At 41.0% G+C, this 144,179-nt stretch overlaps 3 protein-coding genes and 1 pseudogene across 5 annotated transcripts; 2 read left to right on the top strand and 2 right to left on the bottom strand.

Annotated features, from left to right (window-relative positions):
* Positions 1-6,234: 6,234 nt before the first annotated feature.
* On the bottom strand, positions 6,235-23,632 carry Atp1b4 (ATPase Na+/K+ transporting family member beta 4). Of its 2 annotated transcripts, none has more exons than XM_052746919.1 (8): positions 23,570-23,632; positions 19,438-19,696; positions 15,321-15,449; positions 14,959-15,063; positions 10,836-11,032; positions 9,690-9,746; positions 7,216-7,311; positions 6,235-6,527 (listed from the first exon to the last, which is right to left on the bottom strand). In XM_052746919.1, exons 1-8 carry the CDS (start codon positions 23,630-23,632, stop codon positions 6,366-6,368), a joined length of 1,068 nt encoding a protein of 355 aa, XP_052602879.1. In that variant the 3' UTR covers positions 6,235-6,365. The 2 variants fall into 2 exon arrangements, with proteins under 2 accessions (XP_052602879.1, XP_052602886.1); XM_052746926.1 differs by having other exon boundaries at positions 19,450-19,696.
* A 13,669-nt stretch (positions 23,633-37,301) lies between these two features.
* LOC128117585 (arylsulfatase K-like) lies at positions 37,302-40,450 on the top strand (annotated as a pseudogene).
* A 28,303-nt stretch (positions 40,451-68,753) lies between these two features.
* Tmem255a (transmembrane protein 255A) lies at positions 68,754-121,056 on the top strand. 2 transcript variants are annotated; one of them, XM_052738249.1, is made up of 10 exons: positions 68,754-68,970; positions 75,819-75,961; positions 82,641-82,703; positions 85,134-85,223; positions 92,398-92,466; positions 94,230-94,301; positions 94,710-94,798; positions 103,540-103,702; positions 110,671-110,814; positions 118,928-121,056. In XM_052738249.1, the coding sequence occupies exons 1-10, from the start codon at positions 68,913-68,915 to the stop codon at positions 119,090-119,092; spliced, it is 1,056 nt and encodes a 351-aa protein (XP_052594209.1). In that variant the 5' UTR covers positions 68,754-68,912; the 3' UTR covers positions 119,093-121,056. The 2 variants fall into 2 exon arrangements, with proteins under 2 accessions (XP_052594209.1, XP_052594211.1); XM_052738251.1 differs by lacking the exon at positions 92,398-92,466.
* Positions 121,057-121,328: 272 nt separating this feature from the next.
* Positions 121,329-128,955, bottom strand: Zbtb33 (zinc finger and BTB domain containing 33). Its single transcript, XM_052738247.1, has 2 exons — positions 128,789-128,955; positions 121,329-126,422 (listed from the first exon to the last, which is right to left on the bottom strand). Exon 2 carries the CDS (start codon positions 126,418-126,420, stop codon positions 124,405-124,407), a length of 2,016 nt encoding a protein of 671 aa, XP_052594207.1. The 5' UTR covers positions 126,421-126,422; positions 128,789-128,955; the 3' UTR covers positions 121,329-124,404.
* Positions 128,956-144,179: the final 15,224 nt, after the last annotated feature.

The raw sequence follows: 144,179 nt of genomic DNA, 5'->3' as shown, positions 1-144,179 counted from the left end.
TTCATTTATATATCTTCTTTAGAGAAACATCTCTTTAGATTTTTCACACATCTTTAGTTGAGTTGTCTTTAATATAGTAGAGATATTCCATTTTATTTGAACATATAATATGCAAGTGTTTTATTCCAATCTATGAGTGATATTTTTACTTTCTTGACAGCACAGAGATTTTCCTTAGCCACTTATACTTTTGGTACCATATTTTAAAAACTTTATCTTTTGATTCTTTTGAGACAGTCTTGATAGATAGTCTAGCCTGGCCTTGAACTCATGGCCATTGTGCCTCAGCCTCTTAAGAGCTAGAATTTATAGGATTAAGTCACCACACTCAGCCCTAAGAAATCATTTTGTAAAAACCCAAGGTCTTGAAGATTTACAAACTTGTTTTTTGAGACACAGTTTCTTTGCATAGTCTTGGCTCTCCAGAACTAGTTCTGTAGACCAGGCTGGCCTTGAATTCACTGAGATCCACCTGCCTCTGCCTCCAGAGTGCTGGGATTAAAGGTGTGCACCGCCACCACCCAGGTGTTTTACAAACTCTTCTACTTCGATCTTGGATCCATTTCTCTATATGGCGTAAGGGGTATGGAGTGTCTTCTTTTGCATGGAGTTGTTCCAGCGCCATTTGTTCAAGGTCTTTTTAGATGATTCGGTGGGTTCTGTCCTTAAGTCTTCTTATGTGTTGAATTGTACTTAATGATTAACATATTGTAAAACAATTTTGCATCCTTGGAATGAAACAAACTTGGTCATTGATGTGATCTTAATATGTTCTTGGATTCAATTTATAAGAATTTCATTGAGAATTTCATCATCTGTGTGGAAAATAAATATAGTTCTCTTTTCCAGTATCAGGGTGATGTTGGCTCTCAGAATGAATATGTTAGTGTTCATTCCCTTTCTGTTCTATAGAAAGTTTGAGGGAACTCAAATTTTTCTTTTAAACTGGAACTTTCAGGAGAGATCTTTTCACTTTTCAGGTACCATTAGTTCTTCGGGTATAGTCTAGTAATTCTGGAAGCTTTCTGCCAGAAGTGAGCCTGTTTTGATTGTGGAGTCTGATTATGATGCTAGTATGATGGAGAGCAGAAGGGAGATCTGGAGAAAGAAAGACTAGTCCCTAATGACATATTTGAGTTTCTGGACATGACTTATACCAGAGGCTAAATTATATTCAGACTTTGCTGTCCCCTTTTTCCTTAAGCAAAATTGGATTTTGTTGCTGTTGTTGTTCATTGGTTTGTTTTGTCATGAGCAAGCAAAACAATTCAAAATGATGTACCAAAGGATACTGGATTAGAGAAGTCGGAACATTTACGAAGAGAATGGATACTAAGGAACAGAGGAAAGCTTTGTACAATGGTAAAGTCAATGCTTTTGACTGTACAGGCACAGAAAGGAGGCAGTATAAAGGTAAAATTGACCCTGTGACTGGAGTTGGTTCAGCGATTGCTTATATTCTGCAAGCTTCAAAGAATCTCCGCACAGAACTTCCACCTGACAGCTGTGCTAGGTGCCTGCTCTTTAATCTCCCAGATACACGCTTTACCATTCTGCATGCTGTATTCTTCCCGGGGAGGCTGACCTGCATGAATCACATCAATAGCTGCTATTTTTGTTCTTGCGGTCTGACTGAGGAGAATTACTAGCAGGAGATAGAGGGAAGAAGATTATGTATTCTCCCCTTTCCTCTCCCTATGTGATCACCTATCACTTAGGCTCTCTTAACCCTTCAGTGAAGCCACTTCTCTCCTCCAGACAGACAACTCTACATACGCCACACCTGCCCCGAACCATGAGGTCTAGGAAGTGGCAAGCGTTCAGCTCCTACTAGGCTGGGTTACTGTGTTATTTGCATTTCCCAACATTTATGCTTTCCATAAATGATACATTTTTAACTAAACCTTCTTCCAATTACTGTCAAGTTACCCATTACTATCTATCTCTTATTGGGACTCTGATTAGTGCTGTGTTCATCCAGAAGCCTGTAAGGCAGTACATTCTGGAGAGTAAGCTGCCAGGGGGAGCCTATCATGTCCTTCTTAAACCTTTTGGATCTCCCTATCAAATGTTTTTACCCTCTGCTCTACAGAAGAACTATGTGAAGTAGTCTTTACACTTCTTTTTCTTCCTGTTTCATATTCATCAATCTTGTCTACCTTCATTGCCCCTAACACACATTCTCCTTCTCCTTCTCCCTCTGTCTCTCCCTCTCCCAAACTTTTCTGCCTGGAGAAATGCACAGTGTAAACCACATTTCTGTATGATCTGAATTACTTTAATATATATGGATATTGTAAGGGAAACTCAATAAAAGAACAGACTCTAGTGAAGAGACAAGAACAGGAAAATGTCTTTTCCCTTTCCTTGATACACCCCAAATCAAGCCACATCAACCCAATAGATCTTCGGCCAGGGAAGCTTCCAAGTCAATAATGTATTCCTGCTGTAGCCCAGTCTTTAAGTTGAATAAAATGCTGGGAATATTTGTCTTTAATTGCTATGTCCATGAAAGATTTGCTTTGAGAGACACTATGTGTGGTCAGATATACCTGGAAGTCACTTATCCAGTGTAGTCAGATTTTTCTTTGGCTACCAGCTCATAAATAATGACATAGAAACTTATTATTAATCATGAAAGCTTGGCCTTTTGCTTAGGCTTGTCTCAACTAGCTCTTATAACTTAAATTAACCGATTTATATTAATCCACGTTCTGCCATGTGGTGTTACCTCTCTTCCATGTTGCATCTCCTGTTTCTTCCCCAAGTCTGGTTGGTGACTCCACCTTTCTTCTTCCCAGAGTCCCCTCTGTGCCTGGAAGTCCCACCTATACCTCCTGCCTAGCTATTAGCCATTTACCTCTTTATTAAACCAATCAGAAGGAGCCTCGGCAAAGACACATCTTCACAGTGTACAAAATGATTATTGCATAATAATCTAGGCTTCCATTGAGCATTTTCAGAGTTTCTATTTAGATCTTGTTTCCATCTCCCTATCAGAAAGCATCACTCAGTGTGCCCATGTCCTATATAAACAAACAGAACAATTTATTGCAGGATTCATCTTTGATAAAGGAAGATGCTGGCCATGATGGGGGACAAGGCAGGAAGATTATGACTTCAAGACCAGCCTTGGGGTACAGAGCAAGTTCCTGTTTAGAAAAATAAAGGTGGAATAAAGTGACAAGGTAAGGCTGCTATGACAAAGTGATCTTTTGAGAAAATGGAGAAGGAATACTGGAAAGAGAAATGCCCTCAAATAAAACAGCTTTAGCTTCATGTCTCTATAGATGAAACCCTAAGAGTTAAAAACAATATTAAGAAGAAAACTAGTCTTGAACTAATAGGCTATCAGCTGTCAAGCTTCCCCCCACCCCCATATGACTTGTTGCCCAATATCCCTGTGGTGGAAAAACCAACGATAAGATCCAGAAAGAAAAACTCATACATTGTTTTTTAATTTCATTTATTGTTGTCACCAATTTCCCAAAACAATATGAATATTTTCTACATGAAGACCCCGAGTAAATGGATGCCTAAGAAAGATTACTTTAGAATAATCATTTTAGAGGAGTGGAAAGTGAAAAATTATACACAAAGTATAGCAAGAACAAAACCATGAAGCCATGTGGAAGTACTATTTCTCATTGACAATCAAGTAAAACCAAGTGCATTGCAACAGATGGTATACAAATCAAACCCTAGTACAGCACAGTATGGGAGCCTGGTTAAATTAATCAACTAGAAGTTTATTGAACAGTTAGACTCTCACATGAATGAATACACTCATTAATCCAGTTCTGTATAATATCCAGTTTTGTATAAGAAAGCTATTTTTTCATGTTCCAGATGACAGCCCAAACTGTCTAAGTACTTTTCAATATTTTTTTGAAACTGTGGACATGATATCTGCCACTGAATGAGAAACACACATGACAAAATCATTTCTAATTTCTTATCTAATAGTTAAACATATCCAACAGGACCATGTATTATGTATAAAATATAGCACCAGTAGTTGGATTCCTGTGAAATGTTAACTATCTTAACTCAAGTTTGACATATTTCAGAATGTTTGGGATATGATTTTTCAAAAGATGGTACTTCCTGGTAAGCAGTGGCTCTGAGTGGAAAGAGCACTGGACCTGGAGTCAGATGCAATGCAGGTTGCTTTCCTTAAAGAGCCTTTCCAGATCTGATGGTGTGTACTCTTTTGTTATTAAATCTTGAGAATTTGATAGAGGTCACTTTGAAATGGTCTCAAGTTGTTGTCTAGGAAACTTGAACTTGTTGAGGAAGTAGGTCTGGAGGAGTCAGTTCTTTGTGTCTGTGTGTTATGTAGCCCTGCTGTCCTGCTCACCTTCAGTTGCTTATTAAATGCCGTCGGCCCCTCTCTAGTCTATGGAGAAGATTTAGACGGGGTCTGGAAGGGACATCCCCAAGAGCAGTAGCAGTCCATTCTTCCACGAAACCCAGAGAAAAGCACCATGTTAGGAGCTAGATCCGTGTCTTCTAGTTCCCAAGCTCAACCAGCTCAAGTTCCCAAGATTAAATACTTCCTAAATGAGTTCGCGTAACCAAATGTTGCTTTTCTTCTCAGCTTTCCTTCTCTTCTACTCTACACGTGTTTATATCTCCACATCAGTGTCTGACCAGAGGAAACCACAAGCTAAATCTGTCCAAAGTGATCTCAACAACTTCCTCTCCAATCTCTTTCTCTTTTATATCCATTCACGAGTAACAATAACACTATGTCATTGTTTTTAGCCAAGCTCAAAACCCTTCCCCCAATTCCTGTCTTGGTCTTGTCTTCCCTGTCTTCAATTCACCCCTTATGTTATTACTGCCCAAGGGCTCTTGATAAAATGCAAATGTGCTCCCAGAGATTCCCTGATTGAAACACTTTAAAGACTCTCTGTCACTCAGCATCCCTGAATACTCATGCAATTCACTCTCCCAGCCTTTCCTCTGAGCTCTCATGTGAACTATTCAGAAATGCCAAAGCATGAGATTTCTTCAGACTTATGGCTCTGAATGTATAATTTCCTCTGTTACTTTCTCAGTTGGAGAGAGCTTGGCCCTCACGTTCCCCATAGCATTCCCATATAATACATCACTTGTCTTCCCCCATCAGTTTTCCAGCTCCCCGTTTTTGGAGAAACTAAACATTGTAGTGTAGATTCAGACTCTGCAAGCTTCAAGTAGAATTTTAGTTTGCTTTGGACCCTGAGACACTCTGCTATTCTGTAATGCTTGCCTCCTCTTTTTGTTCCAGCCCTCCCCCTGGTGGAGGCATTAAGAAGCAATTGGAATGGTCACATGGCCAAAGAAAAAACAAAGCAACTTGGCTGATCCACAACCTGGATAAACATCTGCCTCATGTGATTTTTAAAGTAAATGCAAAACTGGCTAACGAGCATTGGCTTCAGGGAGGCCTGGCAGGAGCTTTCTCTCTTGCCATATGTTGGTTGGAGAACCCTAATCTCAAATCCCCAAGGTTGTAGCTGGGGAGTCAAGGCACCCATCCCTGCTGATCTCAACGAAAAACCACACAACTATCAAGCAAATCGCCTAAGAAGATTTGACCAAAGAAGGTTGTTCATGTTTTCTCTTCTGCTAGGAGTTGAGAAAAACTTGTTTGCAAGAATTTTTGCAATCAACAAGCAGCACGCCCCTATACTAACAGTTCTTCTCAGTTCCCCCCGCCCCAAAAGTCTCACAGAAGCTCTTCATCTCTAGCCCAGATCAATAACCTGTCAGCATTGCCTGCTGTCCTGGCGGGAAATAATGGAATCTTGAATCAGTATTGAGTTGCCTATGGGAGACAGCCAAATTTTCAAGCCCCCCACCCCCCGCCCCGTATAAAGTTCTGTGGGGAGAGTGGCTTAGGTATAGTACAGTCAGGGTTTGTCTGGTGTTGGTTTTTGAGGAAAGACCTTAGAAGGCAGTTTTGAAGTTGAGGTGGGGAGGGGCGGGGGTTAGAATACCCACCTGGCTGGGAATAATATTACCTCTAAAACCAACACATTTTTAGAAAACATGATAGATAGTGTCCTGAGAATGGTGAAGGCTATCAGATACTGTTTGTGTATATAGTGAGACTTCTAGCAGCAAGAATAGGTTTGAATTTGAGGGAAGGAGAGGAAATTAATATAGTCTATTTGTCATCGGGAGAGATGACCTTCAAGAAAAAGCCGAGCAGGTCCCAAAATATCACTTCATACACACGTCAAAGGCAAGGAAAGATGATCTGCTGTCTTAGGCGTCCATCTGGCTGTGTCTTAACTGAAGAAAAAGGAATCGAGGGGCTACCAGGGTTAACACAAAACAGAATCAGAACTGCTGGGAGTGGCCCCCCGGAGTCCCTAGGTTTTTATGTTCAGGGTAAAGATTATCCTCCCCACAAAGCGATCGTTGATGACATCATTTACGATCCCTTTGCCCTTCAGCTGGCACTGGACAGGCACTGCCTGGTTCTTCACCACATCTGTAAAATGCATTGCCACCAGAGGGGAGGTGTAGTTAACCTGCAGGCAAAAGAACAATGAATTCTAAATGGGCCAAGATGGCAGCAGGGGTGGTGGTGGTGGTCAGCGACTCAAGGCAGGTTAGGATAACCTCGGCAAAGGGAACTGTGCAGACTTCATGATGCCAAGTCACAAATGATCACAGCAACCAACATGCTTTCCCTGCTTCGGAGAAATTACATGGCTCTCTCATAAGTCAGTGTCAAGATGTCTGACTATCCTCTGGGGGGAAGCCAATTCTGACTCAGAATGATTTGATTTTATGGCCAACAGACCATAAATCAAACTAGAACTAATATACCTCAAGATCCTATACTGGAGATGAAGCCTGCACTGGCACACAGGTATGTGTAATCACTTGGACATTTAACACACTGTTAATAATCTGCCTTCTCCTGGCTTTGCTGCTAATTAGCTGTGTGATTTTGGGTAAGTCTCTTCCCCATTCTGAGCTCCAATTTTCTCATCTGAAAACTGAAGTGCTTAGATGAGACTACATATGACAGTCTTTTGGATTTGAAAAGATCTGTAGTAGTTAGGAATGTGGGGGGTCCCCTCCCGCACTCCCATTATAGTTTACTCATTTGTCTGTTACTATCACTGCTCCCTAATTCTCTCAAATCCCAGGCAGCCCTTTCTTTGTCTCTGAGCCCTTTAGGAAAGAGAGAGAAAGAAGGATACAGCTTACATGAGTCAGTTTGCCATAGTAAGGGTAGTAGCGGAGGTCAAAAGAAGCCGACTCTGGGTAGTAATTGATGGATCGAATGTCGTTTTCATCACCTTTCTGTAAGCAAAAGCAGATAGATGTAAGATGTTGGGTTACTCAGGTAAAATTAGTAAACGGGGCAGTGGTGGCACACGCCTTTAGTCCCAGCACTTGGGAGGCAGAGGCAGGTGGATCTCTGTGAGTTCGAGGCCAGCCTGTTCTACAGAGCAAGTTCCAGGACAGCCAGGACTACACAGAGAAACCCTGTCTTGAAAAAAAAATTATTATGTGACTCTCAACCAATTATCCCAAACCTAAATTCAGAATTGGGTAGAGCTCAACACTGACTTGTCCACAGAGAAACATTTCCAGGATATGAATATGCCTTGGCTTTACAGTTCAAAGATAATCATATAGAAAGCCTGGGTTATTGAGGGCAAAGTTTCTTTGTATGGCTCTGTTCTGGTTTCTTGGGTCCTAGGCAGAAGGGCTTGAAAGGCCTTTGAGTACTTGGTGCTGTTCTAGAAAGAGCCTGTGATTGTAGCCTATCTCCAAAAAAACAAAAAACAAAAAACAAAAACAAAAACAAAAAACAGTGTAGTACCCCACCTTGGATTTTGCAGCTGAAGCAGATATACATTAGGGGACATTTCCTAAGTCCTCATTGTAGGTTCAGTTCTATTGGAAGTCAACCCCACAGGAACCTGATGCATAGCCGTACAGTCTGTAGTTAGCTCACCTGAACTCATGCTTCTGTCCACATTCTCTGTACTGCTTAATCACGGTACACAGAATTCAGACAGTAAGCCAAGAGGAACAAAATAGTGGGGATAATTAAACAGGGCTACCCTTAATCACATCACACCAGGTAATGGAGGGCCCAGGAACTATGGCTGTTATAAGCAGGGGCAGTCTGGGGGCTCATATGGACAAAGGGTGTATCTCTCTCTACTACCCAATTACTCATTAGGGCCATAGGATCACTTCTGTCAATATATTATAGACAATATGCTGTACACTGTGCACTGTGCACCCTATAGTTCAATTTTGGTTATTACCACATCCTGCTTGATTGCTACAAGTGGGTATGGATTTGGCCAGTATTGATTATTTTTTAAAAAGTGTATTCAAGTTAATATTTCTATTTTTTAAAAGCACCATTCTCAGTAAGGCTCGGTATATAATAACTTGGAAAATGAACAGCTTACATTAGGGAAATGCAAATAGAAGTTGGCCCAATTAATGTGTTAGATTAAGAGCTAGGGATATGGCTCAGTGGCACAGCACTTGCTGTTACTTTAGACTGCGTTGCTCTCTATGACTTATTCATATATTCAAAAGCGAGTGAATTCATCTTTAATGATGGCCTGTGGGATCAATTCCATTAGTTTGTAGTCATATCCCACATGTGACTTTATGCACACACACGTACATCTGAACAGAACGAATGCTCTTCTCTTCTCACCTTGTTCTGCTGGCAAATGTTGTCTGACCTGATGAAGCTCATCTTCCTTATGACCACTTCCCACGTGGAACTGACCGTTCTCTCTTCTGTGTCCCCATGGTTCCTTTCATTCTGCCTGTTAATATTTCTTGGCCCTGATTTCAGTTATGTTTACCTCAACATCCCCAACAGCTAGTTAAACACTTGTATATAACAAGTGACCAATAAACACTTGCTGAGTGTGGCTGCGTGAGTACTGTCTTTTGCTGTTTTCTGATCTGCCCCCGTGAAGACTAGAGTTGTCTACTTTATTCCTAGTTCTGACAATGACTATTTTTGCAATGTTTGCAAGACAACTGTCCAAGGCTAGGGGATACAGATGATGTCACTGAACAGAAGGGAGCTACTGCCTGTTTAAGAAGCAATGCCAAGATCGAGGGCTTTTGCCTACAAAGGAGCTAATTGGTGCAGATGAGATAGGAGTTAATGGTCCCTTGAAGGACAGTTAATTAGCATATTAATGGACTTCTGTTTATACTTCCCTTGTAGTCATTTGTTATTGCAACACCCAGTGCCACTGGTCATTGCTGTAAAATGTGAAATTCAGTTTTAAAATCAGGGACTAATGACTCTAATGAAAGCTGCTTGTTTAGTTCAAAGAAACAAGCCATTAGAGCTAAAAGCAAGAGTGTAAACAGAATCCCAATTAATGTCTTGGCACAGTGTTGTTCCCTGCTGTGGCCCCTAGCTGAGGTTCAGTCTCTGGCTTTCACAGGTGTAAATCACACACACACACATACACACACACACACACACACACACACACACACACACACACACACTGAATGCTTTTTGGAAATAAGTTCTTAATGCATTAAAAGGAGGAATAATTGTGAAAAACACTAATGCTTTTCCTACTCACCACCCATGTAGAAGTCTTTGGAACAGAAGAACTATCTCTGTTTGCCTGAAATAAAAGTGCTAACCATACTTACTCAAAAGGATAGTTTACCTGAACTTTGCAGGACACCTTCACAGGATCTCCATGCTCAGGACGAAAGCCTACAATCTGGTGAAAGAAAACCAGTGTTTGCTTTGTTTGTTTATTTATTTATTTATTTATTTATTTATTTATTTATTTATTTATTTATTTATTTGTTTGTTTGTTTGTTTGTTTATACTTATTTATAATTATTTGGGTTTTTCAAGACATGGTTTCTCTGTGTAGCAGCTCTGGCTGTCCTGGATCTCACTCTGTAGACCAGATGACCTCAAACTTACAGAGATCCACCTGCCTCTGCCTTCCAAGTGCTGGGATTAAAGGCATGTGCCACCACCCCCAGGCCTATTTATTTATTTTTTAAGAAACAGATTTCACAGCAAACATGGATTTTTTTCTTCCTGCTTTTGATTATCATTCCTCACACATAAATTTCATCTGTTCCCTCTTTCAGAAATGTTACAAACAACTTCAAAGTTGCATAGCCCAGCTTGCTCCTTGATATATTTGTGTTTTAGGTCCATATATAGAAAAAAAAATCCTGCAAAATGGGTGTTTGGCTTGCATGTATGTGCATGTACATGCATGATGACTGCGGAGGTCAGAAGAGAATGTTGCCTCCCCTGAGACTCAAGTTACAGACAGTTGTGAGCTGCTATGTGGGAGCTGAGGATCAAACCCAGGTCCTCTAGAAGAGCAGCAGTGCTTTTAACCACTGAGACATCTCTCTACCCTGGAACAGTGCATTTTTAAGTGATATGAAAACATGAGAATTGCTCTCCATCATGTCCCCACGTCAACCCTGTGCTCCAAACATCTCAGGACACTCCCATTTCATTTTTGAGACACAGTCTGGCCTGCATCTTGCGACCCTCCTGCCTCTGCCTCCTGAGTGCTGAGATTAAAGACACACTCCATTACATTCAACTAGTGGCCCTCAAGGGGCAGCTTTGTGTATGGGAAAGAAGAATGACAATAGGAAATGCTCAGGAAAAAATTAATCGGTCAGTTTGTCTGGTTGTTTGCATGCTTGATGCTGTGGATAAGAACGGCCAAACCTGCAGTGTATGAATACCAGAGTCCAACAGACATGTGTTTTCTACACTCTCCTACCACACTCATCCATTTATCACCAACAGATCCCAAGGGCTAAGATACCCGGTTCATCTTGAGGAGGATGCAAGGCTGTCCAGTAGAGTATCCAAAAGTAGGGTCCTCCAGCCCAGAGCAATTCTTCAGGAAGGAGCGTTTAAATTGGCAGGCCTTCTTGTCCTCATCTTCATCTCCATCTTGAATGAAGTATTGTCCCGGAGGACAATCTACATTCATTTCCTCTTGAAGACTGTCATTATAGCCTACAGCATATGTGGGTGGCAAAGGGTCATGTTAGAGAGGTGCTAGAAGGGAAGCCCACGCTTCCAGTGCTTTTTTCTAAGTCTCTTTCCTCACATACACTTGTGCTCCTTCTGAAGTCCTCTTGTTCTGCCTTAATCCTTGCAGACTGGTATTAGGTACCCGAGGGCTATTCCTAGCATCATCCCTCTAGGGCAGTGCTTCTCAACTTCCCTAATGCTGCGACCCTTTAATATAGTTCCTCATGTTGTGGTGACCCCCAACTATAAAATTATTTTTGTTGCCTCTTCATAAGTGTAATTTTTCTACTGTTGTGAGTCATAATGTAAATATCTGAGATACAGGATATCTGATATGCTATACCCAAAGGGGTTGTGACCCACGGGTTGAGAACCACTGCTCTAGGAAGCCTTCTTGCCTCTCAGCCAACCTGATGGTATAATCCATTGCTTCTCTTTTCCTCAGAACTTTCAAATGTCCATCTCAGGATTATAGGTTGATCATCTTATAACTTTTCTCTATTTCCCATTATTTCCTTGTGGACATGGCAAACAGCACAGTTGGAGCGGCCATCCCTTCTCTTCTGAGAGAAGAATGGACCTCTATTAGTAGATTTTGGAAGAGGGACTGTATCATATCAAGGCATAGTATATGTCAGGAGGCTGTTTCTAGGTTAAAATTCCTTAAGTTCAACTTAGGAAATGTCTCCCTTTGAGGTCTAGGACAGGCAGCTGTGGTGGGGGATCAGAAGGAATATGGAAGAGGAAGCAGAGAGAAGAGGAGGGAGAGGAAGAGGAAAACCCAACAACCCCTCAGCCTCTAAGAGGCAAGTTCCCACTGCAAAGGGGTAGTTTACCCTGAAAGCTAGAAACCGATGACAGCTCTAGGGTCGCCGAGAGAGGGCCAGTGAGGGTTGCTCTAAGATACTTTGGGTTCCGGGCCTTTTATAGCAGCACATAGAATATAGTGTTTGTCCGAGCAACACATCTCAGACAGAGAACCGGGGCTATTTGTGTATTCACTATTTGAGCCCTCGGATTCCCTAACACTGGGCTTTGGAAATTCACTGCATCGTTCTAGATGGTGGATCTTGGTGAACCCTCTTGCACCAGACATACTGTCATGTCTGAAGTTGCTCACTTTTTCAGAAAAGATTGTACCTATGACCCACCAGAGGTAAAACTCAGAAAGGACTGCAGTCTCCACATCTAGACAGGTTGTCACTTGGATATAATGTTATTGAGATGTAACTGGTCGTTTTATTTTATTTCTTAAAATTCCTTGACTTTTAAATATTGAATTTCATTGAAGTTAGTATACAAAAGTAGGTTTCATTACAGTATTTTCACATGTAGATACCGTTTTGTCTTTATTTATCTCCCTCTATTGGGAATTTTGCTTGCAGTCCTGGGCCTTGTACATAATAGGAAAATGCTCTACCACTAAACTATGTTCCCAGCTTAGAGAATTTTAGATGTACACCAAGTATGACTACATTTTTATTTTTATTTTGACTGAACTACATTTAATTCAAGGATTTGTTTTAATCTTTTTAAAGGAATAAGAGCTATGCTCAAATAATAACTTTTAAAATAGGAACTGCACTCACATGGTTCAGCATTTTTCTTGATGTAGTTCCATTAAAAATGTGACATGGTTATTGCATTTACTGCAGCATTCCCATCCTCATAGGAGTGAAACTGATGCTCTGGGATAGCTATTTCAGATACTGGTCCTTTTGGGAGAGACATATTGTCTCTATTTTTTCTTATTTTCATGTGTATGTATTATGTATGTGGTGTGTGTATAGCATGTGTGGGCACACCCATGTGCACGTGGAGGCCCAAGATTGATGCTGGGAATCTTTCTGGATTGCTCTTCCACCTTATCTACTGAGGCAGGGATATGTCAATCAAACAGTGAGTTCAACAATATGGCCAGTCTCACTAGTCAGCCTTCCATGTCTCTGCCTTCTGAGGCTGGAGTTATAGGTTCTCTCCCATAATCCATACCGCATATGTGGATTCTGGAGATCTGAACTCTGGTCTTCTTGCTTGCTTGGCAAGTGGCAAGTGCTTAACTGCTGAGCCATCTCCCTAGTCACACGTCATCTATTCTTCAGAAGTAACCCAATGCCTTCCTGTTGTTCCCTGCCTTCACTGTCGGGTCAAAATTGGTATTTCCCCATCCACTATCTTATTGCAGGGATTTCCTCAGCAGAAATTCTGGCAATATGCAAACTTGAAATAGCTCATAAGCATTTTTAAAGAAAGACATTATGCTGACTAAGATGCCCAAAATACTTTTGTGGCCCAAAATAGAACTACATGGATCAGAAAGAACCCAGCTCTGTCATTCTACAGGTGCCGACTCTGAAGCTGTTTCATCCTAAATAGCACTGAGCATTACTAATACAAGACTGAATTTTTAACTCCCGCTTAAATGGCACCAGTATAGTTAGGAAACATGACATTTCTCAATCTTCAAAGTTCATACAAATCACTTGAAAAAATTTAAATGGAGACTGGTTCAATAGCTATGGGGTATGGTCTGAGATTCTATCAACACCTGTGTGATGCCCATGCTGCAGACCCCAGGCTAACACTTTTGAGTAGCAAACACCATGTGGGTTCACAAACTGACTCCACTGCCAGGAGATTATGACGGAGTTAGTCCCCTTTCTCTCATTTAAAAACTGAGGACAAAGGATTCTATTATGCCTGGTGAAAGGTGAAGGACAAAATGTACATATTTAAGACTAACACTTTAGGCTCATACTAAAGGACTGTTCCAATAAATCAGTGTATATTCTACTAGCTACCTTCACTTCTCCATCCCATTTCAGCCAGGCCAGGCTACCCAAAGCAGCCTAGCTAAGTGTCCCTAGCCACAATATTTAGGTGCAATAATGCAAACTTCAAGAGGGTATTCATTTATGTATTTATTGTGAGATAGTTATCTTCCCATATAGCTCAGGCTGGTCTGGAACTCCCAAGTCCAAGTTATCTTTCTACCTCAAACTCCTGAATGTTGATTTTACAGGCATGTGCTATCATTTCCAAGTTGGGGTTCTTAGGTACTTATTTGTAGCAGTGATAAAATATCCTGACAGAAGAAAATTCCGGAAGAAAGGTGTTTTGGCTTACAGTTCTGGAGGGATACAGTCCACCATGATGGAGAACACATGGCTGGGTGGCCACACTGCATCCAGACTTAGGAAGCAGAAGAGAGTGAATGGGAGTGAGGGCCGGCTATTAAAGTCTCAAGGGTTGCCCCCAGTGACTCACTTTCTCCAGAGCTGCTCTCACCTAAAGGTTCCACAGACTTCCCAAACTACCACTGTCTTAGCTGTCAAAGAGTGAAAGACAAAGCCATTCATTTGTCTCGGAAAGTGTACCTGAGAACATTACAGACACAAGAATTCTCGAAACACTTGAGATCAAAATGCTAGTCAGAGATTTAGTCCTGTGACTCCTTTCTAAATTGCTGCTACAAAAAAGACACCTACTTTCCCTCTTCAAGATAGCTCATCACCAGACTTCTCTTACCCCGAGAAAGGACAGGAGGCGGGGATCTTGCAGCTCTTGGAGGACATTCTCCTTTCCTCACCGTTCTCTCCCTCTAGAATTAGCTTTTATAAGAGATCACTTAGAAAGATGATCACCTGGATGTGCTCAGGATTTAACTAAGTGCTGTAGGGTGTTCATGAAGAGAAAACAAGCTCTGTGCCTTAAAGAGCTCACATTGGACAACACTCAATCAGAGCGTTTTAAAAAATGTTGTAAAGGGTGCTGGCAGGCATGCAGAACAACACAGGACCATGATGGGTAGGAGTGACTGAATCTGATGTATCTGAATCTGAATCCAGGCCACATGGATTTTGAATTTTGGATTCCCACCCACTACTTTTCTACTCAGGGGAACTTACCCTGAAGAAAACCATTTAGGCTAATCACATAACGCTGCCAAGTTTCAGGTTCGGAAACGTTGAAGTTGAAGTTAAGGCTATGAGCGAAGGGTCTGATCATAACTCCTGGCAATGAAAATAGGTCTTGGATATATTAACCCATTCTTGGATTTTTTTTCTGTATAGATTCCCATGACACCACCCCCAGGCAATCAAAATGAAAAGGACCATAATTTGCCAAGTACCATTTCACTTTTCCTCTTAATAATTGAATCTCTAAGTCATTACCGGGAAGAACCAAAGTTAATTGAGACTGAACACGCTGTGCAAGCAGCTTTCTGTCCAGAGAGTTCTGACAATGCAGGGCATTTGGGCACACTCACCAGGAGGTTTCACCTGCTCAGTGAAGGTTGGCATGTAGGGACTGATGGCTAGGAACAGCATGTACAAGAATAGGGTGATCACAGCTGCCAGCGAGGCATAGAAGAAGAAGTAAATGACTAAAATCAGACCTGTGGAGCAATTGAGATGACAGTAGTCAGTGCCTGCCAATAAGGCCCACCTTCCCACTGAACTCCTGAACCATGATCAACCCAGGCAGATTCAGGATATCCTTTCTTTTTGGACTTTGTCTATCTGGAATTGGTAAAGACTGACTGTGTCAGGGGTCTGAATGCAACTTCCCTTTACAGTGTCTCCAGTGGAAAATCTTGTCGAGCACATGATGACTATGAACAAGATTAAAGGGAGAGGACTTCAACAGGGGAAACTGCTTGGGAGTCTTCTGGGCCATGGCTGATGTCCTGAGTACAGATCATTCTTTGCTATTCATTATGGCAGGTGTCCTGAAGAAACCTAGCAACTTGGTTTAAGTGATTATAGATATTTGCAAGGGGTTGAAAAACAGCATTTCTTTTCACATGATCTGGAATTCAAAGCTTTGACTCATTTCCACTGGACTTACTTCTAATCAAGGCTTATCCTTGACTACTTATTTAAAGTCTTATTCATCCTTAGCAAAGTTTAAGTGCCTCTTCTTTCCAAAGAGAACACTAATGAAGGATGGGGAGACAGTAGGAGGAAATGGTACTTAATCACTGAAAACTTGCTGTAAGTGAACTTGGGAAAGTTGTAGACTCTACAACATATATTTATCTGTATCCTTGACAATATCTGAAATTCATTCTTTTCATAATCTTATCCTGATTCTACCACTTCTGGCTGTTTAATCTTGGATATGATGTTCACCATTCTGGGCCTCGGTGTCCTCATCTAGTAAACAAGGACAGTAGCATAGTACTTGCTATATTAAATAAGCATTAAATAATGCATATCAACAGCATGGCACATTGCCTAGCAGATCCTAAGTGCTCTATAAATGGCATCCATCATTATTGCTATATTAATATTGTTATTATTGCCATAAGCTCAGATGCACAGTTGTATGAATTGCCCTTCTGCGGGTTGTATTAGGATTATGTTTGCCCCAGGACTATGTAGCACAGGGTGAGGCAAATGAGCGTGAGCCCCGAGCTCTTTTCTAGCCTTCCTTGGGGACCTCTCAGGCAAACATATTTGGCTTCACTCATTGAAGTGACATGATTTGAACGGAATCATGAGCCAGAAACTGGGAAAAACCACACAACTTCACTGTACCCCAAAATTAGTTCAAATGTTAATCTTTAAATTGAACCACGGACCAAATAAAATTGGGGAAGGGAGAGAAAGAGAGACTGACTGTAGTAATCCAGCTGGAAATGGAACTGACCCTTTACATTTGTGTAAGAGGAACTAAAGCGGAACTGGAACATGGCCACATTGATTTAGCTGGAGTCCCCAGAGAAGAAACAACCATGTCTGTGTGTCTATGGTTCTTGCCTGTTGCTCACTAGCTATCCTAAAGGGGTGTGTCTTGTGCTTCTGCCTCCACTTCTCCTCTCCCATTCCCATCCTTCGAATGGATCAACAGCCCAGAGCTATCCTCAGGGGTCAAGAAATCCAGTTTCAGCCAGGCGGTGGTGGCGCAAGCCTTTAATCCCAGCACTCGGGAGGCAGAGCCAGGCGGATCTCTGTGAGTTCGAGGCCAGCCTGGTCTACAAAGTGAGGTCCAGGAAAGGCGCAAAACTACACAGAGAAACCCTGTCTCGAAAAACCAAAAAAAAAAAAAAAAACAAAAAAAAACCAAAACAAAAACAAAAACAAAAAACTAAACAAATAAAGTGAATAAAAATGAAATTAAAAAAAAAGAAATCCAGTTTCATGCATGAAGGGGAGTCAATGGAACACAGGTTTATTCCCTTGGCAATACCTTCTTTCCTCCTTAACATGTGTGGGCCAGAAAGCTATAGATAAGATAATGGCACTAGCAATGAGTTCCCTTGGCTCTGCTTGGGGAGAGGTGACCTTGAGACTGTGATAGTTTAGTCTCTCACCTCCCCTCAGGCAAAAGCAAGCACTGCCCCCATTGAAACTCACCAATCTCTCTAATCCTTCCTCCTCCACATAGACAGCTTCACCTGGGGCCTCCTCTAGGTTTCTGTCCTGAATAGCCCCCACTCAGGCTTGGACAGACCACTAAGGGCTCATTCTCCCAACTCTTTACCCAACAAAGCAGCCAATCTACTGAGACCTTACAAGTCAGGGAGGGCCTTGTTCACTGTTCCAAGTCATGAAGATAGCTCACTTTCTGGCAAGAGGATGAATTCCGGTATTTGAATCCTAGAACTGTCCTTTACTTAGTTACTGTGTGATTTTAGGCAAGTTCCTCAGCCTCTCTAAGCTTGTTTTTGCATTTGTAAAGTGGGATAATAATATTATTACCTTGTATGATTCTTGTCAGGATTCTGGTCACTTAGCTGTCAGTAATACATGCACTTCATGACGTAGGCATCATGTGAACACTTGCCCTTTGCCCAGGGACAATCTGACAGGTGTTTGAATTGCTGGGCTAGCCTAAGACCTGTGAACCATGGGTCTGGCTGCAGCCCACAATGAAGCATCCGCATGGCTATGTCTTCCCCAAGTATGTGAACCTTCCTGCCTCATCGCTCTTGGTTGGCCCACAGCTTGGCATCGACCAGAGCAATCTAGATGGACAATAGCTGGTGAAGTTCCAATGGTTGCTTAAGGGTTAAAGTATGGGGCCCTCCCCCCTCCCAGAATCTTACTTGCATTTCCCAAGGCCTGTTTTTCCAGGCCTCTTTAGGCAAGGAAGAAACAGCTGTGCCCCTCTGAAGCTCCAATGCGAGGCCAGCGTTTGTCTGGAGCTTCCAGAACACTGGAATGTCCCTTAAATGGCACATTAGTTACAGTTCCAGGGATGGGCAGGGGTGGGGCTTGGAACTGAGGAAGAGCAATGGGAGATGGGCGTTGTTTAGAGCCTTCACACCTGCTCTTCCTAATTCCAAGAAATAGCGCTGACTACTTCACAGAAACTGAGCAGAATTAGCAGCAGTGACTACAAAACAGACCATTCTTAGCCAAAAGGGCCTTCGGAAGGAATGGCCATCAAATTCAACAACCTAGACCTTGGCAGCAGGGCATTAGTACTTTATCCATGGCACCCACTGGTTTTTATTTCCTCCTATGGATTTACCGAGTTAGGAATCAACAGCTGTTTTCTTTTCTTTTTCTGGGCTGTGCAGAATGGGGCAAGTATGAATTTTACTACCCACAAAATCTTCTGAGGAGAAGGCTCCACAGTAATAGTTTGAGAAGTGAGTAGAACCCTGGGAAGGGACTTCTGGGCAATTTGTGAAGTAAAAATGGTGACAACATGTGATATACAGAGAAAGAGCTAAGATATGAAATTCTATCAATGATCAATCAACAAGGAAACTCAACCTTAGTCCCTGGCAATGATCTCTTTAAAACCAATTCTTCTGTATCTACCATGGACGCATAAAGCACTCACAAGCTGGGGTCTGGACAGGCTTCTGGGCTCGCCTTCTCGAACACTGGTAAGTGAACTGATAAGACTTTATATACCCGTGGTCAGGTTAGCAGGGGCTTGCTCTCATAGTCTGAAAAATGTCTTCTACAATTCCTTTCAACCTTATGGGTTTCACCCTGTACTGTAGTCTTATGCTGATTCTGTTAAAGAGGCAAAGCAGAATTTCCTGCCTTCCCATTTGGTATGTGGGGAGGCCGAGGCTATGAGAGAGAGGGTAAATGATGAGCCTATAGTCACATGCATAGAAAGCCACAGGACTGGGACGTGAAAAACAATCCTGTGCTCTTTCAACTCACTCTCAGTGTTATTTTATATTGCATATTGAGACTAGTAGATTTCAGTCACTCTTGTTCATCTATTTAGTGGCTTTTCTGATGGATCTGATCTGTCCTTGGTCCAAGGATGTCACCAGTCATTGGTGTCTTTCAGTGAAATGTTAAGAGAAGTTTGTAACAAACAAACCCATCCAGGGTACAGTCGAGGAGCTCTGGATACCACATCAAAAGTCAAGGACACCAGACTGGGGCATTGGGATGAATGGGACTTACTGCGACTCTGACCTGTTCGGGCCAGAGACATCCTTTTCTCTGGGTCCCACAGATATTCAGCCACGATCTGCAATTTCTGCCTCCAGGCATTGCCTGTCGGCTGACCCTGACCTTCTTCCTCCCTTTCTTCTTCCTCTTCTTTTCCTTCCTCCTCTTCTTCCTCTTCCTCCAGACCAGGCACCATCATCACCTGAGCCTCTTCTTCTGCGTCCTCCTCCTCATCTGCTAAGTAGTTCTGATTTACTTCATCCTGATCATCCTGGAGCAGGGACAAGACACAAACCTCTCTGTGAAAAAAACAATCCTCATGGCATTTCACACCAGCCAGAAAGAAATGGAAACAACTCAATAATTGGAGGTCTTTCAAATTGCCACATCCCCAGAAAAATGCCCATTGTTGCAAGGGGTGGATTCTCTTTCTTCGTTCTTTTGGAGGAAGCATCCTTTCTACAGCTCATATCGAATCACTATTATTTCCACAGCAGTGCTAAATTTTCCTTTCAATGTTGGGGAGGTAGGTTCTTCCTCTGTGATATCTCATGTCACGGCTCTGTCCTCGGCCTTGGCCTCCCACTTAATTTTGACCTATCAGGACTGAGCTGAGCTCACACTGAAGGGCCGAGTAGTCTTGGACGTTTAGGCCTATGATGGCAACTTCCCAGCCCAAGCTAGCTTTGTCCCTAATGCTCTGTACACTTTCAGCTGCTTTGACCTCACCATCCTAAGTTGCATCTAAAAATAGGCTCCGACAGATATCAAGAGGAGAAGCCAACCTCTGTCCCCTCCTCAAAACTTCCAAGGCCTTCCTAACAAAAACAAGGACTTAGATCCTGCTTCCTGTCTTAAGCTAGATGGACAGACCCCCTGAGAGATGAAATCCCAACATATACTTCCTTTGTTTTTCCCTGTAGCTTAGTTAAAAAGTTGGGCACAAATAAGTACTCAGCATATATTTGTCGATTGATTACAGCCAGTACTTGAGATTTGAAACAGTAATCTTTGAATTGTTTTAAGAAAGTTAAACGAACCAGAAAGAGAGGAAGAAAGAAAGGAAAAAAAAAAAAGAAAAACCCACATGTCGCCGGTGGTATTTCACATGCCTCCGACATAAAGGCTGGAGGCTTGTACCCTTGCTCTTTGGGAGTTTGCCAAGGCTTACTGCAACAGCAGAAAATCAGGCCACCCTCCCTTCTCTGTGCTGTCCAAGTCTGAAGAGTGTTAGGGCTGGTGCACCTGTTGGGGTTGGATGTGTCAAATGCTAGAGGCCATGGACTCTGTGCTGCCCCCTTCCTGCCCGATTCCTCAAAGGCCACTTAGAGGGCACTCAGCTACCCATGCTGCCTTTAACAGAGAGTTGAGCATATTAGATTGTTCAGAATCAGTAAAAGTGTTACAGAATGACAAATCTCTGCTCTCTGCATTTAGTCTACCCAGAGCTCTCTAGCTCATGATTACAAGCACCCTTGAATTGCTCACTAAATTGTTCAAACGTACAGCTCCACATCACATACCATATCAGAACTTACGGGGGCTTCCAAATTATGATTGTCCAAATGAGCTCCAGGGAGGGGAGAAGATCTGGCCAAAGCCACACAGCAAATCCATGACAGAGTTGACAGTCTCGGAACTTGTGTCTCTTGATACTCTGCACAGTTTCTCCTCCATCACACTGAACACAAGTGGCTAGAAGTGGCTTAGCAGATTTATGAACATGATAATGTCTTAGAGTCTGTGTTCCTGAAATGTAGGTGCTTATAATCAAGGAATTCTGACTTTGACATGAATTCACAGTAGAAGGCTTAGGAAAATCAACCTTGCCTATCATTCAATGCTAAATGAATTGATGCACGTTCTTAAATGTTTCACTAGTGTGAGAACTTAAGTTCACATTTATCTCCCAAATCAGGTTTTGAGCACACAGGTAGAAGGTCCACATTTCCTAACATTTTGTGGTCTACTCACAGTGTGAAGCCCACAGCAAAGTACTCAGGGGATACTCTCGGCGCTACTGTCTGGACTCTGGAAGAATATTCTCACAGACTTTATCGTCCTTAACCTCAGAAGTCATACATACTAGATTGGCTAGTCATCATGGTCCCTGGAAAACCCATGCACCAAATTCTCACAGGATTTGAAATGTGACATTTCATCAGGAAGGGTTTCAAATCCCCTTATATTTCTGGAACGACTTTCTCTTCTTGCCTGTGCCTGATTACCACCTCTGCTCTACAGAGGAAGCAGCTGACCATGGCCACAGCCTTATTTTATTTGTAGCTATGTGCTCTCACAATAATCTTATTAAAATGGCTGTCATTAAAGTCTTATCCTCCCAGGAAGAATTAATCTTCTTGGAGCTTATTTTTCCCTCACAGAATCCTACCACCTGAGCTTTATTTCAGGAACCCAAAATCTCTTTTTCCTCTTCCCTGCTTCCAGGGATAGGGAAATGTCACACTGTGCAAGGCAGGCTTTTCCCAAAGGCTCCGTGTAAACGAAATCCTGTGTGAAATGCACTTCTATGCAATTATTTGCCACACTATGGTAGGAAATGCTTTGGCGATGAGGACGTTCATCTCCAAGGTTCTGTTTCTGTCAGTTCCTAAAGTGGCACCACCCTCATGTGATAGTGAGTGTGAGCATGCTCAGATATGGTAGTGGGTGTGTGCTGGGGCCCTCATGTTTCCCTAAAAGGGAAGCCTGAAGGACAGAAGGTAGCTCCATTTTGAGCAATCTAAATATATAAACATATAAACAAATATACAAACAAGCAGTATGACCCAAAGGATAAATTTAGTAACATCATGCAAACGTCTAAATGCCTGCTTAATTTAAAAGGAAAAAAATTACACATACAATTGCATCAAATGATTTATTTTAACTTGATCAGATATTATAAAGAGCAAGATCCCCTGTGGCACTTAAATCCAAACTTCTGGATGAATAGTTGAAATTAAACACAACAATTTTACCAATTGAACATAGAAAAAAGAAACCAAGTAATGTGCAGCTATATATACTCCATAGACCCTGACTGGTCTTAAGAGGAAAGAAACTGCAGGTATTAAAACGATTCTACACCAGAGTGCTGAGAAATTCCCTTAGTGATTTACATGAAGTTAGAAGAACTATATTGATGTTTTTTTTTCTGCTCGTTCTTGACAATTTTCCCTTAATTCTTTAGGCATATAAGTGACCATATGCAAAGAAAAATGGTTTATGCCTTGCTTTCTTTGGTGTTCATCTAATCATCTTCTTGGGTTTCAGAATCCCCCTCCCGAGAGTGGTGTATATACACAAACACATTGATGGTTTAGAGCAAAGTAAACGTAGACACATTTGGACCAAATGCATTTGTAAGGGAAGTTGGAAGTAAACAGTGCTAGGGAAGGGATGTGTAGGTGTATGTGGACGAGTGTGGATGTATGTGTTGATGAGGTGATGAAATGGGTGATGGTGGACCGGATCTTCAAGAGGTTGTATACCAGAAACACAGTGGAAAGAGCACAAGTTACAAACAAGATGCACATTCTCATGTTGGGGTTCCCACTAACTTCTAAGTCAATCTGGCACTCTTGCTACCTTCAGACCGAGGCTACCACCAGCAGCCTCCTTCAACATAACGAGGGGTTCTGGGGACATGATGTCTAGCCTTCCTTCCAGTTCCTTTCAAGGATTCTGTGATTTTAGCTATAGTTTGAATTTCTGCCTTAGAAAAAGAGCAGCTGGTTCCCCAAAGCCACCACCCAAAGGGACTGGAACAGCTGGCCAGGCAGCGCCTTACATTTTCTCTTCTTTTTCCCTTCTCTCCTGGCCAAATTTCTTGCAGTGAAGCCTCTACTCCGGTCTGCCAAAGGTCTATTCATATTCTACACTTCTAAGATAAAGCTTATCCCCTGGTATCTTCTCATTCCTTTATCTCTGTCCCCACCAAAGAGAGGGAGACCTCCTTCCATTCAGCAATTTAGCGTGCCCTGGGATGCTGGGAGTCACTTTCCTCCAAAGTCTGGGCTTTCCTAAACTTCGTTTATTCCTGTTTAATCTCAAGGCAAGGCAGCCAGAATCCAAGGTCTACACAGCACCCAACCCAACCAATTAAAAAGGGCAGCAAAATATTCGGTTCCCCGAGACTCACAAGTCTGTAGCGATAACCATAAGGAAAGGCCGGAGCCCTTCTGGAGCGGAGTTGCCTTCTCATGGCTGTTCAGTGGGCCAAGACGCCTCAGAGTCAGGCGAGTATTGCAGAGCTCTGGAGCTTGTGCTGGTACAGGAGACACTGGTTGCTGGGGACACTTGGCGCCTACTAAAAGTGAACCTTGCTGGCACGAGCCCTTCCCCAAAATAATCTAACATGCTCCGCTCTCATTGGTTGGCTCCTTCCTGGAATCAAAGGAAAGCCCTTTTGGAAAAGCAAGCTCATCATTAGAGGGAGGGGGAGATATTCTGGGTCACGAGGATGAGCAACTCACCGCCCCCTTCATGTGCCTTTTCACCCCTTGCCCTTCTCCCCCACCAGAAATATGATGGGCTCAATGGAAATCTTAAGTCATATTCTTCTCAATTGAGAGTTGGATATCAGCGTGTGTGCAAGGGGGTGGGGCGTGGGTGGGAGTTAGGGTGAGGGGAGATGTCCAAGAATAACTTGCTTTTTTCGTAAGGCTGATCTCATGCAAAAGGATCTAGGGTGTCAGGGAAGATTCCCTTTGCTCTCCCTACCCACTTCTCCCCACACTCTCTAAGCCACCTATAAAATATTCCTTACCGGACCAGTTCATGAACTCCTGAAAATGTGTATTATGCCTTTAAATTTTAGATGCAATGCTCCTGCTTTAACCCTCCCTATTCCAAAGAGGGTCTTGGATATAAAGAAGCATTTTTCTAGGCCACATGTCACAGTGGCCCCATCAGTCACTGCCCCTCATACACACACCCTTGGAATCCCGGCCAAATTTCTGTAGTGGTTGAGATCTATATTTATCCCTTAGCATCAGGGCAGGGAACAAGGCAGAACTTTGCAGTGTCAGTTTCCCAGACATATATAACTCTTGAAGCCAAAATGGGATCCAGCAAAAGAAAATGAGTAGAAACTGCTAAGAACATTGTAGAGCATTTTAGGTTTGTTTGGTCCACTGCTCTGGGGTCTGGGTGAAGTTTGTGATCCTTTCTTTAAAAGTTGCTCCCTACCTCCATTTCACCCAGGTGGCTGAGAATATTGCAGAGGCTAAGGCAAACAGCACAACCACTTAGGTATATTTAATCATAATTCTATGTCTATGCTGTTCTGGTGACAATAGCTTTAGTTATGGTTAACTTTAACTGAAGACTTCATTTCTTTTAATGTCAGTCATCAGGACTCTTCCAAGACACCCTGGGCCCCATGTTTTTAAAGAGAAGCCACTTACGAAAAAGAGAAACCCACTTCCCTCTTTGAATTTTAATAAAATTAAGATATTTTTCAAGAATGATCATCACTGGACACATACCTAGCTCTATTTCTTATACTTTCTCCACACCAGTATTTTGTGTTATCCCTAGTGTTGAATATGATACATCTAAAGCCCATGGAAGCCTCAAAACTAAATACAGGATCCATTAACTGGCCCTATCTTCCTAGAGGCTGGAGGGATGGCCCAGCAGTAAGAGCACTTTCTGCTCTTGCAGAAGACCTGAGTTCAATTCCCAGAATCCACGTCAGGTGGCTCACAATGACCTTCCACTCCAGCTCTAGATAAAGTGATGCCCTCTTCTGGCCTCCATGGATACCTACACTCACTCACTTGTGCACCAGCACACATACAGAATAAAATACTTAACAAAAGAGAATATGATCATTTTAATTACATTTCAAAAATCAAGAGTAGGGAGGCAGAAGATTTGAAGTGACAAGAATTCAAGTAACAAAATACTGCATTCTCCAGAATCTTTTATTCCAATTAGCTTAATACATACTCCGTGTATTTGCAATGTATTTCAATTACAGTCCAGACTGCCTTCTGTAGTGCCAACTGCTGGGTGGGTCGGTGGAGGGACCCCAAGTCCTGTAGGATGTCAAAACCAAAAAAATCTGAATGTGTTCACACTCGGCTCTAGTTAAAAGAGAAGTTGTCAGAGTTGGAGGGATGGTTCAGCAGTTAAGAGCACTGGCTGCTCTTCCAGAGGACCCGGGTTCAATTCCCAGCACCCACGTGGTAGCTCAAAAGCATCTGTAACTCTAGTCCCAGGGGATCGAACACCATCTCTGACCTCCACAAGCACAGCATGGATATGGTGTACAGATATACATGCAGGCAAAAACACCCATACAAAGAAATAGTAAGAAACCATTTCTGTCAATGAAACAAAAAGACAACATGCTTAACTGTGCAGCAGAGTGGAGCCAGAACTGGTCAGTAGAACAGTGGCTGCAAAGGCAATGGAGGAAGAATAAAAAGAGGCCTTGAATATGACTACACATTCAAAGACAAATTATTCAAGTCTCTAAAACTTCATGCCTATTCCTTGGACAAAGTATTAACAGCTGCTCCCCACCCCCCCTGCCCCATAAGATTTCCTGGTTGTCTGCTCTGGTAAAATTCTATGGCCATTGACAACTGACAATTGGGAACAGAAACAGTCTTCTAGATTGTTTTTCTGCTGCTAATAGAAGGAAGAGATGAAAGAGCAGTTTAGAGAATTTTTGACATTACCATGTGACGTAAGCTAAAATGTTCTTGTGGACCATTTCCATGTAGGCGTGTGTTTGTGTGTGAGTGGGCAGTGTGTGTCAGAGTCATCAAAGATCAGCTGTGAACCTTCTCTATCCAGAGAGTAGCTAGATCCTCAGACTAGGGTGAGGAGTAGGATGAGGGCAGGGCAGTGGAGCTTAAGAGTTGCTTGGTGTTAGTCACCCAGGCACTGTGGAGCATGCTCTAGAATCCCTTGTTTCTCTTAGCATTAGTCACCTGTGGACTCACCGGATAAGTTACTTGAGCAAGGAAGTGATAGGCCAAATTAGGGCCTGAGGCTGCCCATAAACACCTCCTAACAAAGGGTGTCCTTCTTGAAGTGAAAGGAAGAGGGAGAATTCACTTGAGGCTGCTATGGTCAAGGGAGGGTTTCCAGAATAGGCAGGCCTCAGGCCAGACCTTGAAGGGCAGTACTTCAGACTGGAATAGTTACGGCCTGACTTTGATGGTGTCAGCCTAGTTTCTGGTGTCCAATGTTCACCCCCCTCCTGAACAGCTAGCCTCTGAGAAACGGCCAGTAGGCAAAGCCAGCAGGCTCACTGGCTAAGATCAGAGGGTTTCCTTGACCTAAATGGTCCAGATTATGGCCCCAGATCCCTATTTCACTGGGTTCCAGGAAAATCCCTTAGCACATCACATTCCAAAGCAGTTTCCATCTGTCGAGTACAGTTGTAAAGTAAGAGATGCTTTCATTTCGAGGGACTGAAGGCCATGGGTTTGTGACTATATAAGACTAGACCCCCAGGGGAAAAAATGAAGGCTTGGAAAATTGTGAAGTCCTTGTGGAAATTCAATCCTATTTCTACTGGCTAAAAGGCACCAATGAGTATAATACAGACAAGAGATGTTGGTTCAAACAAACAACTAATTGGAATTAAGAAAAGAAGTGTGCAGAGGCCCATAATGAATGGATATGCTAATTGGTCTTCTTTGCTAGCCCCTTGGGCTTTGGCTGTGACATAGACTAGCCTATTAGATGCCTGCTCTGTAATAGCTGCTGAACGCTGGGGCCCTTTATTGCCATGGTAACATTGATGTCTAGAGTCTAGCTGAGCCCTGGATCTCTTAATTTACTACTCAGGCGGCTACAATTCTTTGGGTTTTATTATTCTTCGTGCCCCGGGTGCCAGAGTGGCAGTGAATCATGCTTATTCATCCTCTGCACCACCCACGGTGCCTTTGAATAAGTCAGGGTGTCTCTTACTGTGTGTGATGAGCAGATTATTAAGTTAGAGCCTATTTCTGCCTTAGCTAGGCTGGTACCTCTCAGAAACCCAATGTGCCTCCATAACTGCGTACTTACCTGCTGCCTCAAATGGATTTTGGCAAGCAGAATGATGGCGCTGCAGTGGACCCATAGTGGTCCAGCCTTCCGGCAACTTTTGCTTGCTTGATGAGCAAGGTGGAGCGGTGCAATATAGGTGGGGTCACACTGACTGTGAAAATGGGCTTCAGAAACACACAGGGAAGAAATCATTTCAGAGTCCCTGCTGGGAACTGATGCCAGAAGTTTAAGTTTCTATGTGGGAAAGCACATCCCTTGTTCTGAGTGACTCCAAAGGAAAGCAGTCGCCTCTAAAGGCAATAAGCTACAGGGGTAACAGACTTTATTTTTGGAAGATTTTTGTTAAACAAATCTAGTCAGAGAGATCAGTTCCCTCTGCAGGTTAGTAAGCAACTTGTCATTGGAGCTGCTCAAACGTTGGTGTCATAGGACAGAGGTGTCCTAAGCATTCACTGTCAGGACTGAGGAGTAGGAAGGAGAGCTTTGTTGCATGACCTCTTAGTACTCGCCTAAGCTTGAAATGTGCTGTGTCTATATCTAATGCTGGCTGCTTTATTAGGACATATGCTAAACTTGGATGATACTTTATATGCACATGCACTTTATTCAAGAGTACATATGCTAAAATTGGGATGATATTCTATATGTGTGTGTCTGTGTCTATGTCCAGCAGTAAGTGAGAACTTGGCAACAGGTGCAGACAAGTTTTCCTGACACCTCTATCCCTAAGAAATGGGTGCCCTCAAATTAAATGTTCAAGGAAGCTCCACATTACAAATGACCCTTTTGAGCAGAAAAGAGTCTTTGGATTGTTGGTGTGTGTGTATATGTGTATGTTGGTACATATGTATGTATTTGTGTGGGCCTCTGTATGTATGTGTGTTGCTGTATATTTGTGTGTGCATGTGTGTTTGTGTTTGCATACATTTGTGTGTGTGCATGCATTGGTTATATGTGTGTTTGTGTGCATTTGTGTGTTTATGTGCGTGTGTTGCTACATATTTGTGTGTATGGATGTGCTGTTGCTCATTTGTGTATATATGTGTGTGAGTTTGTATATATTTGTGTTTATGTGTGTGTTGGTGTATATGTATGTTAGTGTCTTTGTGTGTACATATGTATGCATGTGTATATGCATGTATATGAGTTATGTGTGTTTTACTGCCTCCTTTTCTTTGCATTCTCAAACAAAAATTGGTACACAAAGAGGGAAACCATGGACTGCACTCATTTTGCACACATTGCACAGAGGATGGACGGTGTAGGGTGAGTGGGAGAGATCGCCTTGAAGTAGTTATATCTTAAGAGGAGAATTTCCCCTGCAACAGGCAGGAGAGAGAGCTGTGAGCTGAAGGAGAGCCAATCAGACATGCCAAACATAGAAGGGGGTGGTTAGATAACACTGGGCTTTCCAATGAAATCCTGCAAACTTGTTTATGATCAAACAGCTGCATTTTTTATCACATCGAGGGCAGTGCCATCCATCCAATATGAACTCATTCTAGATTCAGCAAGCCATCGTCAGAAATCAAAGGGGGGCTCTCAGCAGCCTCTTAAATCAAAGTCAAACTCCTGAGCAAGATCTAAAGGTCTCCCCATCAGCATCGGTGTTCATTTATTCATTTGCTGTAAGACCACAGGAATGCCAATTGATTTCTCAATGGCATCATCTGCCAAGCCCTCCCCTCCCCCAAAAGCTCAGTGTCCCTGCTTTCTCACTCTCAGGAATGTTGCAAATCTGAAACTCTTTAAAAGAAACTGCCAAGAGTTTTCTCAAGTCAGGTGGAATTATTTATTAAAGAGTATACTGTACTATGTAAACATGGATCCTAGAATTGAAACTGGATTTTAATCTAGTATCCATTTTTATTTTTTGCAGTACTGGTATCAAATCCAGGGCATTATGTATGCTATAAAGTGCTCTACTTCTAAGCTACAATTTTTATCCTTTTGGAGAGGGACTTGCTAGGTAGCTGAGGCTAACCTGCAACTCATGATCCTCCTGCCTCTATCTCTTGAGTGCTAAGATTATTGGCAAGTGCCACTATGCCCGAACAGTTTCTTCCATCTCCCTCTTACTCCATTCCCCCCTCTGTTCTCTCTCTCTCTCTCTCTCTCTCTCTCTCTCTCTCTCTCTCTCTCTCTCTCTCTCTCTCTCTCTGTGTGTGTGTGTGTGTGTGTGCGTGCATCTGTGTGTATGTGTGAAAGAGAGAGAGAGAGGGGGAGAGGGAGAGGGGGAGAGAGAAAGAGAGAGAGAGATATTATATTCACCCAGGAATGTGAGTGTGCATGCCCATGCACAAGGACATAGAGGCCTCCTCTATTGCTGTGTGCCTATTGCCTTGAGACAGGGCTTCTCTCTGAGTTAGAGGTTTGGCTAGGCTGCCTGAATCTTGGGATCCACCTGTCTTTGCTCCTCAATGCTGGAGTTGTAGCCATGCCAAGATTGTCAAGTGGGTGCTGGGAATTTGAACTTAGGTTCTCATGCTTGCAGAGCAAACACTCTTACACACTGTGCCACCTCCCCAGCCTCATTTCTGCTCATAATAACTCTCACCTTTACCTCTCTGACTTTCAGTTTTCCTAGGTGTGCAACCATTAGATTGGTATAGAGATAAATGATTTAACTTAAATAAAGTGCCTGGCTTGGTTCACTATTATATCTTTTAGTGAAGTCTTATGTAGCTCTGGCTGTCCTGGAACTCTCTTCATAGACAAGGCTGGCCCACAACTCATAGAGATCTGCCTGCCTCTGCCTCTCAAGTGCTGCAACGAAAAGTGGGTGCCATAATATCATATCTTGTGTGGCTGCAGTTGGTAACTACCTCAAAGAACATGTGATTTCTTAGGGTTCTTTTCTGGTTTTATCAATCCAGCCATTGAATCTATAGATTCTAAAACTACTGGTGAATTTTTTTCAGGGCAAACCTGATAGTCATTTCAGTCTCAAGTATTACTTCAAAGATTACTTATTATTTTTTAAAAAATGCAACATTACAGTGAAGAATTTCAGAAAACATACATCTTAGCCGAATCATCAAATTTACTGCAGCTAATAATAGGGTCATTGCTAATAACATATGAATCTCTAACTGATGTAGTTGTGTCCCAGTTAGGATTACTATTGCTGACAAGAAACACCATGACCGAAAGCTAGTTGGGGAGGAAAGGGTTTATTTGGCTTACACTTCCACATTGCTGTTCATCATCAAAGGAAGTCAGGACAGAACTCAAACAGGGCAGGAACCTGGTGGCAGGAGCTGATGCAGAGGCCATGGAGGGGTGCTGCTTACTGACTTGCTCCCCATGGCTTGCTCTGCCTGCTTTATTATAGAACCCAGGACCACTAAACCAGGCATGGCACCACCCACAACTGGCTGAGCGCTCCCCCATCAATCACTAATTAAGAAAAATGCTCTACACCCAATCTTATGGAGGCATTTACTTAATTGAGGCTCCCTCCTTTCAGATGACTCTAGCCTGTGTCAAGTTGACATAAAATGAACCAGCAGAAGCGGGATATCAAATAATATTAATTCTGTGGGATACTTGCTCCAAATATTCAATCTGAATGTGGTCATGAGGAAAACATCAGAAAAGTTCAGACGGTTTATGAGACACTTTTTCTGGACTCTCCAAAAGTATTAGTATTAATAAAAGGGGAAAAACCAGAAGTACTCTTTGAGAACCCAGATAAAAGAAGTCTTAAAAAGACAACAAAATGAAACCTGTAGTTCTTGATTGAATCCAGGTAACACAAACCACTAGGATATTTTGGAGGCAATTTTAGAACATTGATTTTATGTTATTCTATTCTATTAAAATAGTTATCATATTTGGATATGAAAGAGGGGAGAATCCTCTTATTCTTAGAAGATAATAGGAGTTTTTAATTGTGAAGTGGTATGATTGTAATTTCATTTCTAATGCTGCAGCCAAATACATGCATGTGTGTATTATCTATATATGTTTATAAGAGAATGCATATACGCACATATCAGATGTTATCAATTTACACGTGAAGGGTATGTTGGTATTTATCAAGGTTATTATCAGTTTGTAATATTTTTCCAACTAAAAATTTGGGGCTAAATGTTAACTCCCCCCTTCATTTAATATGCACCTTCTCATATCCCAATAGATACCTATATTCTACTTTATATACTCCTAATATCCTTCACCTCTCTTAACTGAAGAGTATTGGAGTTAAGGAGACATGCAATCAAAAAATGCTTCATGAAGGCAGGTATATATGATCTTAGTTAGTCTCTAGACTTTTCCCCATTGAACATAAAATGGCGGGGGGAAGGAACTTCCTAGAGATAGGAAGAGTGAGTTCCAGAACAGCCAGGGCTGTTACACAGAGAAACCTTTTCTTGGGAAACAACAACAAAATAACAACAACAGAAAAACACAACAACAAAGAAAACCAAAAGCAAATGGCGATAAACACCAGCATGCCCTTTATCTCTAAGTTGTTAACATGACAACATTTGCATATATGCTTTCTGTTATAGACACATACAGGAAATATACACACACATATATTTGGCTATAGAATTTGGCTATGTCATGAATGAGCCACACAATTTGATAACAGATAAAGGTACACAGAAGACCCTACCCAATTGGACAGATAGCAGCAAGCTGAGAGAACAAGAGTAATATCCTGTGAAATTATTTCTATCTACTGTGAGTTTTTCTAGTCAGTAGTGAGAACAGAAAAATAAGAGGGAAGCACAAAAATTACATATGAGAAAAGAGGGGTTGGGAGTATATCTCAGTTGGTAGTATATCTCAGTACTTGCCTGACACCCACTTATGTGGAAAACAGCATAATGCCGCTTAGAGATAGTTTGGGATCTCTGGTGGCTTCCTAAGATATGTGCATGCTCCCCATAACCATTTTTTTCTTGTGGTATCCTAAGAGAACCTCTGTTATCTATTATGGAAGTAATAAATTAATGCACCCTTGATGACATTCCAGGCCTTAAAGAATTCCTAGTTCCCTGTTGTTTTTGTACTTTTGTCCTGTTCTCTCTGTGTCTCTGTCTCTGTCTCTCTCTCTCTCTCTCTCTCTCTGTGTGTGTGTCTGTGTGTGTATTGGGAACCAAGCCTGGGGAATTGTGTTTATCTACCATAGAGCTAAATGCCCTGCCCTTACAGAATTCTTAATTCTCAGACCATGATCAAAAGGTATTTCTATGGCATGTTGCTACCCACCAGAGGAGTTGGCAGGCCAGAAATAAGATATTTTATTTTCTCTTGCATCTTCAAGCAGGCACACAAATCAAGAAAATGAACCTGGAGTCAACTTGCTCAAGACCCTCCTTACTGTGCAGATCAGCTGTTCTTAACCTGTGGGTCGCAACCCTTTGAAGGGGTCAATCGACCCTTTCATAGGGGTCGCATATTAGATATCCTGCATAACAGATATTTACATTATTATTCATAACAGTAGTAAAAATACAGTTATGATGTAGCAACAAATTAATTTTATGGTTGGAGGTCACCACAAAATGAGGAACTGTGTAAAAGGGTCGCAGCATTAGGAAGGCTGAGAAACACTGGTGTAGATGCTTGTAACCCAAGGGTCTACCTTTCGTGCTTGGTTTAAGGTGGAGGAATCCTTATTCTCTTTCTGAACTTCTTTTCCCCACATCTCTGGCTTCAGCCTCTAAAGCCCAGTGTGGAGAATCCATGTCCCCAATGACTCAGTTGTCCTCTTTGGATGCAGTGTACTAGCTGATGGAGGAGCTCGAGGAGTGAATCGTGAAGGTCAGGGGAAATTCTCTAATCCCCACATTTTTGCAGTACTCCAGTCCTTTAACTACCCAAATGTTCCTTCTACCCCATCTTTCTAGCGCAGTATAGAAGTGATTTATCTTGCTCTTTGTCCCTGTGTTTCTGACTTCTGGAAAGCATGGCCAGAATCTGTCAGAATCGTTGTCTTTGTCCTGAGGCTCTTATCCTCTACCTCCTTGGGAGTCCCCTCGGAACTTGCCACCATCCAGGTAGGGAAAGGAATCCTAGCACAGGGCTGCTGTCACTGCACTGTAATGTTGGCCCAGTCACTTAATCTCTTCAGGCCTCGGTGTCCTCAGAGGCTGTTGTGAGGGTGGCATGCAATCATTTTGATGAAAATCCTAAACAAATCATCAGGCCTTCTGGTGGAACAGTCCTTTGGGAACATGATAAATGAAAATGGCCTCATTTCTCCACGGCCTCTTGTTTCCTCTCTCTCCAGCCCCAGGATGGCAGCTGTTTTTCCAGCTCTAGTGAACAAAGAGAATAGATTGTCTGCCACCCCAACGTCACTGGACATAAAAAGAGTCTGTAAACAATGAGCGGAAAAGACCGAAATGAACAATAGGTCTGCTTGGGGCACCTGAGATTAGAAATAGCTACTGGAACTCCTTTACCCGACTAATCTAAGGGTTAGAAATCGGTGGGGAAATGTAATCTTGGAATCCTACCACTCAGGTGGCCCAGGACAGATGAACAAAGCCTACTGTTTTCAATGTAGCGTTTAGCCAGAATTCCTCAAACAGCTAAAACTAGCTCTTTATTTATGAAATGTCTAAGGTATTTCAGTTTTCTCCTCTGGGGATTCTTTCCATTCATATAACTTTACCTGGTGAAATCCTGACTCTTATGAGAACCATAGTCCTGGAAAAAAGCATGGCTAAGAAAACAGGAAAAATATTCACACTAACCTAGAATATAGGAGGAGAATCAATCAGATAATTTAAACTTGCTCTGTTTGTTTTCAAAGGACCATCCATTCCGCAAACTTGAAAACTGAGATCAGGTCTAGTGGCCCATAGGTATGAGGGAAAGCTCAGGGTAGAATGCCATCAAATGCAATGCCAATAACTCCCGAAGCCACACCACCCTGGGGAAAGTATGTGAATTCCAGAACTAAAGGGCTCTGGGTGTGATTCTTATACATTTCATCTGCAACAGAGAAGAGCTGTGAAGATATTGAGATTTTTTTTTTAATATGACTCGCATGGTAACAAAGTAATTTGTCACATTTTCCTAGATGCTGACAGAAGACAGGAAACTCCTGACTTAATATCCTGAGAGATAAGGGACTCTTTCTCACAGCAACAGCACTGGCTAGAACATAAATATTTTCTTAGATTAATATCTCTTTCCCCAAGTCCTATCTCAGTTACTCAAAGAGGAAATACCTGAACACACTGGATTTTTTTTGTACTTGTTTGTTTTGTTTTTCGAGACAGGGTTTCTCTGTGTAGTTGGCTGTCCTGGAACTCACTCTGTAGACCAGGATGACCTTGAACTCACAGAGATCTGCCTGCCTCTGCCTCCTGAGTGCTGGGATTAAAGGCATGCGCCACCACGGTCTGGCCTGAACACACTGAATGTTGTGTTACAGGAAAGCAGCACTGAGCTTAATAAATAGAAATCCTTCGTGAGGGACAGTAACTACACCTGACTTTTGCTTGTTCCAGAGATAGGCTTATCTTCTAAAGCTATTTGCATAGGCATGACAAGGTGGACTGGAACTATGTCAACCAGTATGCCTTCTCAGAGGAAGTTCAGAAGCACACAAAACCAGTGGAAGATGTTCACATGATGCTTGCATGAACAAGTTCGTTAATCTCTTGAGTCTCAAATCTTCCTCATGTCTCAAGCATGTATCATAATAGCAATCATCTCTGGAATTGTGAAGATGAAATGATTCATACACGTTAAAGTACTAGGCACCCAGAGGATGGTCAACAGTTGTTGGTTTTTAACCCCACCCTCACTTTCTCAGTACAATTACTACAAGGTTCTGATAGTCCGCATTTCCCATTCCGTTCTTGTAGTCATTCCCTGACTCCCAACAAAGACCTCAGTTTATTTTCACCGTCTTTCCTCACTTATTTGCTGAAAGCCTAGTTTAATTAATTTGTTAAGTAATGAACCCATCCATCCATAAACTAAATGGTTAATATAACACGTTATGCCAGATAGTGCTACTAGATGTAGAGAATGGAAAAGACGTGATCACCACTCCCATGATATTTGCTCTTTTGTTTGAGGGACAAATAAAGAAATCACATAAAACTACTGTTCGTCAGGAAAGCAGAACGTTTAGACCAGAAGACTGCCTCACCAGGCCTAAGGTCACATCCATATAGGGTCACATCTCTCACCACTTTTCCTTGATGGAGTCAAACTTCACTCTTGGCTCTTAACTAGATGAAAGGTCAGTCTAAACTTGTAGGGCAGCTGAGATGGAGCATGCTGTCCAAGGAGTGGAGTCCGATTTCTTTCTAACACAGGCAGCAACACTGGTGATAGAAATGAAGGTCAAGGAAATAGGCTTCTAGAATCTGCTAATATCTTTAAAGAACAGATCCAAGCAGGCTTTGGAAGAGCCATTCTTTCCCTATTTGTCTATCTGTCTTTCTTTCCTTCTCTTTCTCCCTTCCGTCATTACTTCCTTTGACAGGATCTCACTGTGTAGCTCAGGCTGGCCTCCTCAAATGTGTAATTCTTTTACCTCTTCCAAGTGCTGAGATTTCAGGCCTGTGTGGTAACATCTGGCTTAGTAGAGCCATTTGCTAAGAGAAAGCAATAACATATCAAAGGGATAAAGCCATTCTTTAAGAGAAAATGACTTATCAAATATTTTGTCTTTCATTCTTAAGGAAATATACAGTACTCTCATTTTTTTAAAAAAATTGGATTTTATGTAGCCCAAGCTGGCCTTGAACTCATAATCATTCTTCCTTAGCCTCTCATGTGCTTTATAGGCACATGCTACCATGTCTGGCTAGTGTCCTCATTTTTCACAGTTTATTAGCCACACATAAAATCTCAGCCTCCCTCCTGATAGAGAGGACCGTACACTATGAATTGCTAGGACGTTCACTAGTCTGTTACTACCCATGCTCCCCAGTGAACGCTTTCTCTCTCAACTAAGAGTATAAGAGCTTTGAAGGCAAGAAGTATACCTTATAAATCCTTATAACTTCTGCTCCTCCCATTCCCACCCAAGCCTGTATCTATTCAATGATAAAAAAAAAATCTGTTCCTTAAAAAATCTGGCTAAAAAAAAGAAATGATGCTGTGGAATGGCATGGTGTTTACAAGCAGAATCATGGCTATTTTATTTATAAAAATTCCCAGACTTCTTTGGTCAGTCACCCTTATGGTATCAACAGAAACACTTTCCCCCAAGTAATTTGTGAGCCCAGACAGATTGGTTTCCCTGTTTTCACAGATAGAAAGTCAAGTGTTAAATTGGGCCAATCACATGCTAGTACAGTACTGCTAGGAATAGTAGCAAAGAAACAGTATCCCCAACTCTCACTTTAATCATTAGCTTGTCTTCTTTCTTGGTCTAATCCCTTTGATCCTGCTTCAGGAAACTTTCCAAGTGTGATGTCAAAACTTCTTCCACACTTCATCCCGGGAGATGAGTAGGAGGCAGGTGCTTGTTGACTTCTAACAAGGGGTGGGAGAGGGGCGCTCACCTTCCAGCTATTGTAAGTTTGGAGATCAAGGGGAGAAGCTGACTCTTTAGCAAGATCAGGATCTGAAGGAGCCTTCAAATATGGCAGCCAAGGGACCTTTACAGGTAGGGAAAAGGAAGAAAGCCATGACAACTGTCAATATTAGCCTGCTTACTCAGTCTTACTGTTCATTTGTTGGGATTGGAATTAAGAGCATTTGGGAAATCAATACTTCCTAACTTGATTCTAGCTAAGGAGAGTATAATGGAGAAAGACAGGCTTGGAAAGCACATTGAATTCAGATGGAGACATCTCAGTATACATAGCTAGGTCCAAATTGAACTACCAACATCTATGAAAAATAAAAGAACCTGGCCAGGCATGATGATGCAGGCCTTTAATCTCTCAGCCTTTGGAAGGTAGAGACAGGCAGATCTCTATGATTTCAAGGCCAACCTGGTCTAAATAGCAAGTTCCAGGCATCCAGGGCTACAAAGAAAGACTCTGTGTCAAAATAAAAGAAAAGAACCTTAAAGCACTGTAGCTACAGTAACTTCTCAGGCATTCGTCCATTTAAAAATGTGAAAGAAACTCACATAACAATCTTCTTTACAGTCTGGGGATGAAACTCAGGGTCACATACATACCATGCCAAAGTTCTGCTACTGAGCTGCACCTCCAGGCCTGATAACAATACATTTTAATTGGCTTTATTTAAAGCAGTTTTGGGTCACAGCAAAATGGAGCATAAATATAACTCTTAAACATTCCCTGCTTCCTTCCATATCTTCTCCCATTATCAATATCCTCCATCAGAGCAGTGCACTTAGTCCAGCTGATGAGCCCACATAGCTATCACCCAAAGCCCATAGTTTACATTAGGATTTACTCTGTGTGGTAAATGTATAATGATACGTGTCAATCATTACAGCATCATTCACAATAGTTTCATAGTTCTCCAAATCCTCTATATTCTATGGTTCATTCATTCTTTTTTACTAACACTTGGCAACCACTGACATTTTTATAGTACCCAGTTTTACCTTTTCAACAATGTTATATAATTAGAACCATACAGTATGTAACCTTTTCATACTGTACAAAAAGATATTTATTAGTATAACATTTTTGTATCCATAGTCATAGGAGATACTGTTCAATATAGGACTATCATCTATATTTCACTGTAAACAATTTAATAAATACCTGAAAGTTGATATATGCTAAGCCTATAGTAGCACTAAGAAAATAAAAGTATAAATAAATTTAAAAAATTAAAAATTTGCATTTAAAATCTACTTAATATAAAAATATCAGTAAAGGAATAATACAGGAACCAAGGAAACAGACATGACATATAGAAAACAAGAAACAGATGGGCATAAATGCAAGTATACCAGTAATGATATTGAAGCTGGGCGTGGTGGCACATGCCTGGAATCCCAGCACTTGGGAGGCTAAAGTAGGACAGCTTGGACTTCAGGCTTGTCTCCAAAACAATGACATAGATGGTATTAAATGAGCTATCTAACGGGCAGAGGTTCCAAGAATGGATTAAAAGACATATCCAATATACGCTACTTTAAAAACAGCTTAGATTCAAAAATATAAAATATATTAAAAGTAAAGGAAAGGGAGAAGATATGCAAAAAGCAACCACAAGAAAGCTAGGAAAACATGGAAATAGGAAAGGGACATGCTGGGAAGAAGGGGGGTCCAGAGAGAGTGGGAGTGAGATAAAAGAGGGAAATAGGGGTGTTTATGAGCAGAATATATTACACACATGTATAAAATTATTACAGAATAAATAAAGTATTTTTTAAAGAAAGCAGAACAAGGTACCTTTTAAGAAAAAAATTACTAGAACATAAAAGACACATTTTGTAATGAGACAAGTTCAACCCCACTGTGGTATATGGAAACCAAATTGAAAGTTCAGGGTTCTAGTCCTCCTCACCCTTGAACAGCAGTTCAGAAGAGGCAGGCCCAGTGACTGCCTCTGGATACCTCTGTCTTCTATGCTGTTGCTGTGAGCGTTTGTGCTTGGGGTAACAGTTCAAGGGCACAGGAGCAGAGGACGAGAGTGGCCAAGACACCTAACATGGCGCTGGTTGCCAGTGACTTCTTTGATGGAATGTTAACATTTCAACCAGGGAGTCACATAGTAAAACTTCCCTTCATCAACTTCATGAAAGTACACAGCATCTCCTTTCTGAATACCAATGCAAACTCCTATCTGGTGCCCATCACACCCAGCAGTGTGGAGTGGGCTCTACAGAGTCCCCATCCAAATTACACAACATGGATGGATGTCATGGAGAAGCATGGCCATCAGACACATACATTTGGGAAACTAGACTGTACTTCAGGTCATCACCCCATCAGTGAGTGTGCGGAAGCACGGACGAGAGACATTGCAGTCTTGCTCAGATCAGAAGGCAGGCCTTTGGTTAGTTAATCTTATCTCAAATAAAAATAAAAGGGCATGATGGAAGGGAACTGGCAGAATACCTACAAAGTGGTCAATTGGCTAAGACAGGATGTAATTAACTACACTAAACCATTTGCCCTTTACATGGGGTTGAATTTACCACACCCTTACCCTTCACCGTCTTCAGGAGAAAATTTTGGCTCTTCAACATTTCACACAACCTCTTTATTGGCTTGAAAAAGTAGCTTGTGGTGTCATTAAAATCCCAAAGTGCTTGCCTTTGTCAGAAATGCACCCTGTGGATTATTATTCTTCCTATACAAAAAGCTTCACTGGGAAGTTTACCGAAAAGGAAATTAAGAATATTAGAATTTTTTGTTACACTATCTGTGTTGAGAAAGATGCCATGGCAGCTGAAATTATTTTGGCTCTTCACAAGTTTTCTTTTTCAGGAAAACTATTGTTATATATATATGGAGATGGTGGAGGAACACTGTCAGTTTTATAAAATGAGTATGTATGAAGCTTGTGCCCATGTTCCACTTTTGATGGTGGGACCAGGAATTAAGGCCAACCTACAAGTATACCAAACGTGGTTTCTCTTGGGGATATTCACTCTACTATGTTTGATGTTTGATATTATTACTGGGATTCCTCTGCCTCAGGCCAGGAGTGGATACTTTTTGTCATTAGAACCATCTGCAAAAGAACGTACATACAAAAACTTCTGTCTGCCTTGGAGTCTGCACAAATTCTATGGATTCAACACAAATGCTTCTAACATGCTGTGAACTGGCAGTGGAAGTCCATAACCTACTATGATGGTGCATCAGTGGGGCCTCAACTTCCTGATCTTTCCTCAGGTGTGGATGAACTAATGTATATTGCAACAGAATTTCCAGAAATGACTTATTCTATGGATCAGAAGCTTCATTCTATTATAAACTATCCCAAAGTGTCTGCTTCTGTCCACCAATACAATAAAGAGCAGTTATCACCTGGAAACAAAGTGTAGGACAAAATTGTTCAAACGTTATGGCACCTTAGGTGACATCAAGAGTGGCCCAAAGAGCCAAGGAAATATGAAAATACAATCCACTAGTGGCTTCAAACCCACTATTCTCTAGGAGCAGTGGGCAACAATAAAACAGGACTCTCGGAGTATGTATAAATACGCTGATGCATATTAAACAGAAACAACCGTCGTAATTGCTAATTTTACTTACTTTTAAAAATATAGACTATAAGCTTCAATCAATAGCTCAGTTGGTAAAGAAGGGGGGCTGTAGGTCGGGGTAGTGTAATATTCATTGTATCTTAAGACCGATGATTACAGAACTAGACGTTTTTTCAACAATGATTACCACTAAGACTTTATTGTTGCAGATCTCTGACAGCTTAGTAGTGGAAGCTTCTCTGGATAATATAGAATGTGAAGCATTTGAATAGCTGTTGGCTATTATTTATGAATCATGATGTTTCACGACTTACTTGTATTTGATGGGACTATTTGGTTGTATTTGATATATTAGAACTATTTAGTGGAATACAAACCCTGGATGTAGCTTATTTCATTATTCCTTTTTTTTTCTTCTTTAAAATAGATAGCATCTGCAGAAGGGAAAGCTTCAAAAGGTACAAAGAGGATGCAAAGTCTCCTTCATTTTCCAGTCAGGCCCCCTTTCAAAAAGCAACTACTAAACCCACCTTGTTTGGATTTTCTTTGTGGACAAGCTGCGCATTTGCCACCAAGTGGACATATTCTTTACACACACATACAAGCACACACACAATTGATAATATGCCATATTGTTTCTTTTTGCATATTGCATTCTGGTTTATTTATTTCCAATTAACAGTAGATACTGAGAAGTGAAATTGCTGAATCAAAAATATCAATAAAATTTCTCTAGACTTTGTCAAGTTACTTCTAAAGAAATTTGGATACTTGGTGTTCTCATCAGCCTGATAGCAAATATTTTGCTTTTATTCATTGTAAGTATTGAACTTTTTTCATAGAATAGCTGTTAGAATTTGCATTATGATGACTGTGGTGGTTTGAAAGAAAATGGCCCCCAAAGGGAGTGACACTATTAGGAAGTATGGCCTTGTTGGAACAGGTGTGGCTTTGTTGGAGAAAGTGTGTCACTATGGGAGCAGGCATTGAGGTCTCATATATGCTTCAGCCACGTCCAGTGGGACAGTTCGTTTCCTGTGGGATCAAGATGTAGCTCCTTCTCCACTCTCAGCTCCTTCTCCAGCACCATGTCTACCTGCATGCTGTCATGTCCTGCCATGATGATAATGGACTAAACTTCTGAAACTGTAAGCCAGCCCCAATTAAATGTTTTCTTTATAAGAGTTGCCATGGTCATGGTGTCTTTTCACAGCAATAGATACCCTAACTAAGATAATCACATTTCCTGGTTCTATTAATAGCCAATTTCTCTGTTGGTTGTCAGCCTTGTGTTTTGTTTCATGTATGCTTTATGTATTAGCTTTAGGGGAGAAAAGGGGAGGGGACTGGAGAGATGGCTCAGTGATAAAGAACACTGGCTAATTTTCCAGAGGACTTGGGTTCAATTCCCGGCATCTACATGGTGGCTCAAATCTGTCTGTAACTCCAGTTTCAGTGGATCAATGATCAAAGAAATGTATGTTTGAAAACACTGGAAATAACATTTTTTCAAGTTTGTCTTTTGATACTGATTTGAAATTTTTTGACATGCAGGAATTTGTATTTTCTTTCTTCTTTTAAGGCTTTTCCAAAAGAAGATTTATGTGCATAAATAAATATTTTCTTCTCCATTAATATTAACACACACGCCATTTGCTGAAGCAGAGAACACAAGTAAACATTTTTTTTAAATTTAATTTTATTTTATTTTACAATACAATTCAGTTCTACATATCAGCGACGGATTCCCTTGTTCTCCTCCCTCCTGCCCCCCTCCCCTTCCCCCCAGCCCACCCCCCATTCCCACCTCATCCAGGGCAAAGCCTCCCCCGAGGACTGAGATCAACCTGGTAGACTCAGTCCAGGCAGGTCCAGTCCCCTCCTCCCAGGCCGAGCCAAGCGACCCTGCATAAGCCCCAGGTTTCAAACAGCCAACTCATGCAATGAGCACAGGACCCGGTCCCACTGCCTGGATGCCTCCCAAACAGATCAAGCCAATCAACTGTCTCACCCATTCAGAGGGCCTGATCCAGTTGGGGGCCCCTCAGCCATTGGTTCATAGTTCATGTATTTCCATTCGTTTGGCTATTTGTTCCTGTGCTTTATCCAACCTTGGTCTCAACAATTCTCGCTCATATAAACCCTCCTCATTCTCGCTAATTGGACTCCCAGAGATCCACCAAGGGCCTAGTCATGGATCTCTGCATCCAGATCCCTCAGTAGTTGGATGAGGTTTCTAGCACGACAATTAGGGTGTTTGGCCATCCCATCACCAGAGTAGGTCATTTCGGGCTGTCTCTCGACCATTGCCAGCAGTCTGTGGTGGGGGTACCTTTGTGGATTTCTGTGGGCCTCTCTAGCACTTTGCTTCTTCCTATTCTCATGTGGTCTTCATTTACCATGGTCTCCTATTCCTTGTTCTCCCTCTCTGTTGTTGATCCAGCTGGGATTTCCCGCTCCCCCAAGCTCTCTTTCCCTCGACCCTCGCCCTTCATTACCCCCACTCATGTCCAGGCTGTTCATGAAGATCTCATCCATTTCTCCGTCATTGGACGATCCCCATGTCTTTCTTGGGGTCCTGTTTGCCAGGTAGCCTCCCTGGTGATGTGAGTAGCAGTCCAGTCATCCTTGTTCCACATCTTGTAACATGTTTAAAAATAATTGTACTAAATAATTATTACGAGTTTTTTCAATTAAATATTCTTTAAAATGTAAAAAAACAGTTTAACCCATCTAAAAAAACGTAACATCAAATATATTTTCACTTAACAAAAGTCACTAAAATGCGTAAGTCAAAAATAGACAACTAAATGGAAAAAATATACAAATCAACTAATATCCTATTCTTGGGAATGAATACACAAGAAAATGGAGGACTTGACCAGTAATAGAAATTGAACAGCTTTAACAGTTATGTGTAGAACATTCTTTCCTACAGCAACAAAACCCATATTCTTCTCAAGTGAACACAGAATGTTCTCTTGAGGTAAGTAAATTATATGCTAGTCTAAAAACTAAGTAACAGTACACTTAGGATGTTAGAAATAATATAAAAATTAAATTGCTCTACAAACACAATATAATGAAGTTAGAGGTTGACAACAAACTTTCAGAAATTCATGAATAAATGAAAATTAATGAACTGACTTATGGATCTATGAGTAAATTATAAGGGAAACTGGAGCATAACTTCAAATGAATGAAAATCAAGGCTTGGTATATCAAAACTTACAAGATACAGCTAGTACAAAAAAGTAGAGAAATTTCTAATTGTAAACATCTATATTTACAAGTGAGGAAAGGACCCTTGCCCACCATGCATGAGGCCCTAGGCTCAGTACCCAGCATGTAAAAGAAGAAAAAGCGCCTTTAATCCCAGCACTCGGGAGGCAGAGCCAGGCGGATCTCTGTGAGTTCGAGGCCAGCCTGGTCTCCAAAGTGAGTTCCAGGAAAGGCGCAAAGCTACACAGAGAAACCCTGTCTCGAAAAACCAAAAAAAAAAAAAAAAAAAAAAAGGAGGGGAAGAAAAGGGGAGAAGGAGGAAGATGAGGAGGAAGGGAGGGAGAAGAATCTGTGTTGTTGGCACATGCCTGTAGTACCAGCACTTGGAAGGCACAGGCGAAAGACTCACTTGAGTCCAGCAGTTTGATACTAGCTCCGACTCGTTTGGACAGGAAGTCGGGAGGCAGAAAGGCCACAAGTTATTAAATTAAGCTTTGTAGTGAGGAAGCAACTAAACATTAAGCAAGCAAGAAGTAAAGAATTAAAATGAGAAGAATGAAATGAATAAACTATGCAATAAGAGTAGAGAATATGAGCAAAATCATAACCTTGTTCTTTGAAAGGATCGACAGTGCCAATAAACATCTACTATGTTGACCAAGAGAAAAAAAGGCCTCGGATTACTAAAATCACTTGCTAACTAGATTTACAAAGGAAAGAAGTAAGCAATGTTTTTTTTTAATTCTTAGAATGCTTTATTTATTTCCTTATTTATTATTTTTATGCATATGGGTGCTTTGCCTGCATGTATGTCTATGTACCACGTGCATGCAGTGTCCACAGAGGCCAGAAGAGGGCGGAGAATCCCCTGGGACTGGAGCTACAGACAGTTGTGAGAAGAGTTGGTGGATGGGAAAGAATATGATCAAAATACATTATATGAAAAAACTAAGATAAAAATTTTTAGAAATGAAGTGAGAGAGGATATTTCTCTTCTTTGTTCTCCCCACCCCCAAAGCAAGAGTTAAGAATGGGGCTAGGCATGTTTCCTTGACCTCTAATGCACCATTGTCAGTACGGAACTCCCGTTGAAATCAAATCAGAAGATAATGAAAATCAACCTTCCTTTCTTTAAAAGAGGACTGACTACTCTTTCAGAGGACTCAGATTCAATTCCCAGAAGCCACATGGTGGCCCACAACTTCCTGCCAATTTTTTGAGGTTTATTTGTTTTTAATCCTATGTGTATGGGTGTTTTGACTGTATGTCTGTGTACCATGAGTGGTACACATGGAGGCCAGAAGAGGGCGTTTGATTCCCCACTTGGAACTGGAGTTAAGGGCAGTTCTTAATCACATTTAGTGCTGGAAATGGAACTCGGGTCCTCTGAAAGACCAGTCAGTGCTTTTAACAGTTGAGCCATCTCTTCAGCCCCTACCACAGGTCTTAAAATGACACGCCGTCTCCTCTCCATTTTGATACAGTACTAAATCTGTCCTTATATATCAAGTCTCCATATTATAGGAATTTGTTTGGAAGCACTCTTTTTTTTTTGTTCCTTCTGGCCTACTTCTGCCAATATTACACTGTCTTGTTTACTGTGGCTTTACGAGAAGCCTCTGATCTTGGGCTGAGGAGCTGACTCAGAAAAGCGCCTGCTGTACAAGCATGAGGACCTGAGTTGGGAGCATGTAAGAAGTTGTGCAAGGTGGTGCACATATGTTCTTTTAGTGCTGGTGGTGTGGAAGGAGATAGGTGGATCCCAAAAACTCATTGGCGAGCCAACCTAACCAATTGGTGAACTCCACATTAAGTGAAAGCCCGTGCTTTCACACACACACACACACACACACACACACACACACACACACACACACACACACTCACACACATGTTTACATGCATACATACATGAACCCATGCATAGATAAATAAATAAAATATTTGTTTTTAAAAATAAACCTCATATTTGGGAAAGTAAGTCTTTTATTTTCTGCTTCTTCAGAAATGTCTTAGTTAATGCTTGCTTTTTTCACATGAATTGCAATATTAGTTTTTTTGGTAAAAACACCTGTATATCATTATACTGAAAATGACTGGGTGGAAACAACAAAATCACATTTAATGTGAAATATGAATAATTTATTCCTCCAAATTGTGAATGTGAACTTCCTTCCTATTCTGAATTTAATAGTCTAAAACTAAGTCTGGAATTTTTGTGGTGCTGAGGATGGAATCCAGGTCTTCCACAATGCTGGGTAAACATTTGTTGCCTTTCCACTAGTAAATTCAGCTTTGTGCACAGTTACGCCTTTATACATATTCTTGCATCTAATGTATCTAACAGATTGAATGTATCGTAACAGACTGAATTGTGGGTAAAGATGACTTCTAAAAAAGCCTCTGTCTATTCCAGGAAGGAGAGCACTCCAGACTGCCTCGAGGGTGGGCAAGGGGAGGAGAAATGGTAGGTTAGTACTAATGAGTCCAGATATTAGAGGCAGCCCTTTGCTGTTGCTGCTCTGCGTGGTGCCCCCTCTACCCTGGAGGGTGTGTTTACTTTCTGCTTTTCTTGTCTGCTGGAATAAACCTTGATTACTTGCTTGCTTTACCTGACCTCCAGCATGAATTCTTCTTTAGAAGAAGGAATATTGAGTGTGCTGCGGTTGGGATCAGAGGGAATGTGAGAATAGGCATCTTTCCCCAGCCTTTTCTATTTTGGCCCTATCTAACCTCTCAGTTTTCTTTGTCACCCCCGACATACTGCTTTCCAGACACCTCAAACTCTTCACCATTCTTTTCACATGATAAGGACTTTCATGATGCTGAGGCACTCATATGCCATATTTAATGCTCTTTGCTCTGTCCATACTTATTGTTCTCCCAAATCACCCATGGTGCTACTTGAAGTTCCTCAAGACTCTTTTTAAAAAGATTCATTTCTTGCCGGGCGGTGGTGGCGCACGCCTTTAATCCCAGCACTCGGGAGGCAGAGCCAGGTGGATCTCTGTGAGTTCGAGGCCAGCCTGGACTACCAAGTGAGTTCCAGGAAAGGCGCAAAGCTACACAGAGAAACCCTGTCTCGAAAAAAAAAAAAAAAGATTCATTTCTTTTAAGTTGATGAGGATGAGTGTTTTGCTTGCACATATGTCTGTGCCTCTGAGGAGCTCCAACGAGAATGACAAACGCCCTGGAACAGGAGTTGCTGATAGTTGTGAGCTGCTATGTGGGTGCTGGGAACCAAACCTGGGTCCTCTGGAGAGCAGTCAGTGTTCTTAAGCGCTAAGCCATCTCTTCAGCCCCTTCTCAAGATTCTTGAAGGCACAGTTTATCTTTCTGGGGCTCTGTACTCTGGAATTTTTTGTTTCATGTGTGCTACAGGATTTGCATATTCATTTACAAGTTTGTGTTCCATATTAGGCTGTGAATCTATCTGGGGTGGAGTAAATGGGATATTTAATTTTTTTTTTAATCTCTAGTAACTAGCACACACTAATCTACTCAAGGGGCCAGAGATATGACACAGGGGTTAAGAGCATGTACTACTCTTCCAGGGGACCTGCATTCAAGTCCCAGTACCCACCTAACTTGACTCACAAACACCTGTAACTCCACCTCCTCAAGGACCCAACACCTCTGGCATCTTTAGGCACCTGCACTTGTGTGCACACACCCACACACAGACACATAATTAAATGTAATTTTTAAAAGTTTAAGTAAACTACTCAATAAATACTAAACTAATTTTAAATTTACCTCCCACCCAAAAATAGAATCAAAGAAGAAGAAAAAAAATCACTCAAGCATTGAAATAATAAAGGCTCTAGTGGTGAAGTTGATGACCAGGAACGAAATCTGTGGTCTTTAACACCTACGCCCAGAAAAGGAATGTATGACATTAGGAGGCTTTGTACATGAGCCTTGAAAATTCAAGAACTTTAGAAATGCCCATGAAAGATTGCCCCCAAATTGTGTGTCTTTTGGGATTCAGAATCCTGTGCATTGCTGCATAGCAACGTCAAGAACTACAAAGGGTCTAAGGTTTCATTTTATTCTATTTACCAAAGTTAGCAAGTTAGGCCATACGATTGTTTTGTAAGTTTGTGGTATTACATAGGTATTTTGAAAAACAGAGATATTCCATTAATGTCAGAACAATTATCAAACTCAGAAATGAACACTGATACAATAATATTATTAGATGTGCCAAGTTTTTATTTTAAATTAGGTTTCAACAGTGTTGAACTAGTGACATTTGTAACAAAGGAAAAAAAAATGGTCCAGGATCTGATCCAAGACTATACACAGTATTTAATTACTATGACCTTTTAGATTCCTTTAAATCTTTCACAGTTCCTCAATCTCTGTCTGGATGTGACTTTTTCAACAACTAAAGGTCTGCTATTTTTAGAATGTCTCTTAATTTGGGATTTTCTGCTGATCCCTCATTATTAGATTTAGTTTATGCATCCTGGACAGAAGTGTCACGGAACTGCTGTTGTTTCTTTCTCTTTTTAAAGATTGACTTATTTCTTTTCGGTGTATGGATGTTTTCTCTGCATGTATGTCTGTGCACCACTTGCATACCCAGTGCCCATGGAGGCCAGAAGAGGGAGTTGGAACCCCTGGAACTGGAGTTGCAGATGGCTGAGTTCTCTTGGGAGTGCTGGGAACTGAACCCACATCCTCCACAAGAATATCAAGTGCTCCTAACTGCTGAGCCATCTTGCCAGCACTGATATTTCTGTACAGTGCATCATACTGGAGATTGCTTTATCCTTTGGTTCATAATTTAAACTTTGTTTACTTCCTTAACATGGCCCCAAATAGGTGACTCCTTCCTTTCACTGTAAAGTTACACACCACATTGCAATCAATACACATAATTGAATAAAATAATTATTTCACTGAAATAAATACATATTTATGAATTCTTTGAGACTTAAGAAAGCACTTTTTCCACCCATAATTTCACCTGCTAGTTTCAGCAACTGTTCATGGTTCTTGCCCAAAACAAATACTATTATGGTGGTTGCCAAATGGTAATTTTTGAATTCCATCATTCCTCTTACATTTCTTAACTGATATTTTACCATACGAAAGTGTTTGATTTAGTATGTACCTGTGAACAGTTGTTGTCTATGGGTTATAGTTCATTGCTATCTCTATGCTGTTCATGAATTTGTCATGTATTTGGCCAGTTGGTATTATTTCAGGTCAGCTTCTGCGTCCCTTTGACATTTATCTATCAGGTCTTCAGTATCTCCTTATTTTCCAGTAGCATAAGCCATGCTTTCTTCCACCCTGGATTCAGCGATTTCTCCAAGTTTTCTGTTTCTTTACTTAAGGATGATTATCTAGATATCAGACTACATGCCATGAATGTGCTTATTGCTACTGGGGCTTATTAGTTGTCAGGAGCAGCCACATGGTTCAATAGTTATGAATTCACATTGACTACAGTGCTACAGTGATCCAGATTCCAAGCAACAAGGTTACCTTCTAACCATCCTCCTTTCTATTTTGTGACTCCCTGCTCTGACACCAAGGAACCTCATGTTTGTTATTCTCAAGCATATTACAGCAACTTTCAGACCTGTTGAACTATATCAGTACTATTTCTTACAATTTCTTTGTGTTTAACTTGATGACATTCAGTCAAAATGGTGTGTTAAAACATTTCTTTGTATATTTTCCTCTATGCATAATTCCCAAAATGATTGTTATGTATATGAAATATTGCTGGGTTTGTTTGCTTCTGCTTATATTCCATTTTAGGTTCCCATCTCACCCTCTTACTTTTGGAATTTATTTACTGAAACAATATCGCTGGATAATTAGCAAATTTTTGAAGCCCTTACACATTTTTTGTGCAAATATTGCCTAGTATTTTCATTGTATTGCTTCTGTACAGCACCAAACATACAACACTGCTTTACTTTGCTTTTTTTCAGATGCCCCACAACATACTTAACAGCACTTTCCTACTGTTCCTTCTTGTGACTGTGACTTCTTTCTGAGATGAATTTCTTTTCTTGAAGTATAACCTTTTCATTTTTTACTGTGCTTGCATATATGAAAGTATCTTGATTTTACTACTGTGCATGCAAAATAACTTTCCTGTTCATCAGTTCAAAGTTAACAGACTTACTAGCCCTTTAAGGAAATTCTTTTACTGCCTTCTGACTTCCATTGCTGCTATTGAGAAGTCTCCTGACAAACTCTTTCCCTTGTAGGGGGTCTCGTCTTTTCTCTCTTACTGCCTTTTTAAAGTTAATTTTTATGGATGTAGTTTTAGTTTATATATTGTTGTGAAAATAACGCAAAGATAAACTTTGCCTACTATTGGCAACTGAATCATTGAGGGGCCCACATTCAGAACATAACATTCAGGAGCAAAGCAAAATATTTTAGATAGGTACATGCATAAATAAAGATTTACTGGTAGAAAGATAAAAAGCTTCAGGTACCCAGAATTAGGATTATACATTGATTCTGTTTAAATCATGTTAGAAGGCTTTACAAGGAAACCTAGATTTGAGCAAGAGTTCAAAAGATTAGTGAAACAGGCAAATTTTGTCTGATGGATACAACAAATGTCCTGAACGCAAAATAGAGCAGCTGCTAGGCCAGATAGACACAGCCGTGATTTCATATCAGCAAGAAAGATGGGGACTCTATTGCCTTCAAACTATGGATGACTGTCGAGAAGAAACCCATCAAAAAGCCGAGGTTTTCTGATTCATTTCCCCTTTTGATCATGCCTTCTTCGCCTCAAGTTTCTCTAACTCCTAAGTATTTCTGTTCCTTAGAGTTCTGTCCTAAGACCTTCAAACCCTTCAAATACACTCGAATGACATCTTCTACATTTTTGTCTTTGTACTAACTAGATTGCTTCCTTCCAAGCTTCAAATTTTAATACACAGCTTCCCTGTATTACAAACTGCTCAAAACTATCCGAGTGATGTCAGAGATAATGATGTGGTAAGGAAGAAAAAAATGTTCCACAGAAGGAACAGGGTAGTGGTTAAAATGGTAGGAATCAGGGTTTTTTTTCTGTCATCTAGATTGTGATAAGAATAAGCTTGGGGAATGGGGAAATGGCACTTGTTCCCCAGCATTCAAACGGTGTCTCATAACTCTAGTTCCAGGGAATCCAACGCCCTCTTCTGACCTCTGCAGGCACCAGGAAAACATATGGTGAAAATACATGCATACATGCAGGTAAAACACTCAGAAACACATACACACATACACACACTGTGTGTATGTATGTATGTATGTATGTATGTATGTATACATATATACATATGTATGTATGTATGTATGTATACATATATATACATATGTGTGTGTATGTGTGTGTGTGTGTGTATGTATACATGAAGCTCTCTGCTGTTTTAACTTGTGACATGACTATTCCCTTCTCTCCAGCTCTGGAGTTTTTGAAAACTGACATTCTAGAATTGTGGGGAAACACAAGTACTGACAACTGTTAGAAGAGGCAGAGTGGAGCTGCAGCTCCTATAAAACCCTATGCCCTTATTATGGTCATTAATTGACTGGTACCATCATTTTCTGGAAGAACCTATTCAAAAATCTGTCCTTATTTGAACTAATTCAGTTTGTCTTTTCATTGAGTTGAAAATAACAAATGGTAATTGTTTGAAATCAAGGCCATCTGATTAAACAAAGATTGGTACAAACAATGTAGGATGACCCCCCCCCCCCAAAAAAAAATCCCAAAATGAAAAATTTGAAAATAAAGGTCTATAGGGTGCTGATAAAACTCTGCCAGACCTGTCGAACCTAGAAAGCTACAGACATGAATAGGGCTGTATATTCACAAGAAAGACCTGTGAAGAGCTCAAATCTTCACTTCAAGCTGTACTGAGGCTCCACAGAAACAGATATCAAGAAGTTTCAAATTGTGAAACTGAGTATTGAATGCCTTTGAATGAGCACAGAGCACCTCACATAAGACTATCAAACTTCCTGGTTCCAGCATTTCAAAAACGATCTCTCTAATCATCAATTGACCACCAAACTAAACGGAGACTTCAGTTATCACATGTGACAAAGAGTATGAACATCACAGAATTGCTTTAACAGGCCATCACATAAACAAACAGGAATAATTACAAAATAATTAGTGATTGAAATATACCCCAGGCTTATGAAAGAATCTAATTTCTGTGATTGCCGTATTACATGACTTATAATATTATTTTTAAGAAACAAAGTTGAGACATAAAAAAAAGCAAAGGATGGGTGATATGTTGACGGAGAAAAATAATAAATAGGAATGGTCCCTGAGAAAGCCCAGACATAGTACTTATTATATTAAGTTTATGAGTGCTGAAATAGAGGAATTCAAATCTACAGAAGCAGCGTATGATATCACCAACTAGAAAGTATCAGTAAAGAGGCAACAATTATAAAGTAGAAAGTGTGGAGTTGAGCTGGGTGGTGGTGGCGCACACCTTAAATCCCAGGACAGAAAGGGCTACATAAAAGAGAGACCCTATCTAAAAAAAAAAATGAATAAAAATTTAAAATATAAAAAGAAGAAAAGAAAGTGTGGAGTTGAAAAGTAAAAGAAGTGATGTAAATTAGTCACTATAGGAACTTGATATTAGAATTGAGCAGGCACAAGAAAGAATCAATGAACTCAAAGATAAGCTAGTTAATATTGTTAAGCACAATGGATACAGAGAATAAAATAAAGCATAATGAACAGAGACTCAGACCTGCTGGCCATGGCATACCAATGTGAGCACAATGGGAGGCCGAGAAGGAGAAAGGAGAAAATATCGGGAGAAGCATATCTGAAAGAATGCAAAAACAAATTTGAATTTCTTTATAGTTGCATGATAACATGAATCTACACATCCAAGAAATGAAACGAACTCCAAATAGTATAAATTCAGAGTTCCATGCCTAATTATATCATAATCACATCATTGAAAGACAACGAAGTTTGCAAGCAGAAAGGGAAAAGCAACTTATTACATACAAGGGATTTTCACCAAAATCAAAAGTTATATTTCTTATGAGAAACTGCAGAGGCTAGAAGGCAGTAAAATGGCATTAGATATATTCAAATAAAACGATTGTTCCCTATTGTCCCCTAAGGACTCTGTATCTAAGTTGAAAGAGATGGTGCATACCTAAATCCCAGCTACTTGGAGTCTGATGCAGGAGAATCACCAGTTCAGGGCCAGCCTGGGCAACATAGTGAAAGGATCCCATGGAAGGATGTGATTAGCTGGTTTGAATAATTTCCTGGGCTCTTCAAGGACTGATGCCTTCTCTCATATAGGGATAAGCAAGAACTGTGCTAAGTTCATATATTAAAGATTGGGGGTTGGATAGGGATTTTCTCTACAGGAGCATAGTGGAGGAGGGAATTTATGGTTAAATAAAGCCTGTCTTACAAAAAGTAAGACTATTCATTAAAATGTAAAAGAAGAAGCTGAGCAAAGTTGCACATGGCTGTGATCCCAGCACTCGAGGAGCTGAGGTAGAAGAATCACAAGGTTCAGGCCAGCCTGAGCTAAAGGAAGATATTAGCTCAAAGAAAAAAAGGAAAAAGAAATTAAGATATTATCAGATTAACAAATAGATATATTGCTGGTAGACCTGCTTTACAAGAAATGAGAAACTGGGAGTATTCATGCTGAAATGAAAGGACACCAGTAACTTAGATCCACATGACAAGAGCCAGGAACTATGTAAGTACGCATAAATGGCAAGATGTTTTCCCCTTTGCATTTCCTTATTTGGGTCACATCTTTAATTCATTGGTGAAGGATGGATGGATCCTCACAGGTTTATCAAGATAGTTGAGCACATGACACTTGATACTGGTCAGATAAGACTGACAGTAGCTTTTAAGTAAAAAATATTGTCAGCCCAAAGGAGGAGAACACTTTGTGACATGCAAGGCCACAACAAATTGTACTTGATAACAGAGTGAACAGCAGGGTTTGTGGGAGACAGACCTTGTGGGATCATGATTTTTATGTGCTCCCTGGTTCCCACGAAAAGATGTGATTAGCTTGTTGGAATAATTTCCTGGGCTCTTCAAGGACTGATGCCTCCTCCCACATAGAGATAAGCAAGAACTGTGCTACTAAGTTCATATATTAAAGATTGGGGTTTGGATAGGGATTTTCTCTACAGGAGCATAGTGGAGGAGGGAATTCATGGTTAAGCTATTTTATACCCTTGTGATTTTTTTTTCTGGATGTCAAAGAAATGCTTAATTTTAGGACTTGTGGCAGGATTGACCCCTTAGTATCATCACACTGATTTAAACTGGTGGCAACTGAGACTTGTGGAGGAGTAGAAGCATCTTCATAAAAAGTGAAGTAGGTATTTAATTAGGAGCATGAGTGTCACGTGGTTAGGTGGTCTTCGAAACCCATGAACATTACAGGGATCCCCCATATAGCTAATAATGGCATTTGGAGGACCTATATGATGTTGATGTGGACAATACTTGCCCTCTTATGCATGAATTTAGATTTATTAGTGCCTATGGCAAAAGTGACATTCAGTGGGGTCCATTTGTCACTTTTCAACTTAAGAGTCTCTGAAGAGCCCATTATGCTTTCAATTAAAGCAGCTGCCCATGGGGTGGGAGTTCTGCTGAATGCCTTCTTCAAGAAACTGGTATTTTTTTTTCTCTGAAAAGCAAATTGGTTCTTTTTCCTGCTATCAGGGCTTGAAACTGCAAAAGGGATAAGAACTATTTTGGTAAGTGCATTTACTGTGACCTTAGTATATGCAGAGATATGTATTATATTGATTTACATTTTGAGTATCTATAAAATAAATTTCAAGAGTCCTTCCTTCCAAAAGAGACAATTTTAATGCAATAGTTCAAGAGCTTATACCAAGTGTATGTAGGACCATTTGTTGGCCAGGGAATCCGGTTGACTGTCTAAAGTGTGACCGACCACTTATGCTAACTCTTGGTCATGTTCTTCTCAGAGAATTTCTGGCAAACAGAAAAATATCAGCATTCTATTGAACTCTATATTGTGTGATGGTGAGATGTTGTCTATAGTGAATGAATTCCTACCTAGCCAAGGGCTTCTGAAAAGGTTGACTTCTCTCAGTACCCTGACATCTAGCAAATGATGGAGGATAAGAAAGTCCAGTCTCTCCTGTAGATAAAACTTACTACAGGGCCCAGATTTAGTGAAGAAAGTAGGCCTCAGTGGCTTGCCTATGTAATGTATAATGGCAAAGCCTTGTAAAGGTTATTGTGTCCTTTAGGAGATGATGGCAAGCTACACTCAGAGGTTGTTGAAATAGACATTGGCTAGAAATACAATCCAACCCTATAATGATCTAGTATTTACTGGTTGCTAACTGGATAGCATCATCAATTTCAGTAATGTTGGCTATCGGGCATAAGGCCCTTAATGGATGTGACTTGTATCAAAGTGCAGCTACCTACTGAGGCACCATCTTTTCAGATTTAAGAAGAGGCAAATTTGGGATGTTAAGTAGAAAAGCAGTTGGAATAGTTGCCCCTTTGCTGGTTAAGTCTTATACAATACTTTTTCATTATTGAAGACCTTGCTATAAGTCACACTGTGCCATATTAATTATTTTAATGAAACTACTGCATCTCATTTAACTGAGCCAAGTTTAAAGTGCCAAACATTTAATTTTAATTTATTACTCAAAATGTCCATGCCAATTTAGAGGATTTTTTCAGCATAATGAGTACGATGACCATGGGAATTTAGGCCAAATAATGATTCTGATAGTTGAGTTGAGGCACATCTATGTGCCCTCTCTACTTAATAACTTCCTTACCATGGGAGGAGGGAGGAGAGGGGGATCTGTGATTGGTATGTAAAATGAATAAAAAAATTTCTTAATTAAAAAAAAGAAAACTTCCTTACTATTGTGGGGAGTAAGTTGTTTAAAGTTCACGGGCCTCTAGATATAGCAATAATTTGATCCTCTATATTGATTCAATGTATAAAGCTTTACTAATTGGTGCATTTCAGCAAAGGATGGTGTTACTTCAGAATCTATGTTGTAATATGGAGATACAAAGGCTAGTCTGCCCCATTTTGTGCTTCACTATATAAATTATCTTAATACATTTTGGATTTCCAGTTTTGTCATATTCTGCATCCACATTTCAATCTTTCTTTTCTACCTCCCTGAAAACTGGGTCCTTTGTTGCAATGACAGCATTAGTAATAGAGTGGCAGAGTCAGAGGGCATTAGGCCTGCCATTCTGCCATGTTTCTATTACAGGCTCCCAGTTTCCTCCTCCTTTTCTCCAGAAAACTTCACTTACAGTAACTTAGTGGTGATCATGTTTTTACACAAATCACACCACATGCTTTTTTTTCTGATTTAAGAGACAAGTGCAGAAAGCAATCATAACGAATCTACATTGCTACACATCTGGTGTATAAAGATGTGATTTGTAATTTATATGACAAGCATGAAGGGAGGAGAAATGAATGGAGTAGACTAGACAAAAGTTCTTTGTCCCTCTTTCCCTAGTATTTTTCTTTTTTCAAAAAGTTAATTTTTAAGTTAGCATAGAAAGAAACAGGCTTCATTACAACAGAAAATGTCTGTTAAAAAGGGATCCAAAGGATCATATCCAGATGTGAACCTTACAAACTTCAATATCAGCCATCCAGGCAAGATTTGTCTACTTGTGCCATAGTGCCTCAACTGTTATGGGGACAGTTAATCACTCTGTGACTAAATTTGAGGCCCACTCCACAGGAGGGAATCCATGCAGTACTGTAACCCAGACAAACACACATGGCTTGGGAAGTCAGGCCCTAAAGGAGAACTTATTGTTGTTGTTTAGTTAAATTGATATAGACTCAAACTGCCTTCTAAATCCCTATGTTCATACCCATAGATAAAAGCTGCTCTCAGCCTTGATCAGAGAAGCTTCTCTTTGCAGCGAATAGCAGTGAATGCAGAGACTCTCAGATGCTGAGAGTGCCGAATTCTCAGCCTTAAATAAGACATTTGTAACAGCCCCTCTAAGACTCGTGGAGCATCATGGAAGAAGAAGCAGAAAGAACGTCAGGTTCAGAGGACAGTGAGAGGGATGTGGAATGCCATCGTCTGGACATGGCATAGCCATTGCTATGTTTTGTAGCTACTGTCTCAGCCAGAACTGTGAAGGGAAAGGAACAATTCAGTAGTGACAGTTGAAAACCTCAATATCCTACTTTAATACAGTTACATAGTAGATCAAAAAGGAAAGAAGCAATCTGAGTGATATAAACCTGTTAGTCATTTTTTTCCAGACAGGGTTTCTCTGTGTGGTTTTGGTGCCTGTCCTGGATCTCCCTCTGTAGACCAGGCTGGCCTTGAACTCACAGAGATCCACCTGGCTCTGCCTCCCAAGTGCTGGGATTAAAGGTGTGCGCCACCACTGCCCGGCCTGTTAGTCTTTTTAAAGATTCATTTTATCATTTATTTTATGTGTGTGTAGTGTGTAGTGTGTGTGTGTGTGTGTGTGTGTGTGTGTGTGTGTGTGTGTGTGTGTGTGTGTGCAGGCATGGAGGCCAGAAGAAAAAATTGGGTTTCTTGAAGTCAGAGTTACAGGTGGTTGTAGGATGCCCAGCTTTTTATGTGGGTACTGGGATCTGAACTGGGGTACTCCTGATGGTGTAGCAAGTGTTCTCAACCATTGAGACATATCTCCAACCTCTAAACCATCTAGTCTTGATTGAAATCTATATAAATACTCTTCCTCATGTATCTCAAGTGTTTAGCACATAGGTTGGGACACATAAGCAGGTATCCATTTGTTCAATGAACATTTATTGAGCTATAATACTTCTGGTACTATCCCCAGCATTAGGCATACAATAATGAACAAAACCAGTCCCTGACTACATTCATAGAGAATGCATGAATGAATAAATTCTTTAATAATTAAGTCAGTAACATTTCCTCCACACCTCCAGCCTATGACTCTTTTCCCAGTCCTTTCTCAGTAGCCAACACACACCTTTTTCAACATTCTTAAGTGTTTGTATTGAGAAAAATTGAAACAGAGTCTTGCCATGAAGTTCAGAGAAGTCTCCAACCTGTGATCCTTCTGCTTCAGGTCTTATGGGTGCTAGAATTACAGGTATGTGCTGTTAACCCTGGCTGAAATAATCTTTCAAAATCTGTCTTCCCTATTTCAGAGAGCAGGATCCTCATTTTCCTTATTTCTAGCCCCTAGAAAATACCAAGTGCTCGCTGAGGGTCTGTTCTATACTATTTGCAGTGTCTTAACTATGAAGAGCATTTCTACACACTTCAGCCCTTCCTATTCCATCTCTGTAGCTCTCCGTCGCCACAAACACAACTTAATATGGCTAGGAACACAAATCAGGCTTCTGCTTTTTTTTGGATTCCACACTTATTTCATACACAAGGCCCTTGGTTAGTACATCAGGAGAAGTGTATGAATCTTGAAGTATTCTCAATGTCCCACAGAACACTAGACTGTTCAGTCTTTGATGTAAGAGAAGGCTATGGTTGTATTCACTTTGACCTTGCACAGCTCTCTTCTAACTGTGGACTGTGGACTTCCTAGTTTCAAGTAGTGCACTTATTTGGACTCAGGCACTTGTTGTTCGGGGGACACTCTGGAGAGATTCAGTGAAAAAAAAATTCCAACCAGGGAAATAAAGTCCAGCAAAAAAAATTGTGACCAGCTCAACTGTATTATCTCTTCTATTAGGAAAAATATCTTCCACTACAGAGCCACACATCCTGGCGAGGAATGCCTCATGCACTCAGCTTGAATACAGAGTACATTATTTGAGTGGTAAAAGATGTCAGTCACATAGGCCTGTGCTGAATTTTCTACATATTACAGAGTATAATAGTGAGCGCAGAATTTCTGCAAGTCAGTATAATCACCTCTGTGCTTCTGATGGGAAAATAGGGCAAGAAGGGTTAATTAGACCTGAACACTCCCATCATGTTCTGTAAGGAGAGGCCGTGTTTTTTTTTTTTCTTCACTTCATTTAAACCTTGAGAATACCTATGAGGGGAGAGGAGGGAGATGTGTTTGTGTGTGTGTACAAGTGTGTTGTGAGGAAGCTGTCAGTGAAAGCCTTGAAGCCGCAGAGTGCTGAGAATGACGGATCTGAGGGTACTCTGGGAATGGATAATGATGGGGGAGGGAAGAGCTGACAAGGAAGACCCTAGGGGTGGGAAGGCGGCTGACTGTAAAGGTCCTTGGAGTGAGGAGGAACTGACAGTCTGACTGTTATGACCCTATGCATAGCCACGGAAGGGCCAATGGTGTTTGCTACATTTCCCTACTAGTTGATCTAGTTAGTGTCCTAGTTAGGGCCCCTGTGGTTGAACTAATAATGTACGTGCCCTACTACAATGCCAACACATCAAACAAGCCACCATTAGAACAGGATCATTTTCCTCCAGGCAGCTGCTTGCTGCAATCATTCTGCTGATTAAATTTCATTCTGGAAAGTACTGCACAGACATTAATCAGGTGTCACAGCCACTCCATCCTATAGAGCCAAAGCCTCTCTGACCTTTAAAAATACACCAAACAGTTGCTAGAACACATCTCCAGGGAAGACAGAGCCTCGGGCTGACCCACAGAAATCTATGCTATCCTGCCCTCTTCCTACCAACCTTCCTTTCATTTGGTGAGAATAAAGACTACCAGAGATCTTTCTGACAATTGTACTTAGGGGTCTCTGGTCAGCTTCTTTCTTGAGGATAACATCATCTTCTACATATGTGGGTTTGAAGGCCCGGAAAGGTTTCCCCATCACAATGTGGCTCCACTCTCTGACATTTTCACTGTAGTAAGAAGTCTTCTTATACTCTATTATCCAAAAATTCAACTGAAAGAGTATAAGATGAAACTAGTTTATCTGGAACAAATATTTCATAAGGAATATTGACATCTTACAATCAGAGAACCCTTCCTTACACCTGTGAGATAAGTGATTATATAACATTGTATTTCTTTACATCAATCCTGTGAGATAAGATACTATGAAATATTACAAACAAAGATCTGCATGGTCCCATTTTATAGGCATTAAAACAGAGGCTCAGAGGCATTTGCTGATTTGGCCAAATACATATAGCTAGAAAGTGGTCTTCTGATCCTAAGATTGCCAATACAAATGAATACTAGTAGCTAGATGTTATGAAAAGAATAAGTTTTGATGGGGGTGTCACACAATGGCTAAGGAGTTCACCTCCAAGTAGGCTATCAAGATGAGGGCCTGTAGACAGCCTAAGAGCATGTTTGAAACAATGAGTAATTGTTTCAATTTGGGTAAGGGGAGGCAGATAGGGTGGTAAATAACAGAAAGTAGCAGGTCTCCTTTACCAGTTCCAATGTTCTTTCCTCCTTTCCTGTCAACCAATAGGTGGCAGATGCCATATCTGAAATTGGTCCTTCTGCCAGAAGCTGGAGAGATTCTGGGTGCGACTTGAGAGGCGACAATCATGCATCTGTGTTTGTGCTACCCTGGGTTGGGCTGCCCTTGGTCATAGGTACCATCAGCCTCCCTCTGCCCCCTCTCTCCAGACAGTGCTCATTCAAGTTCAGGATATTAATACCAAGATAGGACATTATAACACTGTATCAATAATGTAAGACAGCTCCCTGTCCTTAAAGCACAATGTAATTTAAAATGCAGTGTGTAGTAGACTGCAACTTAATTGGAAAGGATGCCTTGGACTATTCGGGATGCTACAGAACATTTGGCATAGCCATTAAAAACTGTTCTCCAGAGCCCAGGAAACTAATTGCAAATGGTTAGGTAATGCATATCTGATGGAAGGAAGATTTTCCCTTAAATTGATTCTGTGGTGTGCACACAGGCATGTTTACCACATTGCTTATAGGTATGAAAAACTGGAACTAAATTAAATGTCCAATCATGGAGGGGTTTGTTTTTAAACAAACAAACAAACTAAAACCCTATGGAATAATATGCAGCAGGTAATAAATGAGGTAAATTTATATAAAGTGACATAGAAAACAGATCCATGAAAAAGTGTTGGGTTTCTTTAAGTATGCTACAGAATAATATTTACAGTATGGTTCAATTTTTGTTTGCTACTTTTATAAATATGTGTGAACCCATGAGCTTGTTGTAATATATACATCGGACTTTCAATAGAGGTTGAAATTGGGGCGGGGGAAAATAATTTTTAATGCAATTTTTGTATTATTTAAGATTTGCCTGTGGATTCTACTACTGTCATTTGGGAATTTTTGTTAAAGGAAGGCGACCTTTCCTCAACACTCCCCTCCTTGGTATAGCAAGATTCTGGATTCCTGACAGAGAGAGCAGACAGGCATGGATTTGGGTGTGTTTCACCTCTAATAAGATTTCTTACAGGCTCAGTTCTATTTCTTTTAAACAGTAACACACCAAAATGCAGTCTTGCAGGGAAATCCTCTCTAGCAAACATAGTTCATGGCTGTATCATTTCTCTATTCTGTCTTGTCCTCAAATTTCTGTCCCCCTTCCCAAGGTTTCTGCACAAAGTTCCTTTTATCCTCCCAGACCGGCCAGTTTTCTAGCAAACTGCTCCTTCCAGACAATCCCCAGAGTAGGCAGCCCTCTACCGGTGTAGTTTCAGGGGCATAAACAGCAGTACCAGGATAAGTACATGCCCACCTGCCAGCACGAACAAGCATTAGTCACACCAATGAGAACTACAAATTCCCTTGAAAGAGGTGTCACATTTTCTGAAACTTGTACGAAGGCAAAGGAGACTGAAAAAGGAGGTGTGTGTGTGTGTGTGTGTGTGTGTGTGTGTGTGTGTGTGTGTGTGTGTGTGTGTGTTGGGGAATCAAACAGTACATCCAGAGTGACTCCAGGCGTACACTGCTTGGCTGAGAATATAATTAACACCCACCCATTTATTTAACTTGTTTATTGAACAGAATTGGTTGGTTGGTGGTAATTTTATTAGGGTGATTTTTTTTTATATATTTGAAAAATACAGGAAAGCATAAAAAATTAGCTGTTTCCCTATTCAGATCCAGTTAATGTTGCAAGTGTCCTTTGAGTCATTTTCTCTGCATACTTGTGAAATTTTAAACAAAACTGGGATCAAAGCATACATGCACATCTTAGCCTACCCCTTCACTCATTGTTCTGTATGTTTTTGGGTTCTTAAATATTTGAAGACACGATTTTCCTAGGTGTATTACAAATTCATCACGTGGCTGTGGCATCATCTCCTTAATCATTCCCCTAATTTTGAGCATTTCAGGTTTTTTTTCCCTACAATTTTTAGGCTGTAAATAACATTGCCATCGCTGTCCTTGCACATAAATCTTAGTCCAGATTTCTCTTTCCCTAGCACAGATTCCCAGAAGTGGCATTACTGGGTCACAGAGTGTAAACATTTTTCAAGGTTCTGTGGAGCAGTTTTAACTGGTAGCAAATCTATTGATCCCCAGAAACTACTGAACACAGACATCCTCTCCAGGTTAAACCTGAACGAAGCACTTGGACCCACACACCCCTGCCTGTGACAATGGCACATTTAATTAGGAGTTTAATGATTTTTTTTATGAGAAAAAGGGAAAAGCTCAGTAATTAACTAGAGGAAGGAAACAGGGCAGTTATGGCTTAGCTGAATTCTACTGTATGTACTGACCCCACCAACTGCCACTGCCATCAGGTAAACCGGGGCATTGAAATGATGAGATACCCTTGACTGTTCCCCCAAAATAGTTCCTATGGGGTTAAAGCTGCCCCCTTCATCATCTTCCCCCTTTTCTTGATGAAAGAGTAATAAGCATGGGAAATTTTTCAGTATGGTTGTTTTTCTTTAATGAATATTTACTCTACAAAATACTTTAATTAAATTTACTCCTTGACTGACCTCCCTCTGATTTTGACATTATTGTTAGTATTAGAGTCTATTGCATTTATTCTAAAACTCAAGCCTTGTCTAGCTCTTTTAATATCACACCGTCTTCAGTGTACCCATTGTTTCAGGCCTCATTGTTCTCTGTTGCACTTTTGGGCCTTCCCATTAGGGAGACGTGAAATTCTGTGGGAAAACACATTCTTTGACCTTATAGAGCAACTATCTCCTTCCTGTAGTAGGAAACAGATTGCTCATTCTTCAGAACACTCCTACAAGAATTCAGTAGAAGCATGTATCCTTGTATCATTGTGATGTTCGCCTAATGTTGGCAAAAAGAGTCATTTGAAATAACAGTGATTTTGTTTTCTTAACTTTCATAGAACTCCCCTGATGCTCTTCACCACACATTAGTGATAAGAACGGAGATGGAATTTCCACTCCCTGCCTGTAACAAGTCAATATGTATCATAAAGTCGGAGGAGGTTTCGTTAGTTGAAGATGGACTTCCATGTGAAGCATTTGTGAACTGTTAAACATATCACAATGATTAATAAAAGATTTACTGTTTTGTTAGTTCAAAAGTAAAAATACTCACAGAAAAATTCTGGAAAAATGAAAACCAACCTGTAGACTCTGATTTTTATTGTAATCAGAACTGTGGGGAGCTGGGAATCTGCTGCTCTGTGTAACTAAGCAGGTAAGGAAAGTTTTACAATGTCTCCGTTTATTTTAATAAGCAGAAAAATCATAACTACAAAGTGTTATATTCAACAAGTATTTAAATGCCAGTTCCATAGCAGGTACAGCTGAGTAATTAGTGTAGAAAAACTGAAAGCTACATATAAAGACTAGGTATGTGCAAAGGAGAGCAACAGAGAATATAACAAGTAAAGTGGGGATTTAACAAGGCAACTCCACGTAGTTTATCTGGTAGTTAAAAGAGGTTTATTTCGGTGTAACTCACAACCAGTAAGAGGGTCGGTTATAGGATCCAGGAGAGGTGAGGTGCAGTCCAGTGTGGTTTTCTGGAGAACGCTGACTTGGTCTGTGATCCAGCATCCAGGAACATGAGGAGCCAAGAGGGCCAGCACATATGGATCCCAGGTCTTAAGGGCTCCTGTCTCAGCCATGCCCCAGGGGCATGTCATAGGCACGTGTGGCAGTTACTGACTGTGTAGGGGCAGTGCTTCAAGGTCAAAGCTGGAACAGCTACCCACTACAAACAAGAGGACCTGGGTTCAATTCCCAGCACCCACATGGTGGCTCCTAACTGTCTGTATCTCCAGTCCCAGGGAATCTGACATCCTTTTCTGGCTTCTTTGGGCACCAGGCACTCACAGACATACACTTGAGCAAAACACTCAAAACATTAAAAAAAAAAAAAAAAGAATACAATGATGGAAACATGTGAGTAGTTGGAGGATTCTAAGATATTTGTGGGCTGTATGCTGTCTGATTCCTGGGACAGACTTCAGCATCTGTATTCTTCATCTGTGGTGCCTACTGGGTGTGTTTTGCTCAGTGGAACCCCAATTTAGCTTCTTGACTGTATATTTATGACTCTATCTTGGTGGATTTTCAGCTAAGTATCTCCTTTCCTATGGCAAACCCAAATGGTATGGTGAACTCAGACACTTTCATATGCTTTGCTATCACTGTTTTGGAGGAAAATCTGACAATATGTACCTAAAGGTATTTGGGATTCAGGAGTCCTCAGTTCTACACAAAGAACTACAGGCAACTGAGGAAAGCTTGGAGCAGAAGAGGTGATCCTCCCCAGAGAAGAGCATACCAATTGGTTGTCTGGTGCTAAATGGTCAGCTTGGAAAACATACATACAAGTAACATATGGGATTGACAGGTTATATTTACGAATATATATGTATATACAAATACATACGTGCATGCAATAACAATTGATGGAAAGAGAAACCATGAATTTGAAGAAGAGATGGGGTGGGGTATACAAGAGGGATTAGAGGGAGGAAAGGGAAGGGAGAAATATTGTAATTAAACTACATTACAAAAATAAACAAAATAGTATTTGGGCTTGATGATAAATATTAGAGTACTGGTAACTTTTGGAGGATAACTGAGAAAGCGCATCCATGTTAGTGTGTATGTGTGTGTAACTGTATCAGCATGTGCACTTTATGTATGGGGGTATGCATTTTGGAACTTTTGATTTAATAACTCCACTGTAGTATTATAGCTTCTACTAAAAGGACAAAGCAAGATTTAGTTCATTATGCTACTTAGAAGTTTGAAAACTGGAAACCTCTAAAATGTCTGATAACAGTAGAGTGGTAAGTAAATGATGCCCATCCACTTAAATATCACATTATGATAAATTGCTTAATGCTGTTAGAAAACAGTGTTTGATAATCAAAGCTCATTATAAAATGGAAAGCAACAACAAAGAAGAGACAAAAACAGTACCCCTCTTGTCCCCTGGTGCTATAGTTGTTTTCCTGGTACCCAAAGAAAATGACCAGCTGACCATGAGAACCACTCAAGTTTCATGGTTGAAATGAAACCAACTATGGTTCTCTTGAATAAAGACTCATCTTGTGGTGTAGACACTGAGTACTAGTCATTGGCCTAAAGTAGTCTGGTAGATACAATGCCTAAACTCAATTAGGAATGTGTGGACTCTGAGGTGCTCCATTTCTCTGAAGCTCCTCTGTATCTTTGGTCAACAAAAGTCTGAAAGTTGAGAAGTAAGTGGTAATAACCAGTGTATAGAGATAATAGTTTAGATGCCCATACATATAGGCATGTGTGTATGTATGATTATGATATGAATATGTGTGTGACCATCCATTTTAAATATACATACATAATGTGTGTGTGTGTGTGTGTGTGTGTGTGTGTGTGTGTGTGTGTGTGTGTGTAGATATGATCCTTCTGGTCCACAGTCCCAAATTTGGAGTTTGGAACGTACTACATTAATTTAACTAAGTCAAATTGATCATCAAAATAAGGAGGTGATTGTTTTGAGTATTCCCAGGGTGAATGTGTTAGAGACAGAGCACCATCTGGCATTTTTCTAGTCTGAAGACTTCTGGGAAGAGTCTTCATTATTGGCTTCAAGAAGATAGAGAGAATTAGGCTGCAGCTTCATTGGCAAAGTTTCCTGATGCCGTAAAATAGTTTGCAACCTAGGGCAGCACTGTATGCTTGATTAAGCTTGCAATGAAAAGGATTTATTTTAAGCCACTATAATAATTTCTTTTTTTAATCAGAAACTAACCAAGCAGTTTTACAGTAGCCTCCATTTGCATGAAATACCTGTTCCTTCATCTGGATGGTTTGTCTATTGGTAAAATTTATGAGTCTATTTATACATAAAATCTGCACATGTTTTGAAAGGAAAAAAATTGGGATGAATTTCTTGAAAAATTGTCCTTTGCTTTTAATTGTCCAGCTCATTCTGAATTCAGATAAACTTTATTTTGATGAGAAAGAAATGTATATACCTGAAGTAAGGCCCCCACGGTGTCCCCCTACTCACTAGTTATCATTCTAGCCCCTCTCCTTTTCCCAGATCCAAACAAGTACATCATTTTTGGGGAGGAGACTGCTACTACTCCATGCCCTGTCACGGCCACTGCTGCGATCTCTGCTAGTGGTCTCGAAGTCATTTTTAACTTGACTGAGTGCTGTGTTCCATGTTCCATACCGCTCCCCTGCTACCAAGAGATAGTATGGAAGACATATACAGAACGCAAGCCCTTTAAACAGCTGGCTTCTCTAGTTCTTTTAGAAATTATGTTCAGTTTTCACACAAGACTCAGGAATACAGATACTGCAGAAGGCAAAGCTTTGCCCTCCCCTCATTAAGCGTTCCTTACTGATTTGTGGCTCTTTTTATAAAGGTCCAATACCATATGCTCTCTGTCTCACTTGATGGGTAGGTGCATTTCTTTCTTTTTTTTTGTTATTTTTTTTTATTAATTTATTTTGCAATACAATTCAGTTCTACATATCAGCCACGGATTCCCTTGTTCTCCCCCCCTCCCGTCCCCCTCACCTTCCCCCCAACCCCCCCCCCCCCCCATTCCCATCTCCTCCAGGGCAAAGCCTTCCCCACAGACTGAGGTCAACCTGGTAGACTCAGTCCAGGTAGGTCTAGTCCCCTCCTCCCAGGCCGAGCCAAACAGTCCTGCATAGGCCCCAGGTTTCAAACAGCCATACCAACCTGAACGCGCCCGATCTCGTCTGATCTCGGAAGCATTTCTTTCTAAAATGAAAAAAACTTTCTTGAGTCCACTTAAGGCAGCATGCTACAGTAACAAGCTTGTGTTTGGCATTTTTTCAGGCTCTCTGGCTGTATGGTTGCTATAGGGGAGCCACACATTGCTAAAGAAGGTGGCGGTGAATAGTCTTCTGGACTGTATAAAAATCTCTTTTCCTCAAGGCTACTTTCACCGAAGCAAAATAAGCTAATTATGAAGCACTCCTGAGAAACCAGTGCTGGTTGCAGGAGTTCTTCGCATTAAATATGAGATAGTCGGAGTGGTAGAAGGAAGAGCTAAGCAAATAGGGCTGAAAGGCAATCATTGCTACAGTATAAACACAAGTTTTCTTTCCGCCTTCATGGAGCGTTTGGAGAATGACCCACACGCCGAGCTTGATTAAGACACACATCTTTACAAGAGTGGCCATCTTGTCTCTATCTAGGACATATGCCACAGATCTTTAAACCATGTCTGTAGTGTAGGACTGCTAATAATACTTGACACAGCATTCAACCTGGCCCCTGGGGCGCCCAAGTTCTTTACAAAAGCCTTCCTTTTTAACCTTCAGGAAGAATCTTTTCTTCCTTTGGAAGGTGAGAAAGGGCAAGAACCTTTGGTTCCATTTCCTGGGTAAGGAAACAATGTTTGTCCAGAGTCTTCCTTAATCACTCTATGCATCATATGTTTTGAGACAGGATTTCTCACTGGACCTGGGACTAGTCAGCGACCCCTGGGCTTCTCCAGGCTCTGCCTCTCCAATGCTGGGTTTCCAAACAAGTGCTGCTGCACCTGACTTTTAACTTGGGTTCTGGGGCATGGGACTCAGTCTTCAGGCTTGCAGAGCAGACACTTTACACATTGACCCATCTCCCAGACTATCCGGAGAATTTTATACTTAACTTGGATTGAGTTGTGGGAGCAGGGATCTGGACACGCTTTCATAGCAAAAGCACTTGACTGGAGATCCAGGTGTGAATCACAACTCTGTTGCTTAGTAGTTGCAAAGTCACAGATTTTTCAACTTATATTCAGTTTCTTCATCTATAAAATGGGGTTACTAATAATTCCTCTTTCTCCCTTGCATGGCTACTATGGTCTAAAAAGCCTACCTGGATATAAAATTGTCTTGAACAAAAATGCAAACTTGAATACTGACATAGTGTCATGTTTTCTTTAGCAGAACCTCCTTCTAGCTCTTAGGGGGCTGTTGGTTCTAGAATTCTCAGTTGTGATGAATAAGGCTGTGTTCTCTGTCTCTAACTGCATAATTTTATACACTCTGGTCACATCCCTTCCCAGCCTTCATCATTCTAGACTAAAGAGTAGGAATTTGTTTAATCTATCTTCATAAGGCATTCTGCCCCCCCCAACCATCACCATCCTTTTGATTATAGAGTGGCCCTTCTTTGGATCATCTCCAGCTCCATTATGTCATTCTGGAAGCTGTAAGATCAGACCTGCATAAGTGTGTGTGTGTGTGTGTGTGTGTGTGTGTGTGTGTGTGTGTGTCTGTCTGTCTGTCTGTCTGTGTCCCTGTGAGTGTTTTCTAGCTCTGAACCTCTGACTCTGTCCCCCTCCCCAATTATAAATCTTGTAAAAGGTTTATTGCCCAAGACCCTCTCTTTAAACTACAGAGGCCAGTTGGCCCCAGGCTGAAGCCTTCTTTTTTCTCTGCGTAGCTTTGGCCCCAAGGGGCGAAACCGTCTCCCTGTCTGGCTTGGGAGGCGGGGAGGTGGATAACTAGGATGGGGAGGCCGAGGGGGGGGGGTCTTGCGCAAGCGCACGGTGCTACAAGGACGCCAATGCTGCTGCCTCCCGGAGCAGAGGGAGGCAGAAGAGGAGGGAGGGAGAGGAGGGGAAGGGAGGGGGAGGCAGCACTTGGGCTGCAGCTCTCAACCCGAGGCAGTCAGTCTCTCTCAGCGCTCAGAAAGACCGAGAGGCAGCGACGGAGTAGGATGCTCCGAGGGGCGCTCTGAGCCAGGGGCTCTTGAAGCAGATTCGGGGACCGGGGCAATTGGATAGCTTTCACCATGCATCAGTCCCTGACTCAGCAACGGTCCAGCGACATGTCCCTGCCCGATTCCATGGGTAAGTCTAGCCGCTAGTCCTGTCCTCCGGGCGGGCGGCGGCAGCAAGGGGTAAGTGCGTTGTCCTCCGGACAGCCAGCTCCTGGCTGCCACAGAACCAGAGAGAGGGCAACCGGGATGGGGGTCCACAAACTCGAGTGTCTGGGAGGCGGACCAGAGCCCCAAGGGAGCGGCCCAGCTGTGATAAGGGTGACGCGCGGAGACTGGAGCGCCAAGCTAGGGTCGGAGTAGCCCTACCTAGCCCGGAGTGTGAGTGTGTGCGTATATGTGTGCGTGTGTGTGTACAGACTTGCAGCCAGTGGTAAATCCCAGCTGTTTGGGCATCAAAACACTTCCTTCAACCTGCGACTTCGCTTTCAATTCAATTCTCCTTCTTTGCAAAGTCCTCATCACTTCTAAGATCACGACCAATGATAATTAGAAGAAGCAGGGTTTTCACCCCCCCTCTCAGCTCTCTAGGTGCTATCCTCAAATTCAGACCTGCAGTGGTGGGGGGGCTGATTTACACTTCGCAGACGGGGGTGGGGGTGCAACCCCAGGGAATGGGGGTGGGGGAAGAAAAAAGGGGATGCTGGCGGGATGGGAATTCCTGTAGAATCACTCAAGACAGCCCAGCCCTGACATACGCAGCAGAAAGATCAACAGTCCTTGAATTTGATTCTTCTTCTGCTCCAAATACACAGAATGTGTGCGAGTGTGTGTGTGTGTGTGGGGGGGGGGGGGTAAGAGCACAAGAAAAGAAGATCCAGCGCAAGCCCGCGCATCTTCTGAAGTCCCGCTTTTCCTCTTCAGCAGAATGAAGGGGGAGGGGCACCTTTCAACACCTTTCTAAAAACTAGGGGATTGCTACCGTCTTGCACCAACTTGGTGGCTCCTCGAGGGTGCTTTTCGGTTACTACAAACGAATTAAAAAAACAAAAACAGAAACAGTTTCCTTTAGCTGTTAGACACCTTCTTCCCAAGCCCTGTGATTTCGTTGAGAGAGATTAATTTGAAGCCTGGGAAAGCGGGAGGGTATTCCACCTAATCTTAAAATTTGCCTTGGATACAATTCAACAAAATTCAATTCACCTTTTCTATCACACTTCATATCCTGCAAAACTCCTCTGTCCCGAATTTCTGCCATTTAGTTCTTCTCAGATCTTCTCCGATGAATTTGCTGGAACATCCACAGGGGAGGGGCTGGGAGAAGATTGAGCCCAGTGTGAGCTCTCTGCTGCCTGCAAAAGACTCAGTCGCAACAAATTTCGTTCAAGGAATGGGCCCCTGAAAGTGTTATCACCTGGATGGTGGAAATATTCTCATTTCCAGTGTTTTGGCATACTTAGTATAAGCCCTGTGCTTTTCATTTTTAAGGTCGTAGTTATTTGGAACCGGGTACAAAATGAGGCCAAGGACTGGGGTCCAAATACAGAGCCTAGCGGTACCAGACTCTCCAGTACCCCCGCCTCCCATGCCACCCCACGCATACACAGGCACGGAACACTAAACGCACTCCTTGCTTTGGCCAGCTGTGGCGCTAACATAGCCCAGGCTCCCAGACATCAAGCTACAGCGCGAAAGAGAGCTGGACGCAAGAGGGCGAGGGTTCCGCAGAACCCATTCTAACTGCGTGCAACAACCACCTGCAAACCAATCCCCCCCCCGCCCTCCCCCCACACATAGTCGTGTGGCTGCAGGGACTGAGCAGACTGGAGGCCCAGGGCTCAAAGACTTGCTACTTGACACTGCTCTGGGGGGTTTCAGAACAAGATGAAGAGAATTCTCTTTTTTATTCTCGGGGCACCCAGCCTGTCTTGCATTTCTTTAAAGGTCTGCGCAACAAGAAGTGGGCTTGCCAAGCTCAGGTTCGCCACTGCAGGGAAGGGAATCATAGATCTCACATAGACAAGGAACCATCGTCATGAATGGCGTTTTGGTAAAAATCCACAGGCCGAAGTCACTAGAAAATTCTTGAGTAGAGTGATAACTCTAGGCTCCCACAGTTTGGACAGGGATTCTCCTCGGAGTTCCCTGGCATTGATCCCACAGCCCAGGCCTGAATCAGCATCTAGGGTACTCTCACTTAACTAAGCTCTGGCAAAGCCACCTTCTTGTGCCAACGGGAGGAGGAGAAGTGGTGGGTTTGTGTTTCTGCCTCAAAGGGCAGCATTTCTGAGGGGATTCCTTTTGCAGACACAGCTGCAGCCAATATATAAACAAACAAACAAATAAATAAAATATAACACGCACCCCACACTACACACACACACACACACACACACACACACACACACACACACACACACACACACACACCTCTGCACCAAGGTGCTTGCACTACTTTGCTGGTTGCTTTGGGATCAGCTGTTAGGCCAAGGCTCTAAAGGAAGCAGGCACTTGGGAATTATGAAGACAGTAATTTAACTGCTGCGCCTCTCCATCATCTCCCAGCAAACCCCTCCTCCACTTTGGCAACAGCGCCCTCAGGCGCTAGTGCACCTCTACTACATCAGGGCATTCTCTCCACCCTCAACAACACATTTGTAACTTGCGGAGCCATCTTTGATATCTCCATGTCTTGAATAATTTACTAAAGAGGTGAAGGTAGTAGATTTCAGCGCCTTTAGGTAAGTGTTTGGGAGACTGGCAGAGCATTAAGGCTCTTGTGTGGGCAGCCACCTGTTTCCAGGGATGCTCAAGTCTGGGACTTCTGAGACCCACTCTGCGGCAAAGCTGACTCAGGTAAGCAAATCCTAATCCACTCAAACATTCAAGCCCAAGAATTACCCTGTCACCAACATGGCAGCATACAGAGCAGGATACGGAGCATCTTTGCTACATCCCAATAAAGATTACATGGCCTCTTTTCGGAGGGGGCTATCAAGAAATATACACAAGGTCAAGCACAAGTGTGCAGAGGCAGCATCCTATCTTATAGTAGCTCACTGCTCGGCTCCTGTCAGAGACACAGCCCTGGAACTGGTGGACATCATATGAGTTGTAGAAGAAACCTGCTGTCACAATTCATATACTTACTGAGTAAACCCTCTAGGACATTAGAAACTGAGCTAATGGGTGATTGGAGTAGGGGGAGCTTGATTAAGATAAATTTCATGGTGGAGGAAGTTTTGAGCTTGCTTCAAATGAAGAGAGGGATTCAGATGCAAATACAGATGGGGGGGGGGGGCTTTGATTAGAGGGACCAGAGGAAGGAGAAGCTGATCCTATCTGGAAGGATGAAGCCAGCAAATAATTGGATGCCTCTCGAGCTATATCCTGGTCCTCCGGTATCCGGGCTGGAGGTGGGGCACCGCAGAGAGGGAGGGAGGGCTGCAGCAGCTCTGCAGGGAGACTGCTGGGGGAGTAGGAAATGCCAATAAGGAGGTTTGGGACTCTCACGGCTATTGGTTGCAATAGTTGTTTAAATAGGAATATACTAGGTACCAAGTAGTTATGGTGGTGAGGATCTTAGGATTTTGACACTAGTTAGCCATAAAGCTTTCAATTCTGGGGAGCCAAAAAGTGTACCCAATTTCAAAAAGTTAATTCTATGAACACGACCAAATTTCTTTGCACAACTCCCCCCACAGATGTTTTCGCTAGAAGGGAAACAATTCTGAGATGTCATCACTTGTTTATTCAGTAACTATTAGCTACTTATTTACTGTGTATCTGACACTCAGCAAAAGGCTCTGTTCTCTAGCCCTTGAGGCTATTTTAAAGTAGCTCATGGTGTCTGAGTTTTTTTGTATGTTGATTTTTGCTTTGTTTTGTTTTTTGTTTTTCAAGACAGGGTTTCTCTGTGTATCCCTGGCTGTCGTGGAACCCACTTTGTAAATCAGGCTGGCCTTGAACTCACAGAGATCCACCCGCCTCTGCCGTTTGAGTGCTGGAATTAAAGGCCTGCATCACCACTGCCTGGCTTTATATGTTAATTTGTTAAACAAAACCTGAATAAGGTGGTCCTGTATTCACAGAATTATCTAAGGCCAGCCTCAAATTGTACCCTAGTAAGAACGGGGTTCTCTTGCCTTCTAAAATGAACAAGCAGGCAAATGACATATGTACATACAATTATCTGCCTTTTAGGATCCCTGGCCACAACTTCTGAGTACCTTAAGGTATGTCTTGCTCCAAGTAGAAATGGACTTTATTAAGTCAAATTGAAACCACAGGTAAATTGGGGGGAGGGTCTCTTCACTTAAGAAAAATTTACCCAGAAGTTCTTTAAAGTAGTCACTTCTCAGCCAGGCGGTGGTGGCGCATGCCTTTAATCTCAGCACTTGGGAGGCAGAGGCAGGCGGATCTCTGTGAGTTCAAGGCCAGCTTGGTCGGCAGAGCGAGTTGCAGGACAGCCAGGACAGTTTCACAGAGAAACCATGCCTTGAAAAAGCAAAAAGCAAAACCAAACAACCCCCCCAAAACAAACAAACAAAAACCTCCAAAATAGTCACTTCTCCAAGTGCAATTAAAATGATTTGATTTTATGTAGTTAAGGTCTTTATAATATAAATAAAAAGTGACTGGCAGAGCAGAGAATAGCTAGTCAATCTAGTGCCCAAAACCAATCTTATCCGGAGACAAGCCCCAGGTAGGGTGGTAGGATGTTTGGGTTTTTCAACAGACGGAATTTCATTTCAGATTCTAAAGCAAAGGGAAAAAAGGATTTTCAAATGACACCATGTGGCTTGCTGAGTCACTTTTCTGACCTGGCTCCTGTGCTTTTAAGAGTTAGAGTGAATTGCGAAGGAGACTCCAGGGCTGTGGATAAGATTAAAGGTCACTTGGTAAGAATGAGCAGGTCAGCGAGACAACAAATTAGTAAGATCACGCAGCCATACATACTCCTCCAATTTAGTCTCTAAGGTTACACAGTCTCTGTGTAAGATGCTCTTGCTTTATTCTAGGGCAGAGAAAGGCTAGAGTTCCCAGGTGCATGACAAACAGGAGAGCAAGATAAGAATGGGAGGCTGTACTGGTAAATTTATGTTAGAGCCCCAAACTGGAACCCTGAGAGACTCACCAAGTATGTATCATGAAATAAAATTAGGAACCCTGGTTTACAGGCTCCTTTGGGTGCTCTGAAGTCAACAAGAAGGATAAGGAACCTGCAGATAGATGAAAGAAATAAATCCTGTCCATTCCAACCCTACCCCTCTACTAGTCTCTTCCCAGACCTTGGCAGTCCAAATTGCCAGCCTCTGTTCATTAGTTTAGCCACAATCAGGTTGTCCTTTGCATCCCTGATAGCTACCGCAAAGGACCCTGATGTCACAAGTGTCTAGGGACCTTTCTGTTTTCCTGCATGGGGGCTGGCTTCTTATTTCCCTGCAGAGCACACTTCTTTACAACTCCCCTTGCCTCTGAGACCGGAGCTTTAGTGGATGACAGGGCCTGGCCAGCTCGAACCGCCTTTACATTTTGATGTAAAACAGTCTTAGAATAGTATTGTATTAGACTTGTACCTGATGAGTCACATCCCTTAGTTTCAAGGATGACGTCAGGGGAGACCGCCAGCCTCTCCTGTCTCCCTCAGAGCCTTCAGCAGAGATAACGCTGGGAAACCCAGGGTGGCATTTTTGACAGTGTTCTTCTATATGGAAAGATAGCTTCAGGAGGCTGTGAGAACAGCCCTAACCCCTGCTCCGCATGAGCTCTCAATATCAAGTCTCCGGGGGCTCTCTGGACTGGTTTTCACCCCTCCTTCTACCCTCCCTCCTTCCCTCGACTCCCAGTAGTGCAGTCTGGGCAGCTTCTCTGCTCTATAACTTGCAGAGAGTGCAGTGAGGCTTCTCAGAATGCTCAGTCTTATGAACAAGCAGAACCAAAGGTTCTCTTTAGGGGCCATTCATGATATTTAAAGCATGGGTCATACAGCTATCTGCTGCTTCTTGTATCCCTATCTTCCTTATGGCTTCAAGAGAACTGGATCCTAATAGTGTTGAGCATTTGGTTATTTTTTTTTCTGAGAACTCCTAGGTGGTTAGTTCTCCCATGGTATTTCCTGTTGAGGACCCCTTCCTTGTGCCAGAGAAATGCCTGCATAGTATAAGGCAGTGCTTGGTTCCTTAAAACATTTAAAATTGAAAAGTGGGGCCTAGATACCATTTTTCTAGCTGACTTAATAAGCTTGGTTTGGAAAAAAATAATGGTTGGTGCTATCATGTCTGATAAGCCCTGAGTAGGAAGGAGCATTTATATTTTTGCCATCCTCACATAAGCATAAATGTGTGTAAGTTATAATCCTTCTGATCTGCCTCCCTGATACAAATCTTTGTGGACTAATAGCCTTCAAACATTTACTTTATTAAGCACATTTGTTATGTGGCAAATCTGGCCAACACACCATTTTTAAGTTTATGCATGAGGCAGCAAATGTCAGAAATAAATGAAAAATAAAATGCCAGTACCTGGCTCAGTTCTGATATTTACACTAAAAATTAAATTTCATATCTCTAGCTTCTAAGAAAAAACATTCTTGGTTACCTACCGGCTTTTAAAATATTTTCATTTAATACCCTCATAAAACACTTCTCATTCATCATATGCTTTTATAATCTGCCCTAAAAAACCCTCCACTAAGTGGATATGACACATCTTTTATAGAATGTCAAAAACACAAAATTGTTTTGCTGTTATGTAACTGGTAAGTTTTCTCCTGTTGTTTATTTTCAAGGAAGCAACATATTTTTATTAGGAAAGTGGCACCTGCGGACTGCAAAACAGAAAGCTCCATTCTTTCCCTGTAATTCCACTCCCTAGAGATATCCCCAGTTACCAATAGGGAGAGGAAAGAAAAAGCTTATAGTAAATTTTCTCTTCTTTTCCCAGATGAAATGAGCAGTTTCAATGTCTCTGTTCTTACAGGAGCCTTCAATAGGAGGAAGCGGAACTCCATCTATGTCACTGTGACTTTGCTTATTGTGTCCGTGTTGATTCTCACGGTGGGCCTCGCTGCAACTACCAGGACCCAGAACGTGACTGTGGGAGGTTACTACCCCGGAGTTATTGTAAGTACAGAGAGCATAGGTCAGTCTCTGGAGCTTGCTGGCTACAGAGTTCAGGACTCTATTGTAATGGTTTTCAGTTCTGGTTGAGTTTCTAGTGTTTGCTGAGATTCCCCCTCTTTCTTTGTAACTGCATGGAGAGGTAAGTCTCCTTAGAAAAAACAGGACTGACTGAGAAGAGTCCCAGTGTCTCCCCTAACCGGGACTGAGATCCTAATCATGTCATTTTATTGTCTAGGGCTTTGGTTTTCTGGTTTATGAGATGGTCCTTTCTAGCAGCATCAATTTTAGCTAAGTGCCTGTTTTCAGTGTCTGTTTTCCTATATGTGATAGAGGCCACCTGATCTTGCCTGGAGTCTGAGGATACTGCCACCTCCACTTTTTATGGCCAATAGCACTCATTCACTTGCAAAGTGGTCCTCCTAGGAAAACGTATGGGAGACATAGTCTTAATATGCGTATTTCTTCATTTGTAAATAACATACACACTCACAAAATGTATGTAAAATGGAAATTCAAACCTTAGATGAAAATGAAATTCCAATTTTAGTATCTTTTTATACAAACACTAAAATGTTACAGGATGTTATGCACTTAGTGTGAAGTTTATCATTAAAGACAAGGCCTGTAAGCCCTTATTTCAAATGGCCCATGAGCTATTTGTGAATATTTTGGCTGGATTCTTATCAGACATGTTTAAGTTGTCATCTTTACAATATGGCTCTTACAATGTGTATGACTAAAAGCTTGTACAGGAGGTAGAAGTAGCAAAGCTGCCTTTTTTCATTGGTCATTTGTTATCAGGATCACCTTCAATTTGTAATTCCCCAATAGGATTTCCAAATCTCACATGCATTTTGTTAGTACTAACTTGGTTAAAACTTCATAATATTATCTGCTCATACATAATGCCCTACCATTAATAATTCACTGCTCAGAGCTTGCCCTCTTCGAAAAGGATAGCAGCTATGATCTAGCCTTTCTAGTGACAGAGAGATGCTAGTGACAGTCCATTTGTGGAACATTAGTAATAACTTCTCTTTTTTATTTCAGATAAACAATAAATAAGAATCAGAGTTCTAAAGGTTTCTTTTCTTAGTCCAGTGGATTGTTTACCCTCCCCTGCAACGCAATCCATTTTTTCAACAGTGGAATTTGCTACATCAAAATAATCTCATTTGCTAGTTTGGTAACATAGTGAGACTCTGTCAAAACAAACAAAAGCCCCTCTATGAATAATGCCGTTGAACCCCTAAATCTTCAGTCTAGAGACTGAATCTTAATTTAATACCAATTAAGTGATTCCTGAATTGTAATTGCTAGAGAGTAGAAAGACATTAAAAATGGTATATATTTTTAAAATAAATTTTTTAACTGAGCAAAGAGATCAGACATGGTTTTAGGTCTCTGTCTGTCTTTCTCACTCTCTCACTCAGAAGAGAAGGGGTTAAAGATGATGCCTTTAACAAGCCTTCACTGTGAGTGACCAGCTTGGAGCCTGTTGCCTAGGTCACCAATTCTATTCCACAGTCTCCTCAAGAGCCCTTTCAAAGACTGGGCTTGATGTTGGGGCTGACATAAGCTGAACCTCCTTCAAGCCCAAGGCTGCTGACGAAAGTTCTGCAGTTTGGGGGGAAGGTACGGCTCCCCCCAACTTAGGGCAGGTGTCTCACAGACACTAGTTGGTACCCAGTGCCCTTTGTTAAACATGTGATGTGAGAACTCACCCTGTCCACTTCCTGTGGTGAGGCAAGAAAATCAACTGTCAGCAGAATTGGGTTTTATTTTTAAAAGCAAGCAAAGGGGAGGGGAAGAAAGGAGAGGGGGGAGAGCATTTTGGTGGCTTGGAAAGGAATTGACAGGCTCTGTGTGACTTTGTGTGCTTCAGGTAAGCTGCATTAGTGAAATATCTCCAACTGAAGAGCAAATGCTCAAGCAGAGATCCAGAGTAGCTGCGGGCGAAGGGAGGGTATTTTTCATGTTAGTACAAACCTTTTCCATAGAATATCTGGCTGTGGGAGGCTAGGTTGGAATATATTAACAAAGGAATAAGGACTCATGATTGCTGTTATTCAAGTACTTGATGTTCAGCTAGCACTAGAAATTGAAGCAGTAGGGGCATTTCTCTCTCTCTCTCTCTCTCTCTCTCTCTCTCTCTCTCTCTCTCTCTCTCTCTCTCTCTCTCTCTCTCTCTGTTTCACTAAAAGCAAACTTAATAAGAGAGCCACCCTGAGAGGATTGTGTATCCCCCCTCCACACTCATTGGTTTAACTTTTACAAATTCGCTCTCTGAATGTCTGCGGATCATTTCTTTAAAATGGGTTTTAATTATACAGAGTGAAGCAGAGAAGATAGCAGTTTGAACAGTCAAAAAATCCATTTACGTTTATAGGTCAGGTAGTGTTATAGCAAATACAATTAGGACTCCTACCTCTGCAGCAGTAAATGCCTGAGAACCCAGATTTGCCTGGGAATGGAGTGCTTCGCTAATTGAATAGTTTTGGTTATTAGGAAATAACTATATAAACTCTTAAACCGGTGATTTCCCCCCCCTCCAGGTATGGGCAAGAATGATGTGGTGAGCCTGTGAAAACTCCAGATCTCCCCTCCATATCCCCAGAGCTGCTGATTCTGGTGGACTCTATGAATGTGATTTCTTTTCATAAGCTAATCTTTGACCAAAAAAGTAACACAAGCTAAATATACATTTTACTAGTCACCCCAGGGAAATCTAATTTAGGTGGACCAGCAGCAAGATGGAGAACTAAAACACGCTAAAACACACTTAGCAGTAAAACCAGGTAGAGCACAGACCGGAAAGAGGATTCTGCACTGACAAATTGGTCATTTTGAATATACATTATAATTGTATGGATCTGTGAAAACATTTCAAGTTATCCCGAACTCAGCCATTTTATTCTCCACTCCAACTAAATGTATTAACAGTACATGCAAACTTGAATAGTCAAAACAGATAAATTATGGAGAAAATATTCGATTAAAAGAAAACTTGACACACATTTCATTTAAATACTAAGACCTTTGGCATTTCAAATACAGCAAGGTGTTTAATATGCAGCAAGGTACATTACAATAGCATGTTAGCTAGTCTACCTGAGCTATAATGTAGTATTGTCATTCTAAGGTGAGTATATACACATGCCTCTTTAAGGATGAGCTAACCTGTACAGGCTGAAATGTAAGGTTTTTAAATATAAAAACTGATAAAGATGAACTGACTTGTGATTTTTTTTTTACTGTTCTCCAATGTTTGAGGCATCTTCCATTTCAGAAGAGTTCTGAGGGGCTTTCTACTTTGAAGCCTAAAAAAAAATTCCATGATCCTTGGTTATTGAATCAAGCTGAAAGAGGCCAGGGGAGAGGTTGCTGCATTCTTCTAAATCTTTTTGTACCAGGAGAAGGACGCCTCTAAATGTGTTTCCCAAGCAACCCACAAGATGGAGTTGGCCCCTTGATCAGTGAGGAAAACCTTTCTGGCACTCTGGTCTCAGGGTTATTGTCCTGTGAAGCCCTGTGTTTTCTTTCAGCATAGAAACCGGGAAGTTCAGATCCATTTCCTGGAGAGTGTTAGTTGATTGAAAAATCATCTAGAGTCACAATGGGATATTAGCAGACAGGGACAATGGGAACAGTCAGTAGTGTAGAAGCCTTCTCCAGGCCCACATGGCTTTCTTTACCTACACACGTAAAGACTATATAAAGAAATGTAAGGACATTGAACACAGGAGCCCTGGAGAGTTGGGTTTTGTGATTGTTGTAAATGAAACAGCCATTCAGAAAGTTCAAGTTTGTTCTATTGAGTACATTTGAAGGATGAAATTTGAATCCTGATGTGCTGAACAAAACTTGTGTAATGCCACAAGTATCTAACCTCCATTGTCTCCTTGTCGGCCCTGTAGCATACCACTGAGCTCTCTGAAGAAGCCCTCAGCCTGCCCTCCCGTTACTTCTGTTTTCCCAGGATCACCTGTTTATAATTTGGGCTTTTCTGCCTTGATTCTACCACTTACACAGTTTTCCAAATGTTCTCTCTATTGTCTCCACTAAATCCTGTCTATCCTACTTAATGAGAACATTTCTAAGCTGCTGGGGTCTACAGTGTTGTCTACCATCTTCAAACTCTCTATTATTGAAGCCTCTTACTGCTGGTTCCTGGAAGACTCATCTTGTTTTGTGTTCTCTGTTGGACTACATTCCCATTTACCTTTGTTTGTGCAGGTCCACAGTTCCTTAGGCAAGATACACTTCCTGATTTAGACTTTAATTTTGGAGAAAATTATAGTGATATACCTTCTAACATTCCAGTAGGGACCAGGCTTTGAACTCATGCTTCTCAATTCTGTCAAATTGACAAGCATTATTAACCATCATACTGTCTTAGGGAAAATATTGTTGTTTGGGTTCAAAGATAGTCTATGAACATCTGTGGAAACAGAGAAGGTTTTTGATTAAAGGATGTGTTTTCCCTTTAAGAAGTTACATTCTGAATTTCTATAGTCTCCACAAGTGGCTCAGAATGCCATAACATAGAATTCCTCTGTAGAAACAAAGTTATGGAACATATTGGAGAAAGAATGAGACAAAAACATGGAAATGCTTATGAAATAAAAAAAACAGTGACAGAATTTCCCAGCTCAGATCACATTAGGGTGGTTCAAAAGTTAAATGTCTTTTGGGTCAGTGAGCTGCCTCAGCAGGTGAAGGCACCTGCCACCAAGTCTAACAAGCCGAGTTCAATCCCTAGGACCCAGGTGGTAGAAGGAAAGAACTGACTCTGTGAAGTTTTCCTCTGACCTCCACTCACACACCATGGCACTCGTGTGTGTGTGTGTGTGTGTGTGTGTGTGTGTGTGTGTGTGTGTGTGTGTGTATGCACATAAATGAATGTAATAATAAGTCTTAAAACCTTAAATATCTTTAAAAATGTAATACTGAGGGCAGAATGGCTCAGTGGTTAAGAGCACTGGCTGCTCTTCCGGAAGATCAGCGTTCAATTATTCCCAGTACCCACTTGCTCACAACCATCTGTAACACCAGTTTCAGAGAATATTGCACCCTCTTCCAGCCTCAAGGGCACTGCACACACATGTATGGTGCATAGACACATACATGCAGGAAAAATAGCCATACACATAAAATTACATATTTTTAATTTAAAAATCATGCTTCTAATCACTAGAACAAAACAATGTTTTCTCAGTACTTACTGTATAGCAGGTGCTATTCAGTTATTTGAATGTACTGTTTGCATTAATCCTTACAAAGCTCTATAAGATAACATTACTGCGGTCCCTTCTGTTTTACAGACAAGGAAAGAGGCTGAGTGGTTAGTCAGTTCTAGATTGCACAGACAGTAGTAGAAAATCTGGGTTTGCAAGCCAGGCTAGCATGATGAACATGCTTACACTCATATACTCTGAGGCAACACATTTTAGTTATACTTGAAAGAAGATTGCTAAGAAGAAAAGTATATGTCAGTTGTGGCATGAGGCTAATTTCAGTAGCCTGGGATGGGGTGGGCTATCATTCATACACATCAGCTTTGGTTTTCCAAGAATGATTGCTGGTCCTGCAGAAGGAATCATTGCTTCCTTTCAGTCTCTTCCATTTTGGGGATCCTGAGGCAAACAATTCCCCAACATGGTCCCATCAGACCTAATCCTTGGGTTCATTAGATTTCGCAGCCTAGGTGGAAAGCTTGGGAGTCAGGTTGAAACAGATGGCCCTGTGAGCCAAGGTAAAGCTGTAGGTATAAACTGAGGCTGTTAGTGAGGCTAAAGAGAAATGTAACTACATCACTGGACTTGTGTTAAGATTTATTGGTCCATTCTCACCACTTTTTACTTCTTCCATTTCCATATCCATCAATAGCTATTGGTTAGCGATCATTTTCAGCTGAGACCGGCAGGCTCAATCCACTAATGGCAGAGCTGAGAGGGCAGTGGGATCTTCTACACTGAGCCATAATCCCAGCCACTTAGACAGGGAAATTGTTTTTCAGGGTTTTACACTGCCATTTCTGTTCACCCTTTAATGAATGCTTTCTGTCCATAAATGAAGCAGAGATGGAAAAAGAGGTGAATAAGTGCTAACATAAATTGCAGTAGGTCAACCACAAATATAGGCTTTCAAAAAAAAAGTTCTTTTACATTTCTATTTTTTTTTAGTGTGGGTTAAGGTGCTTGCTGATTCCTAAAGTACTTCCTGAGTTTGATTAGTATGCCCGATGCATCAAAAATTGCCTTTGCAAACCTTTATTCTGTAATCCATGCTTCAGAGTGCAAGGTCCTTTTCAAAACCAGATACAGATCAGGCAATAATGTGCGCTTTCCACCATTATATGTCTCTTACTGAATCACCAATCATATACTAGGTAATGGATATTAAAATTGAAACAGGCAGGCTCTAAAAAGCTATAGTTGACCTTTCCTTTTAGTTTGGGGCCACATGAGTTTTTTTTTCAGTGTGAGTCATACCTACAAGAGAAAACTGCAAATAATAGAATATACTTTCTTTGTACATAGTGTGTTTGTGTAAGACGCTACATGTGGCTTTGACATTTACACTCCAGTTCTTTTCCACTCTTCTGAATCATGGCCAGGGACTAGAATTACTGTGTGGGCAGGTTGATTGTCTTCTTAAATGCTATGTTGCCTTACAGCTTGGCTTTGGATCATTCCTTGGAATCATCGGATCAAACCTTATTGAGAACAAGCGGCAGATGGTAAGTTTTCATCCTTCTAGTGTTTATGTGGATAAGTAACACATCTCTTAAGCTTGTGCAAATTTGTCCACAAAAGAAATTGTTACTTCACCTTTTCCCCTAAGCCTCAGAGAACTGATATGGGACTGGTTTGCATCTTGCCCAGTGTCTCCTCACTGACTTACCCAATCTCTAAGCTTTCTCCTTCATTCTCAAAAGAATACTTCAGGCTGTTCAATCAGACTGCTGTTCTGGCCTGGAATGCCTGTGGTTCTGTGGCATACAGTACTGCAGCCCTAAATTATTGTTACTTTTATAGCTTCCTTATAGGTTACATAATCTTTTGGAAAAGTTTTCACAAAGGGTTTTTACCTTTTAGGAGATTTTAGTCTAGGGGACTTCAATTAAGAAAACGAGTGTAAACTGGGCATGGAGATGCATGCCTCTAGTTCTGACACTCAGGAGGTTGAGAAAGGAGGGTCAGGAGCTCAGTTCAAGATCACCTTTGAATACTTCTTGAGTTCAAGGCCAGCATGAGCTACTTGAGACCTTGTCTCAAAACCAAAAACCAAAACCAAAACTAAAAAGAGAAAGAAAGTAAATGTACTTGAGACATAGTCAGACAAATTAAAATTATGAAGTCAATCTACAATATCTTTGAGTCTTTGCCATCCATAGTTCAAAGCCAAGTGGGTTGTAAAGCTGAGAGGAAATATCAGTATTTAACAGAAGGTGAGGTTCACTGTCCTAATGGGATCCCCCAAATGCAAGCTGATGTATTTTCCCGGCTAAATTTTGAGAAGGCTTCCTAGAGGGCAAGGGGTAGAATGGATAGGCTGAATTGCAAGCATAGCACAGTTTTATAGAATTACAAATCAGGAAGCCTGGTGAGTGGTCAGACGCTGGACTGATCAGACTCCCTGTGGACAAGTCTTTGTGGCATCCAAACTTTGGCAATGGGGTCTGTTTAATATCAAGCTTAATCAAATGATGTAATAGCTCTAGGGACCGAACTCTAACCATGCATTTCCCCCAGCTGCCAGGGAAATTCTAATAGTTTCTTCTTCCATTTTACCTGGACTTCATCCCTTGCCAGTTGCGTTTGCACTTTGGGCTTGACTTATTCAAAACAATGGGGGGAGCTTTAATTGTAGAGCTGATCATAGTATAGCTAAGAATGCCAATTTCATGACGTCGTTCATCCATTATTTACCAATTATCTGCAGTGCTGTGAAGTGAGATTTATGGAGAGAGGTTTCTGAACAACTCCCAAAGGAGATAAGTATTTCCTCTCAGCCTGCTGAAGTAGGTGAACCCTAGGGTACCCTTGGCTTTGATTTTTTTCCCTTCTCCCTGGGAAACAGCTTGATGCCATGTTATTTCCTCCTCTTTCTCCCCAAAAGCCTCAAGAAAGAAAAATGCTGATTCCAAGTAGTTCAGAGGGTCAACCATGGCAGATTGTGGGCTCGTGTATTATGTCTCCTTGTCCTTGGAGACATTCTAAAATTGTGATGCTCCCACACCTTGGGTTGAAGCATTGTCTTGGTATTAGAAGACATACTTTAGGAAAATTTGTTATCAAATGTGATTAATGAATTTGACAATCTGGTTTTGTTTTTTAAAATTTTCTAGCTAGGTATGGTGGTGCATGCCTGTATTCCTAGCCTTTGGGCAACCGGATCAGGAGTTTAAGGCCAGACTTATCCATAAAATAAATTTGAGGCCAGCCTGGGCTACATGAGGCCATGCCTCATAAAAAAGAAAGAAAATTTTTACATATACCACACAGAATGTATCCATTTCAGAGACTTCAATCCTTGCAAAATCTCTCTGACACTTCAGTGTTAGTAAATTGAATGTCCCCTTTCTTCAATGACGTAGAAGGGATGTAGAGTTATGTAGGACCCAAGAATCACTCTTGTTATCATCAGTGTCCACCGTGTCATCAAGCAGCAGAGTTAGGGGGTACAAAAAACGAAGGACTGGGAGTTGCTGGGCACTAGTTCTTCCGTAGACTAAGTAGAGACGCTGGACACACTGTTTCCCCTCCCTGTGCCTCCATTTCCACATAAATAAAATATAGGGTTGGATTACATGATGTCCAAGGTCCAACATTTTTCTGAATCTGAGGATGGATGGCCTATGCAGTCAAATTCCTTCATGGACAGCATGCTGGATACCAGCAAGCTTCTTTGTTTGGTGCTCACAGAATGAATTTATGAGCTTACCCTGAAAATTTATACAAATATTGCTTCAGTTGCCTCTACTCTCCCTCCCTGCCTACCGCCATGCCCACTCATCCTGCATGACTTAAAAAAAAAAAGCATCCCCCATCAGTGAGTGACAGACTAGAGTTCTGCTTTGACTGGCAGTCTCTGGGGGATTACCTAGTCTCCAAAAGCAGCAACAGTGGAAGGCTAACAGACATGTTTCTTTTATTCCCTCCTGCAGCTGGTGGCTTCTATCGTGTTTATCAGCTTTGGCGTGATTGCAGCTTTCTGTTGTGCCATAGTTGATGGGGTCTTTGCTGCCAGACACATTGTGAGTATTATTAGCCTCGAGTTGAAGTAATGCGCAATGCTACAAACTCCTAGTGAATGTGTACTGAGTGCTTTGAGGGGCACACATGAACAAGGGAGAAGGAAGCTCTTCTTTCTTCAGTAGCTGGTAGTCAAGGTGAGAACATCAATGAACAGTTCAAGCATCTAGAAAACTGGGTGTAAACTGGTAGAACACACCCCAGGTGCCATAGTGGTACCTGCAGTTTATAGTGTCTTGGATTCCAGAGCATAGGGAAGGCTTCCCAGTGGCAATAGGGATGGGCGTAGCCTTTTGGCATATGAAATTTGGAAAGGCAAAGACAGGGCATGGGGTTAGGGGATGGTTTGGAACTAGTTGTGAAGGTAGGGTTAGAAAAGCAGAAAGTCATATGACTTCCTGGAAGCAATAAAAGTGTCCAACCTCCTACCCCCATTCAACAGCTACAAGAAGAGACCACGAGGATAAAATTACCTTTCTCAGATACCCAACTAGTGCTATTCCTGTAACAGTGGTTGGAATGTAGTGGTGTACTTGGATGTCTGGAGAAAGATTAGTGCTAAAGACTCTACTGTGAGTCCTTCAGTCCAGGTGTCAAATGTTTCCCACTCTGCAGAAGCTATGTGAGGGCCATTTTCACTCCTGAACCCTAAATGTGTGCTTCTTATCTGGAGAACTCTGGACTAAGAGCATGCCCACTGAGCTCTCTATAAAGGACCTTGCCCCCTTTTAAACTCAGTTCTTTTGACAATTCCAGGCATGTATATAAATACATCCTGGTTACTGTCTCCATCCCTCCTCTTTTATCCCCCTCCCACTCCTATTAACAGCCTCTCCTCCCTCCCTGTCTCTTTCCCAGATTCATGAGTTTTGAGTTTGTTTGTGACTTTGTTTAATTTGTCCAGGGACATCTGGGTGACCATTTTATTGGGACTTTGCATTGTAACCTGGTGGAATCAGGAATCACCAATGGGCACATAACTGTAGGCAATGACACCCCTTTTACTGAATTTAACAATAGGAAATAGTTCAGCAATATGTCAGGGCTTCCTGGGACCCTGTTGTATCCATGCCTGGCTGTTAATGGGCCCACTCTTATACATACCCAGAAAAGTCATCCATAATTGTTGAAAAATGTGTATTTTTCCCTGAAGATGGCATTTTGCAGTCCCTTTCCATAGCTTCTAGCTCTTACATTCTTTCTGACCCATCTTCTACAATATTTCCTGAGCCTTGGAGGGAATGGCATAAATGTCATGTTTGGGGCTGAGCACTCAACTGTCACTGATTCTCAACACCTTTTGCAATTGTAAGTCTCTGCATTTATCACAGTTCACTAGAAAGAAAAGCTTCTGTGATTAAGGCTGAGAGTGATAATTGTCTATTTGTATCAACATATATATTTAGAAGCTGGCTCAATGCTATGTCAGTTTAGCTAAACAATGGAATTAAGGTCTCCCTTAGGGCCCGTGACTTCTCTCACCATGCACTTTTAAGCAGATTACAGTACGAGGTATAGATTCCTTCCTATGGGTTGGGCTTCAAATCCAATTAGAGAGTGCTTGATTACCACGCTTAGCAGTTCTCACTAGTGGGTACAACATGCCCGGCAGGTTGGTATTACAGTTCATAGTGTTCAAAGCTGGGTAAGACTATTAACCCTCCCCCACCCCCCGCCCCCAGCAGCTTACATAGTGCCTTTGGGCCCTTGTCCTTCTTATCATGTTCTGTTTCACACTGTTCCCAATTTCTGGCCCAGGAACAACTTTTCCATTAATCATAGTAAGCATACTTAGTGCCTAGAACACATCATAATTTTAGGGCCCCACAAAAATGCAATTATTTCTTCTCAAATAAGAAGAAAAATGGTGAACTTTTAGGTTGAGACAAAAAATCTGGCACATACCATAAATATATTTGTTTTTAATACCAATGCAGTCATAAAACATACTTCAAAAATACTTTTCAGTGGAAGAAGGGGACTAGAAAATGAAACAAAAGAGTCTTGGACATAAGAAATCATTAAGCAGCCCCAATGTGGTTCGACGACCAAAATCAAGAGTGAGATGCAGCAACTCCTAAGCCTCCATAGCAAACTCAGTTTTTCATTAAACTTGAAAATGAAAATGTTTCATGAACTATTGGAAATTATGTTTTCTAAAATAGTTGATTTAGAGCAAAATTAGCTTATCAGAATTTTCTGTGGATCAAATGGCATGTTGCTACACTTTTGTCATTGGCTAATTGTTAAGGTCATTCAAAGACATGTCAAGACATTTCAGTTGGAGCTCCTTCTTGAACTCTTCTTTCAGACAGAAGAACCAGCCCATTATTTGCCAAGATCAAAGGATCTCATTATTGTTAATGCCATCACCAGCCTCTGAAATACTAGCTTAGGAAATAATCTGGGTAGGGAGAAAAATAAGGTATGGGAAAGAGATGCCCTTTCTCTGATTTGTTTTGAGAGCCATGAATATAAATATTATCCCCTCTACCAGACTTAAACATTCTGGTTTCAGCTGAGAGGAGTCATCTTTTTTCCCAAATGATATATTTTTGATTCCTAAATGATATATCAGTACTTATTAACAGTTACAATTTTGTAGCCTAACAGCAATTGTGGTGGTTTTGCATATTACTCATTGCATATATACATGTTTTTGTAGCATTGGTTGCAGTCAATCATAGTGTGCATGCTATTTTGTATTCAATAGGAACCATCTTAATAACACTAATTCCTTATTTTTATGTAGTACATTAAGGTTTTCAATGTGTCTTCACATCTATTATCTTACTTGAGACCTACAGCAATCCTGTGAGATATGTAGGGCAGGCATTATTATTCCCATTTGACAAGCAGTACTCACTCTGAAACACTCTCCATGGCAACATAGGCCTAGTGGCTCAGAAGCCTATAGTAGATTTTGATGACATCATGAGCTAAAATGGCTTCCTTTTCTTTTTTTTCTTCCACTCATAATGTTTTAAAAATTGATTTACTAAAATATAGTTTATATGCTGTAAAACTCAGCTATTTGAAGATTATAATCCAATATTTTTTAGTATATTCACAGTTACATGGAAACACCACACAGTTTTAGATTTTTTTCATATCAAAAATAAACCCTATATCTTTTGCCCATCATATTTCTCCATCCTCCCCAGCCCTCAGCAACACTTCTAATAGCTATTTCTATTTTAGAAATTTCATACTAAAGGAACTCTATAATATGTGGATTTTATGATTGACTTCCTTTATTTAGTATAATGTTTTCAAGGTTCATCCAGGTTACATCATGGATCAGTGCTTCATTCCTTTTTATGGTGCAGTAATGGTACACTGTATGAATATTGTAGGGGGAGTTTTCTCAGTCCTGCCTAGCCCCACGGTCCAGACAAATCTCTCCCACCCAAGCTCTTGCAGCCTCTTATAAAATAATCACTCAGAGGCTTCTATTAATTATAAATGCTCAGGCTTGTTACTAACTAGCTTTTACATTTAAATTAACCCATTTCTATTAATCTAAGTATTGTCACGTGGCCGTGGTGTTACTGGTTTGCTGGCATGTTGCTCCTTGGGCGGATGGATGGTGTCTCTTCTTCCCACCTGTCTCTTTCCTGTATCTCTGCCTGGATTTCCCACCTGCTTCTAAGCTGCCTTGCCATAGGTCAAAGCAGCTTATTTATTAACCAATGGGAACAATGTACATCCACAGCATACAGAAAGACATCCCACAGCAGGATATACTACATTTCATTTGTCCATTCATCAGTAATGGACATTTAGGTTGTTTCTACCATTTTACTATTATATGCGATGATATAGTTAACATTTGAGCACATGTTTCTGAATGGTCTTATTTGCATTTTCATTTCCTTTCCGCTTAGGAATGGAACTGCTAGGACATATGATAACTGTGTTTAATTGTTTGAGGAACTGCCAGACTATTTTCCAAAGTGGCTGTACTGTGTTATACTCGCCAGCAATGTATTAGAATTCTGATTTCTTCACAGCCTCACCAATTTTCATTATTATCATCTAATTGTGCTAGTGAGTGTGAGGAAGTACCTCATTATGGTTTTGATTTATATTTCCCTTATGGGCTTTTAACATTTTGGATTATTGGTTCAATGAAAGGCAATGGTGAAAAAAAATTCCAAGCTCTATTGACTGAGAAGTTCCTGTGAGTACAGTTTTAGTGACTTTTCCCTTTGATGTAATGATACCTTGGCAATAGCAAGTTGAGGACGGGCTTAGTTTTGCTTCCAGTTTGTGGCACAGCCCCTCTGGCAGAGAAGGCATGGCGGCAGGGACCTAAAGCACGGGTTACATTGCATCTGCAGCTAGGAAGCAGGAAGGAGAAATGGTAGATCTCAGTTCACTTTCTACTTTTTCAGTGCGGGACACCAGCCCACGGAATGGTGCCACTATTATTCAGGGTGGGTCTTCTTGCTCCATTTAACCCAACCAAGATCATCACTCTCAGTCGTGATCATACGCTAACCCAATCTAAAGGATTTCTCACAAATATGCCCAGAGGCTTGTCTCCAAAGGGATTCCAGAGCCTGTCAAGTTGATAATCATTAACTATCACAACAACCTACTCATCTCTAAGTCTTACAGCCTTTTGTATGTTCTGAAATTAGTTAGTTGTACTGTAGCAGTATATACAACAAATTTCGATGGCATCACAATGCTGTTAAATCACAGATCCTCTAGCTGTCCTTCTGTCCCAGAAGTCAGGTCACACTCTCCTGCAGTCTCTCCCTCTCTCTCCCTGGGAAGAAAGTTGGTAAGAGGGTGTACTGTGATCTTTCTGAGTTACTCCTCTCTCCCTTTCAGCTGTCAACAAGTCCAGCTCCCCCTGATTCCAAGACCTAAGATAACTCAGATTATAACTTTACTTTTATCAGTGCTTACTACTTCTAGTATATTTTGCATGATGTGGAATTTATCCCCACCCACCAGAAAACCTGTAAGAGTCAGAAACTCTTTATCCTACAGAATGAAATGATCTGTGTCCCTACAGGACCCCATCATGGCTGCCTAAGACCATGACACTACCCTTACTAATGAACATCTCTTTTGAAGGATAGTCACAGCTTCCTTTCTACAAAGCTGCCTTCTTTTAATATATGTCATAAGGTAAGGCTGGATACATCTTCAAGAAAATATTTCTTCTAATACCGAACCTGCCCAAGGTTCATTTGGCAGTTGTCATTGGCACTCAAATCATTTTGGGGGAAGGGGATTATTCCACAGTCACATTTATTGGACTACTTAGTGAAAGTCACATTTAGGTCCTAGCCAACTTGAGTGGGTTAAAAGCCAGCCTGCCCTGTTGGTAAGGCCCTTTAATATCATCTCACCATATTTCTTTGACTTGAGTGAATCTAAACTTTTCAAAGACCTAATAATTTCTAATGCATCTCTCTAAAGTGTGTTGTTCTTTCTTTTTCTTGTTTTGGATCCCCTTTCCTTCTCCATCTCCCCACCTATTGTCATTCATTAGCTGGAAAAGTCACTTTGCTCTCTTGTGTCACAATTTCTTTCTCTTCCCAGGGTATATAATAGAAATGTACCTTTCAGGGTTAGAAAGAGAGTGAAATTAAGCAGTAGGTATGAGCATGCCATCTAATATATATAGCAGTAGCCTTTTCCATCCCTTCTTGCCAAGGCTGGCAGTCCTTCAGGCTAAAGAGGTTGCAAGCTCAGGCTCAGTGACCTCTTCTCACCCCTGAATTGCCTGTTCTTGCCCTTCTTCTGGGAGATTAAGTGGAGAATAGCAGCCAGACATAGCTAGTGGGCAATCATCTTGCATGTCTGTCTTTATTTAAGGGCAGTAGCTGAATGGCTTCTGCAAAGCCGGTCACAAGGCTATGGCCAGCACCATGGTCAAACCTTTCCTTGAGCACAATAATAATGAGTCTGCTGTTACTCTAACATAGAAAGTAAATCCTGCCAGTTGTGAGCATGAGAGTCTGAATTCCTTTCTAGTCTGACTCCAGACTGAATTAACAGCAATGCATTTTTGTAACACTGAACAGCAAAGAGAATTATGGAGCATGAGCTAATGGAAAGCCCAAGGTCATTGATGGGGTCACAGAATAGAAGGCAAGAGGTACTCAATGCCAAGTAAAGGGGATTCTAAATCACAGGTATAGGGAAAAATAACCATCAGGATTGGAACAAAGAAAAGTGAGGGCAGAAGGGGAAAGGCAAAAGATAAATTCATTCTGCCTGGAGACTTTGAACTAAACCCCTAAGGCCATTTTGCATAAACCATTGTCTTATGCCAGTGTGACTTTGTCCGAAGACCCCTACTACACAGGGATGCTTAGCATCAGTTCTGAAAATGACTGCATCTTCTGGTTACAACTTTCCAGGCATCTCTGGCTTCCAACCTTTGTTCCTGCAAGCTTCATCAGAAAGCTGGCCAAGCTAGCAGAGTAAATCAACTGTCCTTGATTTCCACATTAATTTTTTGTCTTTGCCTTAAAAGTACATTTTAAGCTCCCCGGCTTTATCTAAGTTGTGTAGCTGAGTGAAAATGGCTCGTAGTTCAGTTGAATTAAAATCTCCAGCTGACTAGGTAGTTGCCCATCCTCCAGCATCTGGCTTCTTCACCTCTTCTTTTTGCAAAGGCTGTGGAAATACCTGCAGGGAGCACAAGTCAACCAGCCCTTATCTAGTCCCCAGGTGATAATGAGACTTCATAGTTGAAGCTGAGCTCTCTCTATTTAGAAGTGTAATATTGCAATAACCTGGAGTTTTGAATCTTGCTCCCTAGGGACTGTTTGCAAGAAGACAAAGCCTAGAAGTAAAAGAAAATCAGAGAGGAAATTTCAAGAAACTAATTTTTCAATCAGTCTTCCTGGTTTCTCATTAAGTGAAGTAGTCCAACAGAAAGCGGTTATTAGAATGATTTTGTCTGATCCACACATTCTCAGCCCTCTCTCTCATAGACAACTTTAAGAATTTAACCCAACCTATGGCCTCCCCCCTCTTGTGTGTGTGTGTGAGTGAGTGTGTGAGTGTGTGTGTGTGTGTGTGTGTGTGTGTGTGTGTGTGTGTGTGTGTGTGTGTGTGTTTTCAAATCTTTTATTAGCAGGCAGGGCTCTTGGTATTTTATTTTACAAAACCAAAACGCTTTCGGTTTGGTGTTTCCCTTTATAGGATTTGAAACCCCTCTATGCTAACCGGTGCCACTATGTTCCCAAGACATCCCAGAGGGAAGCTGAGGAGGTGAGCCACAATGACGCTGCATGTCTTTACCTCATGGGAAAGTCCCTTGTTTGATCTGAAATGACCTTTCTTAAAAACTAGATTTATTCATTTTATTATTTTACATGTATGAGTGTTTTGCCTGCATGTATGTATGTGCACCACATGCGTACTGGAGTTACACACAGTTAGTTATGAGACACCATGTGGATGCTGGGAATCGAACCCTGTCCTCTGCAAGAACAAGGGCTCTTAACCGCTGAGACAACTCTCCAGCCACGAAACACTCTTTCTATATTCTTTCTTTCCACAGACCTAAGGCTTACTGCTAGATGTCTTGAGCTGTTTATTTCAGTGGGTCAAAATACAGTGGTACTGAGGACATGTCATAGATTGGAGCCTCAGGAGGCCTAATCAGATTAATTTTGTTCCATGGCCACAGGCTGCCTCTCTGACCCCAGCCAGTAGTCTCTCAGTGTGTGTCCCTTCTCCATCTCTGCCGATGATGATTCAGTTGCCTGGTGCTCATCTCAAAGAAGATATGAAGCCCACCAGGACACTAGGCCTATGCTGAGAAGGCAAAGCATGAACCCCGCATGTGGGAAGGGTCTGGAGGCCGAATCAGGATAACTAACTCAGCACTCTGTTCTATCTCAAGGTTCTAAGGAGACCCAGATTGTTAGTCTGGCCTTCTCATGATACCACTAAGAGGCCGCTGAATAATCTTTGAGTAGGCTCAGGAGAGTATTTTTTCCTGTTTCATACTCCCTTGTGTTTCATGTTGCTTCAGCTAGAGGCATTAACAGTGGCAACATTGGGGGTGGGGCACTTTGATTTCAGCACGTCCTAATCCCATCCCAACCAACGGATTCCAACATATGAAATTCTACCTGTTTCTGGGAACTCTGACAATTTGGCACTCTGTTAACCTCAAAATGAAAGCCACTCACTGTGAGGACACACCCAAGAGTACATTAGCAGCACAAATTGGACTCTATAGGGGGAAAAATAAAGGATACAAAGTTGGGATGGTAGGGAAGTGGGGAGGGATCTAAGAAGAGTTAGAAAAAGGGGTTGACAGGATCACAATGAAATGTATGAAATTCTCAGAGAACTAAAGCAAATTACAAAAATAACATTAAAAGATAACACACATGTGATTGAAAAAGAAAAAAAGAAGACAAATGGGGGCAAAATGGCCACTACATCACACAAACTCATGGGGAGCCACGTTACATAAAACACATCATGAATGGTGTTCTTGGAGTTAGACAGAGTCATAGTCTTGCTCACAAGGATATTAAATGCTTTTATTATGGTAGTACCATTCACTTCCCTCCATTTTCGGTTAGCAAACACAAAGTTGCCATTTTTCTAATTGTTCCTGGGTTAGAAGGAGGAATAAAATGTGTGTGTGCTAACAGCATATCAAAAAGGCAATAGGCACTTGGATGAAGGGCCCAGTATGAAGAAAAGTGCCTATTTCCTATGACTATTTCTGCAACAAAGCCAAACAAATGTGAAAGTACTTTACTACACCCTTAGAGGGAAGGGAACTTGAAAATTTTCTTGTAAGCAAGAGAAGGTAAATGCAGATTATTCCTTATGTTTTTAGATTTGCAAAATGTTTTTGTAAACTCTAAAAGTGTAAGACTGTTACAGCTATCCTCTCGATTTCATTGCGATAGCTTTGTGTTAATTTGCCGACTGCACAGATATTCATAATGGTTTCCATAAGTTTGCTTGTAATCCTGTTTCTCTTAACTTGATTTTTCCCATATAAGGTCATAACTTCCTCAGCCAAAATTGCTCCTTCTACAAGGGCTTTGAGGAACCTTACCCAGGCAGTTAAAGAGGTATTGTTATACTTCAATGCTCATGTAATGACCCCTCTGCATTCACTTCTACCAGATCCTCTTTTATCTCGTGTCCTGATTTGCTCACCCTTCATATCCTCATCCCCTAATACCCATTTAGTATTCCATATACTGTTCCACCTGTTCTTCCTCTTGTCTACTGCCACCCTTTATGAGTGGGGCACTAGGGACTGTGCCTGGGGCTGGACACAATCCCAGCTCTATAGGTGCTTGCTTTATGCACAAACAGAGCTACCTCTCTGCTTAGCCTCATCTTTCTTTTGCATGGATATGCTTATATCCCAGCCATCATTTCTGTCTCCATCAGTCACTAACTCACGTTTCAACTCAGAGGACCACTCCTCCCACCCAGTGCTAGCTTCTCCTATTGTTGTTTTGTGACTTCAGGTGAACTGCCCTCAACTTAGCCGTGGACTTTGCACACCTCGAATCCGGGGCAACACCTGCTTCTGCTGCGACCTCTACAACTGTGGCAAGTGAGTGTGGTGCCATGGACACAGTAGTAATTGTTTGGCCATGTTGGGTGCTAGGAGAGCCAAGGCTGGTGAAGGGTGTATGGTGGGAATCATAGAATTAAGGGCTATGGGTCTGCCACAGATTCCACCTAACCCGCCTTCTCTGTGCAAGGCATCACGCTGGGTACTTTTGCAAATTTCATCTCATTTAACTTTCTTTACATTTCAATTTTGCCTATAAAGTCTGTAGAGTCATCAGCACATCAAAGATAAGGAAAGTGAAGCTTAGAAGAAATACACAATTGACTAAATACAATACAACTTGAAAATGGAAGTAGGACTCAAACCCAGCACTATATCTACATTCAACAGCATCCAACAAATGTTTATTGAGTACCTTCTCGGGACCTGGACCTGTTCTACACACTGAGGATTATGCAGTGATTAAAACAATCTTTGTCCTGTGGAGCTTATATTCTAGCAGGGAAGAGAACATAAACACACATAATACCTAATATAATGTTGAGTGTGATTAGAGCGCTAAAGAAAAATGAATCAGGAAAGGTAGACACCAATGAGGGAGAAACTGTGTACACAAAGTACATATGGGATGTTTTTTTGTGAAGGTGACATTTGTGAAGGGACCTGAATAAATCTGGAGAGCAAAACAAGAAGATACCCAAGAAAAGAGTTTTCAAGCAGAAGGGACAGCAAACTAGAGGCTCTGAAGCAGGGTTGGTACCATTCCAACTCTCTGCCTTCCAGTTATATCTCCACCAGTTCTTTCTTTCGAAACATTAGGTGGTAAGAATACAGAGTTCATGCTTGTAGGAAAGACAATGAACAATTGATACGCGAACATAATTTAATAGTGTAGTGAGGATCAGTGGACATAGCAAGGACCCTGGTGCCCTAAGCAATCGAGGGACAAAAGATAAGGAGGAATTTAGGATACAAACTAAAACCAGGTAAAGGTGGGGAAGATATGCTTACAAGTTGTCAGGAGGTAAGAAGTGCAGGGGGCTATAGAAAAATGCAGCGGGTGGTGAAAGGAAAGCAGGAGCCAAGGTCAAATATTAAAGAACCCTTTGGCCTTGACCATGTAAGCAACTGGGAGCTATTGGAAGTACACAGCACAGGAAATGAAGTTGAACTGGCAGACACTCCAGACAGCTGGGATGCTGGAGAGAATGAGACCTAGACCAAGTTGGTTTAGCGGCAATGGAAAGCAGGAAGCATTTTTTTGTTTGTTTTTCAAGACAGGCTTCTCTGTGGGTATTCCTGGCTGTCCTGGAACTCAATTTGTAGACCAGGCTGGCCTTGAACTCACAGAGATCCACCTGCCTCTGCCTCCCAAGTGTGGGCCTAAAGGTGTGCACCACCACCGCCTGGCAACAGGGCGAATCTTTTAAAGAACAATTTAGAAGGTGGAATTGGCAGAGACGTGTGAGCATGTGATAAAGATTATGAGTGAATAGCCCTACATATAGGGTGTTGTTAGATAATGCTTATCTATGCATGACTGTTTTCAGACTTCGTGTAGGAGAGCTGAAGGCCAAAGGAGGGAGGGAGGAAGTAGCAGAGGATCTAGATGGAGAGGCCTTAGAGGGCAGTGGTGTACTCCTACACATTCCCTTGATGTTGATATTCAGAGACTGGTTTCTCTGGTCTGAGAATTGAAAACTGACAGGCTGGAAGTGGAAAGAAGCACAGGAGAGCTCACCCTAGACCTTTATGATTTTTGCTAATACCAGTCTCATTTCCTTGAAATATCTGGCAATAGAGAAAGAGAAATTCGAAAGCACAAATGAGGTGTAAGGATTATCTGGGGTGGACAGGAGATGCATAAGTATTCATGTTGTCATAATAACCATATATAAAGGTAGTCCCTCCTTAATAGGGATGATTGAGAGTAGGCTATCATTATACTTTTTGAGCTCATTTTTTCTGAAAATAATCAAAGGAACATAAGAGTTGGGATTATTTCTCTTCACTCCCTTGTTATCTCCCCACTCTCTTTGCTACTCTCCTTTCCACCTACCTCTCCCATGCCTCTCCCTTCCTGCTCCATGACCTCATGGAATAGGGCTGGAGGCCACCAGGAACTGAACGGGGTCTGGAGAGAGATAAGCTCTCATGCACACACAAACACACACACACACACACACACACACACACACACACACACACACACACACACACACACACACACGGGGCGGGGGGAAGAGAGAGAGAGAGAGAGAGAGAGAGAGAGAGAGAGAGAGAGAGAGAGAGAGAGAGCAAGCGAGCTGAGCTTTGTCTCTACAGTGGATATGTTTCAGAAAAAGGATTAGATACATAAAAGGTTACTTAAATGCCATTTATCTGAGCCTATGGGTGAATATTGTCTCCTATTTTTTCCAGTGGAGACACAAACCCAACTTATCTTTTTGTTAATCTAAATTTCACCATAGCCGGCTTTCATAAAAGTAACTCATGCCAGTGTTGTTTTTAAGAAAGGGATTTGTTAAGAAGTTGTATTAGACTGGACTTCCAATGGGCAGGGGATATGATTCCACTTCATCAGTATCCCCTGCCTCCAGCACAGGCATGACTAAAGAAAGATGATGAAAGTGGAGACAAGCCGGGCAGTGGTGGCACACGCCTTTAATCCCAGCACTCGGGAGGTAGAGGCAGATGGATCTCTGTGAGTTCAAGTCCAGCCTTGTCTACAGAGTGAGTTTCAGGACAGCCAGAGCTGTTACACAGAGAAACCGTGTCCAAAACAAATAATCCACTCCAAAACAAGACAAAACCTTCTTTTCACCAGAGAAAGAAAATATTACATGAGGCAACTGACACAGGTCATGCTGTTCCTAAAGATCTTCAAGCTCGGGAGTAGCTTTAGTCTGCCATGTATCTAGAAGGCAGACCCGAGTCTGAGTTGCCAGGATCCCAAGGACAAAACCAATAGAAAAGGACTTGCTTACATTTCGATCAGTTCAGAAAGCAGCTATAAGACTAAATAGAGGACAGACTCGCAACGAAGGCAAAGCTTTTTCCTTGACCCAGGTTATTTTTTTTCAGCCAGAGCCAATGAGAGTTAAATTCAAGGCCTAAATATAGCTAGAAACCAGCATTCTGAGGCTTGGAGACTTTAATTTTGCCGAATGCATATTTGTTTTCCTCACACGAAGCCTATTTTTAATCAATTGCCAGCTCCTCCAGTCCATTTCCTGGAAAGGAGGCCAAGAAAAAAAAAGTGGGAACAAAAACATCAGGCAGTCATTTGTACAGTGCTACAGAAACAGAGTGTCTACTGTCCCCTCGAACCCGCAGACCTTCACTGACGTCATGGGTGGTGAGGTTTAATACCAAACATAGATTATTCCATTTAGCTTTGTGCAGGAAGGTGGCTTTCTCTAGGACACAGCTTCTCTGCAGTGGCCTTTCCGAATGTCTCTTCCTTCCATCTAGTCACTCGTCTTTGGAGAGGTCAAGTCAATATCGCTGGTTTTCAGTGTGTAACCTAAAGGAAATGGAGTGGTTTGTGTACTGCCTCAGCTAGGAATACAGTGACAGAGGACAGCTCACTTCCATTCCTCATTCCCTTTAACAAACCTTTATGGCACTCCTACTCTGTGCCAGGGGCTGTTGTGTTCTATAGAAACTCAGTTTGCCAGAAGGGGAACTTAAAAATAGGGTGAATGAGAGAGACAGGGAGGAAAGGAGGGAAGGAGGTAGGCAGATAGAGAGAGATAGAGAAGGGGAAGGATGGAGAGAGAAGAAGAGAGGAGAAGATGAATTACCACTCCAAGCTGACTTTCTCTTGGTGAAGAACAGAAAGACACCTTCTTGCTTTCCCCAAGATCAGCTGCTAGTGCCTGTGTTAAGTAGTAATTTGAACACAGGTTGTCTGCTTCTTTAGGCCTACCCAGTGAGTGGAGTGCAAGGGAAAGCAAGCCCATATCTAATGAGCACTGTCCTGATCAATGCAATGATAAGGCTTTGCACTCAGTTACTCATTCACTGCGTATTCATCCATGGTCTTTATTATTTCTAGCACTGTTCTAGGCAGCAGGAGAGACATAAAAAAGATGTAATGTGAGAGATGGCTGTCTCTTTCAAGAGGTTACAAGTTTAACAGAGACAGACATCATGGTGGCCTTGGACTTGGTTATACTGTACTACTCAGCATGGAGCAGCCTCTCAATATATATTAGCTTAGATGGAAAACTAATAACAGATGAAGAAAAAAGAAAAGACTCTCTGAGGCTGTGGGTGTTCAGGGGAAAATCTCATGAATGGGCATTGGAGTCCTTGAGAAGGCCTTGTTGAAACTTTGAGCCAATGGGGGATCTAGACAGGCCGGGAACTGAAGACAGTATCTTCTAGAAGGGAAAAATCTGAGAACTACAGCCTAGTTAGAGTGTGCACTGCATTTTTAACCCAGGTTGTAGCAGATGGAAATTTGGACAATTTTTCATTTAAATTTTTTTTTTTTGGTTTTTCGAGACAGGGTTTCTCTGTGTAGCTTTGCGCCTTTCCTGGAACTCACTTGGTAGTCCAGGCTGGCCTCGAACTCACAGAGATCCGCCTGGCTCTGCCTCCCGAGTGCTGGGATTAAAGGCGTGCGCCACCACCGCCCGGCAAATTTTTTTCTTATGATATAGTTATGTATTGTGTGTGTGTGTGTGTGTGTGTGTGTGTGTGTGTGTGTGTGTGTGTGTACATGCCACAGTGCACATATACACATCAGAGGACAACTTGCGGAAGTCATCAGGTTTGGCAGCAAGTGTCTTTTCCCATTGAGCATTTTCATCAGGCCTGGATCATTTTTTGTCTTGCTGATAGTGAAGAGCCATGAAAAAGTTTTGAAAAAAAAGAATGACTTTAAGTTTTAGAAAACATTTTAGGAAGATTAACCAAGCATCGCTAGAGTCTGGCGGGAGTGCCTGGCAGTCATGGAGGCCCAAGGGTGAGGGTAATAGGAAGGCAAAAGATATAATTTTAGGGTACATTTTTCCCAGAAAGTGGACCAAATGAAATCATGACTCTCAAATAGAAGCAAACCACATTAATTTGCTAAAACATATACTAATATTAACCATTAACTTTCTTTTGCTTCATGGCTCAGTTTTTAAAAATTAAATAGCTGCTGAACCCACTCAAATTGAAACCAACTATACTCTGGAAAACTGACTACTTTTTTGTATTTTTGAAGTGCCAAAGATGGAACCAGGGGACTGGTACATGCTAGACAAATGCTCCATATCAAGTCCTGTAGCTAGAGTTTTCCTGCCTGGCCCACAGTCAGGACAAATCTCTGTCTACCACCAGTCCCACAGCCGTCAGACCCAACCAAGTAAACACAGAGACTTATATTGCTTACAAACTGTATGGCCGTGGCAGGCTTCTTGCTAACTGTTCTTATATCTTAAACTAATCCATTTCTATAAATCTATACCTTGCCACGTGGCTCGTGGCTTACAGGCATCTTCACATGCTGCTTGTCATGGTGGCGGCTGGCAGTGTCTCTCTGACTCAGCCTTCCTGTTCCCAGAATTCTCTTCTCTGCTTGTCCCACCTATCCTTCCTGCCTGGCTACTGGCCAATCAGTGTTTTATTTACTAACCAATCAGAGCAACATATTTGACATACAGAACATCCCACAGCAAAGTCCCAAATTATTATAGATTTAAATGAACTACTCACAACTCCATGTTGAGGCATGTGCACTTAAAACATTAGTGTCTTTAAACATGTCCTTCAAAAGTTCGAATTATGTTTCCAGACAGTGGCTCTCATAAGGAAAAAAATTTTTTCTACTTGTTATGTGCTAGAGTACTACTTTATACACAGCCTTTTAAATTTTAATGTGTGTGTGTGTGTGTGTGTGTGTGTGTGTGTGTGTGTGTGTGCGCGCACGCGTGCGTGTGTGCAAACACACATGCCATGCATGTGTGGAGGGGTCAGTCCTCACCTTCCATCTTAATAAGGCAGGCTCTCCTAGCTTATTTCTTCCTCTGCTAGCTGGCCTGCAAGCTTGCAGCCAATTCTGGCTCCTCTTTCCATCTTGCCATAGGAGTGCTGGGATTACAGATGCTCCCACATCTGACTTTTAAAATGTGGGTTCTGCAGATAGCACTCAGGGCATCAAGCTTACAAGGCAAGCCTTTTTTATATATCAAGCCATCTACCAGGCTTGGTCATGCAACATTCTAATTAGATCTCCCAGGCTCAGAGAAGTTAAAAATGTTTTTGTCAGCCAGGATTCAAATGCAGCTTGGCTCCTGAGTTTACTAGGGTATACTGCCTTCCTATATGTACTATTCACTTACTCTCAGTAGCCTAGAAGGTAGGCAAAGATAATTAATTGGGAGGATGTCAGACGAAGCCACTAATGTGTCCCTACAACCCCGCACTCACCATTATACATATACCTGCCCTTTTCAAAGGGATTGAACCTGTACAGATGCATCTTTTGGGGGTAATAAGTAATGTGTACACTCTCCTTCCCCACCACCAGTGTCAATTCATAGGAGACACTCAAGGTATGCTGATGAATGGGCTCTTCAGATATGTCCCTAAAGATATTGAAATTCAATTTAAATTCAGATGACTTCAAGTACTCTTAAAATTCTACTCTGAGGGGCTGGAGACATAGCTCAGTGGTTAACTGGAGTTACAGGCAGTTGTGAGCTGCCTAATATGGATGCTTCGGAACCCAAGGTCGGTCTTCTGCCTGTAACTCCATGTTCTGGGGATCTAATGCCCTCTGGTGCTTCTGTAAGCTAGCACATACATTCATAACCACACACAAAGAATACAGTTGATACACACAGGCAGACACATGTAAATACACACATTGGTGATTCTGATGTAGTCTACCCTGTAACCACACTGATTTCAATTCTTTAGAGAAATTGTTTTTAAAGAATCCTAAGTTAAATTTATTTGTAAACTTTAAAAGTCATTCTTGCATGAATAATCCCTCTCTGGTTCATTTTGGAGATTAACCCTTGATTTTGTTTTGGTATTTTTTTTTCATTCTTGGTATTTCAATAACAGGGAAGTCTCATGTAATAGCCCTCAGATGTTAGGGGACTTCATTGTTTGTTTAATTTTAAGCACCATGTTTCACGTTAGCTGCTTTGCATTATCCAGAAGGACAGGGATTTCCATTTAATTCCTTTATCAGGTATTTATGCAGCACCAAATGGGTGTCATGCATGGCAGGTGTGTGAGTTTTTTCCTGAGATATGAACACATGTCTCTTCACTCCAGAAAGAGCAGAGATAGATCAAAGAAATTATTCTACCCAAGTTTAACTTAGTAAACTAGTGAGTTTATCTTGTCACTCATCCCTCAGCACGAGTAAGATGATTGGTTCTAGCTCCTTCTCCCCCACTGAAACAAAAATCTGTAGATGCTGAAGTTCTTTGCATAAAATGGATACTATAACCTCCACAACCTACACACAGCTTTCTATATATTTTAAATCACCTTTAGATTAATTATAATTCCTAACCCAATGTAAATGTCATGAAATGAGGTATTATACTATATTATTTGTGGAATAACAACAGGAAATGATCTATATATGTTCATACAGACCCACACTTTAAATTTTTAATCCATGGCTGATTGAATTTGTAGATGCAGAACCTGCAGAGATTATGTCTTCCACATATGTATTTTTGGATAGATAGTACAAATCAGTCTGTATCAAGTAATGTGACTCAGAGTAACTAGGCTGAGTGTGAGCATCTTTAGACAAGGTAGCCAAGGAAGACCTCTCCAAGGACATGATACTCTGAGTTTTGTGTTACAGCTCAGTTTTAGTAGTGCATTAGCACATCGAACTTTTGCAGGGGGGGGGATGCTTTTGAAAGAGGAGGCATTGAAGTCTTTGAAGCCTCAATCGGAGTTCAGCTTTACCACTTATGACTTGACCAAGTTCCCTCCCTGTGCTTCACTTCCTTCATTTGAAAAGTGGAAGTGTAACAACATCTACCTCAGTGGCTCTCAAGGTTCCTAATGCTGCAAACCTTTAACACAGTTCCTCATGTTGTGGTATCCCCCAACCATAAAATTATTTTTGTTGCTATTTCATAACTGTAATTTTGCTACTGTTATGAATCATAATGTAAATATCTATGTTTTCTGTTGGTCTTAGGTGACCCCTGTAAAAGGGTCGTTTGACCCGTAAGGGGGTCTCTATCCAGAGGTTGAGAACCGCTTCTCTACCTTATAGAATATTATAAGCATTTGCAGTGTTGACAGACATTGCTGTGATAATAGAAATTCTTTATAATATGCTCTGTCCAGTCCAATAACCACTATCTACATATGGCTAGGAAACACTTGAAACATGAGAAGAACAAATGCTTGAATTTCAAAATTTACTTACTAGGTAGTCACATATGGCTAGTAACTACCATATTAGACTGCCCAGATTTACTGAATTGACATATGTGAAATGCTAAGCACTGAGCCTGATAGATAATGTGTCAATAAATGTCATTTAGTCAGTGTTAGTGATGGTTACAAGAGTCTCTCAAACAGGCAACATTTTTAGACACACACCAATCGCACTTTGGTTTATTGTTCTGTTGCACACTCTAAGCCAACTGCAATGATACCCCTTACAACAGATCCCCACCTTCCTAGGCATCTTTTTTTCCCTGAGCTACATAGTAGTCAGATCCTGGTGGTGGTGGCAAGGGAGGGAGATTTTCTGCTCCTAGGAGACTGACTGTAGTGTGCTTCTCTCCATGCAGCAGGGTGGAAATCACTGGTGGGTACTATGAATACATTGATGTCAGCAGCTGCCAGGACATCATCCACCTGTACCATCTACTCTGGTCTGCCACCATCCTCAACATCGTTGGCCTGTTCCTGGGTATCATCACTGCTGCAGTCCTCGGAGGATTTAAGGATATGGTAAGAGAGAAAGCGACTTTGCATTTCGCAGTGCCTTCTGTTTGGAGATGGGGACCGAGGCTAGGATGTTAGGGGCCATGGAGCTACATAATTTCAAGGGAGGAATCAGAATGTAGCGTATGCAGCTGCCTTCATCTATCTCAAGTTGGAGTGAGAAATGCCATCAATCTGTGTATATTTCTTGTTAACATGAACTTCCTGTTATCTTGAGGCACACTTGAAAGGGATGGGGTTTTCAGACTTCCCATTTACTCTGCTTGTGCAAACAATCTATTATACCTTCTCCACACTTTTAACTTTCCTGGTTAGTTTTCTCCTTAATGATCTTTGGGAGGCAATGAAGGCAAGAGAGTTTATGTTTAGCTGTAGGTAAGATTAATGCTAGTCTCCTATAGGAATTCCACCATGCAGTTTCTCCAGTAAAGGCATCGAGGCTTTTCTCTCTTCTTGTACCTGAAGACTCAGCCCCAGGCTAAGCTGCTTGCCAGATCTTGCCTTCAACCCCAGTCTACCCACATTCCTGTTCCTCTCTTTGAAGTCTTCTCCATATTCATGTGCATGACTGCAAATGCACACCAGCACTCAGAACCCTCAATAATGTATGCTCCCTCGATAACAGAGGATGCCCTATTCTTTTGCTTTCAAAACATTTCTAATAATTTATTTGCTATGCTGGTAAACTTTGATCTCCAATTATGGAGCTGTTAGTTTTGAGCTATGGTTATTAACCTGGTTTCATTTTAGAATCACCTGGAGTATTAAAAAAGCAAAGCAAAACAAAATAAAATACATTCACATGCTTGGGCCCTTTCTGCAGACATTCTGATTCAGTTGGTGTAAATGGAAATCCATCTCTGAATAGTTTCTTGAGAGTTCCCCTGGTGATTCTGATCTGTAGGTGGGGTTGAGGACCACCTCTTCACATATCCTTAGAAAATTATTTTGTGCCTAAAAGGGACTTTCTCTTGACCCAAGGAAGTAAGACAGGCAATTTCTAGACCCTTGGCTATTTATGTTCCTTTTGGGGTCCCCCCAAAACAGGATTTTGAATAGCAGTCTCTAATCTGACCCCAGATAGATAGTCAAAAAGGTAGTGATGGTAAAATGAAAGGCACCTAGGATAAGAGAAACAACTGAGTTCTGGTTACAAAGTCCCCAGTAGAACTGACCTGATTAGGAATATTGGGTATCCCGCTGGTGAATCTGTCAATGAGAAATCCTTCCCTGTCCATCCCCAGTCTATCATTCTCTCTTCTCTCCATCTCCCTGACCTGATTAGGAATATTGGGTATCCCGCTGGTGAATCTGTCAATGAGAAATCCTTCCCTGTCCATCCCCAGTCTATCGTTCTCTCTTCTCTCCATCTCCCATGCATACATTTCTCATTCCCTCTGCTCTTACTTTAGAAAACCCAAGCACTAAGGAGTAAGGTAAGCATTGACACAGCTGTCATGCTAGGAGAGAGAAGGAGTTCCTGTCACCCAGGGCCCAAGGAAGTGTTTAGGAGACATAGCTGTTTCTGGATTGAAGCTTCTTTGGAGAAAAAGAATTGCCATTCTCCTTGGATGCTTTTCCCAGAAGAGTCTCATAGTGGTGGGGACTGCCTGAATAGGAGGGGTAGGAAAGGCTGCAGTGATGCATGAATGCTGCTTTACCTACAAGGTGTCCCTCACTCTGATTTGACCCCATAAAGTCATGGTGCTAAAAATTCTAGTTTCCTTCCATATTTTTGGATAGGCATTGCCCTCTTTTTTCTTGTCTGTTTTCAAAATTAAATAGTAACATTTAATTTTTTAATTTTTATTATTGTTTATTTATGTGTTTTATATATATGTTTGTCTGTATATGTGCATGTGCCTGAGGGTAGGGGAATCCCCTGGGACTGGAGTTACAAGCCGCTGTAAGCTGCCTGATGTGGGTACTGGGAATTGAACTCATGTCCTCTATAAGAACAATACATGTTCTTTACCACCGAGCCAGCCCCAGAGAGTAACATCTTAAATAGGCTGGCTAATACGCTACAGAGGTGTTAAAACCTTGTATTAAGTAATCTCTCTGAGTGAAGGATTTGATGATTTTCCATGGTGGCAAATGGAATTGGGATGTGAAGTCAAAGTGTGCCTAAGAAAGACAACTTTCTTCAAGAAAGTTCTACAAGTTGGGAAGAAGGAAGGATTTAGAAGGCGGCGTTCTAAGAAATAAAGCCCTTCCAAAGTTGATTTCCCTCAGCTTAAAAAAAATCCAGGGGTACATCTCAATGACAACATCAGCCTCTTTTAAGTGTACAATTCAGTGATTCAGTACACTCAAAATGCCACACGGTTTTCATCTCTACTTAGTCCTATGGCACTTTCATTACCTGAAACCTATAACCATTAGTCAGCTACTCCTTATTCCTCTTGTCCTGAACCATCAGAAACCACTAATCTGCTGTATTTAGGGACGTCTCTTCTGGATGTTTCCTACAAACAGACTAATACAATCCTTGAAGTTCTGTGTGACTCCTTTCACTTACCATCATTTGAAGATGCATCTACCTTTCCGCATATGCCAGTGCCTCACTTCTTTTAGTGGCTGAATAATACTTCATTCTATGGACATGCCACATTTTATTTACCTTTTTAAATGTATTGATGGACATTTATTCCCACCTTTTGGCCACAGGGAAATGCTGTTACAAACATTCATATAAATGTCTGTTTTTTTTTTTCATGAAAACTTGAAGTGGAAGTTTTGGGTTGTATGGTGTTTTTATGTTTAGCTTCCAGAGAAAGAGACAATCTAGTTTCCTCATCAGATATTTCATATTCCTGCCATTAGTATACAAGGATTCCAACTCCTCTACTACACCCTCATTGACAAAAGATTCTAGCAGGTACACCATTGTAGTTTTCACTGGCCTTTCTATAATAGCCGATAATGGCAGGCCTGACAATGTATATATGTTCTTTGGAAAAATTGTCCATCTTAGGTTTTTACATCTGTCTGTCTGCCTGTCCATCCATCCATCCATCCATCCATCCATCCATCCATCTATCTATCTATCTATCTATCTATCTATCTATCTATCTATCTATCTATCTACCTAACTACCTATCTGTTTTTTAGAAACAGCCCAGGCTAGCCTCAAATGCATAATCCTTTCCCTATACGATTAAAAAATGCACAATCCTCCTGCCTCAGCCTCCTGAGCACTGGGATTTAAGCTTGTGCTTCTTCTTTTTGCTGTTGAGTTATAAGCATTCTTCTCCTGCTAGAGATACTAAACCCTTATCAGATGCATGATTTACTGCAGCACATATGTTTAAGAGACTGCTCTTTCCCCATTTAGCTCTTAGTTTTCTTGTCAAAAATAAGTTAAGCTCACATACATAGGTCTATCTCTGAATTCTTCACTTCAGTTGTTTTTTATGTGCAGAAGATAGGGGACTCTGTGGATAGCTCTGATAGTGGCCATGTGCCCTTCCCAAAGGCCATTGTACATTTACTCCTGTTTAATCTTCATTAGATACCGTCAACATTCACTGTGAGGAGATCGTAAGTACTAGAACCACTTGACAGATGAGAAAACGGATCAAGCAGGCTCAAGTGGTTTGTCCAGAACTAAATAGCAAAATGTGGACTAGAGCCCAGATGGACTCTTGCTCCTTCTACTCCATCCCTTCTTCCTCAACTGACATTTGTCCAGACCTTTATGCTTCTTCAAGTTTTGTAACAAACACTATATGCGGTTTGCTTGGGAGCTTCCTTAACAGTAAGGGTGGAAAGCAAGGGAAATACTGAATGTCATTAAACCATAAGCCTGGAAGCCCTGTCAGAGACCCACCGGGGAAACGAGAAGATGAAAGCAAAGATCACGGCAAAGGACAGTTGGTTCACGGAATAAGAGAATTCTAGTGGGGGTAGGACATAAGGCCACCAAGGAGATGATGTCATCAAAATGAGAACATAATGGAGAAAGTCCTAGAATACAAATGTGTGAGCCGAAACAAAATCCTTGACCCAGGTCCAAATGCAGTTGGTGACTGGCATGTCTGCTCCCTTGTTACAGTGCCCTGGAGTCTGTAGAGAGGCTCAGGGGTGCTGGCTGATGAAAGGATAGGAGCCAAGTGCTGTGAGCTGGCAGCACTTAAATCCAATGGGCTAGGAGCCACTGTTTGCAGAGTCGTTGCAGAATCCTGAAATGAAAAAGGATGTCTTCACACCCTAACCATGAATGCTTGAGAGTGATCCTAAGGAAATGTTCAATGCAATGTTGGTTCATCAAAGATAGGAGGATTTCAGAGGCATCTTTAAAAAGTGAACATAGCTGTCCATTCTGTTCCTGAGTGGTATCTCTGGTTTAGTATAAGTTAGAGAAGAATACAAGCGGCACTCTCTCCGAAGTCCATGACCATTGTCTCAGTAGACACAGTTTCGTCAGGGAAGATTGCTTTCACCGTTTCCTGTGCCTCTGAGTAACCTTTGGTTTGACGAGCTCAGAAAGTTACTGATCAACAATGGGGAATGGAATCTTAAAATTTGAGTTTCAGAATTATTTCAGCTGAAACACACACACACACACACACACACACACACACACACACACACACACACACACACACACACACTCCTATGTGAACATATGAATACTGACAAGCATGTTTTAAAATTCTGTCATTTAGTTGAACTATAACCAGATCATATGGCCATCTATGTTGCCTCATCCCTGCCCATCTATTTCACCATTGCTGCCCTGCCCATTTTCTCTCTCCCCTCTGACCTGGACTGTTGAGCATCTTTCCAGGGCTCACTTGCTCCTCCTCTATGTGTTTTTCTGTGCTTCTTTCCTGGTAATATTTCTTTCAGACATGATCCTGGACCCCTTTTACAGATGTAGTTACATTGTTGGATTGCACTCCTGTGTTTAGGCTTGATTTATCTGAATAAATGGTTTTGTTTTGTAACAGCTGGCAGGATAGGTTTCTAGTGGACAGGAGACCAAAGAAACATACTTTCTGGTACTTCCTCAGGGGTGAAATGTCTTCTTAGAATTTTTGGGGAAAAAGAAGGACACTTCCCAGAGATCTTCCTCTGTAAAGTAAGACAAGATCTCAGGCCTCTCCCACATAAGAGGCATCTGTGAGGTGCATTGTAATTAATGACTGAGGCCTATAGCTCTTCACACCCCTAGGGATGTGAACTGTAATCCACTGCAAGCAACAGAGCAACAGAACTGTGCTGAAACTTTCTGTAATGGACTATCCCTGTCAACACCTTGGCATGCTTGCCTGCTGCTGCCAAATCCTACCCACACATTTTCACGGCTTCAGAGGAAGCTCCTGCTTGGTGTTAACGTGGGGTAGATACATGCTGGAAGGAAGAAATCTATCTTGCAGACAGCTCTTGCCTGTCCACACAAATGGAAGAGGGTTCTATGACATGGGAAATGGAAAAGAAAACCATTTGCCCTGCACTTTGAGCCATGTGGTACAAAGCACTGTTCTACTTGGGAACTAATGAGCAGGTCTCTAACCTGGATGACAGTGGCTTTAACTCTGAAAGGGCTACACCTGCCAGCAGATTGTAGCAAAGATAGAAAGCATTCACACACTGCTTTATTTGCAAAAATAATGAAAGCATTACCAAAATGATTTCAACATTTCTGTAGATTTGGATTTTCAGGCTAAAAAGTTGTGGGGTGTGGGTAGTGGACCACTGGCTCAAGGGTTGAGGGTACTTGCTGCTCTTGCAGAAGACCGAAGTTCTGTTTTACTACCTACGTGGTGGCTCACAACCATCTGTAACTCCATCTCCAGGGGATCCAATGCCATCTTCTGATCTTCACAGACACTGTCCTCACACATTCACATACAGACACATGCACATACATGCATGCATGTACACATACACACATAAATAAATATAAATCTTTTTTTAAAATTGGAGGGGGTTGGAGAGATTGCTCAGTGGTTAAGAGCACTTGTTGCTACTGCAGAGGACCGAGGTTGGGTTCCCAGCACCTACATGGTAACTCACAACCATCTGTAATTCTAGTTCTAGGGAATCTGATACCCTCTTCTAACCTCTGTGGGCACCAGGCATACATGTGGTGCACATACATACATGCAGGAAAAACACTCATACACATAAAATAAAATACATAAATCTAAGACAAATATACAGTTTAAGAAAAAATGACCCAATATGTATTAATTGGAAAAATATTGGCATATATAATAGAAAGTTAAGAGTTTCCATTTTCCTCCTAATATTACTTCCCTCTGCAGAGGTAACTTTAAATAACAGTTTGCTATGAATATTTTCAAATTAATTTCTTTGCATTCACACACATAAATATGTAACTGAGGTTTTAAAACATAAATGAGAGCACACTACATTAATTTATCCCAGTAGCCTTTCTTTTCACAGTACTGGGGATTGAATCCAAGGCCTTGCACATACTAGGCAAATGCTCTACCACTGAGCTATATTTCTAGCTCCATAGTAGCTAAAAAAATAACAACAGGGGCTGGAGCGATGGCACAGTGCTTAAGAGGACTGGCTGTTCTTCCAGAGGACCTGGAATTCCCAGCACCCACAGAGAGGCTCACAATCATCTGTAATTCCAGTTCCAGGGAACCTGACATTCTCTTCCAGCCACATGTGTGGGTGCACAGACATACATATAGGCAAAAAACCTTAAATAGAAAACAAATAACAGGATACTCTGGACAGCTTTCTCTGTCATTAAATATAGGTCTTTGTTTACCTAAATATAAGTGTTTTTTATCACTAAATACCACTATTTTTATAATATCACTATTATATACAAATATCAGGAATATTTGTTTATATCACTAAATACAAATCTTTGTTTATCAATAGCTGGGTGATATGCTATAATATGTCTGTGATATGGCTTAATTTAACCATTCATGCAATGATGCTGGTGTGTAATATATTGTTTTTAATTTGTTTTTCTGCAGAACCCTACTCTTCCAGCACTGAATTGCTCTGTTGAAAATGCCCATCCGACTGTTTCTTACTATGCTCGTCCCCAAGTGGCATCGTACAATACCTACTACCATAGCCCTCCTCACCTGCCACCTTATTCTGCTTATGACTTTCAGGTATGTTTGGAGAGAGAAAAAAACCCTCTTTGCTCCCTTTGCTGTAACCCAGTCCTTGTTATTGTCCCTGACTTATTTATAGAACCCTCCCATTGCTTTTGGAATTGATAGGAATTAGCCAGACACTCTACCCCAATGGACTTCATCAGCTTGGAGGAAACAGTGACTAGATTAAGGACCTGCAGGGAAGCAATGATGGAAGGAGCAGGGAAGTGGGAGGAGCATGAGAGAAGAAATAGAATGGGAGGAAAACAGAGGAGGATGGTAGGAGTGAAGTATCCCAGACTGTATTTAAACACACTAAGAGAAGATAATTTGGCTGGGAGATGGCACCTTGAGTAAGTTACCATGGACACCTATTCAACAGTGGCTTTTGCCATGGGGAGAGGCATAGCCCTGATGCTTGACCCAAGTGTGTTCTCAGTCACACAGAGGTATGAATCAGACCTCTAATGAGGAAGTCCCTTTGCACACACCTTAACCTCATCACTCGGGAGGCAGAGCCAGGTGGATATTTGTGAGTTTGAGGCCAGCCTGGTCTACAGAGGAGATCCAGGACAGGCACCAAAACTACACAGAGAAACCATGTCTTGAAAAACCAAAAAAAAAAATTCACATTCTCAACCTTTTCTTTTGAGATGTGACTAACTGTAGAGAAATGGAGGCATAAAAAGGGCAAAAGAAACTCACTGTGTGCAGTGAGGAGGCGCTTTGAAAAAACATGTCAAATGGGTCTTTGCATATGAACAGTGATTGTGCTAGTAGCTTTCCTTCAGTATGACAAAACACACAAGACCATAATCAACTCTTAAACGGGAGATAGTTATTTTTGCTCACAGTTTTGGAGGCTTCAGTCTATGACCAACTGGCCATGTTGTGTAGGCTTGTAAATGTTACATTACCCCCTCAGAGTGCTGGGGACTAAACCTTCAATATCTGAACCTTTAGGGGATACTTTTAAACCATGTAAGTCATTGTAAACTATTGGCCAAGTACGACACTAAAACCTGGCCAACCAAAAACTGAGACCATAGGAAAATCCTTTTATTTTATTATTTTTAAAAAAGATTTGTTTATGCATTATATGTATACAGTGTTCTGCCTGCATGTATGCCTTTATTCAGGAAAAGCGCACCAGATCTCATTATAGATGATTGTGAAGCACCATGTGGTTGCTGGGAATTGAACTCAGGACTTCTGGAAGAGCAGCCAGTGCTCTGAGCCATCTCTTCAGCCCCCAGAAAATCCCTCTAAAGGAAAGAAACTCCAAATGATTTTTGCTTCAATTGATTACAGCCCATAAGTGACACAAGGATACATAAAGCATCACTTTTTTAGCTAATGTTTGCTAAGCTGAAATCCTTGGAGAACCTAATTTCAGCTTTAGTTTAACGAAATAATTGAAACTTTAAAATTATTAGTTGCATTTGATTTGGAGTGGTCTATGGCTTTATAGTAATATAATATGAATATAGACTTGTTCACTCCTGTTAAATACAGTATCACTTCCAGCAGAGAGCATTAAGGCTTAGAAAAATTATATTAGAATTTGACTAAAGCCTTATTAGCTACAGGAAGATGGCTCTAGTACTTCTTACCCAATTCTTTTTGCTCAAAAAGGCAACTATAAAGAAGAGCATAATTTCAGTAGTGACAGAGGCAACATATTTCTCTTTTAAGAGAATTTAGGTATGTTGAAATTTACACAGGGATGGTACCATTCCCTTGGGGTCTCAATAATAAAACAAACCATCCTAGGATGGAGATATTGTGGGCCCAACACAAGAAGAGTCTTCTATTTTTCCTTTCCTTTTCTCTTTCTTTCTTTCTTTCTTTCTTTCTTTCTTTCTTTCTTTCTTTCTTTCTTTCTTTCTTTCTTTCTTTCTTTCTTTCTCTCTTTCTTTCTTCTTTTTATTTATAAAAAACAGTTATGTAGTGTGTGTGTGTATGTGTGGTGTCTGTGTGTGTGCATGTGTGTGCCACAGCATATGTGTGGAGGTCAGAGGACAACTTGTTCTCTCCTTCCACCATGCGTGCTCTAGGAATCGAACTCACGTCATCAAACTTGGAGGCAAGCACCTTTGTTTGTTGAACCATTTCACAGATTCCTATGGTTCCTTTTGAGACAAGGGTTCACTAGACAGAAAAGCTGGCCTTGAATTTGTAGCAGTACTTATGATTCAACCTCCTAAATGCTGGGAATATAGGTGTGAGCCTCCATGATGAGCTATTTTTATTTTCATATCAAAGTAAATTCTATTGATTTTAGGAAGTTGAACTTCGTGATGAACCTTCTAACTAAGAATAGTAATATCCCATGTGACAGCTACCACAAACTCTTTTTTTGGGGGGGGGGTTGAAGACAGGGTTTCTCTGGGTAGCTTTGGAGTCTGTCCTGGAACTCCCTTTGTAGACCATGCTGGCCTGGAACTCACAGAGATCCGCCTGCCTCTTTCTCCCAAGTGCTGGGATTAAAGGCGTGTGCCACCACCACCCAGGTTACCCACAAACTCTTAATAGGAAATCCCTCTTTAAGGTACTTAGACATTGGTGTTTTTACCTACATGTATGTCTGTGTGAGGGTGTCAGGTCCCCTGGAACTGGAGTTATAGACAGTTGTGAGCCGCCATGTGGGTACTGGGAACTGAACCCACTCTGGAAGAGCAGCCAGTGCTATTAACCTCTGAGCCATCCCTCCAGACCCTATTTTGTTCATTTTTAAATAAGATTATCTCTGTGACTCGGATTTGATCATTTCTATTCTCTCTCTCTCTCTCTCTCTCTCTCTCTCTCTCTCTCTCTCTCTCTCTCTCTCTCTCTTTCTCTCTCTCTCTCCCTCTCTCTCGGTTAATAGAAGAATGAGAAAGATTCATGGTTTTAATAAACTAATTAATTAATTGTGTGTGTGTGTGTGTGTGTGTGTGTGTGTGTGTGTGTGTGTGTACATGTATGCCAGGACATACTTGTGAAGCAGTGAGGACAACTTGCAGGAGTTGGTTTTCTCCTTCCACCATGTGGGTCCCAAGTCAAATTCAGGTCAAGCTTGGTGACAAGTGCCTTTTACTGGATTAGCCATCTCACCAGTCCCTCACAGGGGTTTGTTTGAGTCCCTCAAAATCATGTCTTCACTGTGTAATGATACTATTAGGAAGGCTGGGAAACATTTCTTGTGGTCAGAAATGGGCAAGGATTTGTTGTGGATCAGTTAGCCCTGAGGAAGTTGTGAGACCTGAGTGTGAGGCAACAGACTATTTCAGTCTTGCATTCCAATTCCTCACTTCTAATGAACTTCCTGTACTTCAGAACAGGAAGGCTATATGCTGAGACGGCTTTAGTCTCCTTTCTCTTCTCCCCAGCACTACTTCTCTTGCCCTTTGAGACCATTTCCCCACGACCCCTTCTGTTTCAGCTAAGTCCAAATTCTATAGGGCATTATCACTTCCTACTTCTGCTCGGAAACTGAACTCAGTGTAGTTTTATCTAAAACAATGAAGGTTCCTGGCCATATTTCCCAGTCTGGAATGCTAGGTTAGTTCCTCTACTTTACTCACGGACTTGTCCCTTTCCTGTCCATTTGGTGAATTGCCAAGTTTAAGCTAAAAAATCTCAGCCCATGAAAAATGCAAACAGCGCTGCTTATGTTCTTTATTCAGTACCTGAAAGTACACGATGTTTCACTGAAGCCATTAAAAGTGACTCATTATAAATTGAGCCCATTTAATAAAAGGATTGCTTCAACCCTGTGGGGGTGGGAGGAGTTAATGGGGCAGGTTACCTTGAAGCTCCAAAAGCCATTTCTGCATTTTCTTTATTTCCCCCATCCTTTCCTTCTCAACTTTTCCCTTTCTCCCTTTTCTCTCTTTTCTCCTCATTTGTCTTCTTCCTTTTGTCTGCTCCTCTTCCATTTCTTTCCTTTTCTTTCTATGGCAGAATGTAGTGGGGTTGCTTTTTAAAAATCAACCAATCCTGTAATTTCCCCCCTTTTGGACACAACTTCTCTAACTAGTCATTGTCACTAGGCAGTGCCAGGGCACCTTTTGGAGTAAAAGATTCATGGACCTCATGAAGAGAGGTGTGCACACGTTCACAGAATGTGCATAGATATTAAAAAACATGAACAGACAAGGGGCAGGTGAGGGGGTAGGAGGTAGAGAGACATCTGTGTTCATGAAGGGTGGCTCCCTCCGTAGCACCATTAGAGTACATTATGTACCCTCTTAAGTACATCAGAGGGTGGGCCATCCAGACCTTGGAGGCAGCTCAGGAAGCCAGAGCTGACAAGATCAGCAGTGGGCTGGCTACTTAGATGTTCCTTGTGCTTTGTGGTGTGCAGAGATTCAAAGCATTAGTAAAGTTCAACTCTCAAGCAGGAACCAAAATGCATCAAGCCAGCTCTCCAGCAACAAAGCCAAGTAGTTCTCAAGGTGCTTGCCTGTTGCTAGGAAACTATGCGCTGGTACTGTGGGCCTTTTTCCCTCTCCAACCCCCAAGGGTATGTGGACTACAGCCAGTTAGCTCCCTGGCTCTGCCAGGAACCTTCAAATTTATCCTTTAGATTTCCAATTCTGACCTCAGAGGGGAATGAGAATCACCTCTTCTCTGCTACCCACCCCCTAATATTTACCAAATATGAGATTGCGAAGTGAAAGTCCAGAGGCTGTTTTTCTGCCTCCTCTATTTTCACAGTGTACAACTGCCACCTACAGCAGCTGCTGCCCACCCACAGCAGCCTTTGTATGGCTCCCAGGACACAACCAACTTCCGCTCTGCTGCAGGGAATTGTCCTTCTCTCCTGTGGCTGTGAATGCCTCAAACTGCCCTGCTGCCTCTTGCCATCTCTAGAGTGGGATTTAGAAGGGCAGAGCGCTACATGCTCAGGCACAGAGATCCTTGGCCCTGTGGCTTTTCCTTTCCTCTCTGGTTAAGAGAAACACTCTTTAAAAAAACAAAAAGATGTATTTATTTATTATGTATACAGTGTTCTGCCTGCATGTATGTCTGCACGCCAGAAGAGGGCATGAGATCTCATTCTAGATGGTTGTGAGCCACCATGTGGTTGCTGGGAATTGAATTCAGGACCTCTGGAAGAATAGCCAGTGCTCTTAACCTCCGAGCCCCAAGAGAAACACTCTTAATAGAAGAAAGCAACATGAGAGGAGAAGGGAAAGAAAAGGAAGATGTATTACTCACTTTTCTTGTCAGTGTGATAAAATAGAAAAAAGGGTTATTGATTTAGTGGGGTTTTTTTGTTGTTTTTTTTGAGATACGGTCTCACTATGCAGTCTTGACTGGCCTGGGACTTTTTATATAGATCAGGCTGACAGTTGGCTCACAGAGATCCACCTGCCTGTGCCTCTAGCTCCTGAGATTAAAGGCCTGTGTTACCACACCCAGCCTAGGAAGGGGTTATTTTAACTCACATCAGAGGGTAGAGTTCATCATGATGAGGACAGGATAGTGGCAGGATTGACGTCATAGTCACCTTAAGTGAACAAGTTTGCTCAATGAGCTAGTAGTGTGTTTTTTTTTTCCTTTAGAACACAGCCCTGTTATTAAATAACGCACAACTGGACCATTTTAATAAAGGATATCTTCTTGGAGCGAGGTGGCAGTTTAGACTTAGGAAGACATCTTGCTTTTCTCGGGTCCACTCTCAAGTTGTGTTGTCTTTAAAGGTCCTCTAAGTTCTGTGACCCAGTCATTCTTAAGCTCAGAAAAGTGACCGGGTAGAAAAGGAAGAGGATGGCTACCCTCTCCTTACTCCTAATATGATGCAATGCAGGTATTTCACTGTCTCATACAGGACCTTGACATCTAGACATTGCTCTCCCAGGAGTATAGAGGTCTAGTGTGGGGATGAGACTCTGCCAATTTGTCTCATGCTTTGGAAGCCTCATGCCAGGGCTGGCCCAAGATTGCTACAAGCATGGAAAAATGATGTGATCTACTCCAACTCTGGCTGGACCAAGTAAAGATGTGACCCCCTTCCACCCACCTCCATGTTGAAATAGCACTTGAGCTCTTGAGAAAATTTAGTGTAAGTGGCTCTAAAAAACCCAGATCCTCATGGAGCCCAGATACACTAGAATACCTATAGTCCTCCTATTCTGTGTGCTGACTAGCTTTGTTCTGAGACCCTGAATTTGTTTCCTAATTCTTACTGTCCTTGTAGTTCTCTCCATATGTCAGATCTCATCTTAGCCTTGCTCTAGAATGACTGTAGACTCTGAAAATGGATTGTAGTTTTAAAAGGCATGCTAAGGTTACCTAATATATTCTCTTGAAGTAACAGTCATTCATTCAAGATTTATTGAGCATTTACTATTTCCTAAGCACTGTTCTGAGCTCTGGGAAATAGAAAAGTGAAAAAAAGAAAAAGATCAACTTTCTCTGAGCAGGAAAACTACTAGGGTTATGGGTGGTCATTAGGCCAGGGAAGAGGGAGACAAGTGATTCTTATTATGGCAATTCACTGGTTATTTTAATATATTTCTAAATACTGAGTTTTTACTATGTGATGAGGACTGTTTCCTTGCTTAGCTAATGCTCACTCATCTCATCACATATCAAATCTCAACTAAAGACAAAACAATGGGCATAAACAGATTCATTAACTGTGCTGAGCGAGATCTCTTGCTCAGTGACAGGCAAACTTCTGACTGAACTCGTGGAACCAGGGCTCCACACTGGACCTGTTGACAGCTAGCTGTACCATGCCCCTCCCTTCAGAAGTCAGTTCCCTTGAGAGCGAATTACATGGGAAGACACAGGAAGAGACATGGGCAAAATACCCTTGGCTAATCTGCCCCACATTTTTCCTTGGAAATTTAAGAGATATTGTTTGTTTGTTTGTTTTTGTTTTTTGAGACAGGGTTTCTCTGTGTAGCTTTGTGCCTTTCCTGGGACTCACTTGGTAGCCCAGACTGGCCTCAAACTCACAGAGATCCGCCTGGCTCTGCCACCCAAGTGCTGGGATTAAAGGCGTGCGCCACCACCGCCCGGCGAAATTTAAGAGATATTAAATCAGCATATTAGGCATCAGATACTATGGCATTTTCAAACAAAATGTGTTTTAGCAATTCTCCTCCTCTCAAGTCCTCAGCCCTGCTATCTCTGATGCCCCCTTTCGTCCCCATCTCTTTCCTTTTTCATGTTCTATGTGTCTTTCTGTCTTCACTCGCATCCTTCTTTGTCGCCTATTTTTGTTCTCTCTTGGTCTCCTATTTTTCATGCTTTACCCACACTTCCCTCCCACCCCCATATTCTTTACAGGTTAGTATCCACATATGAGAGAGAGTATGAGGTTTTTGTCTTTCTGAGTTTGGGACACCTTGCTTAATATTATATTTTTAATTTTTGCTTAATATTATAATTTTCCTGTCTCACCAGGTTAATTTTAAAAATCCACATCTGCTCCTTTCCCAAAGTTAGACAACAAATAAGGGAAAATTGAAGCCCCAGTCTCTGCAAACTGACATACTACTCCTCATTCTTATCATTGGTTTTCTCACCCCCATGCCTTTGTTAATCATTGCTTTCCCATCTATAGTGAGTTTGTGGGTAATAAAATGGATGGTAATTCATATGGAACAGGACTTCACAACTTGAGAGCCAAGCAAGCCAAATGATTTGTCTAACCTCAGTTTTAGTCTGTGACATGGGCCCCTGAGCCCTGGACTTCCTAATGATATATTCCTACAGAAGGTTTTCCTAGGGATCAATTACTTAACCTCATTAAACATCCTTAAGCCACAGACTTTTTGAAAGACTAGTTGTAATGCTTTGAGCATAGGTTAGGAGAGAGTACTGATGGTTTGAGTGACACATGCAGAAAAAGGAGTGAGGTCTTCAAGAAACCACACAGCAGAAGCAGCAGGATTGAATAACTGTCTAGATGTAGAGGTCAAGGGGGAAAAGGAGGATCCCCAAAACTTTCCACATGAAGTTTGCAGCCTGAGTGACCTGATGCAGAGCTGTCATGTCCCTTACTGACACCATAAGATTTAACAATTCTTCTAAACAGAAAGAGATTTGGCCTATACTCATTTTAAAGTCTGTTGAAGGAATTGCAAATTCACCGCCTAAGCTGCTGTTTTTTTTCTTCATTACGCAGCATTCCAGTGTCTTCCCATCCTCCCCTCCCTCTGGACTCTCTGATGAGCCGGAGGCCCAGTCTGCCTCTCCTTCGCCCAGCTACATGTGGTCCTCCAGCGCACCGCCCCGTTATTCTCCACCCTACTATCCACCTTTTGAAAAGCCACCACCTTACAGTCCTTAAAGAGGAACAACTGTCGGCTATTGAGATTATTGTGGCTTTTGTATTTCTGCTTTAGTGGAAGTGTGTAGGGCACAACATCTAAAGTGTGACTCTTACGCATAAAGTTTTTACAACAGCTTGCCAAGCTAGGGAAAGATAGGGATGAAGCTTATTCATTATCAGGGAAGGGGAGGATTGGCTAGGCCAAACCCAGTACTTTCAAGAAGGGAAGTAGTTGTACTAAGTAAAATTCTGGCTAAGATTTTTGTTTGCTCATGTCTGGATATTGAAAAAAAGCTGCCCATATCTTACTCTGTTCTTCTTTGAGTCTTGTAAAAAATGGCTGTTGTGATCATTCAGCTCAGCTTTTGTTACTGGTACCTCCTAAGGGGAAAAGGGCAATAGTCCCTCATCTTGAGTGGTGGGAGAACAGGAATGGCTGATCCAGAAGCACTGAAATACAGAGCAAGCCTGTGCTGTTTTCAGTAGATCTTGGTATACATCTGACAACTTAGGAGACAGTGTTTCTATTATATGTTGCATTATTACAAAACACATTTGTTACTGGAGATAAAAATCTTACAGTTGAAATTCAGAGTTTAAAATGCTAGATTAGATTGGGTCGTGATATGAATTGTTACTTATCTTTGTGACTATTTAATCTTTGGATATTGTGCTTTAACCCCAGCAAACCGCACGATCCTGCACCCCACCCCTGAAAACTCATCTGTATTTTAATGCCACTGCGCTTATTGGTCCTTTTATCCCCCGTTGATATCAATTGTGACAGCATTCAATTCAAGATTATGAAAGTGTTACAATGTCATTTCAAGTCTTCAAGACCTCAAATGTAGCCAACTTGACAAATTCTTAAGTGTTACGCATTTAAAATCCATCTGGCACATTGTGATAGTTATACAGTTGTTTTAATTATACAGAGCTTTAAACCTTCAAGCTGTTGAGTTAAAAACACTTTGGCACCCATGCCCTCACTCTGCATGAACACGTTCACTGGGATTTTATTTTAACCTGAGAACTGGTTTAAAGGAAGATTGATAATCCTACACTTGTATTATGTAAAAGTACAGGCGCTACAGAGGATCCCTAATTAGACAGTTGTGCAAACAGAACCCACACTGGAAACACTTCCAGCCCATTTCGCTGCCTCCCATCTTTGACGGTTAGAGGCAGCAGACAAATGCTGGTGCTCCCATCTACCTTGTAGACACCTGGTCTCAAGAATCAGGGCACAACAAGTGCACTCACTGTTCACAGGAAATGTCGGCAAAATATTCAGTTTAACCTTCGGTGTCAGATTGTCCTAGCCAGATTTCCAATCCAAAAGACCACAACCCTTTTATGTTACAGAAAATTACGGTTAGTTTTAGTTTTGAACATAATACCATTCTATTGGATTTCAAAAAAGGACTAATAACCAATTGACTTCTTATACAAATACCACCTTCTACTATCTAACAGTATTTTTTTGTCATTTACACTTTACCCCTTGCTTTAGTGAATGTGTATATTTTTAAAGGCACCATTACAAAGTATATCTTCAATGATCACATTTCTTAAACTATTAAGATTCTATGACTCATTTCTATGTATTTTTCTTACTTTACAAAATAACTTGAAACAGTATAGATTTTGTAACACTTAATTTGAGCAGCTTTTTTTATTACATTGAATTATATAAACTGCATCTTACTTTAGGAAAGATTAATATTTGCTGCTTCACTATTCTGCAAAACATTTGCTGTAATGACGGAATTTGTATTTCCAATGTATCTTGACTGCATTTTATAACATTTACTGCTTTCTTCCTAATTCTGCTTTAAAGTATTGAACTGGGCATGAAGTATTAAAATATTAATTCAGAACCTGTATAAACTAGATATTGCTTAAAATCTGTATCACTGCCATGTTGGAAACCCAGACGGCTTTTGTGATGTTTCAAATTAATAAAACTATTCTCCTCCCTAGCTACTTACAGGCATTCTCATGTTATGTACAAAAGTACAGTGGATCCGCTAAAACGACTGGCAATGGCAGCTCACTTTTGACTGTGATGGTTCAAGAAACAATGGGACATGCTTAACCAATACACAAAACCTAATGACAATTTCTGCCATGCTGTCATCAGAAGGACAGCTTCTCTCCTGCTATGAAGAAACAAACAGAACCCAGAAAAACAATAGGATAGAAAGCCTATGGAATTCATTCACAATAATCTTGTAAAAAACACACTCAGAAATTAGAACGAATACACTTTATTTCATTCTAAGAAACTCTATGAACTGGTATCAAGTGTGGTTAATGAAAAGCAGAACTTAAGTCATGATAAGGAAGATTGTACAAATATGAACATTGTAGTATGAGGGGAAATGAACAAGGTTTCATATGCCTAACAGAGGTAAGGAAGCCAGTGCTGTTGAATTTGCATTAATTCCTCAGAATACACATACCATGATGATACTTTTAAATGCCTAGATCAGTGTTCACTTATTTTAGGAACAAATTCTTCAGTGACTCTATGGAAGATAGTCACCACAAAAATGATAACCAGATATCTTAGTTAATCTTGCAAGACTGCTACCAACTTTCAAAAGTTTGATTCTTTCAACGAAGTTACTATTTCAAACAGATTCTATCCAGAATAGCTATAGGTAATTTAGTATTTGAGCAAAACTGAAGGCAACTTGAAAGAAAAATAGGAAATTCAGTAGTCAGAAGTAAAAAAAAATAGAAAATCTTCACAGTAGGTTTTAAATAGCATCTTGCTACAAATTTCTAATCCAATAATGCCTAAGAGTAAAGAGTTTTTGTCCAAAGGAGTATTCCACAAAGACTCTGAACTGTGAGCCAGGCAGTGGTGGTCCATGCCTTTAATCCCAGTACTAGGGAGTCAGAGGCAGGTGGACCCCACAAAACTCTGAACTTTTGACATGAAAACTTTAAAAAAAAAAAACCCCAAAGACCCCCAAACACGTGTAAGAGTCTTCTTGGCAAAATTACAATTGAACTTTCTAGATCTCCTCCTCCCTGCAAACTCCAGAAGCTACGTTCAGTAGGCACGACATTTCTAAGTTCTTATTCAAAATTTAGAGTACAGCAGCAGTGGCAAATAATTTTACCAATGTTATTCAGAACGGACAGTTTTTCATTATTCCTAGTTTGTTATAACAAGATTGTAGGGAGCTGGGTGGTGGTGGTGCACGCCTTTAATCCCAGCACTCAAGAGGCAGAGGCATGTGGGTCCCTGTGAGTTCAAGGCCAGCCTGATCTACAGAGTGAGTTCCAGGACAAGTTCCAAAGCTATACAGAGAAACCCTGTCTCGAAAAAAACAAAAACAAAAACAAAAACAAAATAAAACAAAAAACCATAATAGGTTTGTAGGAACTAGCAAGTTTTATCATAGCAAACTAATTTACTTAGCAGCTGAGACTGAAACATCACTGTCGCTCACACAGGTAGAAGTAATTATATCTAACTGCTGAAACTGAATTCATGAAACTCAAATTTCAACGGGGAATATTTTTAAGCATACCCTATATTCAAAAAGCAGTAACATCAATATCTACAGAGAAAGGAAATAGATACCATGATCACAGAGATCAGAGTCTAGAGTTACAAGGTGATTTTCAGTTTTCTAAGATTTAGTTTATGAAAATGGTTTGAAGGCCTAAGATTATGAAACAGAAAACATAAATGTATAGCACTCTACTACTCTGTAAGTGGGGGCTATCCTTCTTCTTTGTCTTATTGCAAACACTGATTCTTCATACCCTCAGCTACCAACTTAAGAAACACTTAAACTTTTATCTTCACACCTAGTTACCACCAGAAGAATGACCTATGCATAAAAAATTATGATTAAAGCTTTAAGTTCAAAGTCAAGAAACAGATAAAAATACACTGTAAGGAGAATGAAAATACCTATGCTGAACTAAGAAATATAAGCAATGTCACAAATGACTAATAACTATGCAATACAACCATTTTCAGTATCTATTATTTTTTCCATTGCAAAAAAATTAGGTTAAATTTTTACAGAATTGTGTTAAATCTGTTATAAATGCTAAGCTATATATCTGTTCCAACCTGCTTCCTTTTATTCCTACTCTTGGTAAGTTTTAAATTCTAAGTATTTAAATATGTGCCATCTTAAAAGGAAGAAAGGTGATATTGTTGTCAAAATAAACAGGAACCGACATGCCTGCAGTATTCCACATGTAGTTTCTGCTATAATATAACAGCAGTTTGCACATAGATCAGAACTTATTTTAAGGGGTTAAAAAAAACCCCAAAAGACCTTGTTGAAAGGACAATGTTAGATTGCCATTAAAACTACCTAAAATGAAAACTTTCTACTGGAGATTCTAACGTGAGCTTTTAAAAATGTATGTCAGGAGCCTCCCACCCAAAACACACAAGTCTCATGTACGGAATCTCAACATTTACTAGCACTATATATAAAGATGCATTTGGTGGCTTTCACATAGTAAATTCACAACATTTTGTGGGAACATTTTTTAAACCATAATTAACAAAAATCTCCATATAAAGGCAGAAGATTAAAGATAAGCAAAAAAAAAAGAACTTTGCATTACCTCCTGTTTGCACTACATGCATGCCTGCTAGCTCATTTTCATTTTGCTCAGGGTTATTTTAAAGGTATACAGTGGCCTTGCCATCAAAATCTCTTAAAGACTACGGCAATGAAAGCGATGGTTGATCCCAATTGGCTAGAACTAACTCATTCTTCATAGGATAGACCTGTTTGCATGGCTATTTTATAGTGGGTGGGAGGCAGGAGGCTGATCCCCATTTGGACCTGACAGAACAAATCACCAAGTTAGGACTTACTCTGAAATTTACTACAACAAGTTTTGGAAGTTCCTTACCTTTTATGCTGTATACAAGACACAACACACTTAGGCTTAACATGAAGAAAATTGAAAATTCAGCAGTAAAGTGCTAACATGGAAGGGGGAACAGTGTAAGCTATACCAGGGTATATTAGTAACTTCAATAATTCTCAAAGAACCTTTAGATGGCTTCAAATTCTATTCAGAAAACTCTGTGTACCTTTAAAAAGTCACGTCTTTTAAATGAGCTGAAAGCTAAACTATACAGATACTTCAGGGGTTGTTCAATCTCTACTCAAAACTTTTAGAAAAAAATTGCTTCTAAAAATTAACAATGCAACTAGACTACTTTCAGATGACATGGCAGATCAAATTAACACATGTTTTCACCTTAATTTGTTTCACAGGTCTTCTGAAATCCCTGCCCCTTAATCTAACCCTTTCTGATATTTCAAAAGAGTTCAGTAAGATTCTGGTATTATAAATTCAAACTCAGTACTGCCATCTGTTACATTCTGTTTAAAAATGGAATCATTTTCCCTTTGAATAAAAATATCTTCCCAGTTCATTGGCTTGTTTTGAGGAGTAGATGTGGTCCCCACTGGAGGCTCTTTTCCAGCATCAACCTTATACCCAATAGCATCAGCCTTCATGACAGGCATAGCACTTGATTTATCAGAAAGATATGCATACTGTCTGATCTGTAAAGACTTGCATGGATGTAAGCGATAAAGCTTTGAGTCCCCAGAAGGATCTTGACTATGAACTGACTTTATGTGTGAAGACATAAACTGATAGTTGATGAAAGACTTTCCACATGCTAAACACTGATACCTTCGCTCCCCTGTGTGATGAATTTCATGCTTTGTGCGATATTCTGCAAGAGGAAATACCTTCTCACAGTAACGGCATGGATACTTCTTCTCCCAAGAATGAATATTAAAATGTCTTCGCAAGCTTGTCAGACAGACATATGACCTTTTGCATACAATGCAGATATAATAGACCCTTCCATCTACTATTAACTCATAGTGATCATCATGTTTTACTTTCATACGCTTGTTTGATGGCTCACTGCCAGATGTTTTTGGTAGCTCATTCTCAAGTTTGGCCTCTCCTTCATCAGGGTCATCTTTGACAGGGATCACTATGTCATAGGTATCTTCACCGATATTTGCATAAACCTTGCAACCAGTTGATAAGCCTTCAATTTCAGTAGCTGTATCTAAAGTAATGATCTTCTGACCCTCCATTAGATGCTTTGATCCTAAACCTGGATCATTAGTGTTTCTAGTAATTACATCTGAAATCTTTAAAGAATTGGAAGGTGGCTCTTGAAGAAGTACAGGAGTTTGCATCTTCTGTGTCAATGAACCATCAAAAGTGGTACTTTTGGAGGTATCAGCCTGTGGGACCAAAGATGTATTACTGACTGCTGAGTCTGGACTGGAGCTGATGGTGACATCATCATCATCTATAATTTCTTCCTCTTCCTCTTCATTGGCCTTGTTTCCTGTTAAAACAGCATTGTTTGGTGTCTGCTGATTCTGTACAAGTAAATTGATTGAAGAGGACATATGATTTGGAAGTGAAGAACTGACACTGGGTGGTGTAGTAAGTGGAGCCTGATTTAATAAGATAATGTTAGGAGTCAGATGTGTTGAAGCTGAAGACACCAGCAATTCTTCACCTCCTTGTGTCTGGCTAAGAGCTGCCTGATTTACAGGAGTGGGAAGCGTCTGAGCAGGTGTGATGTTTGTTAAAGGGGGGGAGTTATTGCTAGCACAAGGTGTCACTTCTGAAATAGCAACAGGGGCTGGATTAGGCTGGACCTGTGTCATCGTGTTGTTACTTGGCAAATTCTCCTTTGCAGGCAAAATCTCAGAGCAGAAAATGACATCATCATCATCATCATCATCAGAATCAGTAACAATGATCTTTTTCATTTCATAATCTTCAGCAGATAATGAAAAAGACTCTGTTATAATGGGCATCACAGTAGCCCCAGTATCTTGGGCTTCATCCTTTGATTTTTGTATGTCAATGTTTTTGTCACTAGAATCAGGAGGTAAGGTCTCAGCAGTACCATCTTGTGCTGATATGCTTTTAACCTGTGACAGTGGGACACCAAGCTCTGCTATAAATTTCACTCCTAGTAATTGCCCCGATTTAATCAACTCGTCAAGTAAATCTGCTCTAACACGGACAATTTTAGAACTATAGATATAATTCAGAATTTCTGCAAAAATCTCTGCTCTTATAAAGCTCAGTTCAACAACTTGCCCAGCAACTGAGAAGAGCTGATGGAAGTATGTACTTGAAGCTGAAAGAATGTTCCTATGGGCCCGGAATTTTCGGTCTTCCACAATAACAGTAACGTCACAGAAGAGTCCATGGCCACGCTGTTCATTCAAGGAGTTCAGCAGACTGCCAGAGTATTGAATGTCTGTAGCAGAAATCAGTTTTCTACTCTCCATGCCTAGAAGGGGAGGAAGGGAAGAGGGTAGATTAGGAAGGGAAAAACCAAAAGTACTTAATTATTTAGAATTTAAGGCACAGAAGTATTAAACAGTTGACTTAAATTTAAATCCAAGTTTGGTTTAACATCTTGACTTTTAAATATGCTGCTTCCGTACACCAGCTTTGGACCATGTGTCAAACCTCATGACTTACTCTGAGAAAAGTCAAAACAGTTTTAAATTGCTGTGCAGATCTGAAAACAATAATCCCCTTGGTCACCTTCTTTTGAAATTCAGAAAAACGTATTGTCACTAATTACCCTTTTAAAATTAGAAGTCACTTTCTTAGCCCCAATTTTATTTTTTCTTTAAGAGATAAGAATTAATATTTAATTAAAAAATCTTCATCATAAAGCATACAAGTTACTTCTGCAAATGAATGATTTAAATGGCAAAACAGTTTAGTGTGTTTAGTATTAAGTCTGAAATTTATAGTCTCTTTAATTTCAGCTAATCTTATTAGTACGATCATATTCCAAAGTTAACCCTGACAACAAGGACAATAACAAACACTGGCAATTCTTACCTCACAATTTCCCATCTTTTTCGTTATCTACCCCTTGCCCTTCTATGCCCACCCCTCTACACTTTCCAGAGGGGCAGTGTTAGAGCACCAAGTGAAGGCAACACATACTCTCTTGAAGGAACAAGAAAATGGAAAGGAAAAGCATTCCATTTCTTAGTGCTTACTTAACATAAATACTGGAAACATCACACTTTGTTGGTAAAAAATTATGTGCACTACTATAAAAACTTATTTCTCTTCAAATAAGTTAGTTAAAACAAAAGCATCAACTTATTGGAACACAGGCAGTATTACTACACAGAAGGTAGGTAGTGTCTCTGTTGTGTGACTCTTTTTGCATTTCACAGAAGATATCATAGTAACAGTGTAGTCAGAGTGTGTAACAGTGTGGTCAGAGTGCAAAAAAGCCATATGCATTTCTTAAAACATTTATAAGCACAAACACATGTTATATGAGAATATTATGCATTAATCATTACTTGCTAAGTACCATTGGTAAAGAATTATTTTGCCATTAGTATGCTTTCCTTTTAAAGTTACTGAAGAATATTACTGTCAAGGTAATTATGATACACAAACACACACGTGGCAGGCAGAGTATCTCTATATTTAAAAAAAAATTCCAACATTATAACTTAAAATCAATCTATAGGCAAAAGCTTAAAAGTCAAGGATTTTTAAAAACATATTAGCTGTTCCATTTTAATAGAAGCAAGGAATTATAGGCTATCATAAATAAAGGCATTCATCATCAAGTGTGACCTTTGGACAATGTACCAACAATCCAAAATATGAAGATTTTGACAGAAAACACCTTTAAGTGGAGAGGGTTCTGTATATGGCCACCTGATTTTTATCATTTGCAATTTTTTTTTCCCAATGTCGGAATGTTTCAATGCAGGTGTCCAGGTGACACTGGGATTTGGTTTCATTTTGTTTAGGTATCCATCCTGCTTGTCAGGGTTGGCCCAGGATCAACCCAAGTGGGTCTCAAACCTTTCCTCCCCAGAGATTTACAACCTGACTGTGGAAAAGACATCCTATTACCATTGTGTGACAAACCTTTGATTGTGGGCAGGTTTAGAGGGCTGATGAAAGTAGGAAAGAGATAAAAACCACCCGCCAAAGTGTGAAACAAACCAACACAGGGCTCCCTGAAGCAGCTGAACACTATTTTTCTTCCACCACCTCCCTCTTCCTTTGAACTTAGATGCAAACGAGTTTTTTAAGGCCAATTTACGTGCAAAGGCTAGCTTCTTGCAAACAGAGATGGAGGTGCAAATAGCAGAGCGAAGGCGGGAGCGATGGGGGCTGGTGCTGGAGAAAGTAGAAGGCCTAGATCTGAAAGGTACAGTGTTGGGGGTAGGGGGGTCAGGCGAAGCAGTAGGTATTGTTATGTCCTGAGCTGGGGACAGAAGAGGATGATGGGCCCTGTAGCAAAGCTTAGTCTAGTCAAATTAGGAGGTAGGTGGAAAAAGAGCACCCCACCCCCAACCCCAAAGGCTGGCAGAAGGGAAAGGGGAAAGTCAAGTGGGTAGCTGTGGTGGGGTCCCCTACGCTCCAAGGCCTAACCTAGGGTACCAGCGGCTCGGGCTCGGGACAGCTCAGGGGACCACGCCGCGCCCTCCCGGTTCTTCCTCGGGCGCTCCCGGGCCCACACAAAGAAAGAGCCGAGGAGCTGAGCCTCCGACTCTGCCGCTTCCTGGTTCAAGTGAGGCGAATGCAAACGTAGGCGCGGCCAGGGCATGAAGGCGCAGGCGGGCTCCTACTCCTCAGCCCGGACCCCAGCCCTTTCCTCACCTGCTTGGCGGCGCGGCCGCTTTCTCCTCTTCCGGCTGGGGAAGGGTCAGAGTCCTCCCACAAGAAAAAGCCGGACTCCCGGCGCTTCTGCTGCCTCTTTAAATGTCGCTCCAGTCTCCGTCGACGTCGAAGCGACTACCACCGTCGCCGCTACGGACGTCCCACTTGGCCGACAGAGGGCGCAGCGCGCGGGCGAGCCGCCCTCCTCTTCCGAGAGCTGTCCGGGGCTGTCCGGAAGAGCCCGAGTCCTCGGCGGCTTGGCTTCAGCGCCACGTCCTGCCTTCGGCTCTTTCCGTAACTGGGAAGCTCTTAAAGTGCTCTGCTCTTTTCAGAGCGCAATGCGGTGTGGGAAAGGGATTGCGCTCTGAAAAGAGCATCTAGCATTGCTCCCAGTGGGAAGGAAGCTAGTCTTGCTTGCTCAAACTCTGTGTAAGCCCCCAGGGCTTAAAATCTTTCAGAGTTTCACTTCTCCAAATTCGAAATCTGTTGTGTTAGCCTATTGCTTGGATGATAAGCCACCTTGAAATATAAACTGTGCGTTAAAAATTCTTAAGTCATACTTCAAATTGTAGGATAACAAGACAGCCAAATTGCACTGTCTACTTTTAAGAAGAAACCTGTATTCGGATAACTCTTGTTAAGCGAATATTAAATGGTACAATACCTTATTAACATGAATATTAAATGGACCTTATTAACTTATTAACCTTATTAACTCCATTTCTATTAACAGTGATCACATTAGATCTGCAGCAAATACACACCAGGTAAGGTAAGTTTCTCCCTTTTCAGAGGGCTCAGTAGGTCCATAAACACGGATGAAAGTATTTTACAAGAAGGGAAAAACAAACCAGTATCAAATGAGCCCTATCTGAAAGGTAATAATATTTGTGTTATCATTATTTCCATAGCATTTCATCCTTAGAAGCACTAAGATTCTTACATGTAATTGTTAGTGATTGTTTAATGAATAGGTTATATACCTGAGTAAAATCCCATTGCATATAGTTAATACATTTTCATTATCCATTCATCAATTGATGGACATCTAGGCTGTTTCCATGTCTTAGCTATTGTGAACAGAGTAGCTACAAACATGGATACACATGTGTCTTTATAGTAGGAAATGTTGTCCTTCAGATATATGCCCAGGAGTGGTAGAGTTGGGTCATATAATAGATCTATTTCTATTTTTCTGAGGCAACTCCACACTGATTTCCACAGTGGCTGCACCAATTTGCAGAAACTCCAGTGTATTTAGTTACTTTTCTATTGTTGTGATAAAACACCATGACCAAGGCAACTTATAGAGAAATAATTGATTTGGGCTTACAGCTCTAGAGGGAAAGAGTTCATGAAAGCTGAGCTGAGGCAGCAGGTACGGTGGCTGGAATAGCAAGCTGAGAGCCCACATCTTGAACCAAAAGCAAGAAACAGCAAATTTAGATTGGTACCAAGTCTCTTCAGCTCTTAAAACCCACCCCTAGTGACATACTTACTCCAATAAGACCAACACCTCCTAATCCTTCCCAAACAGTTCTACCAACCAGGAACCAAACATTCAAATACTTGAGATCATATATGAGGGCCATTTGTATTGAAACCACAACAGGCACCCAGATAAAAGCCAGTTTGGAAGGTCTGTAACCCTGGAGTTCTCTGGTCAGCTAGTCTAGTCACTAGGTGAATTCTGGGTTCACTGTGAGACCCTGTCTCAAAAGATAAGATATAGAGAAATAATGGAAGATATTCACACCAATCTCTGGCCTCTACAGGTGTGCACATAAATATGCATACATACCTTCATGCATATATGCACATACACTACACATGTATACATATCACACAAACAGAAAGAGAGAGAAAGAGAGAGGAGGGAGGAAGGCAGAGAGAGAGAATGGATATTTTATAATGAACTTATCCAATTGGAGAATGAGACCAAAGAATGAGATTAATTCTGACTATGTGACAGAATGAGATGTATAAGACTGAACACAATATAAATCTATTCATTAAGTTGCTTAATATGCATTAAATACATATTAATTAGTACCAACTCGGGCCAGTCAAGGTTCTAGGTATGTGGATATAATTATTATCAAGGAACATTCCAGTCTTCATGAAACTTATGTGCTAATGGGAGGAACTGTTGTAGAATATTATTTTAAGATGTGTTGCATTTGTTTGCACTGTGGAACATTTGTTTAATGATGCAAAGCCGTGTTGCATTCTTTTATGTTACATTTGTTTAACTCTGTGAAGCTGTGTTACTTTGCCTGTCTAAAACACATGATGGTCTAATAAAGAGCTGAACAGCCAATAGTGAGGCAGGAGAAAGGACAGGCGGGGCTGGCAGGCAGAGAGAATAAATAGAAGGAGAAATCTGGGAGGAGAAAGAAGAAAGAGCAAGAGAACAAGGAGAGGAGGATGCTAGGGGCCAGCCACCCAGCCACACAGAAAGACACAGAATTAGAAGGAAAGAAAAGAAATACAGAAATAGAGAAAGGTAAAAGCCTAGAGGCACAAGGTAGATAGGATAATTTAAACTTAAGCAAAGCTGTTAAGAAACAAGCCAAACTAAGGCCAGGCATTTATAAGTAATAATAAGTCTCCATGTGTATTTATTTGGGAGCTGGGTGGCAGGCTCCCCAAAAGAGCAAAGAGCCAAAAGTGTTAAAAACAACAACCAACAATAAGGAACATATAATAAACACGTTAATATATAATTTAAACACATAATATAGCATCAGTAGCATCAGTTTGGTGGTTTGAATGAGAACTGACCCCATAGGCTCATATGTTTGAATACTTGGGTTCCCAGTTGGTGGAATCATTTGGGGAGTACTACGAGCTATGGCCTTGTTGGAGGAGGTGTGTCACTGGGGGCTGGCTTTGAGGTTTCAAAAGAGTCATGCTATTACCAGCTTTCTTTCTCTGCTTCCTGCTTGCAGATTAAGATGTGAACTGTTTTGCCACCAAGGCGTTTAAAAAAAAGATTATATCCAAAATCAATAGTTTGAGCTTACTATTTTTCTTTTGGGGAAAGAAAACACACACTCCAGGAAACTATGGAGTATCTCAGTAACAGGATGTTAGAAAGAACCTGTTTGAGCTGGTCTTCTGATGTATGCCTGCGAGCCCAGATCTGTAGGAGGCTGAGGCAGCAGGGTCGAAGCTTCAAGGCCTGCCTGGGCTACAAAGCCAGTTCAGGGTCATCCTTGGCAACTCAGTGAGCCCTTATCTCAAAATGAAAATTAGAAAAGAGCCTGGGAGCTAACACAGTGGTAGAGAACTTGCCTAACATGCGGGCTCAGGTTTAATCTCCAGTACCAAGAAAAAAAACATAAGAGGAGTTGGGCGATTTGAAAGTGAGCCTCAGGACATAGGTATCCCCTTGAACTCAGATGCAATCAGAAATTAGGAACAATTGTATGGTTGTCGACATTAATACTGTAATTGGGAAAATGGCAGTCATCTATGTTGCACAATAGGGGACATTCATTGCTTCCTGGGTGGCACACTGACCTTGTTTTGCTTGTGCTTAGACAAAATCATTTCATTTAGTCTCAGTTGATTATTTTCCTATGACCTTGCTTGGGGTCTTGTGGGTTTATGTCTAACAACAGAAAAATCTGCCAAGTTGTAAATGATATCAGAGGTTGTTTAAACATCACTTTCTTAGATAGCAATTGAAAAGCCTAAGAAATAAGGAGCAACTCTTAGAAATGTTGAAGGAAGGGAGAGGAAGAATAAAAGTGACTGTCACCCCTCTTCATTAGAAAGTAGTAGTTGTGGCTAGATACATAACTCAGTAATAAAAGCATTTGCTTAACATGTGAAGGCCAAGTTTAATGGCCAGCAACACACACACACACACATACACACACACAAACAAACTAACAAAATTTACACAATTCATGAATATCTCTGATCAGAGCATGGTGGTGCATGCTTGTAATCCCTGCACTTGGAAGGCTGAGTCAGGAGGATTATGAATTAGAGGCTAGTCTGGAATATATGACTAGTTCTGAGCTAGTCTGGGCTACAGGGCAAGCACCTGTCTCAAAACAAGTGGTCATTTAATAAAGATGTTAAACAATTCTTTATTTATTACATGGGTGGTGGGAGGTGCACATTCATGCCACAGCATGTGTGTGGAGGTCAGAGGACAACTTGAGAATCAGTTCTTTCCTTCCATCCTGTGTGTTCTAAATTTTGAAGTCAGGTTGTGAGGCTTTGCAGGTAGTGCCTTTATTTACTGAGTCATCTTGCCACACTCAGGGTTATTATGAGACATATTTATATATTAAAACAGTATTTGCTCTTTATTTGAAATTCTAATATAAGTAGGTCTACTGTATATTTTCCTTTACTAAATCCAACAGGACAAAAATAAACACATTGTGGGTTAATCAGATCCTCTGGATCTGTGTAGGAAATACTTTGAATACCTTCTCCATTTTCTAACCATCTTAAAAATCTACAACTGGGTGTGATGGTGCATGTCTTTGATCCCAGCACTTGGGAGGCAGAGGAAGGCAGATATTTGTGAGTTCAAGACTAACCTGGTCTACATATTGAACACTGGGCCAGCCAGAGCTATATAGTAAGACCCTGTTTTTAAAAGTAATAAAGTGTTATACTAATTTCAACCTGTCACTCATGGCTGTTATGTTTTGTTTTAATTTTAAAGTAAATAGTACATGTAAGACACTTAGTATAGTACCTAACACACAAACAGTCTATATGACTACTTAGGAATAATTACTTTGAGATAGGATCTCCTTATATAGCTATGGTTGTTATTTCATACAGAGTTATTATCCTATAGGACATATTTATGCTAAACATTATTTATTTATTTGAAATATTCTATTTTCACTTGTTTGATTTTGAACTACTATATTTTCTTTTGCTGAATCCTATAAAACCAAAATAAACACTCTGTTGGTTACACAAGATACTCTGAATTTGTGTCAGAAATATTTTGAATACTTTGTTCTTTTTTGCTATTCTTATTAAAATTTTCCTTTTCATTCAAATAGATACAGGAAAGTATATAATTTTATGTGTGCCATTGCTATATAGCATATACGTGCACACAGCTGTGTCTATTGTATGTACATACATGTGACGCAGTATGAGTCCAATAAGTGTCCACAGTATGCATCCACACAGTATGGGAGACAGTAAGCATCAATATTATAAAATATATAATACATATAGAATATAATATATATAATAAAATATATAATATTCATAGAAAGTGTATGCAGCATAAGTAGAACTGATACAGCCACTCTGTGAAGTGTTTGCATATGGTCCAGCCTCTTGTCCTTCACTTGTTATAAGCATTGGAGGCTGAGCAAAATGTGGTCCCTGGTCCAGTTTAGACCCGACAAGCTAAATGTAGAACCCAAAGGTGAATAGGATTGGTTGCAGTGTCAGCTTATTTACACTTAGTACATACACCTTCTCCCTGGCAGGCAGTCTTAGGAACCTGGGGGAGACTTAGCAAAGTATTTGTAATAGTTTCCTTAACTTTGTGTGATTCTGCAAGATGTTTGAACCACTGCAGCACCTGGTGAGTGTGTGCCCTGTTCTGGTGACTTCCACATCTCCAATGTTCTGTTCCAAAGAAAATCCCAGTGGCAGGACTCTGGCAAACTCTAATATGTACATTCCCAGGTGGGGGATGGTGGCACTGCTCTGGCTTGTGATCTTGGTTGGGTTTCAGGATGCTAATGACCTCAACCATCAGGGAACAGTTCGAAAACTTATTCTGCTGCTTCTGCCTATGGTCCCTTAGCAGATTCTTTGTACCTCCTTCCTTTCAGCTTCTTCAGCTTATCTGCTGCTACAAGCCCAGGCAAAAGCACAAAGAGATGGACTTCAATATGGGATAGCTGAGTGAGGTATCTGCATTGCTGCGAACTCTTTGGTCTCTTCACAGTTCTATTGTACTTTACGTGTGCTCTCTTTTCTTGTTTTCAGTCTATCCACAAAAGCTCCTTCCTTTCCTTGTTAACCTCTTTTCTCCCTTGGATTCCCACTCATTCTGGGGTCACGTTTGTAGGTGTGAAGAACCCCCTCCTTCTTCTGCCTCAGATATTAAATGGGATTTAGGAGAGAAGATCTAAATATAACATTTTTTTTTGCGTTGTCACTTAGATTTTTTTTAAATGTTTTGTTTGTTGTTGTTTTTGAGATAGTCTCCCCATGTAGCTCAGGCCCATTGGCTGTATTGTCCAGGCTAGCCTCCAACTCTTTATCATTCTGCCTTTGCCTCAGCAGTGCCGGAATCACAGGCTTGTGCCATCATGACCAGCAGTGAGCATGCTTTTATCTGCCACTAGACTGAAAAGCAGACTTTGCAGTAGCCGTAGATTGTCAACCACTGTGTGTCACACCTGCCAGTTTGAAATGGTACTAAGTTGTACAAATGAAAAGTCTTTGTAGATTTGCGATCAAGGGCTTAAGTTGGAAACGGAAAAGAGCATTGTTCTGAGACAAGAGAACTGTGATGTGCTAAACTGCAGAGAAGACTGCCCTGAAACATGTTTCTAGTCTCAATCTTGCCCTTAAAGAATAAGAGGATGAAAGTTTTCCTGTAGTGAGAGTGAATCCTGGACTACAAAAATAGATGGGGGAGGAGAAGGAATAGAGTTGTAATTATTGTTATATAAGCAATTATTCATAAGTATTTATGCCTAATCAGATAAACTCTTAAGTGCACTATGTGATAAAATATTAAAAACAAAACAGGCATTGAGTGACAGGTTGAAATTCTCATGCATCTGTTCTTAGTTCTATATTCCATGCAGATGCTATAATCTCCCCATCTAGGGTTTTTTTTTTCTCCTGTGAAGGTGAGTGGATAGTTGTTCAAACTCAGGCTTCTTTAAGTGTATGAACACTACAACTCTATTTTGCTGTCTAGCTGACATAACTTCTGTTTTCTCCAGACTGCCGTTCTTACCTGGCTAATCACTCTCTGTGCTCTGTACTATTCTTGGTACAATCACCAGAACATTAACATTGGAGTGTGCATTTATACTAAATTTTTAGTAACTATTTTAAATGTAGGGACTGGAGAAATGGCTTAGTGATTGAGAGTGCTTGTTGCTCTTCCAGAGGACCTGAGTTCGGTTCCCAGCACCCATGTCAGGTGGCTCACAACCATCTATAACTCAAAGCCAAAGGGATGTTCCCCATTCTTCAGGTCTCCCAGGGTACCCTAAAAATCCTGGCATCTACTCACACTAGCACACAAATACTCATAAATAAAAGTAAACCTTTAAAAAAGTTATTATTATCTGGACCTGTTGGAACTTATTTTATATAAATTCTATTTTACATAAGTCATGGTTATATAATTATATGTAACAAAGAATGCTATAAAATTTTATACAGTTTTGTTTTAGGAATATATATGCCTAAATATACGTATATTTCTGTTTTTATATATTTATAAACAGAATTCTGACATTGAGATATAGGTTACATCCATGAGGAGATAAAGCAAGGGAGAGAGAGAGAGAGAGAGAGAGAGAGAGAGAGAGAGAGAGAGAGAGAGAGATTTAGAGAATTTGGAGTTCTTGAAATATGGGGACTTTCTTCAAAGAATCTTAGTTATAGATATAGATTTGTCCACTGTAACAAATTTGTATGTTGGGTATCTAATTCCTGGCATGACTAGGTGGGGATAGGACCTCGAAGAAGGAAATTAAGTCTAATAGGACTGTTGTCCTCAAAAGAGGAAGCCACAGTAGAGATTTCTTCCTTCTTGTGCACAGAAGAAAGGCTATGTGCAGATACAGGGTGAAGGCAGCTGTCTACCAGTTAGGAAAAGAACACATATTGAGAACCAACCCATAAAGGTATCTTGTTCTTGTAATTACAATCTCCAGAATGGTGAGAAAATAAATTTTTGGTGCCTAAGCTATGTTACTTGTAATATTTTGTTACAGCTGCTCTGCTTGACTAATACACACCTGGATGAGAGTAAGTTGTTCAAAAGCATATTTCTAAAGTATGTTAGAACATTTATTAAATAGGGAATGTATTGTCAAAAATTATTTAAAATATTAAAACTATTTTTTGTACAAATGCTGGTGAGATGGCTCAACAGGAAAAGGCACTGGTTGACAAGCTGGATAACCTGAGTTTCATCTCTAGACCCACATGGTGGAAGGAGAGAACTGAATTCTGCAAATTTTCCTTCGTCCTCCACATGTAAGACTATGCACATGCCCCACACCCCAATACAAATATTCATACAAATATAAAGTAGATATTTTAAGTCAAATATATTCTCTACCACTCCCCTCTATCTTTCCTTCTCCCCAATTTGTACCCTTTGTTGCCATAGGCAATTTCATTCATGCTTTCATTTTATACATACATACATACATACAACTATGTGAACTCTAGGAACCACAAACATATATTTGTCTTTCTGAAACTCTAGCTGTTTGTAATCAGGTATAGTTACACCATCGGCGTTATTCTATTTGTTCAGATTTGCTTTGACTATCCAAAGACTTCTGTGCTTGCAAATGAATTTTTTTCTATTTCTGTTAGTAGTGGAATTGGGATTTTGATTAAGATTTCATTGAATTCATAGATTGCATTGGGTAGCCATTTCCACAATGTTAATTCTTCCAATCTATGAACATGGGAGATCTTCCCATTTTTAGGTGCTTCAATTTTCATCTTGAATGCTTTAAAATTTTCATTTTAGAGGTATTTAATTTCCTTGGTTATTCCAAGGTATTTCTAAGGCAATAGTGAAAGGAATTATTTCCCTGCTTTCTTCCTCAGCAGGTTTGATACTGGTATATATGAAGGCTACTGATTTTTGTATGTTAATTTTATATCCTAACACTCTACTGAAAGTTCTAAGAATGTTCTGGTAGTCTTAAGGAACTTGTATGTAAGGAATCATGTTCGTCTGCAAATAAGGATGCTTTGATTTCTTCCGAAGTTTTTGGCAAGTAAACTTTAAGTACATCTTGCATTTTTCTTTTCTTGTATGATTTATTCTTTTCTAATAGTTTTCTTTTTCATGTGTGTTTGTGTGTCTTTTTGTATGCATGTGCACGTGGAGGTCTGAGGTTGATGCTGGGAATCTTCTTCTATAGCTGCATCATGGAAGCAGGGTCTCTCAATCAAACCCAGAGCTCTCAATAAGACTAATCCCCCTATCCAGGAGTGCTCTTTTTTCCAAGGCTCAAAATGGAGATGATGGCTTTGCCTACCTGGTGATCCAAATTCCAGTCTGTTTGTGCATCAGTTATTTTAACCTCTGAACCATCCCCCAGCCTTTCTATCTCTTACATTTTTGTTGTCCTTTTTAAATTTGTTTCTGCCTTTTAAGCCAGAGCTGTTGGAATCACCAACTGCAACTCCACAGCTACCAGCAGCGGTTAGGCCACAAGAGCTGTAGCCAGAGGGAATTCTGTTCCCTCATGCTCCAACTCTCCCAAAGCTACAAGGGGGAACTTAACTAAACCTCCGTCTCTCTAAAGAACTCACGATTCAAAGGTTAAGGTGGAACTCTGCTCTCCAGAGAGGCTGAATAGCAAGTAGCTCACCTCTTGTTCGCATCCTCCAAAAAGCCCTCTGCTTCTCCTCGCCCCTCCTTAAAAACCCTTTCTCACCTGGTTCCTCCTACCACTTCCTGTCAGCTAGTTGCTGAGGCAGCCTCCTGACCACAGGTGAATTTTACTTAATCAAACACATCTTTGCATCATTGAACAAATGTTCCAGAGCATAAACAAAAGTAACACACCTTAAAATAATATTCTACAACACATTTTAAATACAGAACATACATAAAAATAAACATTTTTTTGCCATTGGGGACTATGAATGTGATGAAAATGCATTACATGAAATTCTCAAAGAACTAGTAAAAAATAAGGAAAAAACCTTGTTGCCAGTCAACTTTAGCATATAGATTGTTCTTTTAATGTTAGTTAGTATCGATCCATATGGTGCTAATTTCTTATTAATAGAAAGGTTCATTGTGAAAGCAAATAATATATTAATATTGAATTATTTAACCTACTAGCACATTGCATGTCTGATGATATATTACAAGGGGATTTTTATTGTTGTGTTATTATTTATTTTAATGCTACTGGGGATTGAACCTAGGACCCCAAGCATGCTAGGCAAGTGCTTCGCTACTAAGCTACATTACATGCACTTCGAAAAATTATTTTATCTTTATTTTTTTTGTGTGTGTGTAGAGGTGTGCACACACGCCATGAAATGTGTGTACACGTCAGAGAACAACCTTGAGTGTCAGTGCTCACCTTTCATTTTGAGACAGGGTCTCTCTTATTGCTCACTACTGTGGTACTGGGCTAGCAGGCCTACATGTCTCCGGTGATTCTTCTGGCTGTGCCTCCCATCTAATGTGGGCTCACTGGAATGACAGACACTTGCGCTGCTGTGTTAGTTATTTACATGGGTTCAGGTTGTTAAGAGCTGTATCTACTGAGCCATCACCTTAAGCCCCGCTTTTTACTTTGTATTCTATTTTGAGACAGGAACTTGCTAAATTGCCTAGGCTGCTCTTAAACTCACTTAGTAGCCTAGGCAGGCCTTAAATGTGTGGTCTTCCTTGTCACAGGCTTCCAAGGAGCTGAGATGATGAGCTTGTGCCAGCAGGCCTGATTACAAATATATATAATATATATATATATATATATAATATATATATATGATCAGTGTATATATATATGTATGATCAGTATGCTTTTGTTTAGTCTCTTATAGCCATATAGCCATACTACCAAAATATGAGTGCATTTTCTCTTGCTTGTTTGTTTTCAGTGTTATTCATAATTCTCTTTTCTATTGCTGTGTCTATATTAGGTTGAGTTGAGACAATGTTCTCTTTAGGTAAATTTCTAATCTGTGACAGGGTGACAAAAGTATAAAATCTGAAATTCGAAAAACCCGGATCCTAACAGTCACCACTAAAAACGTTTTATTTTCCCCAAATCATAATTTTAATTCAAAATATCATTCTGCATAGAGCCAACCCCATTGGCAGAGGTGTGGGTAAACCAGCCCCAAAGTTGTGAGCATGGGAGAGCTGCCCCTATTACTCATCTGTCATGTGGCAGCATGGGTGGGGGAGAGATGCCACCCCGCCCCCCAACCAGTCAGGTGGAACAGCTGGCCTTGAGTCATAAGAGTGAGAGAGCTGGTCCTGTCCCTCATCAGCTGCAGCACTTGGGAAAGTGGCTCCTGTGCCATGCCTGCACAACACAGTAGAGCTGGCCCTGAATGTGTAGGTGTGGGAGAGCTGACCCCGAGGTCATGAAAGCAGGAGAACCGGCCCCGCCCCTTGCTCATCACTGCAAGGGATGAACTAACCAGGGCAATGCATGAGAGCTCACCCTGGTGGTGAGTACAAGGGAGAGCTGGCAGGCTAACCAACCCTGCAGCTGCCCAGGCCCAGAACCAGGGTTATGTGTTGGCCCACTCCAACATCCACCCCATCTATGATCTGCTGGAGCACGTGAAGGAGCTGGTCCTGCAGACCCAAAGCTGCAGGATTTCCACAACCCAGGGCAACATCAGGATAACCAAGAGGAGTCCCAGTGAGGGCCCAGCATCGATAGTGCAGCAGAAACCAGAGGCCTCGAACCAGACCAATGACTCTTTGCAATGAACACTTGCAAGTAAAGATAAATGGATAAAAGGGTTTACTGTGTGACTCACTGTGTCACACTACAGCTTCCATAATGAGTTTTCCTTCTCTTTTTTTTCTTTTTTCTCTTAAATTTTATTTTATTTTATCTTGGGTGGAGGTTGCAAGGGCAGAAGGTAGATAGGAAGGGGTGGGGAAATAAATGGGATGGAGATGCATGGTGTGAAATACGCAAAGAATAAATAAAAAGAAATAAAAAGATGTCCTTTTGCATGTTAGGCAGATGTCCTAACACTGAGCTACTTTCCTACCCCTCAAATTTTATTTATCTCATTTTTCTTTAAACGTGTTAAAATATAGCAAGTATGGTATTGTCATTTTTAAAAATTATGTTTATTATGTATTTCCTAAACTTTATACCTCTACCATAATGTGCAGAAAAGTGACCTTTCTGTGCCCTATCCTGACTGAAAATTTTGCCTCTTCCTCTGATTGTCACCCAGGTTTCTGGCTCCTGTTGCTACTTCCTCATTGCTGAGGAATGATCTCAGTCATAGTGTATGATGTGAGCATGTCAGTTTCCTACTTAAAATTATCCTACAGCCCCCTTAACCTTCAAGACAAACCTCAAAGCTAGCCTGATCAGTCTCTAGTCATGTATGCCAATCTCTCTCTTGCAGCACTATTTGTAATCTCCGGGTGTCAGGGGTGAGGGAACACTGACACACAGCTCTACAATGCCACCCTCAGCAGCCTGAGGCATTCCCCTTAGCTTTTAGGAACCTGACTCAGGCCAGATGGGGATTCATGGTTTTCATGCTGAAAAGAATTCCAGGACTAGCCTGTACAGTAAAGCAGAATTGGTGATTTTATTAGATATTTTAATATAGGCTCGAGCATGAGGGCTAAAAGGAAGAAAGATACTTAGAGGAAAGTAAGAGCAAGTGGAGTATGTGCTTCCCATGAGAGAGGAGGGGGGAAAAGATGTGCTGGCATGTGTCTACAAGCTTCTCCAAGAAAGAGGAAGCAATTAGTTTTCTCAGCATTAGTCTCACACGTTCTTTTGATGGCTCTTGAATGTTGCTAAGAAAATTTTTATATTCCTCTCTTCCCTGTTTGACAAGAGAGATACAGGAGGTGGCTCCAGAAATCTATTTTGGATGGAATTTAGAATCTGATAAGGTAAAATCAGAAGCTGTTAGGGTTACACAAAGAGTTTATAGTACATGTCCTTCCTCTTTAAATGAGATTTCTGTTGAGATTACTAGAATATTTCAGGTTTATGGTTGAGAAGGGAGAAGATCTTAAGTTGTGAATTGTGCTGGAATTCTTGCTGGTGAGAGGCTTCATCCAGATGCCCGGGTGAAGGACATCTCTCTTTCTCTCCTCATGACTCTCAGTTTTGCCTGCGTTTCTATTCTGCCTTAAGTATTTCGCAAGCTTTCTCTTGACTCTCACTTGGTACAGCAGGCCCTCTGCTTTCGGAGTCTGGCTTACACAGTGCAGGAATGGACATGTGCTACTTTTGTAATAAACTGATTTCAAAAACAACTAGCTTGTCACTGCTTCCCTATCAACCATTCCTCAATTACTTTGTCCAAATCACTGTGGTTTTGAGGCTCACTGCTATGCCCTAAGCACCCACATTTCTCTCAGTTGTTCCACATTGTGTTCACCTCATTACCCACCTCTCACTTCCACTACACTGAGCTCCTGATCTATCTATCTATCTATCTATCTATCTATCTATCTATCTATCTATCTATCATCTATCTATCTATATCATCTATCTATCTATATCATCTATCTATCATCTTTCTCTCTCTCTATCATCTATCTCATCTATCAATCAATCAATCTATCTATCATCTATTATCTATCTATCTATTGGTATATCTATAAATCTCTATGTATGTATGTATGTGTGTATGTATGTATGTATGTGTGTATGTATGTATGTATGTATGTATATGTGTATGTTTTCTTCTTCCTATCTTTTTCGTTTTCATTCCCTTACTCCTTTCTTCTTTTTCTTCCCTTCCTCCTTTTTTTTCTTGTTTCCTCTTCCTTTTCATTCTCTTTCTCCTCTTCTCTCGTCCTCCTCCCTCTTTCTTTCCTTCTTCCTTCCATCCCCACTCTTTCATTTTGTTTTTAAAAAACTGGTCTCACTACTATGTTACCCAGGCTGGCCTTGAACTTCCTGGTTAAAATGATCCTCCTTCTCAACTTCCTAAGTAGTTGGGGTTACGGGTGTTTATGAAACACTGTGCTCAGTACCTATTTTTCTTTTCATGATATAATCTTCCATTTTCAAAAAAAGCAAAAGGAATCATGATTAATACTATATATTTATTGGTTTGGTTCAATGTCCATTACTATTTTGATATATTTACTTCAAATGTGAGGTTTTTGCTGAGGTATTCAAAGTGAATTATAAATATAGTCATGTGTCGATGCTAAATATTTCTATGTGTATCTATTTAAAAAGACATGTGCCTACTAAACCAAAATACTATTAACTCACTAAATAGATTGGTAATAATTCCCTATACCTTCTAATACCTACTATGACTTCAATGTCTGTGTCTCCACTGCCTAGCACGACAAGTAGCAATAGATGTTTGAATGAATGAGCAAATTTTGACTTTATTGCATTTCAATTTGCAGATGAAGATGCAGGAAGGAAAATAATAGAAGCCAAGGAAAATATTAACATGAAAATACAGATAGCTACTTTTTCATTTAATTTTTATTATGGAAAAGTCAAATATATATAAAAGTAGAGAGACTATATAATGATTTCCCAGGAATACAGTGTTGATCTTGAACCATTACCAATCTGTGGAAAGTTGTCACCATCCTCCAGTTGGAAACCAATACAAGTGTGTCATTTAGCCTCAGTTTCTCACATTCCTATACAAGATAGACACTATTTGAAAAACCCAGTTGCCATAACATTATCGTACCTAATTCAATTTCATTACATCTCATATAATTCTTTAAAATTGTTTTCTATCTTCAAAGTACTGTGTGAGGAAGGCAGCATGAAGAAAGCCCAAATCTGCCTTTTTTCAAGATCAGTTAATCATTGGGATATCGATTATATTTATGGTGTTAGAAATGGAGCCTAAGACTCCAGACAGCTTAGGTAGATGTTCTACCACTGAAGTATACCTTCAGCTCAATAATTGGAATTATAGTGTTGTGGAGGAGGTGAGGAATTATGTTCTTCCTCTCATTTTCACAATTAGAGAATTCCCTTTTAGTGTTTAGTCACCAGGAAGTAGGGTCCTAATGCATGATTTTCCACTTCTGAGCTGGAGAATGTGCCTGCTGGTATGTGGATGTGGGAAAAAACAAGAAGAGCTCAGTCTAGCTTGAATGTAGTCTCCTCTTGGGTTTGGTTAAAATAGCAGGATCTCTGCATCTGAACGGCTCCAGTATCTCAATGTCTTCATCAGAAATGGGAAGACCATGAACAAAAATTGGAGCTTACCAGATGTGTGTTTGGCTGCCATCTTCCCATAAAATCCTATGAGGAGCATCTTAGGAAATTTTCTTTAGTATCTGAGCTGTACTTGAAATGCCTGTATTTATGGTACTTTCCCTGTGCCCCCCCTCCAGGTCTCAGATGCAAGTGTACCTAATGAATTACACTGTGTATGGCTCCTTGTTAATGCTGCCCGTGCCTGGTAAAAAGATTTAAAAAAAAAAGTGTCC

Source organism: Peromyscus californicus, unplaced genomic scaffold (assembly GCF_007827085.1).
Source record: "Peromyscus californicus insignis strain IS unplaced genomic scaffold, ASM782708v3 Scaffold_10__1_contigs__length_136768540, whole genome shotgun sequence".
Taxonomy (NCBI): Eukaryota; Metazoa; Chordata; class Mammalia; order Rodentia; family Cricetidae; genus Peromyscus; species Peromyscus californicus.
The sequence above is the reverse complement of the archived record's forward strand: the minus strand, read 5'-3'. Positions and strand labels throughout refer to the sequence as shown.

Excerpts from the sequence above, each read along its gene's own strand:
- Zbtb33 (XM_052738247.1), bottom strand. The coding sequence starts at position 126,420 with ATGGAGAGTAGAAAACTGATTTCTGCTACAGACATTCAATACTCTGGC.
- Tmem255a (XM_052738249.1), top strand. The coding sequence starts at position 68,913 with ATGCATCAGTCCCTGACTCAGCAACGGTCCAGCGACATGTCCCTGCCC. Across the intron at positions 75,962-82,640 it reads GTTACTACCCCGGAGTTATT|CTTGGCTTTGGATCATTCCT; the intron begins GTAAGTACAGAG and ends GTTGCCTTACAG. Across the intron at positions 85,224-92,397 it reads TCTTTGCTGCCAGACACATT|GATTTGAAACCCCTCTATGC; the intron begins GTGAGTATTATT and ends TTCCCTTTATAG.
- Atp1b4 (XM_052746919.1), bottom strand. The coding sequence starts at position 23,632 with ATGAGAAGGCAACTCCGCTCCAGAAGGGCTCCGGCCTTTCCTTATGGT. Across the intron at positions 7,312-9,689 it reads AGGTGTCCTGCAAAGTTCAG|AAAGGTGATGAAAACGACAT; the intron begins GTAAACTATCCT and ends TTTTGCTTACAG. Across the intron at positions 6,528-7,215 it reads ACTATGGCAAACTGACTCAT|GTTAACTACACCTCCCCTCT; the intron begins GTAAGCTGTATC and ends TTTTGCCTGCAG.